We start from the raw sequence: 144,179 nt of genomic DNA, 5'->3' as shown, positions 1-144,179 counted from the left end.
GGGCTGCATGGGGTGCCAACGCGGAGTTTCAGCGCCATGTGCGTAGGGCTCGCAGACGCGGGGTCAGAGGGGCAGCCCTGGCTAGAGGCAGAAGGGGCAACAGGCGTCGGCAACATAGGCCTTACCCAATCAGGGTATACCGCCAGCAGCGCTCCTACCTCACCATGAGTGGCGCGCGATGTGTAAGAAGGCTGAGATTCCGAAAGGAGGTGGTTGCAGAGATCTGCCACCTGCTTCGCAGAGATCTGCGTCCAAAGCTCAGGTGCAGGACGTCTCTGTCGGTGGAAGTGAAGGTGACGGAGGCATTGAACTTCTATGCCACCGGCTCCTTCCAATCCGCTGTTGGGGACATAGCTAACATATCCCAGTTCGGCGTGCATCGCTGCATCCGCCAGGTGACCGATGCCCTTTTCAGAAGGAGACGCCAATTCATCTCCTTCCCCATGGCCCTGGAGAGCCAGCATCAGCGTGCAGTGGGATTTGCTAGACTCGCGGCCTTCCCCTCATTGACTGTACGCATGTGGCTTTGCGGGCACCTTTGGAGCATGGCGAGCAGTATCGCAACCGGAAGGGCTACCATTCTCTCAATGTGCAGCTGGTGTGTGACCACAAGCAGCGCATCCTGGCTGTCAATGCCTGCTTTCCAGGCAGCTGCCACGATGCCTTTATCCTGCGGCAGAGTACTGTGCATGACATGTTCGAGGCACAGCCTCCCCCAAGAGGATGGCTACTCGGGGACAAAGGCTATCCTTTGTGTACCTGGCTCATGACCCCGCTCCGCGCGCCCAGGACCGCTGCTGAAGAGGCATACAACGAGAGCCATCAAAGGAGCAGAAACATCATCGAGCAAACTATTGGGGTCCTCAAGCAGCGGTTCCGCTGCCTTGATCGTTCCGGCGGATCTCTGCAGTATTCGCCGCACCAGGTCTCCCAATTTGTCGTAGTTTTCTGCATGCTACACAACCTGGCTCTCCGCAGGATTCAGGCACTGCCACCTGACGTTGGACCACCACCTCAGGAGGAGGAGCAGGAGGAGGAGGAGGAGTAGTACGTTCCCAGGAGGGAGCGACAAGGTCCAAGGGCCGTCCGTCGCCAGCTTATTGAACGTAACTTCTAAGCCCCCTGTCAGGGAATGCCTTGTGGCCATGAAGCAAGATGAATGCAGCCGCTCCGCAAGCCCTCAGCCGGCGAAGGCAACAAAGACTAACAAGAACAACCATGGACACTGTCTGAATAAAGATAAATTTATATTTGAAAAAAATGAAACCCCTTCCCACATGAATCCCAAAAACAATCAACGGCCCCCACAAAAAGTGCAACAAACGACTCACTCCCACAACCTGGGGAGGAGTAACTCCACATTTGAACAAACCAGGCCTCAACCTCGGCCTTAACGCAAAAAACATACCCATAAACAAAACAACCATGGGCAAAATAAAGATGTCCACCGCCATATAAAATGAAAGCTGGCCACACCCTCTACTTAGTGGCCCGCGAGGGCGAGACCTTGTCCAGCCTTTTGGCGCCCCTGCCCGGCCTGCTGCTCCTCCGCAAGCTCTGCCCAGTGGCTGCTGCGAGGCTGGGGGAAGGCGCCTGAGGGTCAGATGTCCTTCCGCCAGATGGCCTTGGGGGGCGGCCTACATGGGCTTTGGGCCTCGAGGGGCCGGCTGTTGATTGGCGCACATGTGCATGCCCACCGTCAGCTCCAGCCGCTTGCCGTTGACGCTCCACTGGGGGAGTGGCGGCGACGGATGGCGCAATGTGGGCAAGCTGGCATATTGGAGGCGCTGGCTGGTGATGTCGCACGCTGGCACTCGCCCGGGCACGCACTGCACGATCCGCACCAATCAGCCGAAGGGCGGATCGCTGTGCTGCTGCAGCGCGGCGGGTGTCCTGGCGATGCCTGGCTGAGGCAGCGCGTGTGGCAGCAGTGAGTGCCCCTGTTGCCCTGGTCTGCGCCCGCATCACATCCGCCACTGACTTGACGGCATCAGCCAGCGACTCCATCGCCGGAGGCATCCGTTCCACTACCTCCATCATCATCCGGCCACTCTTGGCATTTGATGCCCCAAACTCCCGCACACTGGTCGCCAGCGACTCGATGGCCTCAGGCATCCGTCCCACCACCTGCATGAGCTCTGTGTGGCGGCGGTCCGAATCCTCGGCCATTTGGTCCAGCTGGCGCACCTCCTCCGAGGTGAAGGTGGCCGGACTGGAGGCGGGACTCTCCCGCTGGGGAGCAGGGGTCCGAGCTAGGCGACCCTTGGCACGTTGCTGGCGCCGAATGTCCGCAGCAACTGCACTCCCCTCCGATCCTTCCCCCCTCTGGGGGGGAAGGCCACGGCCCACCCGCAGCCCTCCTGGGTGGCTGGACGCCACTGGTCCCAGCAGCTGCACTCCCCTCCGAAAGTTGCTCCAGGCTCTCGTCCAGGGAAGACGTGTCCAACACTTCGCCCTCTGCTGCGGGACCTGAGTCCTCCCCTGATGGTCCGGGTTGCTCTTCCTCCTCCTCCTCCTCCTCCTCCTCCTCCTGTTCGGAGGGGCTGTCACTGGCAGCTTCAGGGAGCTCTTCGTCACCAGCTGAAAGCAGGAAGGCACAAGAGTAGCTTCAGAGTGAGGAGAGGGCGTCAGCGAGGGAGTCATGACCGGTGGCATTCAGCGCATTGGTGGCACAGTGGCAGAGGAGGTAGCTCGGATGCGCAAGTGCGACGAGAGAGGGCCAAAAGGCGAGGTCCTTACCATTGCCAGGCAGCGGAGGGTCGGCTTCTCCGCACGCTCTGGGCACAATCACGTGGCCTCCCATGAGGCCACTCACGCGCTCCTCCAGGGGAGTGAGCTTCTGGAACTTGGCGCGGCCTTCCCCGGTGATGTCGCGGCGCTTGCGATTATTCGCAAGTTTAGCCTGCAAGAGAAAGGACGGGCTCTAAGTACGGTGTGTAGCCGTGACGTAGTGTGCACTGCCTCCCATGGTGGAATAGCTTACCAGAGTGTAGCCCTGATCTAGTGTGCACTGCCTCTCATGGTGGAATAGCTTGGCCAGAGTGTAGCCCTGATCTAGTGTGCACTGCCTCTCATGGTGGAATAGCTTGGCCAGTGTGTAAAGTGCAGAATGTGCAATTGATGCTCATGACTGTCCCAAAGCTGCTGGCTGAGGGCTGCCCATTAGGCCTTTCAGGTCCCTTTGCCCATCATGTCAGGTGTACATGCAAGAATGAGGAGGAGAGTGGAAAGGGTACTCACCCTGACAATCCTGGTCAGGTCATTGTATTTCTTCCGACATTGCGCCTTGTCCCTGGGGGCATCGCCGTAGGACGACACCCTGGTGGCGATCTCCCTCCAGGCTTTGGTGTAGACGCGGTGGGTGGGATTCCTGCCATTGTCTGGGAACAAGATCCTGCGCCTCTTCTCCAATGCTGTCAGCATGATATCCAGATCACGCTCTGAGAAGCGCAGGGCACGCTCACGGGCCTTCTCATGCGTTGCCATGGCTCCTTGGGCTCAGCAGCAGTGTTGAGGCCTAGTTTGAAAGCTGCAGTGTGCAGGGCGTGGTAGCAGACCAAATCGTCCCTTCCCCCTTTAAGAGCTGGCCGGCGCCACGGGGTCTGCTGTCAATCAAAAAATGACTGCACCCGCGCTGCGCCCCGCCTCGGCGCTATCCCTCTGCACCGCCGGCTTAGCGCCTAAAGATAGTCGTGTAACGCCTCTTTTAGCGCTCCAGCAACCTCTTAGGGCGAAGCAACTGAATTTCGGCGAAGGGGGCACAACTTTGGGGCGGGCGCTAAAGTCGGGCGGGCGCTAACATTAGCGCCCCAAAACTGGCAAAACTGAATTTCTAGGCCAAGATAAATGAGAATTGCTGGTCCCAAGTTCTCCTCATCATCAAAAATACATTAAATATAACATTTTAAATGATAGTTTTGAGTTCGACAAGTTGGGAATAGAAAACATGTCAAATCTCAAAATGCATAAGTAGATGACAAAGATGTGAGAGGCAGATTTCTGAGATTAGAGTTGAGCAAGGAATCATAATGTCTCACCCACTGCCCATCTAATTGAAGAGTGCCTTCATAGCATTAGAAAGTTTAAAAGATTCATTTCCCCTAAGATTGTCATTCCTTATCTTTATAAGTAGGAAAAGTAATTTGAAAAATCCTCCCGAGTTCACTCTGACAAATTTGTCTATTTAATTTTACAAACTGAGATGTAGCGCAGGACAAGAATGAAAAAAAGCAATGTATATATTTTTTAACTGATCAGCATTATAATTCAACCATTTATGTAACAGAGGATTATGTGTAGTGGAGTTTCATTCAGATTCTAAAGTAAAATATGTTAAAAAAATTCACATGATTTTTTGTCCTTCCATGACTGATCAAGTGTCGGGCTTTCATAACTCGGATAGGAAATCAGTGCATACTGTTTATTTCAGATTCATTATTGAACCATTTAAGCTCTGAGCATTGACATTTTTCTTAAGCTTGTAGCATACATTTCATTATACAGTAAGTGATGAAGCGATGCTAAGATATTTTCAGTGACCCTTCAGTTATCCCTTTTCTATTTGAAGCGTATATACAGTTCAGTACACAATAGCTTCACAATGCCCTAAATTGCTTTTCCGAATTATGTCACATTCACATGCATTTTATTTACAGTTGCCCGCCACTCTGAAACTTAAGTGCTCGCACATAGATAGGAAAATAATAGCACACACAAAAGAATGATGCTGTTCATTGTTTTGCAACTGACTGTATCCACCCAGATAAGACCTAGGAGAAGTATGAGGGTAGGTTTAAGAGCTCACACATAGCACACTGACACCTTGGGGAAGCACAATGGTAAGAAGCAGAACACACAGAAGCTCCTTTAAGATGTCATTGTAACAACAGTTTCAGTTGTAAGCTGTAGCTTGCACTTGTGTCTTGCTGCAGTATGGTCATGCATGCTAAGCATTCAAAGGTCTGTAAGGCTACTTGTAAGTAACAGGTTCTGAGGAAGCACTTTGTGGCAGTTATTATATAGGAAGCTATTGTGTAGCCTTATCTCACCAGCTTTCCTCAAGTCTGCCATCTTCTTACACATTTAAATCCCTTCCCTGTGGGTGTTGTTGACAACATTCACCCTGTTCGCTATCTGCTCCCAGCCTTATTGCACTGGTCTGTTCTGTGGACTGTGCAATTCAGTGCCAAAGAGGAGTGGCCTCCATTTAGATGGCTACTGTAGTCCTTTAATCCTTGTGAGAATGTTTCCTGAGGTAGCCCACTGTGAGGTCAGGAACTTATTTAATGTATTCAAATCCTGAATATCAGGAATAAACAGCCATGCAAGTACAAGCAGCAGAAGCATTCATATCTCACTGTTTACCCCCAAATTACATGCATTCAGGAATTTCTACGCTTGCATAAATGAAAGCATCATCTCTAGGGAGAACATTTTATTCAACATATTAACATATAAGTTAGTTTAATAATCCACTCCATTTGGAAGGTTAACTTTATTCATAAATCAGACTGTAACCTTACAGTACAAACCAAATTTTAGTCCATTATTTGACATAAAATTTAAACAATAATATTATAATCCGTAATAGACATTAGGAAGTGATTTCATGGCTGTAATACAACCCAGGGCTCAGATGACCCTTTTAAACCACTCGTGCTTTCCTCCTGTGGTTTAGGTTGTCATACAACATCCTCCCCATTTTCATTATTGCTTTGTAATCACTCCCAGGTGCCCTTATTCTTTTACTTTCATACCTGTAATCGAACTGGCTTAATATCTGAGATTATATTTAAAAATAAGAGATCAGGTTTCAATAGAAGAAATCCACACTGCTCTAATTGAGAATAGGCAGAATAAGACAAGTCAGCTATTTATTAGAGGTAGACGTAATTATTAAGTGGTGGTGCTTGATGTGCTACACCGGGGCCAGATTACCTCTCTGTTCTATGCTGTGAACTGTTATTGTTCCAAGTTTTATCAGCTGCTGACAGGTCTGGTGAATCTTGGACGATGCCTCGTTTCACGGAAAGCTTTTGTATTCACTGGTGCCTTTTACACTACTATCAGTGTTGACAGCCCTTCCAGCACCGAGAACTAGTTTGTGTTAGTTACTGAGATTGAGCAGTATCAGGAGTCAGATAGATAGATATATCGAAATTCTGCAATCCTTTGTGGTTAAAGTGGTATTGTTCCAGCGCAGGGGACTGGAGTGTGGGACATATGGCAGATACACCATAGTTACACCTGTTCTAACAGAAGAATTGGGTACTGGCAGAAGATGGGTCCACCCAAAGTGGTGCATGCGTGCAAATGACAATACAATGAGGGAAAAAGCTACTGTTCCAGAAATTCCACCATTTATGCCAGAATTGCACTTGACTTAAGCCTGTAGAAAAGAGGGTAAGTTACCTGCATGACCTGTCAGGCAAGGAAGTGGTTGAGTTCACAGGCTTTGACTGCCACAAAATTTGTGAGAAATAACAGCTTTGACTGGAACGATTAGAAAACTCTTTACTCAGCTGTGCTGCTAAGAAAGGATTCTACAATCTGCCTTTCAGCAGTTTCAGTCAGGGAAATCTTTGTTTTCCAGTCTCCTGACATGAAGCCTGAAAGGATTCGCAAATTTCATGTCTCCCCCAAAGATTTACTTTTGGTTTATTAAAGAAACCCTGGTTGGACTGAGTTTGGAATCCAGGGCTCAACAAGATGGCTGTGGTCAGCCTCATGGCCAAAGCTTGTAAGTTTCAGTTTGGACTGACAAGCTTGTATTCTGATGACTGTGAGAAGGAACTTTCCAGAAACTTGAATACAGACAGACCTTCTGCATTTATGCATGAGAAGCAAACCCAGTGGTATTCGAGCCTCTGATTAAAGCCATCAAGGTTGTTTGCACAAACAATCAAGAGCAGGCAAGGCCTATTCAATATGTAGTGGGACAAGCTCAGCTGCATTCAGACCTTCGTTTAGAGGACATCAACATTGTTTACCCAAGTGCTTCAAAATGATCAACGGGGCATTCAGACTGGAATGGCCCCATCATGAAACCAGTTGGACAAAGGGGAACACTGATGAGGCGTTTAAAACCGATTACCGGCCATCCAGGTCGATGGGCCCAGATCGTTACCTTTTGTATGAGTTTCAATACGTCCAGATTAGACAAAAGAAATGAGCTGATCTGGCGGGAGATAAGGGCTACCGGGAAGGGTATAACTAGTCCCTCGGGAAGCCATTTCTCTCTCCTGCCTCGCCTCCGGTGCCCTGCCTTACCATCAACCCAGCAAAAAGGACTGTCGACAAAGAGCCCGTCCAGGGAAGTAGAATACCCGCAGTTACGCTTAAATTACTGGGGTATCTCTGCTTTGGGGCGGTGAAAACCTAAGACATCGGCAGGCAACAGGGCACGGAGCAGGCGTTTCAACATCCTAGACTGGTGAGCATCAATTTTCTGGCCCATCACAAGATAACCTAGATAGGTGTAAAGGGTGGGAGTTAAGGGGAATTGCTAAAGTGTCATTTTAGTCATTTTCCCTCGATGTATCCGTTTCTCCTCCCCCCCGTTAAGTGTAATTGTGCTGCATCCATAGTGATTTTCTCTGTATAGTAATTGTTCTCTATTTTAATAAACATTGGATTTCTTTGCACCGAACCACTGGTCTTGTTTGTCTATATCGCTACTTGTAAATAAGTCCGGTGGTCAGAACCAAAGGGGAAGCGATTCGAACTTGGGATTGGGGGTCATATACTGGCATGGGTGGAAGATTGGCTATCTAACAGAAAACAAAGAGGTTCATTCTCAGGATGGCAATCAGTAACTAGTGGTGTTCTGCAGGGGTCAGTGCTAGGACCCCAACTCTTTACAATCTATATTAACGGTTTGGAGGAAGGGACCGAGTGCAATGTATCCAAGTTTGCCGACGATACAAAGATGGGAGGGAATGCAGTGAGTGAGGAGGACATAAAAAACCTGCAAAAGGACATAGACAGGCTAAGTGAGTGGGCAGAGATTTGGCAGACGGAATATAACATTGGAAAGTGTGAGGTTATGCACTTTGGCAGAAAAAATCAAAGAGCAAGTTATTATCTAAATGGAGAGAAACTGCAAAGTGCTACAGTACAAAGTGATCTGGGGTCCTGGTGCATGAAACACAAAAAGTTAGTATGCAGGTGCAGCAGGTGATCAGGAAGGCCAATGGAATCTTGGCTTTTATTGCAAGGGGGATGGAGTACAAAAGCAGGGAGGTCTTGCTGCAGTTATACAGGGCATTGGTGAGGCCACACCTGGAATACTGCATGCAGTTTTGGTTTCCATATTTAAGAAAAGATATACTTGCTCTCGAGGCGGTTCAGAGAAGGTTCACTCGGTTGATTCCAGAGAAGAGGGGGTTGACGTATGAGGAAAGGTTGAGTAGGTTGGGCCTCTACTCATTGGAGTTCAGAAGAATGAGAGGCGATCTTATCGAAACATATAAGATTGTGAGGGGTCTTGATCGGGTGGATGCGGTGAGGATGTTTCCACTGATGGGTGAGACTAGAACTAGGAGGCATAATCTTAGAATAAGGGGCTACCCTTTCAAAACTGAGATGAGGAGAAACTTCTTCACTCAGAGGGTAGTAAATCTATGGAATTTGCTACCCCAGAGAGCTGCGGAAGCTGCAACATTGAATAAATTTAAAATGGAGATAGACAGTTTCCTAGCAGACAAGGGAATTAGGGGTTACGGGGAGAGGGCAGGGAAGTGGACGTGAGTCTAGATCTGGATCAGCCATGATCCTATTGAATGGCGGAGCAGGCCCGAGGGGCCGTATGACCTACTCCTGCTCCTACTTCTTATGTTCTTATGTTCTTATGAACTGCACGGGGCTGGAGCAGCTCAGACACACGGCTGACTGACCAGACACAAGCCCCAAACCAAAACCCCCTACAAGCCCTTAGACAGTGGAGTTCTTGGATAGTGGTGCTGTGCAGCTCAGGGGGCAGGCAATTGGGTCTTTTCTTGTTGGAGATAGTCATTGTCAGGCACTTATGTGATTTCTCTTGTAATTGATGTGCAGTGAAGATCATGTCCATTGTGCCCCTTAGTGGGCAAAATCCGCATTGCGACTCTGGGAGGAGCTCTTCGGCCACTGGGAGAAGGTGATTGAGGAGGTTTCTTGCGATGACTTTCCCTGTGGCAGACAGCAGGGAAAATCCTCTGTAATTACTGCAATCAGACTTCATCAATTACAAGAGAAATGCAGGGAACAGCAGCAACCGCTGTACATGGCCTTCTTTGATCTCACAAAGGCCGTCGACACTGTCAACCGTGAGGGATTATGGAGTGTCCTACTCAAATTCGGATGCCCTCAAAAGTTTGTCACCATCCTCCGCCTGCTTCACGATGACATGCAAGCCGTGATCCTGACGGTTCCACCAGAGACCCAATTCAAGTACAAACCGGGGTCAAGCAAGACTGTGTCATCGCACCAACGCTCTTCTCAATCTTCCTTGCTGCAATGCTTTATCTCACCCTCAGTAAGCTGCCCACTGGAGTGGATCTAATTTACAGAACAAACGGGAAACTGTTCAACCTCCGTCACCTCCAGTCCAGATCCAAGGTCATCCCATCCTCTGTCATCGAATTACAGTATGTGGACGACGCTTGCATCTGCGCTCACTCTGATGTCGAACTCCAAACCATCGTCAACACCTTCACTGAAGCGTACGAGAGCATAGGCCTTACACTAAACATCCGTAAGAAAAAGGTCCTCTACCAACCTGCCCCCGCCACACAGTACTGCCTCCTGATTATCAAAATCCACGACAAGGCCTTGGACAACTTGGGCCACTTTCCATACCTCGGGAGCCTACTGTCAACAAGGGCAGACGTCGATGATGAAGTCCAACACCGCCTTTAGTGTGCCAGTGCAGCCTTCGGTCGCCTGAGGAAGAGAGTGTTTGAAGGCCAGGACCTCAAACCCAGCACTAAGCTCATGGTCTACAGAGCAGCAGTGATACCTGCCCTGCTGTATGCCTCAGAGACATGGACCATGTACAGCAGGCACCTCAAAGCACTGGAGAGGTACCACCAACACTGCCTCCGCAAGATCCTACAAATCTATTGGCAGGATAGGCACACCAACGTCAGTGTTCTCGCTCAGGCCAACATCCCCAGCATCAAAGCTTTGACCACGCTCAATCAGCTCCGATGAACGAGTCACATTGTCCGCATGCCCGATACAAGACTCCCAAAACAAGCGCTGTACTCGGAGCTCCGGTACGGCAAGAGAGCCCCAGGTGGGCAGAGGAAACACTTCAAGGACACCCTCAAAGCCTCCTTGAAAAAGTGTAACATCCCCACCGACACCTGGGAATCCCTGGCCCAAGACCGCACAAAGTGGAGGAGAAGCATCCGGGAAGGCGCCGAACACCTCGAGTCTCTTCATCGGGAGCAAGCGGAAGCCAAGTGCAGGCAACGCAAGGAGTGCACGTCAACCCAAGCACCCCACCCACCCGCCCCTTCAACCACCATCTGCCCCACCTGTGACAGAGTCTGTAAGTCCCGCATTGGACTCATCAGTCACCTGCAAACTCATTTTTAATGTGGAAGCAAGTCATCCTCGGTTACGAGGGACTACCTAAGAAGAAGACTTATGTGATGCAAATATTCTCTGTCACTCGTCAGCCCAAAACTGAATGTTGTCCAGCATTCTCTCCCCCACTTCTAAGGGGAAAAATTTGCAGGACTATGGGGAAAGAACTGGGGAGTGTGACTAACTGAATAGTTCTTTTAAAGAGCTGCACGGGCACGATGGCCCGAACAGCCTCCTTCTGTGCTGTATATCTATATATATATAATAAAACGGTCCGTCTTTCCGTCTGTCTTTCCGTCTGTCTTTCCGTCTTTCCCTCTGTCTGTCCGGCTATACAATCAAAAGTTATAGAGCGTACCTACACATATGTTATATCAAAAGAAAGCTTATCATTAGGGGACTCTCATAGGTGTATTTACTTTTTGGTCAGACAAAAATTGTTCCAACAGTATACAAAAAAGTTTCAAAAAACGGCAACATTCCGCTCATTAACGTTGAGTGACGTGATGGTTGGCCAATCGTACAGGGGATTAACCTGATGGTTGACCAATTGGTACGTCACGGGGGGTGTTTCATTGCGTGTGTGGGCGGGCTTAATCCTTCTGAGCTGAGGTGAGTGGCCGCCATCTTGATTCCTAACTCTTCATTTATTTTTCCCACTTTCGGCGTGTTTATTTTCAAATATAGATTTCTAGCAAAAAAAAAGTTGCTTTTAAAACACAATTAAATTGTTTTTTAAAAAAGTTAATTAATTTTAAATATTTTTTCTAAGCTGATTAATTTTCCTACCTTTCACCCTCTTTTTTTCCTGTTGACTCGCTACCTCCGCCGGGCGCCGCAACCTTCCAGGGTTACCCTGACTGCAGGCCTCGAAGCCGCGGTATCTCCTTCCCAGCCACGCCCGAGCTAGGCACCTCCCATCCCGCTCAACAAGCGGCCCGCGATTGCCGCCATCTTTGTAAAGGCTGGCGGGGCGGGAATGAGCCGAGCGTAGCCACCGCCGCCATCTTTGTAAAGGCTGGCGGAGCGGTACGGAGCTCCGCGGAGCCATCACCGGCGCTGGGCTTGGGTGCTTTGTGGCCTGCGGCCGAACGGCGGCTGCGGAGCTCGGGCTGCCCGGGGCGCTGGGCTCGGCTGGGCCATGTCAGTGCGGGTGCCCGAGGCCCCAGGGCCTAGCCTTTTCCAACCGCCGGCAGCGCAACTCTCAAAACTGGCAGAGGGGAGAGGGTCTGCTTGCTCCCCCACTCCCTTTCCCCCCCTTCCCCCCTTCCCCTCCTTCCCCCACACCCTCCCCCCTCCCCTTCCCCCTTCCCTCCCCCCCTCCCCCTCCCCCTGCTAACCCTAGTTCCTCTCTTCCATTTCAGTTTCACAAGCCCAACAAGCTCCTGAGGGAACAGAGCAACAAGGCAGCAATGCACATGAAGATGAAGCGTCACTCAACCGTACCCTTGCAGGCACCAGCTCAGAGACTGCCAGCCCGCAGAGTTCAGAGAGTAGGCTAGACGGAGATACACTGAGCACTAGTGCACAGGAGCAAGGGGAGGAGAATAGGATGGCCTGGGAAGCAGCTTGCCAGATGGAGAGGACATATCCTAGCCCTGCTGTGGAGGGCACAGATGAAGACTTTGAGGGCCTAGCCTATAAACAAAGACTGATTGGTATACACCAGGACATTCTAAGTGCTCTGGGCAGCCTGCCAGCAAGCCTGTGCTTTGCAGAGGGAATGAAGGAGTCCATCCCCAACTTGTGTGAGGTCCTCATGCAGCATGGAGCAAGTAGTCATCTCTATGAGCAATTCAGGGAGGTACACAGCAAAGGAGCCTCAGGTAGAATCTCTGGCAGATTAGTTAGGAGCCCAGACTCCTGCCATAATAGTTCTTGGTTCGAGCATCTACTCTGGCTTTCAAAGCCTGAAGGAGAGCATGCATAAGGGCTTCAATGGTGTCAGATCACTCCTGAATTCTGTTCTCATGCAGAGCAGTGGAAGTGCTGAGGCTCAGTCCCATGAGCTTGGCAGTGGGCTCATACTGTCCTCTCTCAGGATAACAGCATGCCTGCTCCCCCGCCAGCCTCTTAACCAGTGTCCTTGTTGGTTCCAAAGAGCTAGCTGGGTCAGACTGTCCTGGCTGTCGCCAAGGTGCTACAGTCAGTGGCTGGGCCTTCTGCAGCCACAGCTCCTTTGAGGTCACCCACTACTTCCTCCATGGAAATTCAGTATCCTTTCACCTTCTAAGCAGTAGCCATAGGGGGACCACCTTGTAGGAGCACTAGGATAGGAAAAAGAGCATAGAAGTTAGTCTAAAAGGCCTTCCGGATGATCATGCTCAGTGCTAATATAACACAGATCTAGTTTTATGGATCGGAGTCAGATTTTCTGGTCTCCCGGCATCAGATCTGCTCCTGCCCTGCCAGTATAAGCAACTGGAAAATACATGAGAACAATACAAACAGGAAATGGTTCTGGAGATGGTTAACTGCTAATGGGTTTCAGCAGTACAGCTAAGGAATCAATGTTTGGATGAATCTGGATTCACAGTTAGACGCCCTGAAGTTTGGACTGTCACTGCGGGTGGCGAGGGGAGGATGGGAAGGAGGGAATTTCATTCCTTATCCACAATTTTTTTTTGGTGGAACCAAGCAGGATGTGGGTAAGCGATGCAATCCGCTACATTCCTGCCCAGTTTTATGTGGTTTTGGTCAGTCTCCAGAAATGATGATATGAAATGCACTCACCCATATTTGGGTGAACGTATTGTAATAATATTCAGATTATGGAAATATATCATCTGATGTGTCATCCATTGCTTGTGCCATAGTAAAGCTGGGGCACCCATTCAACCCTGGCATCCAGCATTGATATGGACAGCAGAGATGGGTATTTAATTTTTTTTTAAAAAGGGAAAGACTGGGTGATTGATTACACTAGTTTAGACATGATTTGGAAAAAAGTTAGGGCTAGAAATTTGGTGCATTTGCGCCTCTCGTTGGCGCTTCCGGGGACACAAGTGGGACGCAAATGACTTTTTGCCCGGGCACTGTGCCACTAATGACTCTGCTAAATTCAGCGGGAGTTTAGCAGCGGCGGTAACCGGTAGCGCCCCTGTGCAGGCGATGACGACATCATCACCGTGCGCAGCGCCCCGTTTTCGCCCCACCTACAAAATTGGCCCGCACCGCCTGAATCTATGCTGGGCAATGACAGCGACTGATTCGGGGGTGGGAGCGGAGCAGCAGGAGGCTCGCGGGGCAGTAAGTAAGGGGAGGTGGTGGGTGGGGGGGGGAGGGAAATAAAATCGTCCGACTTACTTGTCGCGGCCCGTTGCGTCTTTCAAGTTAGCATGCAGGTGTAGCAAGTAATCAAAAAGGCAAATGGAATGTTGGCCTTTATTGCAAGGGGGTTGGAGTATAAAAGCAGGGAAGTCCTGCTACAACTGTACAGGGTATTGGTGAGACCACACCTTGAGTACTGCGGGCAGTTTTGGTCTCCTTATTTAAGGAAGGATATATTTGCATTGGAGGCAGTTCAGAGACGATTCACATGGTTGATTCCTGAGATGAGGGGGTTGACATATGAAGGAAGGTTGAGCAGGTTGGGCCTATACTCATTGGAATTTAGAAGAATGAGAGGTGATCTTATTGAAACATATAAGATAATGAGGGGGCGCGACAAGGTTGATGCAGAGAGGATGTTCCCCCTCGTGGGGAAATCTAGAACTCTGGGGCATAGTTTCAGAATAAAGGGTCGCCCTTTTAGAACTGAGAAGAGGAGGAATTTCTTCCCTCAGAGGGTCGTAAATCTGTGGAATTCTCTGCCCCAGAGAGCCGTGGAGGCTGGGTCATTAAACAAATTTAAGGTGGAGATAGACAGATTTTTACAAGATAAGGGAGCGAAGGGTTATGGGGAGCGGGCAGGGAAATGGCTTTGAGCCCAAGATCAGCCATGATCTTATTGAATGGCGGTGCAGGCTCGAGGGGCCAAGTGGCCTATTCCTGCTCCTATTTCTTATGTTCGTATGTCCTTATGTAACGCGGGGTCCATGCCGCGATCTGGCAGCCTGGCACTCCTCTTGAATGCCGGGCTGCTGGCACGGCACCCCGCTCCCCGGTGATCCAGGTAGGGCCCCGCAGAGTTGTGGGCTTGGGCCCTCTCCTTTAATGAGGGGAGGAGCCCTTCCATGCGGCAGTGCTACGCGGCCCAGTGTGTAGTGCTGCAGAACACACCATCCCAATATTTGGGGTTAGGGCTCAGGCAATGTTAGCAACCTAAAATGGTCACTAACAAACTTTTCCCCCTTAATTTTTTCCCCACAACCTTCAACCAACCGTAGCGAGGCCATTGGGCATACTATGATTCACAGACTGCTGATGCCTGCTGCTGCCAATCTGCCCCCCACCCCCTTCCAGGTGGATGCCTCAGCAGAAGTCAAGAAGCCTGCCAAAATTATGCAGATGACCCCAAAGCTGTAGTCCTGCCACACTGAATACGCAAATATCCAAATTCAACGCTAGCAGAAAATCTAGCCCTCAGTCTCTGCATTTTGTTTATTCAAAACAAAATGTGTCAATACATGAAAGAGTTGCAGCCTTCTGGGACTCTTGGAGAACTAGGACATTACAGACAGTCAGCAATACACCGCCAGGAAAACCAAAAGAACATTAGATCACTAGGGATCTGGAACACCAAAGATTGATGAACACAACACTGCCAGGGAAATTAGACTGATATATATATATATATACACACACAGTAGTCACTAGACTGCCAGGAAAGTTGGATATTATGGATAGATAACTAATAGACTGGCATGGAAATCCAACAGACAGATGCATAGCATTTAGATCACCAGGGAACTGGAACATCACAGATGGACAGCTAGAAGATGCCAGGGAAATTCAGTGCTGTGGACAGATAGCAAATAGACCAGCTGGGAAATCAAGACTTCTAGGTGTCAGAATGTTTGAATATTCTGTTTTAGATTTAGATGTATAATCACTTAACTACTGTAGAATAGTGGCCTTATTTTCCAAATGTCAGTAATTTTTATACCAACATAGTGCCAAGTGGAAAATAGAATTTTTAGTGATAGAGTCTGGTTTGACGGTATTAATATTGTGGCTTTTTTTAAATATAAGAGTTCAGACTCAGTGGTAAACAAATACTGCCAATGGAAGCACAATCACCTACATGGACCCAGGTTCCAATGTCTTGGGAAAGAAAGGTTTGTGACATTGATTAGTCATATCCCCATCTATATTCATGTCACCTTCACCTTCAGAGATAATAGCCTTGTGGCAACTCAGGTATTTGATGCGGTGAACTCATCCGTGGGTGCAGGAGATAGTTTACATTATTAGCATTTGAACAAAGGATGAAGTTTCAGTCCATCTGCCATAAAAGGAGAAGGCAGAGAGCCACCAAGGTTACTTATGAGGTTACTTACTTGGAACACAAGATTCGTTGAGGATCAGAAAGATGTTATTATTTATAGTTGGTGTACATATTATACAACATTTTATACATATCACTGTAATTTTATTGATATTATAATGTCAGCTGTAGCTCAGTTGGTAGCACCCTCGCCTCTGAATCAGAAGGTTGTGGGTTCAAGTCCCACTCCAGGGACTTGAGCACAAAAATCTAGGCTGACACTCCAATGTCGTACTGAGGGAATGCTGCACTGTTGGAAGTGCTGTTCTTTTGGATGAGACATTAAACCGAGGCCCCATCTACTCTCTCAGGTGGACGTAAAAGATCCCATTGGTATTATTTCGAAGAAGAGCAGGGGCGTTATCCCCGGTGTCCTGGCCAATATTTCTCTCTCAATCAACAGCACTAAAACAGATTATCTGGTCATTATCACATTGATGTTTGTGGGACCTTGCTGTGCACAAATTGGCTGCCGTGTTTCCTACATTACAACAGTGACTACACTTCAAAAAGTACTTCATTGGCTGTAAAGCGCTTTGGGACGTCCGGTGGTCATGAAAGGTGCTACATAAATGCAATTCTTTCTTTCTTTAATGTATACATACAAAAGGACAGGAACTGTCTTTATATGACTTACCAAGTTCAGCAACAGACGTTGATGAAGAATTGCTGTCGCCCATGCCCATTACATTGAACAACTGTGCAATTATCTTCTCTGATTGTGTGTAATATTTCATTGGAGGTCTTTGGTTTTCTTATACAGTATTTCTTTCCATTGTGCTGAAGTTTTAAAGCAGCGGTTCTATTCATTTCAACTTTTCTTTTACAACAGACCTCTGCAGCGCTGTTTGCTCTTAAACATTAACTTTGATTTTTACAGTCATAGCCCACGCCTTTCAACAGTCCTCTCTGGTAGGTAACATTATTTCCATGCTAAAAATTGCACTGCTTTCTTTTTGAACTGTCACTGAAATGTGGTCTGTGTCTTGTCTGGCCTACCATTTTCCAACCTTTACCATTGCCAGCATAGTAAGTCTTATCATTTGTACAAGTCAAGTGGCTCATTAAAGTGGTAAATTTGAAAATAAAAATGAATTTATCTCAGATTGGATGGCTTAACTAACTGCTGGAAATAAATTAAAAGTGGAGCCATAAATAGGGCCAATCACATTGTCACTGACCATTTGTAAAAACTGCTGCAAATAACACAGTATCTAACAGTCTGAAAACAGGGCCCTGATGTCAGCCATGTAACTGTTAGAATGCCAAAGAACTGGTCCATAATTTAAATATTGTAAATTAAACTGAATCAATTTAATTCTGATTATTTGGGATTCCCAGTTCAGTTCTGAGCTCATGCCTAATTACCAATGGAGCCAATTATTGGGCACATTTGCTGGGACACTAATTGATTTATTACGTATTTCAATCCATACCTCTGAATTTTTGCTGAATGGGCATAATCTGATAATTGAGGCAATTGCATTTTCACTGAGATGTCCCAATTAATAGATTGCATAGTAGTGAACAGAGCATGGCATTATTTAGAAAATACTTTAAGAAGAAGTTACATTTAGATGTTCTGTGTTTTTTGCGTGCTGTACTACAGTTGTTAAAGGCAGGGTGTCATCTACTAAAATGTGACAATCTTAAAAAGTATTGCAATTGTGGTGCTATTTTATTAACTACAAAGTGACTAGTGTTCATTGACCTACATTGGCTCCTGGTTGAGCAATGCCTCAATTTTAAAATTCTCATCCTCATTTTTAAATCCTTCCATAGACTCGCCCCTCCCTATCTCTCTAATCTCCTCCAGCCCTACAACCCTCTGAGTTATCTGTCCTCCTTCAATTCTGGCCTATTGCACATCCCGATTTTGATCGCTCTACCATTGGCGGCCGTGCCTTCAGCTGCCAAGGCTCTAAGCTCTGGAATTCCCTCCATAAACCTTTTTGCTTCTCTACCTCTCTCTCCCCTTTTAAGATGCTCCTTAAAACCTACCACTTTGACCGAGCTTTTGGTCATCTGCCCTAATATCTCCTTATTTGGTTCGGTGTCAAATTTTGTTTGATAACACTCCTGTGAAGCGCCTTGGGACATTCTATTACATTAAAGATGCACTATAAATGCAAGTTGTTGTTGTTGATCATAACTAGTTTCTTAATAAGTTAATTTATACTCATAAACACTACTCTTCTGGACCATGCACAGCCATTGCTTCTGAGTAAGAGTGATCACAAAACAGATACAGACAAGAAAGGCCCTTTAGCTCATCAAAGCTTATCTGCATAGAAATACTCTTCATGGCTCACTGAATTATGCCCAGGAGTAGGAAATCTCATCATGGTTCCCTTCCCTAACCCAGAGACAATTGGAGCACCCTACTGCCACTTTACTTGACATCAGCAAACTCTGCATAGACCAAGGTTTGTAGTTTGTATAGCTCAGTTACACGATGCCTTTACCAGCCGTTTCATCACTGGAGCTTCAGAAAAAAAATAGATTTGGATTTCCTGAGCACTTGTGAATCCCTGTGGTATCCAGGAATCCTATAAAAGCTTTAAGAAGATTAAATTTGGCTGAAAGGGTGGTTAAAGGGACTATGAGCATCTCTGTCACTAATGTCACTCTGTTGGTCCAACTGGAATCATAGTTACATAATGGGCCACCTTTAGCGAGAGATCAGAATCCCTTCCCTTTGGTGGAATATTGATCTTTTTTGCATCAGGCTAACGGATTCAAAGCTTAGACAGGATATCAATTCAAAGCTGGAAACATAGTAGCATATAGTGAGGTAAGGAGGGCCTGCTGCAGTAATGTTGGAACAGAACAGACAGTGCTTCATTCTGCATGTTGACATGGGAGTGCTTGATACTCATATCCTGTGTAAAAAGTTGAAATGTAGCATTCTTCACCTAATGTGAAACTAAGGTTAATATTGTCAAGTAAATATCGTAATTTGAATATAATTCCATAGAGTTTGATTCTGGATTAGTGCCAGTGCACCTCAGACATCGCACCCCTCCCCCCCACCCCCATTTTACTAACGGCATCTACATTTATTTTCATGTACACTTCCATCATATATTAAAATGCTGTATAGAAGGGGTGTCCTACCTGCTGCCTTAGAGCCTCATCCGACCCCTGAGCAACTCAGTCTACTTTGTGTTAATATTTCCTATATGCTGGTTTGTTGTTTGAATTATGTAGCCTTGAAGGTTTGGACAAGGTTGTTCTTAATATCATTATTTATATAGGTAGATAAATCTGAACAACAAGATCTGTTAATATCAGCAACTCAAGATATTTGCAAATGGATGAGATCAAGAATTTAAACATTATATGTTGCCCCCGTGGATTTATATTACACCCCTATGTGGCCGGCAAAGACAATGGCTGCGATTTTACGAACCTCGGTGGGTCCGCGGCGGGCCCCGACCCTGCTGCTGTCTCCATCCCAGCCTCTGAAATGAATTACCCCTGATTGGGCTTGTTAAGCCCGCCCAGCGCGTTTCCCGGCCAATTAGAAGAAGCGGGTCCGGTGACATCATTTGATGATGCGTCATCAGCCGGTTTCCTTAAAGGGACCATGGTCAACTTTGTTTTGACATTTGTGCTGTCAGTGTTCTACAGCACTGAGGTGCTGCAAACACTGACAAGCACTGCACAAAGGTGCATGGCTGCACCCAGGCTCTCCCACGACTTCCTCCATATGTTTATGGAGGGAGTCACAGCACGCAGGGAGGTTCTCTTCCCTTCCCATGGGCAAAAGAGACCTCCCTAGGAAATTAACACAGCCTGGTTGCACATTGCACAGGAGGACACAAGCAGGGATGTGGTCGGGAGGACCTGGGTGCAGTGCCGCAAACGTTTCAATGATCTCAGTAGATCACGAAATATTAGTACAAAGCCACACTCAACCTCATCCTGCTGTACCTCTCATCACATCCCCATCACTCTGCCTTCAATACCCTACTCCTGCACATCCTTACTCACACCAACTTACCTTGCACCTCCACCCATCCCTCTCTATCTATATTATCACATCCACATCTCACTAGCCACCCCTCACACTCACCCTCATCCTAGTGCAAGCATACCAACTGACAACACACAAGGGTAGGCACTTGGGTGCTTTAGCCAATGTTCATGCAAAGTTTCTGTTAATGTGGTGTCAAACATTGAAACCTTTATTTTCAACACTTTGCGTTCTTGAACAGGTTTGTGTGCACTTTTGGAAGTGGCTTAGTGAGTTGCAGTGAATGGTGAGACATAACGGTATCCCCCGCAATGGTCATGAGTGTGAAAGGAATGGCTTGGGCATTGTAGGGATGCTTTATGGTGTTGGTGTGGGGTGGTGCCAACCTGGCACATCATGTGGCAGCCAGTGTGTACAGCGTCAAGTGAAGTAAATCTGGCCATGGTGAGGTCATCCCCGGCCTCCCGGGCAGCAATGTGGTCAGGTGCTGATGCCCTGTGTCCTATGCAGCATCAATTGATTGCGGAGAAGGTTGGTGCTGTTGTTGGTGCTGCTGGTGTGCCTGGTGCTGCTGGTGTGCCTGGTGATGCTGGTGTTGGGGCTGATCGTGGTAGGATTCTGAGGACCAAAGTGAGAGAGTATAAAGGGCACCCATGCTGATGGAATAGATGGCAGGTGAAGTAGAGATGACAGAAGCAATCTGTCAATGGTGGGAGAGGTAATGAGGTCAGACTGGATGGAGACTTGTGCAAAGACTTGCAGCATCCTGAATCTGTAGAGAAAATGCAATTTAGAGAAGCTAGTGGTTATGGGAATATATCTCAATGAACTGGGAGCTTTGACTTGAAACTTGAAGCTGGCAACTCATCAGCTGAATCAATGGCCACTGACCTCCCACCTCAGCTTCACAGACATTGGGCTGGATTTTGTCAATGGGGATGTGATGGAGGCGGGACTCCCACTTTTTGGTTGTAGTCCCGCCTCCATCGACTTGTGGCCAACCCACATTATTTTCCCTTGATTGACCTTGTTAAGCCCGCCCAGTGGGCTCAGCAGGCCAATTAAGGGACACCTGGTTACTGGTGACGTCAGTGATTGACATTTCATCTGTCAAGAGCTTTTGACAGATGAAAAATCAGCGTTTAACAGCTCTGTGAAGCTATCAAACACTGACAATCTGTCTTCTAACTTGAGTCCTTCTACTCAGACTCAGTTAGAGATCTCTTCAGACCAGAAAGCAGAATGCTGCAGCTTTTGACAGTTCAGCGGCCATTCTGCTTTCTGTGCTGGTGAGCTGAGGGACTCCCGAGAACTGAAGGAAGGAAGCCTGCAGGAGAAAGTAAAGGTAAGTAAAACTTATTAAAACACTTTACACTTACCTCACACACTTACCTCTGCACACATGCACCCATCACTCACCTGCACAACGGACATCTCAACCCCTCCAACCCCTTCAGACCAACGGTCCACCTCGCTAACTTGGCGTGGTTCGGAGCCATCGGGAAGCCCACACTTCAGGGCTAAAAATAGAGATTAGGCAAAAAGCTGCCTGTTAACTACCTGTTAACAGGCAGTTAATTGGCACTAATCCCCTTCCCGCCTCGGGGAGGCGGCTCCCAGCACAGGTCAGATACCCGCCTCCTGGGACATTGGCATGGAGGCAGGTTAGGGGGCGGGATGGGTTCCTGCCCCCCGATTCTGCAATTTTCCCACCACTCCCGCCTCCAAACCCGCCTCCACGGAGCTTGGAAATTTGAGCCCAAGGTCTAGGTACAGTGGGAAACCGTGGGCGACCCGTTAAATCTAAAAAGCTGGGGAAAAAAACGTTGATAAGTGGCTGTAAGCAAGCCACTAACGATTTTAACTGTCTCCCCCGCTGTTGCGTGTCAGGTCTGCTCAGCGCTGGCAGACCCGACATTTGGTAAAGGCATGTGTTGGCGGATTCACAGCTGGGTCCTGACCCGCTGGTGAAAGAAAACACTTTCCCACCTGATCTGCCACCAATCGTGCCCGCTGACCTCTGCAATATCCAGCCCAATATCTTGGATACCCCTGCTGTATAGCATCTCACTATACCACCACTAGGGTGGAAATATGGGGTGTTGCAGAACTGAGATTCTCGTATTACTGATGGAAAACAGTAAAGTCACATCAGCAATTCTTGTGATACTGCATTAGTGCCAATGGCTGGGATATTTACCTGGAGACGCTTTGGGAGTGGGGGGGTCCAGTAGCACGCGGGAAACCCAGAGGTAGCTGCAGCGTGCCTGTCAGTAGCTTTTTAACCCAGCCACTGCATTTGCACCTGACTTCCAAGTTTTCCAACCAATTAACGTGGGCGGACATGATGATGACACGCATGGGGCTATTTCAGCTGAGGCATTTAAAGTAACGCGGCAATGATGACAATTGAAGGATTGTGGACCTGGGAGAAAGCTGCACACAATGGAGTCTCAACATTCCAAATTGCGCTTTGCTTTAGTGATGCATCCCTAGACCTCATGCTGCACGGTGTAAGGGCCCACAGGGAGATTTTATGCCCTGCTGACGGGAAGAAGAAGCCAGCCTCACTGACAAAGAAGGCATGGCTGGAGATAGCAGAAGAGGTTAGCAGCAGGAGTTTGGTGCCACACTCCTGGATACAGAGCAGGAAGTGATTTAATGATCTCATGAGGGCAGGAAAGATGAATAAAATGCTACATTCAACTACATCCTGATGTGCGTATCACCCCAACCCCCTCACTCTGCCTTCCCAAGCCTACTGCTGCACTTCACCCCTCCAACCAACGTACCTTGCAGGTGCACCCATCCCTCTCTGTCTATGGACTTCCTCACATCCCCATCTGACCATCCATCACTGCCACTCACCCTCATCTTAATGCCTCTCCCTCTTAGTCACTCTCAACAGATGTTGTCCAACCACCTGTTCCACTCATTCCATGACTCTCTCATGTGCATAATGTTAACTTAAAAACATTCTTACCATGGCAGTTCTAATTCATGTCTTTAATCCCAAAGGCCCATCAAGTGTTCATAAAATAGTTGGGCTAAATGGATGGAAGGTCTTCTCCTGAAATTGTTACTATGTTATTATGTATGCACCACCTAATAACATTAGTCATTGTGTATTATGATACTTACTTTTACTATTAATGAATTAAAGACAATTATAGCCTGTCAAGAATATTTTGTACATGGGTTATTTAGTACAGTAATCCCTCCCCAACTGCAGGGGATACGTCCCTGAAAACCCCCGTGGTTAGTAAAACCGCGGTTGGCAAATACAGTATAAATATTCAAATAACACAATAAAAAAGAATATAAAAGCAATAAAATCATGTTATTTACCTTAATCCTAAATTAAAAACCGCGTATACGCAAAATTCATTGCCGCGGTTGGCAAAAGTTGTCGCAGAGAGGAAACCGTGTATACTTGAAATACGCGTATGGCAAAACCGTGGTTGGGGCGGGTTTCCTGTATTTCAGTCTCTAGTGACTTTGGATGTATCAACCACATTTGAGTCACAGCCATCAATTCATAAGAGTACACCTCTCAGTTCTTATGTTTTTATTGCATTCAGTAAATATTTTCACTGCTAAAACCATACAATTCTTTCAAATGAAAATAAAAATTCCCAAATGACACCAGGATGATGGAGTGTAATCTAAAACTTGGAGCAGCTGTCAGAATAAAATGCAACATTTTTAAGCGCAAGTTAAAAATTCCAGATAACACAAAAATAACAAATATATTTACCCAACACAGAAGCAAAAAAAACTTTTTTAACATATAAATTAGCTGCTACAGAAAGCGTAATTTGTAATGGAAATTGCCAGGTTTAAGGATCTATGATATTTTGCCAGTTTAAGATTTTCTGCATTATGATCAGTCAAAATTACCAGGGGGCCTTTTTCAACTTGGATTTACAGTATGGTATACATTATTACTAGGGTACAATTGTGTGTCCCTGAGGCTTCAGTAACCCAGTTTAGTGTTTAAAAGTTTTCATATACAACTACAATATTTTTGTCAAGCTAATTTAAGTTGCAGACAAAGATAATAGGGGTGCAGAGAGGATCATAATTTGTAAAATATAACACAGTGTGAGTAATTCACATATTTTTCTTGATGGCTGTTATGTAATGCGATGTGCTCTTAGAAACTCTCAGTTCATCTAACTGCTGAGTATGATTGAGCTGTCCAAGGAACTGATGAGAATATATATGGCACATGTATGAGGGACACAGACCAGGTTGGGAATTTCTGTCATTCTGTGTCTCAGTTTACGAGTTTCTTCTGTGCAGTGCATTCATGAAGCTGCAGTTCAGAGTGATTTGGATTAGAAACCAGTGCCGGAAAAGAGTGATCAAGAATTTCTTTTAAAGCTTCCAATCTGTTGCTTGACAGAGCTGTGGGATTTGAGGTAAATCTGACTTTACAAAGAACTGTGACCTTCTGATGGCTGTAAGTTATTAAGTGCTTCTGCTCATGATCATTTTGATTTTTATAAACTGAAAATTGCAGAAATATTTTTTTTGTGGAAATGTTACTATTTGATCTGAGAGACTTTATGGACTTCAATATCCGGCTGTCGCCTGAGCAGCTTAAGTGATTTATTTGGTGTAACAGAAGTTTTGCAAAACTTACCAAGTTGTAAAATTTGTTTTGCTGGCTTTTCAAATATATTTTATTAGCAGTCTTAATAAGAGGTATAATCTGAAATGAGATAGCATCATCTAGATTTCCAAGTAGTCTGTATGATTTGGTGCTTTATGCTAAAGATTACTAAAAAAAGAAGTGTGTTTATTATTTCAAGTCCAAAAGTTGTTTGAATCAGCTGTAAGAGACTTGAGTTAGATGTGCACGCACTAATCAGAATTCAATTTCTGTTGAATTTCCATAACAAGTAAGATTGAAGTGTTAACTGAGCTGAAATTTGGAAAGAAATATGGTTAAAGACCGTATTACAACATTTACACGAAGATACAACCATCATTTTATTTTTGTTCCCTTGGGGTTGGGATGATTGGCCAACGACAAACATTTTCCTTTGTGTCAGGTGTGACTCCAGCCTCTGGAAGGTTTCCCATTGACCTCAGTTTTATTATGGATCCGCGATGCCATACTCTGTCTAAAGCTGCCTTAATGTTGAGGGCAGCCACTGTCATTCCTTGTGTGTCAACATCTGGGTCAAGAATGTGACGAACTTTGGAGCCAAGTGGTTCTGGCGGACCTCAAACTGAGCATTGGAGAGAAGGAGATGTCCCAAAGCACATTACAGCCAATGAAGTACTTTTTTGAAGTGTAGTCACTGTTGTAATGTAGGAAAGGCGGCAGCCAATTTGCACAAAGCAAGCTCCCACAAACAGCAATGTGATAATGACCATATAATCTGTTTTTTAGTGATGTTGATTGAGGGATAAATATTGGCCAGGACACTGGGGATAACTCCCCTGCCCTTATTCAAAATAGTGCCATGGGATCTTTTACGTCCACCTGAGTGGGCAGACGGGACCTCAATTTAACGTCTTATCTGAAAAATGGCACCTCCGACAGTGCAGCACAGTCTCAGCCTAGACTTTTCTGCTCAAGTCTCTGGAATGGGACTTGAAGCAGGTGTTACTTGATAGCACTATTGATGATTCCTTCCATCACTTTGCAGATGATTGGGATGAGGATGATAGGGTGGTAATTTGCCAGGTTAGATTTATCCTGGTTTTTATGGATAGAACTTGGGCAATCTTCCACATTGTTGGATAGGTGCCAGTGTAATATATGTACTGGAACAGCTTGGCTAGAGGCATGGCTAGCTCTAGTGCACAGGTGTTCAACACTGCAGCCAGGATATTTTCAGAGGCCATACACTGCTGTGCCCAGTGACTCAGCCACTTCTTAATGTTATATGGAGTGAATTGAATTGGCTGGACATTGGCATCGATGATTATTGGGTTCTCGGTTGAAGGACAAGTGGGATTGTGAACTTGGCACTTTTGGATGAAGACACTTGCAAACACTTCAGCCTTGTTCTGTGCAGGTAGCACAGACAGATGATTATGAAGCCTCCTTCTCCCCCTGTTAGTTGCCAGTTGCCCGCCACCATTTGCAACTGTATGTGGTAGGGATACAGTGCTTTACTCTGATCTATTGGTTATGGGCCCACTTTAGCTCTGTCTGTTGGTGTTTACATGCAGGTAGCCCTGTGTTGTAGCTTCACTAGGTTGCTGCCTCATTCTAAGGCATGCCTGGTGCTATCCCTGGCATGGTCTTCTACACTTTGGGGGCGATTTTGCCAGCCCTGGGAAGGTGGATTTGGAGGTGGGACAGCTGGGAAAATGGCAGAATTTGGAGACGAGGGCCCAACCCACCCCCAACCCACCTCCATGCCATCTTCCTAGGATGTGGGTAGCTGTCCTGCGCCAGGTCCCGTCTCCTTGGAGGTGGAAAGGGATTAAAGCCTATTAACTGCCTGTTAACAGGATTATCCCCTTTTTGCCCTCACAAGTGCAGGCTTCCCGAAGGCTCCAAAACATGTCAGCTCAGCAAGGCGAGTACTGGGCCTGTGGGGGCCGGGGGGGGGAGTGCAAAAGTGTGGTGTGAAGGTAAGTGATGGGTGCAAGAATGTAGAGGTGAGTATCTGAGGTAAGTGCAAAGTGTTTTTAAAAGTGTACTTACCTTTGTTTCTTCCTGCAGTTTGTATGCGGAGAGTCTCGGACCTCCGTGTTGCAGATGAGAGATGGCCGTTGCATTCTCAGATGCAACAACCATCTAATTTCTGGAAAAGAAAGAAGGTTGATGAGGTCTTGTATGCAAAACCTCGTCAAACTGCAGAGAATGTTACTGTTTGACAGCTTCACAGAGTTGTCAAACGATGATGTTGTGTCCGTGTGTTAATAGAGACACTGAAGGCAGGAGTTGGTTTCACAGGTGTTTACTGAACAAAGTCTGGAGGTGAACTAACTGATACAACACAATATACAGGCTTATATAGCCCGAGTGGCCATTACCGGCATTACAGTACACAGGGGCTCTTAAAGGCACATACACTACAATTCCTCCCCTTTTTAGCCAACCAGTACATAATATTTTAAGTAATCATTAATTACATGTTACAAGAACAATAATCTACACATTGCTGCAGTTAATCAATTATAAGTCAGTCTCTCTGGAGGCTTCCTGACTCGGTCCGGATAACGCCTCAGTGGTGTAGTAGTTTCTGGTGGTGTAGTAGGTTCTTTTGGCAAGGCTGATTCGGCTTGAATGCCAGTGTCGGGTTCATCTGGTTCCAGTATCACCGGATCGGAGGTAGATACTATGGGTATCTCTACTTCAGCATTAGGCATATAGAGTTGTGGTGTAGGTTGTCCCTTTTCGGATGACTCTATGATTTGGTCAGCATGGCGCCTTATTATGCTTTCTCCAATGTCCACGGTATACATCAGCGGTCCTAGTCGTGTGCAAATAGTTCCAGGCTGCCATTTCTCGGTACGGTAGTCCTGGGCCAAAACTTGTTGACCTATCTGGAAGGTTCTAGTTGGCCTTTCATTCACGCATTGAAATTGCCGGTTCTCCACGTCCCTTCTGATGTTTGGCTTGATCAAATCCAGCCGGCATTTTAGGCTTCTATTGAAGAACATCATGGCGGGAGTTTGGTTTGTAACCATATGTGTTGCATTCCTGTATGCAAACAAGAAGTTATCTACCTTATGCTGAAGTTTTATGTCTTCATTACCCATGGCCTTTATGGCCTTCTTGAAGGTCTGGACAAACCTTTCAGCCAATCCATTGGTGACGGGATGGTATGGGGCGGACGTGTAGTGCTTAACCCCATTGTTTTTTAAGAACTTCCTGAATTCTTCGGACACAAATTGCGGTCCATTATCAGAACAGATCTGTTCAGGCAGCCCATTCCTGGCAAATATGGTCCTTAATACTGTGATGGTTTTTTCCGTGGTGGTGGAGGACATCTTTATTACCTCCGGCCACTTGGAGTGTGCATCAACCGCGATTAAGAACATTGAGTCCATAAATGGACCAGCAAAGTCGATGTGTACCCTTTGCCATGGAGATGAGGGCCACTCCCATGGATGTAGAGGGGCTTGTGGTGGAGCGTTTTGGACCTTCTGGCATCCTAGGCAGCTCTTGGTCATTTCTTCGATGTCTCCATCGATACCTGGCCACCATACAAACGCCCTGGCTAGGTTCTTCATTTTCACTCCACCCAGATGCCCCTCGTGAAGCTCCTTTAGAACTTTATCCTGGAGTTTGGGTGGAATTACCAATCTGGATCCACACATCAAGGTTCCTCGGCACACTGACAGCTGTTCCCTTCTTTGCGAGAATGCTGGCAACAGTAGTTCGCCATGTGCTGGCCATCCCTTCACTGTTAAATCGTAGACTCGTGAGAGAGTCGGGTCATTTCTCGTTTCCCTTTCAATGGCAGAATTTGTTACTGGTAGACATTCGACTATGGTAGAGTGGAACATCTCCACTGGGTCTACTGTAGGTGCCTCTTCTACCGTTGGCAACGGTAGGCGCGATAAACCGTTAGCATTCCCATGCTGTTTTGATTCTTTGTATTCTATGTTATATTGGTGTGCCCCTAGAAAAAGGGACCACCTCTGTAGCCTTTGCGCTGTCATAATGGGAACACCCTTTTTAGGGTTGAATATGGGGATGAGGGGTTGATGGTCAGTCAACAAGGTAAATTTTTGTCCGTGTAGGTAATGGTTGAATTTCTTCACTCCCCATACCAGGCTGAGTGCTTCCCTGTCGATTTGGGCATAGTTACGCTCAGCTGAGTTCAATGAGCGTGACGCAAAAGCTATCGGCCATTTCGAGCCATCAGGGAATCTATGCGATAATACCGCTCCTACGCCATAAGGGGATGCATCGCACGCCAGTCTGATTGGCAGTGATGGGTTGTAATGAGCCAAAACTTCCTTGGACGTGATTAAGTCTTTGCATTTATGGAAGGCACGTTTACAGTCTTTGCTCCATTTCCAAATTACTCCTGTTTGTAGCAGTTCATTAAGAGGGTGCAGAAGAGTTGATAAGTTCGGTAAAAATTTATGATAGTACTTTATTAATCCCAGGAACGACCTTAATTGTGAAACATTTTCAGGTGTTGGGGCTTTTATGACCGCTTCAATTTTTTCAGGTGACTTATGCAACCCTTCCTTATTAATTATGTGGCCACAATATGATATTTGATTCTGGAAAAATTCGCACTTTGGGCGATTTGCTCGTAGGCCTTGTTCTCTCAACCTAGTGAGCACCTGCTCCAAATTGGCAAGGTGCTCGTTGTCGTTTTCTCCTGTTACAAGGATGTCGTCTAGGTAGCATTGAGTCCCCGGAATCCCTTGGAGGACTTGCTCCATAGCTCTTTGCCAGATAGCTGGAGCTAATGCTACTCCGAAAACCAGTCGATTGTACTGGTACAGGCCTTTGTGTGTATTTATCGTGAGATACTTTTTAGAGGCCTCTTCAACCTCCATCTGTAGATATGCCTGTGCCAAGTGAATTTTGGTGAAACGTTTCCCTCCGGATAGTGAGGCGAAAATATCTTCTATCCTCGGAAGAGGATACTGTACTGTGTGAAGGACCGGGTTTACAGTCACCTTGGAGTCTCCACAGATGCGAATTTATCTCTGTTCTTCAGATTTATCATTATTCAACGTTTTCTTCATGACCAGGACGATGGGTGTTGCCCACTCGCTCCAATCTATCTTGGATAATACGCCTGCCTTTTCCAAATTCTCCAGCTCTGCCTCGACTGCTGGACGAATTGCGTATGGCACCGGCCTTGCCTTAAAAAACTTGGGAATTGCCGCATCTTCCACTTTTATTGAGGCGGTGATGCCTTTCAAGGTTCCTAGTTTCTCTTGAAACACTTCCTTGGCGTTGGCCAAGATGTCTTTTAATCGTTCAGGTATGACATCATCATCATTTTTTTCCTTACTGATCACCGTTAGTGCCTGAATGGAGTGCCAGTCTAAACGTATCTTCCTGATCCATTCATGTCCCAACAGTGGTGGACCACCATCTTGTAGAACGTATAAATACAACTTCTGTATTTCCTTGCCGTTGTATACAACAGGCACCCTTATTTTTCCTTTGGGGTATACTTTCTGCCCCGTATATGTTTTCAAGATAATGGATGTGTCTTTTAAAGGTGTATGCGGAAATAGCCGCTCGTAATCCCGTCGATTTATGACGGTCAGAGCTGATCCTGTATCTAGCTCCATTTTAACTGGGGACCCTGCTATTGTGAGGGTAACCCAAATGGTCTGGTAATCTTCTTTGGCAATTACATTATGTAATTTGAGACAGCTTAGTCTCTTGTTTCCGGAGTCGCTATCGCTCTTCTGGTCTTCGGAGCTACTGTCCGTCATCATTTGTACCTTTCTGTACTTTTTTTTATTGATTTATTTTTTCCTGTCCGTGGATTTTTTTTGTCCAGATCGGCATACCCATGCAATGTGTCCAATCTTTCCGCATTGCCTGCATGCTTTGTCCTTGAACCAGCAGTCCCTCTGGTCATGGGTGGATCTGCCGCAGCGATAACGTCTCTCGAAACCCTGTGTCATTTCATGGGTGCCGAAGTCCTGTGTCTTTTGCTCTATCTCTGCAGCTCCTCTTGCGGCTGCTTCGTATGATACAGCCATACTGAAAGCCTTGTCCAGTGTCAAATCTTTCTCAGAAAGCAGCCTTTTCTGTGTTCCTTCACTTAGGAGACCGCAGACGAATTTGTCTTGAAGATAATCTGCCAGTCCTGCCCCAAATTGGCAGTGCTTTGATAGCTTTCTTAATTCGGTGAGGTAATCAGCGTTACTTTCATTCTTGTGTTGATTCCTCTTGAAGAATTTGAATCATTCCGCTATCAGCAGTAGTGTTGGGTTTAAGTGCTCCTGTAGGGTATCAACAATTTCCTTAAAATTCTTGTCCTTTGGTTTGGCTGGATTGATTAAGTTTCGTGATAGCCCGTATGTCTTTGCGCCCATTAGATTTAGAAGTACTGACGCCTTTTTATCATTTTCTATTCCATTTGCGGTGCAATATACCTCCACTCTTTCCACATATGTGGTCCAATCCTCTATATCATTATCAAAAGCATCAATATTGCCAGCCTTAGGCATCCTGGAAAAAAAATGGCGCTTCCCGCGCTTTTCTTTCTTTCCTGCAGAAAAGATATGGCACTTCCCGTGCTTTCCCGCCACTGCTGCTGCTGACAACGCTGTTTTCTGCGGTTTTTTTATTTTTTATTTTTTTATTTACAGGTGGAGACTCGTTCCCGCCGGACTATCTCTGCTAGGTCCGAACGCCGACCTGCTTTGCAGCGCCGGCCGTCTCCCGAGTGCTCCCCCCCCCGTCTGTTTGTGCTTGCCTCCGCCTTCGCCGCTTGGCCTCGCTGCAGAGCCAGCTGATGGAGCCCCAGCCCGCCGCCCAGGAAGGATTATTGCAGTACCTGCCACCAGCTCGGCTAGCTAGTGAAACCACAGCTTTTTTTTCCTTGCTTTTCTTTGACTTTGGACGTCTGAGGAATCGATGTCCTTGAGGTGCTGCCGAATTGCAGGTAAGTCCATTTCCAATTCGTCGTCACTGTTGTGTCCGTGTGTTAATAGAGACACTGAAGGCAGGAGTTGGTTTCACAGGTGTTTACTGAACAAAGTCTGGAGGTGAACTAACTGATACAACACAATATACAGGCTTATATAGCCCGAGTGGCCATTACTGGCATTACAGTACACAGGGGGCTCTTAAAGGCACATACACTACAGATGACAATTCATCTAGGTCAATCAAGGGAAAATAGCGTGGGTTGGCCACCAATCGATGGAGGTGGAACTAAAACCGGATGGGCTGGATTTTCTCAATGGGAAGCTTTTGGAGACAGGACTGCTGCTTGCCGGCTTTCAATTCCGCCTCCATCAGCTTCTGGCCAACAAACGGGATTTCCCCCTGATTGACATTGTTAAGCCTGCCCAGCGGGCTCAGCAGGCCAATTAGGGGGAAGTCAGTGACAGAGCACGTCAACGTATGACGTGACATCTGTCAAGAATTTTTGAAAGAAGAAATGTCAGCATTTGATAGCTCTGTGAAGCTGTCAAACACTGACATTCTGTGTAGTTTGATGAGTCCTTGGGGGAGAAATTCGGTGAGCTGCGCCACCAGTTAGCACCTAAAGAGGGCACTCAGTGGCTTTAGCGCCACTGGCCACGCCTCCCATGATATTTAGCTGGGGCGCTAATGGCGGCGTTAGCCTGTTGCGCAGCGCCGCCACCGATGACGTCATCGGTGTGCGCAGTGTCCCGCTACTGCCCCGATCGCGATATTTGGCAGCGACCGCCTCTGTAGCACCGCTCGCTAATCACGCCCGGTTCACGGGGTCTACCTGTGGCGGCAGTGGCGCCGTTTTTTTTGGCGGCCGCCTGCCAGCACCTCCGTCCCCGGCCTCCTGTTCTCCCCCCGCGGCATTGCCGGCTGTTTTCCGAGAGCCCGGCACCTCTCCTCGGTGCCGGGCTCTTTTGCCGGCACTCGCGATCGCTCATCGCGCTGGTGCAGGCCCCTCCCCCTTAAGAATGGGAGGAAGGCCTGCAGTACCACAGTGCGCCGTGCCGCAGCGTGTGGCGCTGTGGTACATTGCGCTGCGATAATCAGTTTCAGTGCCCTAAGAGGGATGCGGAGCGCCTCGAGCCTCGCCCGGTGTCCCTCTTGGGGCACTCAAGCTGAATTTTCGGCGATCGCTGCTGCTCCGATCGCAGCGCAAAATCTGGCGCCCAGGCGAGCTTGGCACCCCGTTTGCGGCTCAACCAAATTTCTCCCCCTTTGTGTTCAGGACTCATCAAATCTTTCAGCTTTGTAGAAATCACCTGGCTGTTAGATCAGAGGATCCAACAGCCAGTCTGTGATATCTACAGTGGAGATGTTGGGACGCCAGCTCCACAGCGGCTGAAGGCTGTAGGCAGCAACAAAGGTAAGGGAACATTTTCTAACACTTTACACTCACCTTACATACTTACCACTCCACACTTACACCCATCACTCACCTCTACATCTCACTTTCAGACCCCTCCGAGCCCCGCACACCTCCTGCTCATCTCCTACACCCTGGCGGGGTTCCCCGAGGTCGGGAAGCCTGCACATCGAAACAAAAAATGGGGATAATCCTATTTTCTGCCTGTTAATAGGCTTTAATCCCTTTCCCACCTCGAGGAGACGGGAGACAGGGCAGGACAGCTTCTCGCCTCCTGGCAAAAGGGTACGGAGGCGGGATGGGGGTGGGTTTGCCACCCGCCCCCAAATTCTGCAATTTTACCAGCAGTCCCGTCTCCATACCCGCCTCCTCGGGGCTGACAAAACCCAGCCCAACAAGGGGGAGTCCCACCTCCAAAGCGCCCCATTGAGAAAACCACCCCTTTTGCGTTGAATCAGGATTGGTCTCTCGGCGTGATGGTGATTGAGAAGTGAAGGATGTGCCAGGCCATCAGGTTACAGATCCTGATGATATACAATTCTGCTGCCCACAGTGCATCATGGATGCCCAGTTTTGGGCTGCTAGATCTGTCCCACTTAGCATGGTGGTACTGCCATACTACATGATGGAGGATATCCTCACTGTGGAGATGAGACTTCAATTGCAGTGTTGGTGCAAAGTGAAATTGTTTTGATGTGACAGTTGTCATATGAATGCATGGTTATTGTGATAGTGCATCAATAATTTCATGTTAAGTGGCTAATATCATATATCAGATAATATCACTGAGGATATTCAGAAGGATACATGAATTTAAAATTTTTTTTTCACACTATAAACATTTAAAGCACATTTATTTATGTTTTGTGCAGAGCACAACCTCTAAGTTTTGCCTTTGCTGATAAAATACAAGCTCATTACAAACCTAGTAACCTTTGACTGACCGTAATGAATTGTGCTCAAGTAGAAAGATGTGTTTTGGCCTTCGCTTTGAGCTGGTTCCCAGGGAGAAGTACAGACTACACATTCGTGGCACAAAGGTCAAAGCACAGCCTCAATGTTTTCTGCCTCTGATGATTTTATTATTTTATGTTGGATAATGGATACCTGGGAGTCATTAGAAACCAGTGGTCTAATGGAGGGTTCAGATAAACTGCACGTGCAAAGCACAAGTGGTTTTGTACTGTCATTGGAACCTCGATTAGATTAGTGCCTTGAAACTAATCCTTGATTTTATTGCTTACATATGTGTGCACTTTTTTTAAAAAAAATCTTATTTTGGACAATTTAATTTTTTTTCTCAATTTTTCTCTTTTCTCCTGCAGGTATTGAATCATTCTGGAGCATAGTTTCATGAGCGCTGACAGTCCTCCACTACTTTTCCATTGGTCGTTCTGCTTCTGTGAGTCTGGACAGTGAATGTCAGTGAGTTTATTTGATTATTCCACACATGCATGTTCCAGCAAGGAGACATTGGATAGAGAGTAAGGGCACAAATCCTGGCTAACTTTCTTTTCCCTAGGTAAGGGACTCTGAGGTCAATTATAGTATCCAACTGATACATTGGCTATGATCAACTAACTCAGCACAGGCTATAGATTAAACCAGAGGCCTTCTTGGCATATATGGCTCAGTATCATATGCAGTGCATTGGTTAGTTTTTATAGTAGCACTACCAGCTAATGCTGTGGTTTTGCTCTATCCACACACTTCACCTATTTCACACATGATGATCACGCAAGGGGTTGAATGACATTAAATCACATTGATACTCGATCATCATATATTCTGGTCTTTATTGAACCTAGTCCTTCACTTTCCATGTCTGATATAATTGCCCTCTAGTTGGAAATGAGGCGTAAGGAATAATAATAGTAATAATTTCTTTGATGGTGAGTCTGTTTCATGCATTGACTAGGTCAGGTACACAGGACTCTACAGTTTGCTAAAGTATCCTCAGGGCCATTCTATTTAAAAATCCCGTAAGATTGTGGCAATTGTTGGATGGATTTAAATTGGTTTATATTTAGCACACATTAATCTATAACCTAATGTTACACATTTCAGGTCTGCCTTAGATATTACCTCAGATAGAGCAGAGCTGATCACTCCCATAAGCGCTCCAAGGGTCTTACATTCAGGAATGTGCCTGTACTGCCCAATATCTGATTAAATAATAGTGTAACCTGTGGTGTAACAATAGGACCTCCTTGTGATCTGAACTGAGTATTGTGTCTTTTGCATGTGCCCTCATGTGCGCTTCTCCAATCATGTTGAAGGTGGACTGAGAAATATTTGGTGATATAAGACCAGATAAAAAGTGCTGAGTTGCTTTATTTCACAGACAGCAAGCGAATGTAAAGAGCAACAATCAAAGCAAATTCCACTTACTTCACTCAATGGGGTAGATTTTGACTTGGTGCGATAGTGTAAAATGGTGATAGCGAGTCGGCAGCCCGTTTTACATCTCTCCAGATTTTTATTTCATAATCAGGAGAGATGTAAAATAACTTTTTAAGCAAGGTATCCAGCATATATTTTTTTCTGTACCAAGCTCCAAGTACCTTGAGTTATGTTCTGTGTTAAAGCAACTACATAACAAATTGTTGTTGTTGCTTCTATTTGCAGAATGTAGTTTAATGGATCATCCTCTCCTGAAACCAAACTACCATGACCTTAAGAATTGGTTGTGTTCGATGCATCCTGGTTAGAGTTTTGTAATGACATAACTCATCTTAAAATCAGCAATTCTACATATTGTATTGACAACTGGAATTTAACACTATAAGCATTATTTTTTTATTAAAGCATGTGCTTATTGTTATCTTCTGATTATCAACTACAGCTTATCACTTAATCAAATTGAGGTGTTTACAGTGCAACCATTAATCATTCAGTTAATTATCATCTCCCAGCAACACATGGAGACTTCTGCTCATCATCATAGCACCCCACCCAAGAATGACAATGAAATAAAACTTTCCTCACTACTTGCACAGTGTATGTAGTTTTAATAGATGATCTCCTTGGGTATTGCACATTAGGAGTCAGGACCAGGTATAGTCTTCACCCAAAGTGGGAATAAAGGGTGAGGGATAATTGGACCAGGGTTCCCATTTTAAAATCTTATATTCTCTCCTTATTTTTATGTAATACTTGATTTAATAATTTCTAGAATCTGCATTCACTTCCTGTCAACTGTTTCCACTATAACTTCCAATGTTCACATTTATAATAGATGTAGCCTGTGTAACCTTGTTATGTTGTAATTATATTTCCCAGCCAGTGATAAAAGTTGACTTGCGTGCAGATGTAAGATTTGTTTTTATCTATTATAGATATATTATAAAATCTAATGGTTGTGTGGGAGTAAATACTGGGTAATAATTTTACCAAATTTATATCAGCAGTCTAAAGATCTACATTGGGATATTTAATTTGGTAACTAGTTTAATTATGGATTAGATGTTGGCTGAATTGTAACTGGTTATTGATGACTCTCTGATCCCTCTTTGGCTGTGTGCAATATCTTTTTCTTCTTTGCACTTGTGTAGTTTTCACTGAGAGACATTAAAGTGGGTTTTCCACAATAAAATATGAGCTAATAGTGTGTTAGAGAATATATATTATCAATGCTAGTTATGAGCTTTACGTAATACTGAGTCTGAAATCATTAACTGCATTATTCACCTTTAATATTGTTGATATAAAATACAATTGAAAATCATTTCTGTAGGAGATGTGAAGATTAAGTTTTTGAATGAAATGCAATGTATAGATTCGTAATTCAGACTTGTAAACTGGTGTAGAGTAATATAGACTACTTAGATATTACAGTAGGAAAATAAATCAAAATCTCAACACCAAAGCATGGATTTTTAAAGCTATTTACTTTTTCATTTAAGTGTGCTTCTGGCACACCAGAACTTTGACATTGCATAGGAAATTTAAAAAGGTATATTCTTACCAAGTCATGGGTCAGCAAAAAAAAAAATCCACTGCAAAGCGATGCTGGGACCATTTAGAGCCTCAACTCAGTGAAATGAAGGGTTTGTAAGTAAAAAAAAAAATCCTCCACAGTAAATGGCATCATAATGCCACTTATGTGTTGCCCTCAAAGGGGCAGTATCAGTGGTAGGAACTGAGACCAGGGCACTCTCTAAGGAAGCATTTCCACTGCAGCTACTGGTCTGAGGCCAATAACTGCAGTTCGAGTTTCAGCCAGGAAGTACTATGTTTACATTGTTTGGCTCCTGTCTGGCTGGAACTCTAATCATACTCCTCAGGAGACAGCAATGCACATGCTTAGATACACACATGGACAGACCTCTCTCCCAACCATTGATAAATGTAAATATTTGGAGACTGGGGAGGAGAGAATACCTACTCTCTAAACATTTAAATTAAGGTCAGGTAGGTTTAAAAGGTGCCCGGGGGTCCAAACCTTTGAGCATTTTGTAAATCGGGTTTGACACCAAGCTGAATTTACACTCCATTCAGTGTCAAACCCAAGGGGTGTGAGCCTCCAGGGAGTTTCTCTCCACTTTGCTCTAAAGTCAGATAGGATCCTGACTTTGGATTCACACTATAAATATAATTTTGATATGAACCACTTCGCACTAGTACTAAACTTGCACTATAATTGCACCCAATAGAAAGGAAAATTGGGTGGGGTATATAACAGGCGGCCAATCCACAGCAGATGTTAAAAGTTCCACCCATAGGGTCAGGTCTCGTACGTGTAACTTTTAGAGTCCACTGCAAAATGTATTAAAAATAGGCAAACCATTGCAAAAAGATCTTGTAGTGCTGCCGGGATGCTATAGCCCTAATTCTTCAGACCCACACTACTTGTGAGCACAGAATTATCCCTTTTATATATCACAGGCCTACCCACTTGTGTCAAACTCGCTTATGTCGACATTCCGTGTATATTGACAAAAACAGTGTAGCCCCAGTCCTTTCTCTGCACACTCATACCAAATACTTACTGAGTATGTCAATGTCAGCATAAATTCTGTCACACCTAATTCGACAATATGTTTAAGTCCCTAACAGTATTAAAGGCCTTCTTTTATTACCACTTATGTCGACAGGCCCTTATCTTCACGTGTGACACATGAGTGAGTGTGGCACATGTTTATTAGGCCTATAAATTAACCGTGTTCCGAGTGCCAATCATAATTTATTTAAGGTGAGTACAGAGATTGGAATTAAACACAAACTTGACTGGAGAACGCCCAAGGATAAATATCATGCAATCAAAGCAATTGAGAGTGAAAAGTCCAGAAAAGCACCATCTCCATGAAGCACAACACCCGATATGGCTGGTGGAAATCTGTTGAACGCATAAAGGCCGAGTACAAAGCAGAAACATACAAGGCACAGATAAAGAAAAGAAAAACCCTCAAAATGTGAAGATGTTATGCATTAGCTACGTGGTTCAATGAATAACTCGCCCAAAATCCCACCATCACAATTTGATTGTGACATGTTTATTAAGAAGGCCAAGGCTTTTGCCGATCAGCTAGATGTGGAAAATTTCACCACCAGCAACGGGTGCTTTAGCCACTTTAAGGCTCGGCATGGTCTTGTGTACAAGAAAATTTGCGGTCCGGGTAAATCTACCGACTGGTCTTGCCTCAATGAGTGGAAGACTCAGCTACATGAAACTTTGTGGGACAACAATTCAGGCCATATTTAAAACATGGACGAGACAGCTTTAGACCGTGTTTCAATTCTCGTCACAGCCAACATGACTGGAACAGATAAGTTAAAGCTTCTCACAATGGAAAGTAAAAAAAAACTGTGATGCTTTAAAAATATAAAATATCTATTAGTTGATTAGGAGGTTAGTGCCAAAGTCAGATGATATCTGATATTTTTACAAGATTGATCCAAAAACTCGACCGAGAGATGACAACGTTTGGTCAAAAAACAGTGTTCAAAGCCACTAATTGCTCTGCCCACCTTGATGTCAATGGTATATGAGCCATTAAACTTGCTTTGCTTCCTCCATATACCACATCCTCAATCCAGCCAATGGATCAAGGGATTATTCAAAATCTTAAGGGGGAGAAATTCAGTATCACCCCATTTGGGGCGCAATTATCGGCCGTGCGCAAAGATTATTGCCTGGCACTAATTATCGCCTCCGACTGCAAACTTGGCTTTTATCGCCCCTGGAGGTGATTGTAGCGCTAAATCAGGTGCTTCAAACCTGTCTTAAGGCGCAAAGGCCGAGGAGCGAGGCGCTACCTCAGAGCGCTGGCGAAGCTCACGTGATATCAGTCAGCAATGGAACACAGACACAATGGCGCGGGCCAGTTCTTAAAGGGGAGGGTTGATCTTGCTCTCCATCCGCATCCTGCTCATTGCAACCTTGAATCTCGGCCTGGAGAGACTTGTACATCAAATCTGCTGGAAAGAGCGCAGAGTGCACCCTTCACAGTCTCTTCTAAATCGATACAAGGAAGGGCAAATCAAAATGAACCTGCAAAGTGCTGCTCAGTACCCAAAACTCCTTCACACAGTGTTGAATCTCTCCAGAAGTCTCTCTCTCTCAGAATGCGTGGTGCAAAAATGTCACCAACATAAAAAGGCAGGAAGCGTTCGCCTTTAAATAGCGCTCCCCCAGTCCCTTCCTGACTGCAAAACGCTCCCCTCAACCTGTCGTTGCTAGCAGCAGGCAGTAAGGCAGGGGGTGCCACTCAGTATCCGGTCCGGGGTGCTACCGGGGCGCTGCACACTCGACTGACGTCACGATCTGCTGGCGCAGGAGATCATGGAGGTGGTGTTTAGCGCCGCCACAAAATGTCTAGTTAATTCCGTGAGCAACGCAAACATCACCACGCACAGGTGCTGGTTGCTTTGCGCTCCATTAGCGCCCTCTTAAGGCACTAACAGGAGGCGCAAACCAACTGAATTTTTCCCCCTAAGTACCACGATCAAAAACTTTCAGCTCATAAAAAGTTGGCAGCCATCGATGCCAAGGAAGGGTTTACAGAATTCCTACCAGAGGTGATGCACAATTTTTTTTAAAACTTGGTAAAACAATTCAATTCAAAATTATTTCATGCGTGCTTTTTTCTGCATCTTGATGACTTCCATGGATTCACAGCTGATATTGCTGGATAAGACAAAGACGATCAGGTTCTGTATGAATATCTTGGATTGCAAAAAGAAGAGTTCATTAACCTCGCTGTTAATGAGGTTACAAATGAGCAGAGTACTGCAGCACTGGCAGTGAAGAAGAAGCAAGACAACAGCCAACAAGAAGCCGAGGAACCTGAAAAAGATGAAGAGTCCAACGATGCCAATATTTGGTGTGTGATGCGCAAAGAAACATTTAGCATTTGTGTAGGATTACAGACATTTGTTTCTCAATCAGTCATCAAAAGAAATGGAAGAATCAGCTATGTAATTTGGATAAGCTGCAAGTGCTATTCTGAAAAAAAACAAGTGTCATGTTTGGAAAAAGTCTACTCTTAAATGACTATGTTTTTAAATACATTAAGAAAAATATATAAATAAATGTACAGAAATTAAAAATTCAGAAATTGTGTGTCGGTGATTTTATTTTTAAGAGGCTAACACTGCGCATTTAGATTTTTTAACATTTCATTACAAGGCTTTTTACAGTTATTTTTTTGACCTTTAACCTCTGGAATAAAAATTTAATTGTTTAATATTTCTTGGTCCCCAACATATAAGTGGGTAGGACTTGTTAAGTCTGTGTGTTATATTGAGAATTACTACACAGACCACAAGAGTAAAATTTAACAGGTCTTTACTAGTCGAAGGTCAGGGCGGAACTGCCCAATAATTCATTACACAGCACTTATATACCGGTGTGGTCACCACCGGTATTACAGTATACAGCAGCCAAGATAAAGTAGTGCAACCCTTAAAATAGTTCTCTTAAAGGTGGAACGGTTACATACACTACAATCCTCCCTTTTTAGCTTAACAGTATATATTCCCCATTAAACATAACATCATAACATATATACACAACTTCATGTAAAAACAGTTTACAGATTCAGTCTCTGCGGAGGCGCCTCCTGCGCTTCCTGACTCGGTCCAGATAACGCCTCGGTGGTGTAGTAGTTCTCGGTGGTGTAGTAGGTTCTCATTGCTGGGGTGACTCATCTAATAGTCCTTCACTGGACTTAACAGCTTGAACTTTCGTAACTTCAGAACCAGCCTTGCTGACTTCTAAAGGCCCGAGTACCTTGGGAAGTTTTTCTACTTCCAGACTGATTTGGCTCAGTTCAGAGGGACCACGTGCGTGACCTGGTAGGGGTGATAATGGTTCAGATGAGTCATCATCTTCTGCTTCTTCTCTATTGTCTTCTATTTCCTCCATCACTTCAGCTTTTGCCTCTGCCACCAATTCCCTGAGTGGCTTATTACTGCTGACACTGCTCACAAAAGGGTGCTCTTTCTTCTTAGCTTTCAACTGATCGATGAATTTGACATATTCCCTTTCTTGCTCAGCTTTGATTTGTTTGGCCTCATCACACAGATGGTTTGTGTGTTCCTGCTCCATTTTCTCAATCAGCTGCTTCTGCTGTCTTTCCAGATTCTCCCACTCTGTGTCAAAGAACTTTTTCTTTGCATTCATCTCTTGCTCAAAACGGCGAATCATTTGTTCTAATTGCTGTTGTAGTTTGAAATTGAGTTGAGTTCGAGCCCGGTGTTCCTCAGAAATGTGCATGTCTGTAGACTGGACAGACTCAGAATTCTCTGTCAAACTATGTTGTTGTTGTTCAGTGGAATTCTGTTCTGATACTTTGTTCTCTTCTGAAGCATTTATGCCCTCCTTCGTTTTTCCATCATTAGTCTGCAAGTCCATTTTAGACTTGTCTTTTGCACATGGGCTGGTCTTACCATCATCAGTTTCAGAGTCTGAGCTGATTGTCTTCACCAAGTTCTCACTCTCTGCTTTGTCACTGTCACTGCTGCATATGCCCTCCTCCAATATTCTGGACAATCGTTCAGGTTTGACATCTTTTCTTTTTCCGGAATCTACCGTCATTGCTTTTAGGGAGTGCCAGTCTATATTTATTTTCCTGACCCACTCCCGTCCCAGAAGTGGTGGACCTCCCTCAGGTAGTACATATAAGTCCATTCCTTGGTGTTCTTTGCCCTTGTGTCTCACCTTGACTTTTATCTTTCCGATGGGGTATACTCTTTGCCCCGTGTATGTCTTTAATACTATCTCCGTATCCCATAGGGGAATATGTGTGAATAACCTTTTGTAATCTTGCTTATTCATGACCGTCAACGCCGATCCGGTGTCCAATTCCATCTTCACATGGACTCCTGCTATCTGCAGTGTGACCCAGATAGTTTGTCGGTCAGCTTCCTTACTCACATTGTGAATTCTCAGACTACCTAGTTCCTTGCTGTTGGAGTCTGAATCCGAATTCTGTTCGTCCGAACTCTTCTCAGCCACCTTATGTACCTTTCTGCACTTTTCCTGCGGTGACTTTTTGTTGCTGGTCTTCTTTCCTGACCGGCATACTTTAGCTATGTGACCAAGCTTGCCACATTTTCTACATTCCTGGTTTTTAAACCAGCATTGGTTCTGATCGTGTGTCGTCTTCCCACAACGATAACATTTCGTTGTACCCAAAGCCATTTGATCTACGCCGAGTACCGCTGCCTTCAGCTGCATTTCCGCAGTGCCTCTCGCTGCGGCTTCGTGCGATGCTGCAATAGAGACAGCCTTATCAAGTGTAAGATCATTCTCTTCAAGCCGCCGCTTTTGTGTTCCTTCTTTCGACAATCCACACACGAATTTGTCTCTCAGTGCCTCTGTCAGACTTTCCCCAAACTGACAGTATTTCGCTAGCTTACGCAGTTCAATTAAGTACTCCGCGTTGCTTTCCTCTTTCAGTTGCGTTCTCGCATAAAATTTAAATCGTTCCGCTAACATCAGCGGTGTGGGGTTCAAATGATCCTTCAGGACAGCAACAATATTAGCGAAAGTCTGATCCGCCGGTTTAGCTGGTGATAGAAGATGCTTCAATAGCCCGTATGTCTTTGCACCCATTGAGTTTAGTAAGGTTAGTGCTTTATCTTCATTTGATATTTTATTGGCCTTACAATATATCTCTATGCGTTCTACATACGTGGCCCAATCTTCAACACCGGGATCGAAATCGTTGATGTTACCACGCTTAGGCATCCTCGCAATCTTCTTGAGAAACAAAAAGAAATTTTTCTTTAACTTTTTTTTTTTCAAAATGGCAGTTTCCCGCACTTGTCTTCTTCCCCGCCTACGAAAATGGCGGCTTCCCGCGTTTGCCTTGCTCCCCCGCTGGCTGTAATGGTGATTGCCGTATTGCTGTGTTCGCCCTCCCCAGCGGTTTTCAAATCGTGGCTCCCAGCCCCTCTTGCAGTCCGGTCCTTTCCCCCCCGGCTGCGGCTGAGTTCTCCGCGGTTTTTTTTTTCTCTCGCGCCGATTGCCGTATTGCTGCGTTCGCCCTCCCCAGCGGTACTCGAATCGTGGCTCCCAGCCCCTCTTGCAGTCCGGTCCTTTCCCCCCCGGCTGCGGCTGAGTTCTCCGCGGTTTTTTTTTTTTTTTTTAATTTTCTCCCGCGCCTTACGCGGCCTCGGTAGCTGTCCGGCCTTTTTCACCGGTCGCGGTCGAGCTCTCTCTCGACGCTGTTGCGTCTCCCAGCCCGCTTGCAGCCCGGTCTCTCACACCGGCTGCGTTTGCATTCACCGTGGCTTCCGTGCCTTACGCTGCCCCAGTCTCAGCGCCTCTGGCCCCGACTTCTGTCCGGCTCTTTTCCCCGGCCGTGGTCGAGTTCTCCGCCCTTATATCCTCCGTTTTCCCTCCCCTACTTTACAGCCAACGTGGCCGACTTGCTGCTCGTCGCTGATCGGCTTACCCACCACCGTGATAGAAGGGATGATCACTGCCTGTTGCTGATGGAAGGCTTCGTGTCAGAATTCTTCCTTTGCTCTGCAGACCCGAGTCTTTTCTTAGCAGAATGATGAGGGCGGATGCCTCTTCTCGACGCCCGTTAAACTGCCTTGGATGTATCTCTGCCGCAGGGTAAGATCGTACTCATCGCCACTGTTAAGTCTGTGTGTTATATTGAGAATTACTACACAGACCACAAGAGTAAAATTTAACAGGTCTTTACTAGTCGAAGGTCAGGGCGGAACTGCCCAATAAATCATTACACAGCACTTATATACCGGTGTGGTCACCACCGGTATTACAGTATACAGCAGCCAAGATAAAGTAGTGAAACCCTTAAAATAGTTCTCTTAAAGGTGGAACGGTTACATACACTACAGGACTGTATTCATAAATTTCCTATGGTGCAGCTCATGTTAGAGATTGCACTCATGGCAAGTTAGAGATTGCACTCATGCAAAAGAAACAAGCATTTAAGAGCCTGTGATGTTACACGTTTATAGTTTAATGAGTGATAGCTTGTAATAGACATATTGGCCCAGAAATTAGTGTCCCAACGTGCGAGTAAGCACCGTGTACTCACGCGTGGGACCGATGGAATTGCCGGTTTTCTGCATGCACAGCGCATGCGCGGGAAACCGGCATTTCCGATCCTCTGAACCAAGGGGTTCAGAGGTCGAACGCGTGCACGCAGGAGTCTGCGTGTGCGCGTTGAACTTCCCTTTTTTTTTCCAGGTTTGCCCGTGCATGAAGGCCTCCACTTTTTACACTTTAAAAAAGCAGACGTAAGGACTTAATTTTAAAAGGTAAGTGGTCTATTAATTAAAATTTTAAAAAAATGTCCACAGGTTTATTATTTTTAAAGACTTTACAGTAAGGTAAGTGTATTTTTAGCCCCGATTTTTTATAAAATTATTTTTTTCAAAAATTTAAATTATTGTTTAAAATAGTTATTTAAAGTTATTTATAGTTCATTTAAATAGTGTGATGTTTTTTAAAATTTTATTTCAAGTTTAAGTACTGTTTTGGGCGCCCGGAGTTTTCATGAGTTTGACAGTTCTTACTGTCAAACTCATGAATTAACTTTTGCATCCTCCGATTGGTTGCCCAGTGCTCACGTGATCCCAGCCGACGCATCACACTAAGTACGCCGCTGGGTCACGCAAGCACAGCGCGCCGGGAGCTGAACTGGGCCACAGACAGGAAATCCATGCAGGCCCAGGCTTCAACTGCCGGCGTGCTAGGTAAGTGTAGGTCGGGGGCTTGCACCCGCGGGAAGCCCCCGACACGAATTTCTGGGCCAATATGGGCCTAGAAATTCCGTTCCCTACGGGTGTGTACGTGCTGTGTACTCACCCGCAGGGCCAACGGAAGTGCCGGTTTTATGCATGCACTGCGCATGCACTGGAAACTGGAACTTCCGTTCTTCAAAGAAAGGGCTTCACAGGTCAAATGCCTACGCCAGATAGGCAGTGCTTACTTTCGTTTTTTTCAACAGTTGCTTCAGTCCAGGTAAGTCTGAAGCAGCTGTGCCTGGTGCAAGGCCTGTTTTTACCAGGCTAAGAGGTGAAGAAAGTAAAATAATTTTTTTTTTCCCCACTGATTTATCATTTTAAAATACTTTAAAGAAAGGTAAGTTTATTTTTAGCCCCGTTAAAAACTTTAATTTTTTTTTCAAAAATTTAAATTTTTGTTTGAAATAGTTCATTTATAGTCATTTAAAAAATGTGATGTTTTTTTAAAATTTATTTGAAGTTTTACTTATGTTTTGGGGCTGATCTCTATTCATAGATTTGACAGGTCTTCCTGTCAAATCTATGAATGGAGATCCCCTGCTCTGATTGGCTCCCCATGGCCCATGTGATCCCAGGGACGCTGTGAACTACCTGCGCCCCGGGATACGCGGGCCCTGCACACCGGCAGTTTGAGGAGGCACAGCAACAGAATTCTACGCCGGCCCAGAGCATTATGGTCGGTGCGGTTCGTTTGTGCAGGTCGGGGGCTTACGCCCGCGGGGAGCCTCCGACCGGAATTTCTAATTAATATAACTATAAATCTGCTAGTGAAGGTTTCCTTCTCAAAATGCAATACTGACAAAAAATCAAACACTATGACTGTTCATAAACTGCTACCTTCACTATATAATTTCCTCCTCATTCATTCAAACTTGGTAATCTGTTCTCACTACGCCTCCAGCAGCAGTAGGCCTTCCATTATTGTCCTGCCTTTCTGTTAGGGACAAGAACACAAGCAGGCCTTTCAGTTTTACAGCAGCTTTGTGCAAAGAAAATTAGTTCTCAATTCTGTCAATTTCTTTCAGTTACAGTTTTTAAAAAAAAAGGGTTTTAAATTGAGTGCAACTTGATACAAATTTTGTTTAATCACAGTCACAAAGATGCAGTTGGCAGTGTTACAGGGGTAAGGTAATGAATCAAAATTATCCCATTCACTTTGAGAGCTTTGCTGAAAGGAACTTGACAGATTGTGCTGCTTCAATCACCAGCATGAAAAAACAGGCTAGATTCTTCAGCACACATATTCCATTTTACAATCGTCCCTTGATTACATTTATTGTAGTGCTGCTTTGTCTGCAAGACTAGAAAAAGAGCGAGAGTCTTTTTTATTAGAGCTATGGTAGTCCTTTTAATTACTTACAATGACTAGAGCAATTGAACAAAACTGTCAATCACAGAACATTTCTAACTAAAATGTTTTTGACGCCTTCAACTTGCTAGATAACATAAGAACCAATTGTTGTAGAATTTGATTTAACTTCTATTGTTTTGTGTTTAATGTTTTGTGACATGAGGCACTGGCCCACTGGGAAGGAAAATGAAAGCTGTCAGCATTTTTTTCTTCACGATGCATTGCCTTTGAAGATAATGTACAGGCAGAGCTAAAATACCATCTACCAAATTTTCAAGTGTATTAGATGCCCATCTACACTCTGCACTCTGATCTGATAAGTTAATCACCATGTTACTGGAAGGTGTTACTAGAAGGTATCAAAGTCTGATCCAACTAGTGTTAGCTGTTATAAAAATAGAAAATGCTGGAAATGCTCAGCAGGTCAGGCAGCATCTGTGGAGAGAGAAATAGAGTTAACGTTTCAGGTCGATGACCCTTCGTCAGAACTGGAAAAAGCTGGAGATGGAACAGGTTTTTAAGCAAATGCAGGGGCAGGGAAAGGGGGGAGGGGAGGAAAGAACAAAAGGATAGGATGGAAGGCAGGAGAGATTAACAGACATCATGAGAGATTAAGAGATGGTGCAGGGCAAAAGGAAATGGTAATGGAACAAGTTAAGAAACAAAAGATGGCTCTAGATGAAGTGTAAATGGCACTGGCAGAATAAAAGACAGCTGCCACGTGGCAGAGAGAAAAAAAATAAATAAATGGAAATAAAAGGATAGGGGCAGAGGTTATGGTCTGAAATTGTTGAACTCTATGTTGAGTCCAGAAGGCTGTAAAGTGCCTAATCGAAAGATGAGGTGCTGTTCCTCGAGCTTACGTTGAGCTTCATTGGAGCAGTGTAAGAGGCCAAGGACAGTGAGGTCTGAGTGGGAGTGGAGCAGAGAATTAAAGTGACAGGTGACCGGAAGCTCAGGGTCACCCTGCATTATGGACTGAAGGGTGTATTAGTATTCCTGTATTTTGTATTAGTGTTAGCTGTTGTTCATCAGCTATGAACCAATTGAGCCGAGTAGGGAAAAGTTATCATTTGTCATATTAACAAGGCATGAGTACAGCACAAAGGAAAAATGAGGAAATGAGGAAAAACATTCTATGCCACAAGATAAGGTGGCACAAAACCTGAGTGTGTGATGAAAATATTGCTTTCTAGCAGGATGAAAATGCTGCCCCACTGTTATCCAGTAAATTTTACTGTAAGTTTAAAACAATGAAAAGATGACATTGGTTTTCATATTTCCTATAATCTTGTGAGGCAGCTTTATTATCCTCTAGAAATGTCTGGGCACTATTACTGAAAACTCACTCAAGAATTTAATTGTGGGAACTAGAGTTGCTATAGCTTTAAATGTTATGTAGTTGGTCATGTTCAACAAGACTGCAGATATTTTGTAAATTATACATTTTACTCTAAAATACATGCCTTCTAAACATCTGCATTCAAATCAATGCTGATAGTTTCAGTATCCACATATTGGAAGGTTGATATAGTTATAAGGGTAATTCAGTCGTGCGTCACATTGTAACATTTTTATTTTAATTTTTATTCCATGGTAGTTAAAGGCCAAAAAGAAACTGTAAAAATCCTTGTAATGAAATGTTAGGAAATCTAGATGTGCCGTGTTAGCCTCTTAAAAAGGCATTGTTGCCATGGCAATGTACCCCCAGCAAACATTGCAGAAGAACATGAAAGATAGGATTCTTGATATAACTGTATGACATACACAACTACAAATTCTTCATTAATTATAGCTTGAGTAAAAGCTGAAATTCAAGTTAATGCTATACCAAATCCAGTAAATGTTGCAGTTTATAACAGAAGGCAATTAGTCTAAACCTTATTAACTTCTTCAGAAAAACTCAATGATATAGTTTTCCTGTTACTTTTGGTTCTGGAACAGTTGATTTTGGTGCAATATAGATTCTGCAATTAGGTTATGTTGGACACCTTTTATAAAGTGTTTTTAAAATTTTGAATATCAAGCTCTCACTCATAGAAGAAGTTGATTGTTATACTTTGATTCATTCATTAATAATCTTATTTTACTTGGAGAATTATTTGCCTTTCGGAAAATGCTGAATACATGAAAGCCCCGATTTTAGCCCAACCTGCTGGCCCCATTCCTGCCGGCTGGGTTAGATCAAAATGGGGGCTAAAGTGAATTTATCTGCTACTTTAAGCAGAGTAGATGGCATAGTGTTAAACATGAAAAGAAATCCATTGATCAGATCCTAAGTTAAATGATGTCTACGGTTCCCAAAAACAGTCTCTAGACTTCAAAATGAAAGAAGATTAAGGGATTCATCAAATGTTTAGCCCTTTCATACGTGTTAACGAATAGCAGGGGCTTTGCTTTCCATACAGAAGAAAATATCTTTGAGATTTGAACAGATTTTGCTACTAACTGTACATACTTTATAACCGAGGAATTGCAGGACAATTCAATAGAATCCACTTTACCTTTAGAGTTATGTATATGAATTTGTGACCAATTCTGGAGTGAATAGCTATTCCACTTGCTTTCTAAGTTTACTTAGCAAAATTTGCAATGTGATGGCAGAGAGTGATTTATTTGGTAAGTAGACAATGGTATTGGAAAATTTGTCCACAAACATCAACACTACTGAAATTGCAGTTGATAAACTAGTTCATAGGTTAAGTTGACACAAAATGGATGTTCCTGTACATCAGCAGTCATCTAATGATGGATCACTTTCATCTTTACAGAGTACTGTGATTGGTTACTGTGTATTTGATTTCAGACAACACTTGTTATTGTTATAAATATTGTCTTCACTGAAATTCTTAAGATCTAGAGGAACTGCGCTTGGGTAATCAATCTGTTTTTCATGAGTGTTCCACAAGACCAGGAACAACCAAAATGCATGACAGAGATACTTGCTTTAGCTTCTCATTCTGTTGGCAAACCTTGGCTGCTATAATGGAAATTATGACATTGAATGGTAACATCAGGTGACTATGGCAAAAGATACAAACCAATAAACCAAACTCAGAGACCTGAATAATAAAGCAAGATTGTAGGGCATAACTTTCCCTGTGGAGCGTGATGGCGGCGAGAGAGCTGGTTAGTGGGTTCTGGTCCCGGTCCCATCTGCAGCCGCTCTCTGAAAATGATTTTCCATAGATTGGCTTTGTTAAGCCTGCCCTGTGGGGTTCCTGGCTGTGGTAAACCACTTTTATCGTTCACTATCGTTACACTATGGTTATCACTGTTTACATCGTTACACTATGGTTATCACTGTTTACACTGTTGTATCACTACACAAGGTCACCTCTTGCCACGCTGTTATACCTGGGCTGACCACAGCTGACTCCGCCCATGACTCCGCCTGCTTGCCCAGGTATAAAGGTGGTCGACTGGCTGGTATTCCTCCTTGTTGGATCCGATCACCCACGAGGGTGGGCTCTGTTATTTAGCCAATAAAAACCTATAGTTACTAACTTAACTCGTCGCTTTTCATGAACTGAATTGATAGGTATATCAATTTTATTGGCTAAATTTTGAAATGTCTACAACGGAGCAGCCAAACGACCAGTCAGACGTACAGCCCCAGCCAAACGGCCATCTACAACAGCCCCAGCAGCCGCCTGGCTACGAGCCCTCCGGCCGCCGTACCTGGATCTAAACCCACAGGCTGCGAATTCAGCCCTCGACTTCGAACACTGGCTGAGCTACTTCGAAGCCTACCTGGGAGAATCCGGCGTGCCTCCGGCATCCAAACTAAGAGTTCTGACCGCTCAGGTGAGCCCTAAAGTATTTGCACTCATCCGGGACATTGCCACATACGAGGACGCCCTCAACCTGCTAAAAGAACAGTATCGGAGCCCTGTAAACTCAATGTACGCCAGGCATCTCCTAAGATCCCGCTCGCAACAGCCAGGAGAGTCGGTTGATGATTTCTTACGGGCGCTGCAAATACTCGGCAGGGACTGTGACTTTAAAGCCGTAACAGCTGCAGAACATACAGATGGAAACATCCGAGATGCCTTCGTGAAAGGCCTTCGGTCAGACTACTCATGGCAAAGACTGCTGGAATCAAAGGACCTCGACCTGAAAACAGCTGCTATCCTCGCTCGCTCCTTGGAAGTGGCCCATCGGGACCTCGAGGCGTACTCCAGGTACTGTGCTGCGCGACCCTGGGACTCGGGCCCGACCCCAGCCACAATACCCCTCGCACCGCTGCCTCTGGGACCTACCACAGCGTCGGTGTCCCGGAACCGATCGGGACCGCCACCCCCGGTACCGGCTGCGACATCGGAGCCCCGCGATCGGGCCGCCGGCTGCTTTTTCTGTGGCCAGGCGAAACACCCGAGGGTGCGCTGCCCTGCAAGAAACGCGACCTGCTCCGACTGCCACAAGAAAGGCCACTTCGCGAAGGCCTGCAGGGGGAAAGCCACAGACGCCAGCAGTGCCTCATGCGAGTTGTGGGGGCGGCCATCTTTCATCAAGGCCACAGATGCCAGTATCCCCTCGTGTGAGTCATGGGGCGGCCATCTTTGATCAAGGCCACCGACGCCGGCAGTGCCTCATGTGAGTTATTCAACGTCGTGGGCGCCGCCATTTTGTTCACCACACTCGACCGCCACCTTGTCTCCAGACCTGACCACCGCCTCACCCGCAGACTACAGCAGCTCGCTCAGCCATACACTAGCCTCCGTCACACTTGACCAAGCTCACCCACATCACCTGTCCAAGTCCATGATGGACATCAAAGTAAACGGCCACGCCACGACCTGCCTGTTCGACAGCGGAAGCACGGAGAGTTTCATCCATCCAGACACGGTGAGCCACTACTCCCTCACTGTCCGGCCAACGCGCAACCGGATCTCAATGGCGTCGAGGTCCCATTCTACAGACATCAGCGGCTACTGTGTTGTGACCCTGTCGGTTAGGGGCACGGAGTATACAAATTTTAAACTTCTCATTCTGCCCCAGCTCTGCGCTGCCGTCCTACTAGGGCTGGATTTCCAATCCCACCTTCAAAGTGTCACTTTGGCATACGGTGGACCCCTACCCCCACTCACAGTCTACAACCAGCAGCTTTTAAACCGCCCACCGCGTACCACCTGCGGCCTATCCACCCTCAAGGTCCCGTCCCCCTCCCTGTTTGCTAACCTCACCCGCGACTGTAAACCCGTCGCTACCAAGAGCAGGCGGTACAGCGCCGGGGACAGAGCTTTTATTAGCTCTGAGGTGCAGCGTCTCCTGAAGGAGGGCATCATCGAGGGGAGCACCAGCCCCTGGCGTGCCCAGGTCATAGTCGTTAAGACCGGCAATAAAAACCGCCTGGTCATCGACTACAGCCAAACCATAAACCGGTACACCCAGCTAGACGCATACCCCCTTCCCCGCATATCTGATATGGTCAATCAGATTGCACAGTACCGGGTATTCTCTACCATCGACCTTAAGTCGGCCTATCACCAACTCCCTATCCGCCCTGAGGACCGCCAGTATACCGCCTTCGAGGCGAATGGCCGCCTCTACCACTTCCTTAGGGTTCCCTTCGGCGTCACCAACGGGGTTTCGGTCTTCCAAAGGGAGATGGACCGGATGGTTGACCAGAACGGGCTGCATGCCACGTTCCCTTATCTAGATAACGTCACCATCTGCGGCCGCGACCGGCAGGACCATGATGTTAATCTGGAGAGATTCCTCCGTACGGCACAACGGCTGAACCTCACCTACAATAAGGAGAAATGTGTGTTTAACACCTCGCGCCTTGCCATCCTCGGCTGCGTAGTAGAGAACGGAGTCATCGGCCCCGACCCCGAAAGAATGCGCCCCCTCATGGAGCTTCCCCTCCCCCACTGTCCAAAGGCGCTGAAGAGAACCCTGGGGCTCTTCGCCTACTATGCCCAATGGGTGCCCAATTATGCGGACAAAGCCAGACCCCTCATGAAGTCCACCTCCTTCCCCCTGACGGCAGAAGCATGCGCAGCCTTCTCCCTCATAAAGGGAGACATTGCTAAGGCCACAATGCACGCGGTGGATGAGTCTATCCCTTTCCAAGTGGAGAGCGATGCATCTGACTTCGCCCTAGCTGCAACCCTTAACCAGGCGGGGAGACCTGTGGCCTTCTTCTCAAGGACCCTCCAGGGCCCTGAGATCCGACACTCTTCGGTCGAGAAGGAGGCCCAGGCGATCGTGGAGGCAGTACGACGCTGGAGGCATTACCTGGCAGGCAAATGATTTACCCTCCTCACCGACCAGCGCTCGGTCGCTTTTATGTTTAATAACAAGCTGAGGGGCAAAATCAAGAACGACAAGATCTTGAGGTGGAGAATCGAGCTCTCCACCTACGATTATGATATCTTGTACCGGCCTGGTAAACTGAACGAACCCCCAGATGCTCTATCACGAAGTACATGCGCCAACGCGCAAATTGATAGACTGCAGACCCTCCACAACGACCTCTGCCACCCCGGGGTCACCAGACTTTACCACTTCATTAAGGCCAGCAACCTGCCCTACTCTATCGAGGAGGTCAGGACCATGACCAGGAACTGCCAAATCTGTGCCGAATACAAACCGCATTTCGTTAGGCCGGACAGAGCAAGCCTGATCAAGGCCACCCGCCCCTTCGAGCGCTTGAGCATCGATTTTAAGGGGCCCCTCCCGTCCTCTGACCGTAATGTGTACTTCCTCAACATTATTGATGAGTACTCCCGTTTCCCCTTTGCCTTCCCCTGCCCAGACATGACCAGTACCACGGTCATCAAATGCCTGAACGACCTCTTCGCCTTGTTCGGGTTCCCGAACTATATACATAGCGACCGGGGCTCATCCTTCATGAGCGAGGAACTTCGCCAGTTCCTACTAGCAAGAGGTATTGCTGCAAGCAGGACCACCAGCTACAACCCCCGAGGGAACGGCCAGGTGGAAAGAGAGAACGCGACTGTCTGGAAGGCCGTTCTCTTAGCCTTAAAGTCTAAGGGCCTCCCAACCTCTCGCTGGCAGGAAGTCCTCCCGGCAGCGCTGCATTCCATCCGGTCACTGTTTTGCACTGCCATTAACGCCACCCCCCATGAACGAATGTTTGTTTTCCCCAGGAAGTCGACTACGGGAACCTCGCTACCAACATGGCTGACTTCTCCGGGGCCCGTCTTGCTGCGAAAGCACGTGAGGGCCCATAAAATGGACCCCCTGGTCGAGAGGGTGGACCTCCTGCACGCCAACCCCCAGTACGCCTATGTGGCATACCCAGACGGGCGGGAGGACACAGTCTCCTTACGAGACCTCGCACCCTCGGGCACCCCTGAGACACCACCGTTACCCCCCACCACCCCCCCAAATCCAGCCCAGGTAGACGGCATGCCGGAACCCCACGAGCCTTCGCCGACCACGCAGACACCAGCATTAACATCGGATACTGCACCACCGCCGCCGCTGCTGCGCCGATCAGAAAGGCTTACGAGGCCTCCGGACAGACTGACATACCCGAACTGGTAGTACACTTCACCCCGCCGGACTCAAATTTAAACAAGGGGTGAATGTGGTAAACCACTTTTATCGTTCACTATCGTTACACTATGGTTATCACTGTTTATATCGTTACACTATGGTTATCACTGTTTACACTGTTGTATCACTACACAAGGTCACCTCTTGCCACGTTGTTATACCTGGGCTGACCACAGCTGACTCCGCCCATGACTCCGCCTGCTTGCCCAGGTATAAAGGTGGTCGACTGGCTGGTATTCCTCCTTGTTGGATCCGATCACCCACGAGGGTGGGCTCTGTTATTTAGCCAATAAAAACCTATAGTTACTAACTTAACTCGTCGCTTTTCATGAACTGAATTGATAGGTATATCACTGGCCAATTAACAGGAAGCGGGTCTGATGACATCATTTGGTGACACATCATCAGCCAGTTTCCTTAAAGGGACCATGGCCACATTGATTTTGACAGTTGTGCTGTTAGTATTCTGCAGCATTGAGGTACTGCAAACACTGACAAGCACTGCACAAAAGTGCACGTCTGAACCCAGGCTCACACATGACTCCCTCCCTTATGGAGGGAGTCACAGCATGCAGGGAGATTCTCTTCCCTTCCCTTGGGTGGAAGAGACCTTCCCAGGAGATCAACACAGCCTGGCTGCACATTGCACAGGAGGACACAAGCAGGGATGTCATCAGGAGTCCCTGGCTGCAGTGGAGCCAACCTTTGAATTATCTCAGTAGATCACGAAACGTTACTGAAAAGCCACACTCAAACTCACCCTGCTGTGCCCCTCATCACATCCCCAACACTCTGCCTTCCCTACCCTACTCCTGCACATCCTTACTCACACCAACTTACCTTGCACCTCCACCCATCCCTCTCTATCTACATTATCACTTCCCCATCTCACACTCACCCTCATCCTACTGAAAGCATACCAACTAACAACACACAAGGATAGGCACTTGAGAGGTTTAGCCAATGTTCATGTGAAGTTTCTGTTAATGTGTTGTCAAACATTGAACACTTCACCTTATTGGACAGATCTGTGTGCACCGTGAGAAGTGTCTTAGTGAGTTCCAGTGAATGTTGAGACATAACTCCCCTCCCCCCCGCCCCCCCACTATTGTGATGAGTGTGAAAGGAATGGCTTGGACATTATAAGGATGCTTTATGGTGCTGGTGTGGGATGGTGTCAACCTGATGCATTATGTGGCAGCCAGGGTGTACAGCAGCAAGTGAAGTAAATCTGGCCATGGTAATGCCACCGCTGGCCTCTCGGGCAGCAATGTTGTCAGGGGCTGATGCCCTGTGTCCTGTGCAACATCAGGTGATGGCAAGAAGGTTGGTGTTATTGTTGGTGATCTTGTTGGTGATGTTGGTGTGCCTGGTGATGTTGGTGTTGGGGCTGATCGTGGAAGGATTCAGAGGACCAAGCTGTGATTTTTTTCAAGGGCACTGATGTTACTGAAATAGATGGCAGCTGCAGTTGAGATGACAGAAGCGATCTGTCAATGGTGAGACAGGTTGTTCCAATGAGGTGCCTCTGGATATGGAGTTGGCTCCAAACACTTGCAAGCTAAAGAAATTTCTATATGTCTTACAAATGCAGTAACCAACAGTTTCTGAGCTCTGAAACTGAACAGTTGCAACATGGTATCCTTTATACCACTTCTGCAGCTGTCAGATTATCTGATAAATCAAAGCAGACTCAACTCACACCAGGTTGAGCTGGCATGTGCCCCGAGCAGCGGGTAACCCATGGGGGAGCACGTAAAATTACAAGGTAGGTTCAAAATAGCATTAAATTGGCTGTTAACAAGCCATTTAATGATCTAAATTGTTGCCCCTGTCACTTGGTGTCAGGTCAGTTCTGCGCAGACAGATCCAACACCTGGGACACTCGCATGGAGGTGGGTTGACAGTGGGTTTTCTACCCACTGTCAATCTTTGCTATTTTGACAGTGGACCAGCCTCCAAACCCGCCCCCTGAGCACCGGCAAAATTCAGCCCGTAAAGTGGAAGATTGTTTTTTCTATAAAACAACAGCTACCAAGGTCTGTGTATACTGTAGTCCTGGTGTTTTGAGGACAGCTTCTCAAAGCTTATAAAATCATTAAAAAACTTCAATTCTGTTATTGCTTTGTAGCATGCTCCCTTGTAGTTGTACTATTTTTGTTATACTTAAGCTTAACACAAGGATTGGAGATGGGGAAGTGTATCAGAGTTGAACAAAGCCATTACAACAACCCTATCCAGATTCTTAGGTTGTATTAGTTTACAACAGAAATCCCATATCTCACCCTTCCATTCTCCAAATTTTGCTTATGGTGTAATACTAAACTTATCACATGTCTATAATATTACAACAGCATCATGTTGCCATCCTTGAATCAAAGGCACCTTTGGCCTTGTCATTTCCCTAGTGTCTTTTATCGCCTTTAATGTAGAAAAATGTCCCATGGCGCTTTCACTATGCTACACTCAGCTTTATTCCTCCTCTTTTTTCTTAATTCCATTTATTCCTCCCAACTAGTCTGTTGCTTCAACCACTATTTATCTCCCAGGACCCTCTTTAATATCCCCAGCCTTCAGTCCCAGGGCTTCTCTTCAACAGCTCCACCCACTATTCATCTTTAGTCATTTTCATCCATGAAGGCAGTTGCTTCAATCTCTCAGGCTGTCAATCTTCTCCCCAGCTATCACTCCTTTCTCAGGTTACTCACCTAGCATGGTATTCACCGAGCGTGCCACTTTGATTAGCTGGAACATGCTTTCTTCTCTGTGATAAAACATAGTAACATAGAGATAGGAACAGGAGTAGGCCATTCGGCCCTTCGAACCTGCTCCGCCATTCAATGAGATCATGGCTGTTTCTCACCTAAGTAGTACTTTGTTCCCTAATCAAAGATGCTACTTTAAATATCTTTACTGGAGGATATCCACCTAGTAATTCATTAAAATAAAAAAAACAAAGTTAATCCTCCAGCAACGCTCCATTTTAAAATGCTGTTTAATAGAAATAAATGAATTTCAACTATGTACATGCAGTATTCTGGTTATACAAGTTTGATAGCCTTTTGATTCTAATTGTGGAATGAATGCTGGCCTGTATCAGTTGCTCAGCAAAAGCAAGCACATCAGTTTCATGTTGTGCAGCGTTATTTTAAAAAGCCCTATCAAATATTTTCCAAAGTAATGTAATGGCCTGTTCTCAAAAGGGATCTTGTTGTTTTCTTTAAAAAAAATCTCCTTCAACATTAATGCTTAGAAATTAAATGTACATGAAAGACACCAAGTGTAATGACCTCTCCTGGATCTTGCAGTGTATATCTTAATAAGGATGCACAAATTTGCATCTGTAGCTCCAATCACAGGTTCTCGAACTGCTATCATTGTCAGCAGTTGGATTATCACTGATGATTAAAAAATGATATATCTATCACTGCACTTTATCAACCTTTTCATTTGCTACAATTATCACACGAATGAAGCCTAGGAACTCTGCATTTTTTCAGCATGATATCATGGTGACATCAGAATGGCTAAAGTCAGCAAAGTTATTTACTGGCAATTATCTTTATCATGTTCAAGAGATACCTGTCCAGTATAAAACCACGGAGCTGCTAATGAATTTAAAAGTGCTAATAAAACTTTTATTTTTCTGCCTTTCTCAAGAAAAGGGTTTGAATCTGTAATGGTCATGTTCAAAATTGAAGAGAACAGATGGTGCTAATCACTCAATGTGATAACATCTCTGATGTGCTTATTAATATATAAAGAGCCAGGAGATGACCCAAGGGCAATGGTACAGATCATAATCTAGAGAGAAGAATGTGAAAGGAACCATGCCGTCGCCTGTAGCATTTGCTTGTAGAGAATAGAACTCTTTGTCACTGGCAGAAGGACTCAGACAGTTTGCCGAACAGTTCATGCCCCACAGATCATCACCAATAATTGCCAGAAATTAGTGAAATCAGAAAGACCTCTTTCCATTCTTTCTAGTGGTGGTAAAGCAGTGAAGAAAGGCCATCTGTGATTGCCTTGTCTGTCATGCACGGCCCTTAATCAGAATATTATGAAATTGTTAAGAAGTACAAGACAACCTGAATGAACACACTTAGCTACTTCACTGCCGTATTTTATTATAGCTCATAACTTACTGATGAAATAATTTCCTGATCAAAAATAATCTGCCATCAGCTTTGATGAGACTGGTTGCTGGTACTGGCAAGCTCTTGGCAGTAAATGTGAAGATTAATTAATCTGGAATTCCTGATGGTTAAAAGAACTCTCTCACATCAAAGATCATTATTAGTGAGGGAGGACTGATAGTTTAGGTAGGAGAATTGTTCCAATATTTTCCAAAGCAGAAGAATCAACACAGCTGCAAGCTCTTAAAAGAAAGGAGATTTCTGAACATTCTTGCATGTGTTATTTTTATTTCAGCTTGCCAAGTGTTGTTCTTCCAAATGAAAATAATAGAAAAATAATAAATATAGTTCTGATTGAGGCCAATATAAACACAATGCAGACTTAAAGCATAATGCTCACAAAAATTGAATTTGAATAATAACTTCTTAGATTCATAAAACAATTATTTTTAAGGTGCAACCACAAAACCAAAAGAACACTGGTGGTGTTGTTTCATTTCACAAGATTGTCAGACCACTTTGTGAGTGCAGTATAAAACTCTATGGCCTATAAATTTGAGCGTGCTCACAAATAGGCATGTAGGGGGGCGGCACAAGAATCCATCCTTTCACCTGAATGAATAGACCAGAGGCGCACGTAATAGTAGGCCTTGAGCCTCATTATCATCTAATCGTGGCCCACAGATAAGTCATTATCGGGAGAGGGGGCGACCAGGCAAGGGGCATCGGTGGGGATTCGACTGGGTTAATGGTGACTGGGGTCGGGAGGGAGAGCGGCGGCAGATGTGGGGTGGGAGAGGGGTCGAGGTCTTGATGGATGCCCTGCTTGGTTTTAAGGTCGGGTCTGGAGAAGCACACCTTTTCCCCCCAGCTCTACGTTCAGGTAAGTATATTTAAAAATCTTACCTTTATGGTGGCAGCCTGCAGTAGTCCCTTTAAGGACCACCTGTTAGGCTGCATGTAGATCATGTTTTCCCGAATGCTGCCAGCGCTGGCTGCCTCAGGGCACCCCAATATTGCAGAGGGGGCCTCAATATGCACTCAGGCCCTATGCCTGTTTCTAGGCCTATGTATCTGCTATCATGCTTTTTATGGAATAAGAAATCTCCATTTTGTCTCAGCTAACTGATATTCAAATGCAGGTCAAATTTAGAGCATGTTAGATTTAACAGTGACTGTCATATTTTTGAAAATGTGTCAGTTTTGTATCCCTAATAAGTTGCCCATGGTAGATTGATGTAGGGCGGGTGGTGGGGGAGGGGAAATATATATGGTCATCACTTTTAATGTACTGACCGGGGAGGATGCGCCTAATTTTCAATGTGAGTGGAAAGGCACTGAAAATAAGAACTTTGTACTTTGACCCATTTCAAGAAGAAATTGTGTTTATCCAGTCATTATCATTGGTGTAGGTGGCCAATGCATTACATTATAGCATTGTTGATCTCAGTCAGATTGTTGGCAATGGGAAGTGGAGGAAAAAACAGCAGATTTGTTTTATTCTTGCATCTATATTGTGCTTTATCATGTCCTTTGGATGTCCCAAAAGGCTACATGCGATGGATCACTTTTTTGAAATACAGTCACAGTTGTCATGTAGACAACGTGGAGGCAGAGTTACCATGTTAATTGTGGCCTTCCTGCAAATGGGCACAGAGGAACACTGGTAGAGTACCAGGCTGTGGGTATTCCACCAATCCTCTCATTTAGAGAATGGGCATGACAACAAGAAAAAACAAAGGGAATGTTTCAGAATAAGACCATCCAGATACCTGGTTCATTGCTTACCTCATCTTCCTCCAAAACCTTTGATGAATGCCTAATCCTCAAATGTTGTAAGCTCCAGCTTCTGGATTAGTGTTCAATACTTCCACCATCGGTTTTTGAAGTATCTGTGGATCGATGCTTGGAAGGTGGCTATGAGATAGTAAAGGGTTCTCTACTGATATTATAGGGTTTTATATTCAAATGTTCTGGCTCCTCATTGGATGCTCCCAAGCATAGTAATTGCCTTACTGATAATTCCTACCTTTGGAAAAGCTCCATACCTGACTATTGGCACAAAACGTCCAGTGGCATTATTTTTTTAAATTTGTTTATGGGATCAGGGCGTCGCTGGCAAGGCCAGCATCTATTGCCCATCCCTAGTTGCCCTTGAGAAGGTGGTAGTGAGCCGCCTTCTGAACCACTGCAGTCCGTGTGGTGAAGGTACTCCCACAGTGCGGTTAGGTAGGGAGTTCCAGGATTTTGACCCAGCGACGATGAAGGATGTTGTGTGACTTGGAGGTGGTGGTGTTCCCATACGCCTGCTGCCCTTGTCCTTCTAGGTGGAAGAGGTCGCGGGTTTAGGAGGTGCTGCCGAAGAAGCCTTGGCGAGTGGCTGAAGTGCATCTTGTAGATGGTACACACTGCAGCCATGGTACGCCGTTGGTGGAGTGAGTGAATGTTTGAGGTGGTGGATGGGGTGCCAATCAAACGGGCTGCTTTGTCCTGGATGGTGTCGTGCTTCTTGAGTGTTGTTGCAGCTGCACTTATCCAGGCAAGTGGAGAGTATTCCATCACACTCCTGACTTGTGCCTTGTAGATAGTGGAAAGGCATTGGGGAGTCAGGAGATGAGACACTCACCACAGAATACCTAGCCTCTGACCTGCTCTTGTTGCTACAGTATTTATGTGGCTGGTCCAGTTAAGTTTCTGGATGTTGATGGTGGGGGATTCGGCGATGGTAATGCCATTGAATGTCAAGAGGAGGTGGTTAGATTCTCGCTTGTTGGAGATAGTCATTGCCTGGCACTTCTGTGGCACGAATGTTACCTGCCCCTTGTCAGCCCAAGCCTGAACGGCGTCCAGGTCTTGGTGTATGCAGGCATGGACTGCTTCCTTATCTGAGGAGTTGTGAATGGCGCTGAACACTGCAGTCATCAGCGAACATCCCCATTTCTGACCTTATTTTAGAGACATCAATATGATGCTGACATAGGAAATAAATAAAATGAAGTGCAATTTTGAGAGAAAACTGTAAAATACAATGCAGGCCAGCCTAATCAAATCACCTATGGCCAGGCAGGCTTTACTTTTTGGCTTGTTGCCATGTCAACTACAAGTTTTCTATCAACATGCAATAGTTTTATTTTAGAAAAGACCATTCAAACAGAACCCAGTACAAAATCTAAGAATTCCTGTTGAACTACATCTACAATTAATATACAGCCTTCAACAGTCAAATCAAATATTCAGCTTTAAATATTCTATTTACTTCAAACTGCTCAGTACCCTATACATTTAAAAATCAGAATATTACCCATTTTTCATAAATATTACACCACATCCTTAAGTTAATGTTGAAAATGGATTTCTGTAGAGTTACAGATCACAATCACTTTACACTTGTATCTTAAGCCCATCATAGATTCTTTAATATATGAGCATGTATTACTGATTTCACTTTGTTCTTTTCTACTCCCTACCTAACATATGCAGTGCCAAAATGTTGTTTGTCCAAAAGCAGTAAAATATCCTTGATGACATATACCAAGATAATTAAATGAATAATTACTTCCACCCAGCAACAATGGCTTAGTTCCAGCTTTCTGTCTCTCAAATTCAAATATTATTTCACTCAGAGTGTTAGGCAGAGCAATAGTTACACCTGCAAAATATATCTCTGTTAATGACTGTATGCACCTGAGGCCTCTCATCGGGGGTTTATTTGGTGTCAATGCAATGACATGGAAATGAACTTCAAATTAAACAAACAGAGGTACTAAGGGACAGCTCACAAGTCTTGTTGTGAAGAAAAACTGAGCTGTACTAATTACAAACATAACAGCTGTGACTAATAAGCCAGTTTGGTGAATTAACCAACATTCTTGACACCTTATTACTAAGCATTTCTAATTCTTATTGGTTGAAACTTAATTGATGACAGGTGACATGACCAATGAAAAGGTAGCATGCAACCCCTTCTTAAAGCAGGCTCAAGGGGCCAAGTGGCCTATTCCTGCTCCTATTTCTTATGTTCTTATATTCTTAAAGGGGCACAACCAATAAAACTGTAACTTAAACAAAATTTAAAGGAAACTTATCAAGTTGGACCAAAATTCTGTTTTGGGGGACCAAGCATTTCTCATGCATGGGACAGGAGTTTCCGCTAGATTGCGCTGTTTTTTTCAGTGCAATTCACCTAAAATCGGCCGAACCAACGCAAAAGATCGCGGAGTTTTAAGCGCAAATTCAGTTCAGCGCATAGCGAGTTTCCACGATCTTTTGCGTTAGTTTAAAAAACATCACGCTAGATGCCGGCCATGTACACAAAACTGGCCATGCCCCCAGATCGAATTAATCACCATGGCGAGTTTCTACTAATCACGCCCGTTTACGGGCCTTGCAGGAGGCTCTAAAAATTTAGCTGGTTACTATGGCGCAAGGACACCATTAGGCACATTTTAAAAGCTTTTGAGTACTTTTTTTAATTTACTAAGAAACTGACTACTGCACACCAATATAACTAGAAAATGGTTCAGTATAGTTTTTATTAAGTCTTATTTAAAATCAGGTTACTCACAGGTGGTGGACTAGACACTCTGATTAAAAATGCTCAATTTTTGTGATAAACCCATTTTCAGCCATATTAATCAAACTGCACCAGGTTATCACTCTTAAATATATCAAGGAATATTTTTAAAGCAAAAATGTAAAAAAAAATGAAGTTCTGAAACGCTGGCTCATGGCAGATTTTACGCTCAGTGATAAGCAAATGAGTTTGAGTGGAAACTCGAGAAAAAAACACTTCTCAAAACTGGTGCAATTTTGGGCGTAATTTGTGCTGGATTGCCAGTTGCGCCCAAAGTGGAAACTCCAGATCATTATCTTATTTTTTACAAAATGTTCTATGTCGAGGCTGGATAAAATTTTGGTAAGCTAACAGTTTTGTCTTGGTGGTACAGTTTGGAAATATAGGGGGCAAAATTCAATAAAAACCTGAAAACGGGTGTGGGAATCACGATGGCGATCTCCCCGCGCCCATTGAAAGTATTGCAGGCAGCACGTGAAATTCATGCTGCCTACTAATTAACATGATGGACGCAATGGGCCTAGTGTTAAACGTACTGCTGGCTGGGTATCTGAAAGTAGAAAGGCACAAGGGTAGGGGTGTGGTGAAGGGAGTGGGGGTGGAAAGCAAGATGTGCATGCTGACACCATCAGCAGCTTGTAAGTGAGAAGAGATTGTGGGATGAGGGGGAAGTGGGATGTGAGAAGGAGGATTAGATATGAGCATATCATCATCATCAATGTCGGGGGCCCAATTCCGTGGGAAGTCTGACCTCTATTTAAAGGTTGCCTGCAGAGTAAAATGCTGTCTGCACTTCTTAAAGAGGAGGTGCTTACTGAAAGAAGCAGCTTATTGTTAGTGTAGCAAAGGAAAGTGGAAGGTACCTATGGCTAAACAGGGCAGAGAAAGGATAGCTTGGTTCTCCAATGCAGCACCCGAGGCCATAGTGCAGGGGATCTTAAGGAGGAAACAAGTCCTCTACCCGTAGGGGGCCAGGAGGCCCTCCAGACAGACTGTAAAAAGGCAGTGGGAGCAGATTGCTGAAGAGATCAGTCTTTCCCCCAGGACCTGGATCCAGTGTCGCAATTGTTTAACGGCCTCACATGAGTGTTCAAGGTCAGGGAATGCATCTTCAAATGCCATATTCCAACAACTGCACCACTAGCCTCACACACTGCTCAATGCACCACACCCCCATCACTCACCTACCAATAATCGCGACTCATACTTCACAATCATAGCTTCACCTCACCCTCACACACTTACCGCAGCTGCAGGCCTCACACCCACATCTCACACCTTGCACACAATACCAGCTATTCAACCATGACAGGCACATCACCCAAACACATTGCACCACACTCGCTGACACACTTCCCTTTCTCTTGCAGGCCAACATGGCACATAACTGGTGCCAGCAGCAGCTAACGGGCACGGGGTGGGCACAGCTGTAGTACCTGACCCAGCTGGAGGAGAGAGTGCTGGATTTCATTGGAGGGGCTGTCATTGAAGCCATCGCTATTGGTGAGGCTAAAAGCATTGATGATGATGGTATGCTCATACCTAATCCTCCTCACATCCCACTTCCCCCTAATCCCACAATCTCTTCTCACTTACAAGCTGCTGATGGTGTCAGCATGCACATCTTGCTTTCCACCCCACCTCCCCTCACCACACCCCTACCCTTGTGCCTTTCTCCTTTCAGATACCCAAGAACTCCAACCAGCCCAGCTTGTGCAGGAGGAACAAGAGGAGGAGAGTGATAGAGAAGAAGAGATACTATCACTTGATCTAACACTCACAGCCACTAGCTCAGAAAATGGTGTTGCGCATACTTTAGAGGGTAGTATAGAGGCAGGATCTACACATGGTGAGGCACTGGGCATGAGTGGCCTGCAGCCAGGGCAGGAGGAAAGGATAGTACAGGTGTCAGCTCCCTGGAGGGCGAGGTCACACATGAGTTCTGCTGCAGAGGTGTCTGATGAGGACTTCGATGGGGCGGCCTTCAGAAGAAGGGTGATGGCCATGCACACAGAAATGCTTGGTGCATTGGCAGGCCTGCCAGAGAGCCTGTTGTCACTGTCAAGGAGTATGGAGGAGTCCGGCTCCAACCTTGTACAGGGCTTTGCGGAAAGCTTGGAGCCCATGATTTCCAGGATGGAAGGGATGGGCAACTCCATTAGAGCACTTGTGGACCCAACCATGATGCATGGTCTAATGGGTGATGTCACAGCTTCCATTGCAGCACAAGTGGAAGCGACCCAACATCTGGGTGCTGCAGTGGGAGCTCAGACTCCTGTCATGTAGGCTCAGTTTGCTGCCACGTAAGCACAGACTGCTGCCATCGTGGCTGTGTTTACCAGTGTTGAAAGGTGCTTGCAGGTTGTCACAGCAGTCCAGCAATCTTTCCTCTAACAGATGACTTGGGTTGCTGAGGCACCGTCCCAGGGGATTGGCACTGGCTCCGTGGAGCTTGAACCTGCTGTCCTCTCTCAGGATGACAGCATTTGTACTTCCACCACTGCCACTCCACCAGTGCCCTTGCTGTTGCTTGTCAGCCAGCCAGCCCAGACTGCTGCTACCCATGCCAAGGTGTTGCAGTCTGCTGCCAGGCCTTCTAGGCCCAGAGCAGCTCGAGATCATCTTGCAAGGATATCTGCAGTCACGCCCATTGAAAGGTAGTGGCCTTCCACCAGTCATGCTGCAACCACTGGGGTAGCACTTCATAGGAGCATTAGGATAGGCAAAGGAACATGAAGGACAGACACTAAGGGCTGGATTTTACCTGCCGAGACGAGTTGGGGCGGGACTGCTGCCTTCTGGGTTCTAGTCCCGCCCCCAGCGATGTTCGACACATAGACACTATTTTCCCCTGATTGGCCTTGTTAAGCCCACCCTGCGGGTTTGCCGACCAATTAAGGGAATGCCGGTGTCAGATGACGTCAGTTGATGATGCTTCATCTGCCGGTTTTCTTAAAGGGACATGTACCATTTATTTTTGACTGATGATCTGTCAGTGTTTGACAGCATTGAGGTGCTGTCAGACACTGACAATCACTGTACAAAGGCGAGCCCTTGCACCCAGGCTCTCTAATGACTCTCTCCTTAGGATAAAACAGATGGCAGCTGCAGGTGAGGTTACAGAAGCGATCTTTCACTTCTCCCAATGAGGTGAGGCCACACAAACACTTCAAAGCTTGTCACCTACAGAAAAATCTAAACACATTAAAAATGACTTTCCCAACATCTCCTTACCTCTGATACTCACCAGTGTCCCATTGGATCATTCACACAACTTCTGCAGCTGTCATCTATACACAAACATTACAACAGACCCACAGCACACTTCACTTACCCTGGCTGGGTTCCCTGTCATCGGGAAGCCCGCAGCAGAAGTCTCAAAATGGGAAAAAGCCTGTTAACTGCCTGTTAACTACCTGTTAACAGGCAGTTAAGTGGCGATAATCCTCTTCCCGCCTCTAGGAGTCGGGTCCCTGCGCAAATCAGGGACCCGACTCCCGGGAAGATTGTTTGGAGATGGGTTGGCAGCGGGTTCGGGACTCTCTCCCATTCTTTTTGATTTTGCCAGCAGTCCCGCCTCCAAACCCACCTCCTCAGGGCTGGTAAAATCCAGCCCATAGGGAATGCGCAAGGGTGATGTTCTTTGACAAAGGAATGATAAGGTGGGGAAGTGTTGAGCAACAGGGATCTGGGGTTTCATTCAGGGGAACTGGAGTCTGATGACAGCCCATCCGGAACAGGGACTTGCAGGTTGCCTCCTCCCTTCCACCTCCTCCTCCTCCTCCTCCTCCTGAGGTGGTTGCAGAGTCCGTGGTGGCAAGGGCTGCGCCCTCATGATGGCCAAGTTATGGTGGATGCAGCAGGCCACAATGAATTGGAACACTCAGATAACTGCAGAGCTTTTCCTGAGCAGTCAAAGCAGCAGGACTGTTGCTTGAGCACCCCAATGGTCTGCTCGACAATGCTCCTCGTGGCAGGATGGCTGTCACTATATGAGTGCTGGACATGAGTGGTGGGGTTGTGGAGGGGACTCATCAGCCAGGTGTAGAGTAGGTAGCCCTTGTCACCTCGCAGCCACCCTCGGGTTTGATGTGGTGGCTAGAAGATTGCTGGCACACCGGACTGGCGCAGGATGAAAGCATCATGACTGCTGCCAGGATACTGGGCATTCACCATCATGATGTGCTGGGCGTGGTCACACACCAACTGCACATTAAGTGAGTGGTGCCCTTTGCGGTTACGATACATCTCAGCATTGATATGCAGCGCCCGCAAAGCCACGTGTGTGCAGTCGATGGCGCCCTGCACCGTGGGGAAGCCCGATATCCTGGCAAAGCTACATATGTGCTCCTCCTGCTTCTCTCTGTTTAGAGAGAAGACAATGAAGTCTCTTCTCCTAGAGTACAGAGCCTCTGTGACCTCCCGGATGTAGCGATGCAAGATGAACTGTGAGATGTTTCCTATGTTGCCTGTTGCAGCCTGGAAGGACCCACAGGTGAAAAATTAAGAGCCACTGTCACCTTGAGGGCCACAGGTAGAGCCGTCGTCACCCTGCTCTGAGTCTGCAGATCTGGTTACAAGTTCTGTGACTACCTCCTTGGTGAAGCAGAGCCTCCGAACACACTCCTCCTGGCTTAGGTGCAGGTAGGAGAAGTGCTCCCTGCAGACCCTAGATGGGTAAGGCCTCCTGCTGAGAGCCCTCCTCCCCTCCTCCTCCTCCCTCTGTGAGCAGATTGTCTTCTTTGCTGCCTCTGCTCCATTTCCCCGTCATGCTGCAGCATGAGGGGGACTGCAACTGGAGCCCCCATGACTGGGAGCAAGTGGTGTAGTCAGAGGCCTTCCAGTAGCAGCCAACGCCTTCCCAATGTCGTTAAAATCTGCCTACTCTGCATCTGCCAGCGCACGCATGTCCTGCCCATGCTATCGCCCTCACCAAAGTGGTGAACAGCGTGGGCTGCACTAGAAGCAAGGCGGACGCCAGTTTTCTTTTCAAAAGGCTTTAACATTAAATAACACCACAATATACAAAGTCCAATAACCATATCAGAAATCAATTAAAGCTTCAAGTAAACTATTTTTAACCAGAAACCCGAAACTCCTTTTTCAAAACTGTCCATAACTACCGACGCTAAATTGCTTGATTTCGCGGCCAAAGGGAGTAAGCTCATAGCTGTTAAAAGACCCTGTTTTGGAGACCCTGATATTGGAGAGAAGTTTCAACTTGTTTTGCTCTTCACAATAAGCAGTGTGGAAATTCGATCGTACTACGTCCGTGTTACAGCCGTAAAACAGGCGCCTATGGGTTTCCAACATTCTGCAGCGGAGGTACACCCCATGCCATATTGGTTAGGGCTGCTCAGTAGGTATTCAGGGTGCATGCCTGAAACTGGCGTTAGGCCCATTGCATATGCAAATTGTGCAGCTGGCGCCAGTTTCAGGCCGCTTTGCGAAATTGGTTTGCGAATGACCACAGCATGCACAGTATATGCTGTGGTCATTTCTTCAGGCGTTCAACAGCCAAATGGGACTGCTGGGGGCTGCCACCCAAAAGGTAAGTTTAACATTTTTTACTTGACTTATTGTGGAGCCAGAAGGAGCAGGAGTGCTACATTAAAACTGCTGCCGGCCATCATTCTCCCGCTTCCCTCTCCACCTGGCCTCTCCTGAGACCCTCAGCCGTGTCTGAGTTGTCTGCTCTTGCTGCCCCTCTGCAACTTGCAAGGTGGCTCTGAGGCCACAAATGGTGCCTCAACTATTCTTTTGAGGCCAGTGGACTAATTTCCAGCTGAGTGTATCTAAATAGGTTAACAGTTGATCTCTCTCTGTTTGGCAAAAAATATTAACTAGTTAATGCAGTTTTAATGTGTAGGAGCGGCCCTTAAAGTTGAGTTTGGCATTGAGCTTAAATCACCTACTGATGCAGATTGAAACCATTTTGTTAATGCTTCCTTTTTTTAAAGGGAAAAAAGGAGGAAAATAAAATGGAGAAAAAAACAGTAAGAATTCTTCAAGTATTTCATTGCTAACAATCAGACAGTCATATTTTGGCAATACAGAGATTCTGCAAGAATAAGTTGTAAGCATCAACATTAGGTTTTAAAAAGGTGCAACCATAAAAAGTGTATTTGTTATTCCAAGGTAGTAAAGCTCCCAATGGAATACAAATTTGCTTCATCCTTAATTATGTTACCTAGTAGTTGGCCCTGAATTCTCTCTGTCTGTCTCCCTCAGAATTTGGCCCAAACATGCTTATTTGTAAGTTTCCATATCCATGACCAGTGAAAAGTAATCATTAAACACAGAAAGTGTTTCCTCTTCTAGGTTGTAATAACTAGTCTACAAAGCTGAGTAAAAATTCCTTTTATCTTTAGTTTAGATAAAGAGAACAATAGATTGGTTCTCCAAAAGTACTGAAGGTAATGACCTGGGTTATCTCAAATGCTTCTCTGAGATAAAATCTCGAACATCATCCCAATACTTTGCTGAAGCTTGGAGATGATCTCCAGATGATCTGTGACAACACTATTTTCATGTTGGCAATGCGAGACTAAATTATAAATAGCCCAATTTTCTCACTCCCACTCCAATCAGGCTGGAGTTCAGCAAAGTAGCATTGATGGATATATAATTTGTCAATGCTGCCAATATGCGCTTTAACGCAGTACAACAAGTTTGAAGCTGTTCTGTTCAATAGAACACCATTTCAAAGCGGCTGATTAAAATCTTGAAATAGTCCTCTTCTGTCTTGAGACATGAGGTGATCTAATCTCTCACGTTTAATACAGGCCTAGCGATATTCACCTTGTAGAGCATTCATCAAAGCAATGTTCCACTCAGTTGTTTACCAACATATTTTTTTCATTCCTCTCAATTAACACAATTTTTTTTGTTATACGCGTTCTTTTTATGTTATTCCATTGAACTACTAGAGAAGAATTATTTCTCTTCCATTTCTCTGTTTAAGATCACAGCAGGAGCAAGTCACCTATTCTTCATCCTGAATTTTACAGCCAAGATTGATGGATTTGGGACACAACAGCTTTAATGTCCACATAAGGTTCTATAATATCAATTTCCATCTACCTTTCTCCAAAGGCAACCTATCTGTCATTCTGAATTTAAGCATGTGCTCCCTTAGTCATCAAGCATGCTTGCTGTAGCATGCAATAGGCTATAAGAAATACATTTTTACTCCACTGCAATTTCTTCAAGGCCCTGAAATTACACCATGCAATATTAGTGGACAGGCACTTACCAGTTTACCGTATTCGTCTGAAATTCTTTCTCCTGTTTTAGTGGAGGCATTATCTGGGTTAAAATAAACAGGTGCAGTGTTGTTACAGTTGTCTCTGCCTACACATGTTGTCTTGCCACTTTAATGTCTACTTAAACTGTACAGCCCTAAATCTGAAAATCAGTGTTAACTATATGATAGGTTAAGTATTAGTTTCATAATCTAATGCTGACTCATTGCATATACCTCAGGCCCACATGCTATAATGTAATGTGGAATAAATATGAACTCCAAACAAGTGAGGTAAACCTGGATTATGTCGCTGCTGCAGAGTACTGCATTTGTTTTGCTACATGATGAATAGTTTGTCGCAATATTTGTTTTGACGTCTCTGTTCCACTTTTTCTGTGTTGTGCATTGTTGTCATTGGACTGGCTGTTTCTTGGTTTAATGTTTTCAAAAGGATGTTGTTTGGCAACAGGGCTTGAGGGGCAATCAAAGATGTGCATGGTGTACCTAGTTGAAACTTGTGTTACTGCTGGTTTAAAAAGAATACTGCTACTCAAATATATTGTTCATTGATTACTGTGCTAAGCTTTTTGGAAGCACAAATATAACATCAAAATAGATTAACAAAATACATAGATAGGGGTTTCTGTGGTCGCGACCGAGACTCCAGGATGGTATGTTGCCTCCCTGGTGCAAGGGTCAAGGATGTCTCGGCGCGGGTGCAGAACATTCTGGAGGGGGAGGGGGAACAGCCAGTTGTCGTGATACATGTTGGTACCAACGACGTAGCTAAAAAAAGGGAAGAGGTCCTACAAGTAGAATTTCGGGAGTTAGGAGCCAAGCTAAAAAGTAGGACCTCGAAGGTAGTAATCTCTGGATTACTACCAGTGCCACGTGCTAGTAAGAGTACAGAGAACAGGATAGTTAGGCTAAATACGTGGCTTGAGCAGTGGTGTAAGAGGGAGGGTTTTAAATTTTTGAGGCATTGGAACCAGTTTTGTGGTAGGTGTGACCTATACAAAAGGGACGGTCTACACCTGTGCAGAGATGGAACTGATGTTCTCGGGGTAATTTTTGATAAAGCAGTTCGGGAGCATTTAAACTAGTATGGCAGGGGGCTAGAAACCTATGTAGTGAAATAGAGGAAAGTGAAAGGCAGACAGAAATAAATGATAAAAGGGTGAGGAACAAAAAACAAAGGGCCAAACTAATTCATAAAAAATGTGAGCATAAAAAAAGCCTGAGGGTTTTATACCTTAATGCGAGAAGCATCAGGAACAAGGTAGATGAATTAGCTGTGGAAATAGAGGTTAATAATTATGACCTAATTGGGATTACGGAAACATGGTTGCAGGGTGAGCAGGGCTGGGAGCTTAACATACAGGGGTATTCAGTATTTAGGAAGGATCGACAAAAAAGAAAGGGAGGAGGGGTAGCATTGCTAGTAAAAGAGGGGATAAATGCAATTGAAAGGAAGGATATTAACTCAGTTAATACAGAATCTATATGGGTGGAGCTAAGAAATAGCGAGGGGCGAAAAACATTAATAGGAGTGGTATATAGGCCTCCAAATAGTAAAATAGAGGTTAGGGAGGGCATCACGAGGGAAATTAGAGAAGCGTGCAATAAGAGCACAGCTGTCATCATAGGTGACTTTAACTTACATATAGATTGGACTAGCCTAATCAGTAAAAATAATGAGGAGGAGGAATTCCTTGAGTGTTTGAGGGATGGTTATCTGGATCAATATGTCGAGGAACCAACTCGGGAACAGGCTATATTGGACTGGGTACTGTGCAATGAGAAGGGACTAATCAGTAATCTTGTTGTACGGGGACCCTTGGGTCAGAGCGATCATAACATGATCGATTTCTCACTCGAAATGGAGAGCGAAGAAATTGACTCAGAGACTAAGGTCCTGAATTTAAACAAGGGGAATTATGATGCCATGAGACGGGAACTGAGTAGGTCTGATTGGACAACGTTCCTGGGAGGACTGGAGGTAGATAAACAATGGCAAACATTTAAAGATAGAATGACAAAATTGCAAAAATTGTTTATACCAATCTGGCATAAAAGGAAATCTAAAAAGGTGACTCAACCGTGGATAACAGGGGAAATTAGAGACAGCATAAAATCCAAAGATAGGGCGTATAAAATAGCCAAAAAAAGCGCCAGAGCGGAAGATTGGGAACAGTTTAAGATAGAGCAAAGGAGGGCAAAGGGCATAATCAAGAGGGGCAAAATAGCTTACGAAAACAAGCTGGCGGAAAATATAAAAACGAACTCCAAAAGCTTTTATAAGTATATCAAAAGGAAAAGACTGGTGAAAACCAAAGTTGGTCCATTGCAGTCAGATACGGGGGAATATATAATGGGAAATAAGGAAATGGCAGATCAACTAAATGCATACTTTGGGTCAGTCTTTACGAAGGAAGACACAAAAAACCTCCCTGGGATATCGGGAAAAATAGGGACATTGGCAAAGGAGGAACTGACGCAAATCAATATCTCTAAGGATATGGTGTTAAGGAAGCTAAAGGGATTGAAGGTGGACAAATCCCCAGGGCCTGATAACATGCATCCTAGGGTACTGAAGGAGGTGGCCCTAGAGATAGCGGATGCACTAAGGATGATTTTTCAGAATTCATTAGACTCGGGAACAGTGCCGATGGATTGGAGGGTAGCTAACGTTACCCCACTATTCAAAAAGGGGGGTAGGGAAAAAGCAGGTAATTACAGACCTGTAAGCCTTACATCAGTTGTGGGCAAAATGCTGGAGTCCATCATTAAGGATGAAATAGCGGAGCACTTAGCAAATGGGGACAGGATAGGACAGAGTCAACATGGATTTACAAAGGGTAAATCGTGCTTGACTAATCTATTGGAATTTTTTGAGGGAGTAACTGGTAGAATAGATGGGGGAGAGCCAGTAGATGTGGTGTACCTGGACTTCCAAAAGGCCTTCGATAAGGTCCCACATAAAAGATTAGCATGGAAAATTGAGGCTCATGGGATAAAGGGGAAAGTTTTGGCGTGGATAGGGAACTGGCTGTCAGATAGAAAACAGAGAGTTGGAATAAACGGCTCATTTTCTGAATGGCAGGCAGTAACAAGTGGGGTACCACAGGGATCTGTCCTGGGCCCCCAGCTGTTCACAATTTACATTAATGACCTGGATCAGGGAGTCGGATGCAGCATTTCCAAATTTGCAGACGACACTAAACTAGGAGGGGGGGTGGGCTCAGAGGAAGAGACCAGGAAGCTCCAGAGCGATTTGGACAGACTGGGCGATTGGGCGGATAAATGGCAGATGCACTATAATGTGGACAAGTGCGAAGTTATCCACCTTGGGTGCAGGAACGGGAGGGCAAATTATTATTTAAATGGCAATAGATTGGGAGAGGGGGAAGTACAGAGAGACCTGGGTGTTCTTGTACACCAGTCACTGAAGGCGAGCATGCAGGTGCAACAGGCGGTCAAGAAGGCAAACGGTATGCTGGCCTTCATAGCAAAAGGGTTAGAATACAGGAACAGGGATACCTTGCTGCAGCTGTACAGGGCACTGGTGAGACCACACCTCGAGTACTGTGTACAGTTTTGGTCGCCTCATCTGAGGAAGGATGTTCTTGCCATGGAGGGGGTGCAGCGGCGATTCACCAGGCTGATACCAGGAATGGCGGGAATGACCTATGAGGAGAGACTATGTAGTTTAGGGATGTACACACTGGAGTTTAGAAGATTGAGAGGGGACCTCATAGAAGTGTATAAAATTCTGACAGGTCTAGACAGACTGGATGCAGAAGGAATGTTTCCCTTGGCGGGTGAGAACAGAACTAGAGGACATAATTTAAGGATAAGGGCTAAACCATTTAGGACAGAGATGAGGGGGAATTTCTTCACTCAGAGAGTGGTGAACCTGTGGAACTCATTGCCACAGAGGGCAGTGTACGCCAGCTCATTAAATATATTTAAGAGGGAATTAGATATATTTCTACGGGCAAAAGGGGTTAAGGGTTACGGAGAGAAGGCGGGGACGGGATACTGAATTAAAGGATCAGCCATGATCTCATCGAATGGCGGAGCAGGCACGAAGGGCCGAATGGCCTACTCCTGCTCCTATCTTCTATGTATGTATCTATGTACACTCCAAATACAGAAAGCTAATCTAAAGCATTGAAACTTATTGGCCTAGAAATTCAGTGCCCTTAGCGCCGATTTTGCGGCGCTAGAGGGCCTAGCGCTGCAATTGGCGCCGGCGCCTAAATTGCCTGGGGCCCTTCCGCCGCGGTAGACCGGTAGCGCTGCGCCGGCACCGATGACGTCATCGGTGTGCGCAGCGTCCCGGTTGCCATGGTAACCCGCCCGAACTGGGAAATTGACTTGCGGCCGCCTCGCCCGTGGCAGCCGCAAGCAACGTTCTGGCAGAGGTGCCTTGCACAAGTTTGCGCCGGCGCATTAAAGGCCCCGCGGCGGCCGGCCACTTTCCCGCCGCCCGCCTGGCCGCAGCTCCCTCCCCGGACTTCCCCCCGCCCCCCCCGGAACAGAAGCAAGCCCGGCACTTGTCCGAGGTGCCGGGCTCATTTTTAATAAGATTATCACGGGCCGCGGCCGGGTGCAGGCAGGTCCTCCTTAAGGGAAGGAGGAGGCCTGCACTTCCCAAACCTGCCGCACCGCAGCGGGCGCCGCAGCGCCGGAATAGCGCCGAAATTCAGCGCATAGCGCCAGTTTTCAGGCGCTAACAGCTTTCAGCAGCGCCGGCAGCCGTTTGGGCGCAGAAGTAGTGAATTTTTGGCCCGACCAGCGCGACTTAGCTCCGGCACTAACTTCCGGCGCTAAAGCCGTTGCTGCGCCAAAACCCAATTTCTAGGCCATAATCTTTAATCAAGATAAAGTTATTATTGCATCTCTGCTGTTTTAATAATATTCTTTGTAAGCTAATAATTAAGACAGCCGTAAGTACCACTCTAATTGGAAAGATAACAGTATTTCAGTTCCATATGTGTAAATATATTAGTAATAGCATTTGTTTAATTAACATCTAACATATAACTAAATTTTAAAAACTAAACTTAATTTAATTAATTTAATAAACTAAATGAGGTAAATAATTTGATTAACACTAAACTAATTAATTAAATAAATAAAATAATGGGAGAACAGAAGATGTGTTGCTGCTGCAATATGTGGGAGCTTGTGGACATTTTTGTCCAGGGCGACTACAGCTGCGATAAGTGTCTGCGGCTCTAGGAACTTCGGCTCCGAGTTGAGGAGCTGGAGTCCAAGCTGCAGACATTGCGAGACATCAGGGAGGGAGAAAGTTACCTGGACCTTTCGCTCCAGGAGGCAGCCACGCCCCTTAGATTAAATACTTGAGAATTGACACGTGGTCAGGGACAGGAGGGTGTGACTGCAAGTGAGGCAGGTACGGGGATCAAGGAGGTAGTATTGCAGGAGCCTCAGTCCCTGCACTTGTCCAATAGATTCGAGGTTCTTGTGGACAAGTGTGGGGACTGCAGGGAGGATGAGCAAACTGACCACGGCACCGTGGTACAGGAAGCCGTTCAAGTGGGGGAGTAAAAAGGAAGGTGGTTGTAGTAGGTGACAGTATAGTTAGGGGGATAGACACTGTTCTCTGCAGCCAGGAGCATGAGTCCCAAAGGCTATGTTGCCTACCCAGTGCCAGGGTAAAGGACATTTTCTCCGGGCTGGAGAAGAACTTGGAGTGGGAGGGGGAGGATCCAGTTGTCGTGGTCCATGTAGGTACCAACGACATAGGTAGGACAAAGAAAGAGGTTCTGCTGAGAGAGTTTGAGCAGCTAGGGACTAAATTAAAAAGCAGAACCACAAAGGTCATAATCTCTGGATTATTACCGGAGCCACGAGCAAATTGGCATAGAGTCAATAGGATCAGGGAGATGAATGCGTGGCTCAAAGATTGGTGTGGGAGAAGTGGGTTTCGGTTCGTGGGGCACTGGCACCAGTATTGGGGAAAGAGAGAGCTGTTCCGTTGGGACGGACTACACCTGAACCATGCTGGGACCAGAGTTCTAGTGAATCGAATAACTAGGGAGGTAGATAGGGCTTTAAACTTAATAATGGTGGGGGGAGGGGTGTTGGGGGAGGGTCCCAGCGGAGATAAATCTAGAATGCTAAAGAGAAAAGACAAGGAAGCAGTGCAGGAAAGTGATTGGGGTAAGGATGACCAGACTGTGTCAGGAAGGGACAGAGCATACAAACAAAAGAGTGTACTAACAAATAGGGTCCAGGTAAGAAAAATGGTAATAAGACAAATAGGGAGAAATTAATGGGACTGAAAGCCGATAAATCCCCAGGGCCTGATAATCTGCATCCCAGAGTACTAAAAGATGTAGCCATGGAAATAGTGGATGCATTGGTTGTCATCTTCCAAAATTCTATAGACTATGGAACAGTTCCTGCAGATTGGAGGGTGGCAAATGTAACCCCACTATTTAAAAAGGAGGGAGAGAGAAAACAGGGAACTACAGGCTGGTTAGCCTAACATCAGTAATAGGGAAAATGCTAGAGTCTATTGTAAAGGATGTGATAACAGGACAGTTAGAAAATATCAACGGGATTAGACAAAGTCAACATGGATTTATGAAAGGGAAATCATGTTTGACAAACCTACTGGAGTTTTTTGAGGATGTAACTGGTAGAATAGATAAGGGAGAACCAGTGGATGTGGTGTATTTGGATTTTCAGAAGGCCTTTGATAAAGTCCCACATAAGAGGTTAGTGTGCAAAGTTAAAGCACATGGGATTGGGGGTAATATGCTGGCATGGATTGAAAATTGGTTAACAGACAGGAAACAGAGAGTAGGAATAAATGGGTCTTTTTCGGGGTGGCAGGCGGTGATTAGAGGGGTACCGCAGGGATCAGTGCTTGGGCCCCAGCTATTCACAATATATATCAATGATTTGGATGAGGGAACCAAATGTTATATTTCCAAGTTTGCTGATGACACGAAACTTGCTTGGACTGTGAGTTGTGTGAGGAGGATGCAAAGAGGCTTCAAGGTGATTTAGACAAGTTGAGTGAGTGGGCAAATACATGGCAGATGCAGTATAACGTGGATAAATGTGAAGTTATCCACTTTGGTAGGAAAAACAGAAAGGCAGAGTATTATTTAAATGGTGATAAATTGGGAAATATTGATGTACAGAGGGACCTGGGTGTCCTTGTACACCAGTCACTGAAAGCAACCATATAGGTGCAGCAAGCAGTTTGGAAGGCAAATGGTATGTTGGCCTTCATTGCAAGAGGATTTGAGTACAGGAGCAAGGATGTCTTACTACAGGTATCCAGGGCCTTGGTGAGACCACACCTGGAGTACTGTGTGCAGTTTTGGTCTCCTTACCTAAGAAAGGATATACTTGCCACAGAGGGAGTGCAGCGAAGGTTCTCCAGACTGATTCCTGGGATGGCAGGACTGTGATATGAGGAGAGATTGGGTCAACTAGGCCTGTATTCACTAGAATTTAGAAGAATGAGAGGGGATCTCATTGAAACGTATAAAATTCTGACAGGGCTAGACAGACTGGATGCAGGGAGGGTGTTTCCCCTGGCTGGGGTGGGGGGGTGTGTCTAGAACTAGGGGTCACAGTCTCAGGATACGGGGTATGACATTTAGGACTGAGATGAGGAGAAATTTCTTCACTCAGAGGGTGGTGAACCTGTGGAATTCTCTACCACAGAAGGCTGTGAAGGCCAAGTCACTGAATATATTTAAGAAGGAGATAGATAGATTTCTAGACACAAAAGGCATCAAGGGGTATGGGGAGAGAGCGGAAATATGGTATTGAGATAGAGGATCAGCCATGATCATATTGAATGGCGGAGCAGTCTCGAAGGGCCGAATGGTCTACTCCTGCTCCTATTTTTCTATGTTTCTATGTTTGTTATTTACCACATAATTTGTAATCAGAAGATCTTTTATAATTGCTAAAATAATTTAATGAAATGAGAGAAAAAATCAAAACAGTTGCAACCTGTTGGAGCAATGCTTATGTAATAGCAACATACCATGGCACAGAAAGATGCCTCGAGCAATTGTGCCCATGGTTTCTGCACATCAAGTTGCTAATCTCATCCAGGCCATCAGTAAAGATCTAGCTGTGGTCAAACCTATGAATCTCTACCAGACTGTGGAATTAGTTTGGTAGCTATGAACTTTTTTGTTGATACACTAGGACTGTGACATATCATAATGGGTTAATTCCTTCCAACACCCCCACCCCCCCCCCCCATTCATTTTTATTTTGTAAGTAGGCAAGGAAAAAGTCAAAAACTAAACTTTAATTAAGAATGTTAGTCTGTCTAAACATTACCCAACTTATCCTACCTCTCACCAAGTTTTTCTCTTCTTTAAGTTCAGTTGTTCTTGGCTAGGACGCCATCACCCAGAGCACTTCACTCAAGTTGCTTTCACCAGCTTTTTGGTTTGATTATCTAAGTGTACATTCACATCCCTTGGCTGGAATCAGACCAGCTTCATCCCCAGGAAGTATACTCGTAAAAGGGATTATGTCACTTATGGTTTAGCCAGTCAGTCTAGACCTTCAAATTAGACATGAAACATCCTTCAGTCCACACAGAGTTGCTGGTCTGAACAAAACATATGAATCAACTTTGAGATCATTGTGCCAGCTGGTTTCATTAATCAGGCTTGCATCTCAACCCTTTGCAGTTTGGATGTAGTATCTGAAGCTATGAGGTCAATGTAGGCTTGTGCTTTTCTGCAAATGTCTTGCTTAGCATGCAACAGCCAAGTTTGATTTGACAAAAGGCAGGTGTGTGTACGTGCAAGTGGATGAGTTTAGCAAATCAGTGTTTCTTTTATATGAAGACAAATGCTAAAACAATTTTTGACAAGTCCGTTAATCTTTCTTTTTCAGAGACTGACCAAGATGCTGTAAATTTCCAGCACATCCTATGATTATTTCTGGTGAGTAACCTCTTCTCAGTATACTCACAGATTCAATTAAATATTGCTATTAGATTTAGGTATGTGCATCCAAATACAATTTTAATACAATATTAGAATTTATAGAAGCTGATCTGCTCCAGATAAATTAAATGTTCTGAAAATTAAATAAATAAGAAAATATTAATAGAACATTAATTTATCCAATTTTTGCCATATATAAAGGTTGCTTATCGCAAGATACATAATTTTATATTTAACATAACATTTGTTTGGGCTTTAGTTTATCTAGGTTTCAAACCCTCAAACTTATGTGGCAATTTTTCTGATGCATAAGAAATTATAGTAGTCAGCCTCCCATGCCGTTGCACGCAGCTGGTGGGGCGGGACGGATTATGTCAATAGGACCACATAGGATTGCAAAATTCCAGGAATTTTTAAAAGAGGAAACTTTCCATGGGAATTTTCGGGAATTTATGGGAATTTTTGCAATTTATGGGAATTTATGGGAATTTAGAGTTTTTTTGCACACTGATGGTTTTTGTCTCTGACCCTTATATTATTTTTGTCAACAAAATAGACATACTGTTCCATACAAATAAAAACAGGCTTTCAAAACTTTATTTAGGTTATAATTTTGAACTTTATTGAACCCCCACAAAAAAGTCCCATCTAAAATAAAATAAAAAGAGTGTCAGCTTATTTAGCCTTTAATTTGTTCTTATTTTGTCCCTCTGAGTCTTCTGAGTCTTCTACTCATCATTGCTCCTCCTGGTTCTCTGACTCTGGCTCTGATGTGTCCATTTCCTCCTCAGTGTCACTGTCTAGCTGTGTGGTGGACACTTCTGTATCTGGCTCAATAAGTTGTAGGTTCGCCCGGATAGCCACCAGTTTCTCCACTCTCTTGTTAGGCAGCCTGTTGCGCACCTTTGTATGCGTATTCCCAAAAAGTGACCAGTTTCGTTCAGAGGCCGCTGATAAAGGTGGGATTTGGAGTATCACCGATGTAATGGGTGACAGGGCCTCAGATGCACAAAGTCCCTTCCACCAGGTATGTGCACTGATATGTTTGCATGATTCCCATATCCCGTCCCCATTCCAAAGACCTTGCTTGGTAGGGAACTTTGCCAGACTTCCCAGAGCTTTGCCCACGTCCAGATTGAGGTGGCGTGAGAGGGTAGAAATCACACTGTAAGCGCTGTTGATCTGTTCTCCAGAAAGTATTGGTCTCCCAACATGCTTTGGGTCCAACATGTATGCTGCAGCATGAATTGGCTTGACACAAAATTCTTGACACGTCTGTATGAATTGAACAATTGCCTTCTCCTCTGCTTTGAGCAGCAGAGATGTGGGTAGGGCAATGCTGATTTGTTCTTTTAAATCAGCAAAAAGCCTGAGAACATCTGACAAGACAGCGTCATCTCCTTCAATCTGAGCAATTGCAGATGCTACTGGTGAGAGTAGTTTAAGGCTGCTAACCACTCTCTCCCAAAACACATCATCTAGTAGTATTTTCTTGATAACAACAGAAAACACTGGAAAAACTCAGCAGGCCAGGCAACATCCGTGGAGAGAGAAACAAAGTCAACGTTTCAGGTCGAAACCCTTCTACAGAACTGAGAAAAAAAGGCAGGAAATGAAAAGATTAAAAGGCAGTTTGGGGGCTGGGAAATGGGGGAGGGGATGAAAGAAGAGACATTAAGAGATATTCAAGGTGAGATGAGATGGTAATAGGACAGGTAAAGAAACAGACAATGGCTCTAGATGAAGTGTGAAATGCGCTGGCAGAGTGAAAGACAGCTGCCATGTGGGAGAGAGGAAAAAAAGGAAAAGGCACAAACCAAAAGTGTGAATAAAAAATATAAAAATATAATAGGGGCCGAGGTTATGATCTGAAATTGTTCAACTCGATATTGAGTTCAGAAGGCTGTAAAGTGCCTAATCGGAAGATGAGGTGCTGTTCCTTGAGTTTACGCTGAGCTTCCGTGGAACAATGCAAGAGTCCAAATATCTCTTAATGGCTCCACAAACTAAAGTGGCTGCTGCTACACCAGGTCCCCCTCCTTAACCTACCTTTCTCCAGTCTCAGAGGCTGACTGGACGGCTCAATGTTGTGGTGTCCCAGGAGCCAATAGGCTGCCCCATAGCACTCATTTTCCGCTCACAACTCACCAGCCCTGTTAATGAGACCCAGCCCTCAAAATGTACCGGGCCTCCCATCGGCACTATCATGTGGTCGGTCAGAGTGCTCAGGTGGCCAGCCACCCAAAAAGTGCATGGAGATAAAAATTTACTTCAGAGAGCCAAGATTAAGTATAATCTTCAGCTGAAGTGGGGTTAGAGGCTTGGGGATAATTGGACCTTGACATGCAGATGTAATTCATTCCCTATTTGAATACCGTACGTCTTGTTCTTATTTTTATATTAATGTTATAAATTTCTATGTCCACATTTATAATGCCAGCTGCCTATGTAAACTCTTCAGGTTATTATTACACTCTCCTGCCAGTGGTGGTACTGCAGCATTTAATAGAGATTTTTTAAATTAAGAAGGATTTTGATAGAGTGAATAAGGAAAAGACTGTTTCTTCTAGTTGGGAAGCCAATTATGAGGAATAATCAATTTAAAATTGGCACTGAGAATGAGGAGTGAGCTTAGGAGAAATTTCTTTATACAGAGGGTTGTTGGAATATGGAATACTATACCACAGGGAGTGGCTGAAGCAGAGACTACTATATCTTTTAAGGGAAATTGGATAAATATTTGAAGCAGAGGAAGATTGCTCTAGCGAAGAGCCAGCACAGACATGATCAGTGGTACGGCCTCCTTCTGTGGTGCAAACATCTATGGTTCTATTTAGAGGTTTCCCATTTTGTACTTGTAACAGCTTTTTTGCTTGTGCTACCAACTAGAGCGAACATATATATTCCATTCATTAAGTACTTTATCTATCATAAAATGTAATAAGTATATGGCAATTTGATATTATACTACAATAGAAGTTATACAGGTTGAGCGTCCCAAATCCGGAGTTCCGGAATCCGGACACCCTGAGGGAGGCTTACCAAAAACCGGAAATAGCGCAACCTGGGCCCAGGCATTTCCGGACTCGGCACGTGTTTCTGATGTCCGAAGTCCAGAAATATCGCAAGCTGGGCTCGGGCGTTTCCGGACCTCTGACATCAGAAACATGTTCCGAAGTCCGGAAAACCCCAAAAACCGGCTTGGCCTCGGTCCCGAGGTTGTCGGATTCGGGATGTTCTACCTGTAGTATTATTAAATAGTACAGGAAACTTTTGTTTAACCGAAGGTTAAATGTCCGGAAAGCTCTATCCACCGGCAAAATTCAGGAGTCGGTTCAGATAAGTTTTTTTACTTTTCGTTGCTTTTTTTCTCCAGTCATGGCTCCCAAGCGTCTAGCTGAAGCTGTTGCTTAGCTACAGAGACGCTTCAAGTTGCGCCGACTGTTTTGAAGCTGTTGCTAAGCAACAGGGTTTGTTGCTTCAGACGGAGCTCAGAAGCTCCGTATGTTTTAACATTAGCGCTGGTTTCTCCGGCAGTTTTGATGGGACGGCACCAGCTCGGTCCCATCAGTGCCGGATATCAGAAAGTTTCCTGTAATACACTACTGTACAGAAATTGTGTCATCCTGTTAGAACTGACATAACAACTGCTAGTTTAAATAGTGTATCACCAGTATTTAAAGGCCCAATATTGTCTGAATATTTGGCTTGCAAGCAAGAAATTCCTGTTGGTAAGCCCTCTCTTAAGGATTTTTCTGCTTCTAGAGTAGCCTTATAACTAATAATATAAATAGGATGGTAAAAGAACAGATCACGTGTACTGTCATCTCCATTTGTCTGTTCTATAACTGACACTGAGGGCGCGATTATAATAGCCCTGAGGAGGTGGGTGGGCAGCGAAACTCGGATAAAATGGCTTCAGACTGCCAAGCCACCTCCATCCCGCCCCCACGCGATTTTTGTGAGTGTCGGGTCAGCCACTCCCAAACTGACCCAACTGGAACTGGTGGGACAGGTAGATAAGGCAGGTAACAGCCTGTTAACTGCCTTGATAATCCTATTTTGATAGTAGTTTCCCATTTTTGTGCTTCTGGCTCCTGTTTCCTGTCTTGTCAGAAACACGCCAGGTTCAAGGAGATGAGTTGCTGGAGGACATGATTTGTAGTCATCGGTGCAGCACTTTAAAAGCGCTCCTGTAACATGGCAGGCATTCAAATGCAGCAACTTTGTTGTTGGAGGTTTGGGATAAGATTTTGCAAATCTACTGACCTTGTGACTGTTCAAGCTGACAGCCATCTGTGGTGTCACCTGATTGGAATAATTTCAGGCCACTTCGACTGTGCACTTGCAAGCTTTTTGCCTCAAATGAAATCTATAGCTAAGGGATGGGAACCATCCATATCCTCTCATCCTGGTCGTCAGATTTGGAGGAAGAGCAGCCACGGCAGCACCACAACCAGCCACAACAGCAGCACCAGCACGAGTAGCGCCAACTTCCTCCTCACCCACCTGATGATGCACAGGGTGGAGGGCCTCAACGCAGGGCTGCACCGCGCCGCAGGAGACACCCCCAACACAGGGTTTACAGGCAGAGGATCAGCTTCCTCAGCATGACTGAGCAGCAGTGCCAAAGGAGGCTGAGATTTTCAAGAGACATAGTTGCTGACATCTGCGCAATGCTGCACCAACACCTGGAGCCTAGAGGAGCGTGTGGACACTCCTTACCAGTGTCTGTCAAAGTCACCACCACACTCAACTTCTTTGCTTCGGGTTCCTTCCATGGATCAGCTGCAAACATCAGCGGTATCTCCCAGTCAGCCGCACACACCTGTATCATGCAGGTTACCGATGCCCTCTTTGCAAAGGCACACAATTACATCCACTTCTCCACGGATGGCCCAAGTGTGACGGCGCGTGCGATTGGCTTTGCCAATATGGCAGGCTTGCCAATGGTGCAGGGCATCATAGACTGCACACATGTAGCCATTAGGACCCCCTATCACAACCCAGCTGTATTTGTCAACTGCAAGGGATTCCACTCCCTGAACGTCCAGCTGGTGTGTAACCACAGGAAGATCATCATGCATGTTTGCACAAAGTACTCTGGCAGTTGCCATGACTCCTTCATCCTGCGCCAGTCTACTGTGCCTCAGCTCTTTCATCTGCCAACACAACTTTCTGGATGGCTTCTTGGCGACAAGGGCTATCTCCTGAAAAATTGGCTTATGAAATCGATGAGGAGGCCATCCAATGATGCTGAGGAGTGGTACAATTTGAGCCACATATCTACCAGAAGCATCATCGAGCAAACCATCGGCTTGCTCAAAATATGCTTCTGATGCCTAGACAGATCTGAAGGAGCCTTGCAGTATGCACCAGCCAGGGTGTCCAGAATCATCGTGGTCTGTTGTGCCCAACATCGCACAGCAGCGCGGCTTAGTGCTGCTGGATGAACAAGTGGCTCAGCACACAGCCTCCTCGGAGGAAGAAGAAGAGGATGAGGAAGAGGATGAAGAGGAGAATGAGGAGGAAAATGAGGAGGAGGACGGGGAGCAATGCCTTGCATGTGGCCAATCCAACAGCAGACGACCACATTGCTGGTCGTCAGACAAGGGATGCACTCATCCATGCCAGATTCGCGTAAGCTTACGCTTCAACCACAGGTGGCTGGCACATGAAGATCAATATAAATCTGACATTCTCAAAATCCCAGGCATCATCTGTCCAATAAACAATGGTTTGCGCTCAGTGTCACCATCAACATTCTATATAGAATTCGCCCTGAGCCCTCACTCTTGAACTTCCATTTCCCAGAACACAGAGGCTACACTTTAGGTGATCTCAGCAGATCATTAAACCTTTTTCGACACTGAACCCATGTGCATCTGCAAACAGATCTCGAGCTCACCTCCTCAGCCAAGTTGCTTTGGTTTGCTGAGGAGGCCTCCTCCTTCTGTTTCCAGGGAAGAGGACCTCCTGACATCCTTTAACTCCCTCCACAAGAGCATGGAGAGAGCCCTCACAGAAACACAGAAACACACACAGAAACCCCACAGTGCAGATAGAGGCCATTTCGGCCCATCGAGCCTGCACCGACACATATCCCACCCGATCCCCGTAACCCCTACACCAACACATATCCCACCCTATCCCCGTAACCCCACGTATTTAATCCCCCTAACACTAAGGGTCAATTTATCATAGCCAATCAACCTAACCCGCACATCTTTGGACTGTGGGAGGAAACCGGAGCACCCGGAGGAAACCCACGCAAACACGGGGAGAATGTGCAAACTCCACACAGACAGTCACCCGAGGCCGGATTCGAACCCGGGTCCCTGGCGCTGTGAGGCAACAGTGCTAACCACTATGCCACCGTGCTGCTTCATTGGACCTGGGTGCAGCCTTCATTTTTGGAGCTGCCATTCCTGCAGCAGCCAGCACCTTTAAGAGATAAACCTAATGCTTTTGCAAAGGGGACATGGCCCCTTTAAATTTTTACTCAAACAACGCGTCATCAGAGGTGAGAATCTGACATGCTCCAAGCAATTGCTTGGAGGGACCCGCACGTCGGCCGTAACGAGGCCAATCAAGGTAAAATCGTAACTGCTGGGCGCCGGCATCCAGGAGCGGGTCCGAAAGCTGCCGAGCAGTGGGCCTGCCCTCAACCTGCCTCCATTAATAAAATCGCGGCCTAAATGCTTGTCAGCAAGATATTCTTAATAAGTGACTTTTTGTTTGTGTAGGAATTAATCATTGATTTAATTATTCCTTTTGCTGATTTCAATGCTCTACAATTGCAACGCCATTTGTCATCTTCATGTAGACCCAAACAGTTCTTAATATTTTCTTTATTAATATTCATGAGAAACAGAACAAGAATAAAGTAGCTAATACTTTCATATCAATCACCTGAAGTTTAAGGGAATGGAACTTTACTGAAAGCTATCTCAAATTAAAGACAAAAATGAATGTTCATTATTACTTATATTGAAATTGACTACAGTCTACTATATTAACCTAATTTTCATCATTTCACACGTGCAAATCATCCATCAATTCTTCATGCAGTCATTTTTTTCTCACATTAACCAAATGGTATTGTAAATAGCCTTATGGAGTTTAATGTATTAAATTGCTGAATGGATTTATAATATTTCAATGTTACCAACTCCAGTGGAACACAACTGTTGGCAGAACCAAGATGAAAACAAACTATTTATTTTGACTCCAGTGTGGTGCAATTAGAAACTGTGCAATCATCTGTTGCTGGGTAATCAAAGCAACATGTAATCTCATGAAAAAAGAGTTAACATGTACTGACACTATAGTGCCCACTTTAACTGGGCACAAAAATCGGGTGGATGGGGCAAATGGCAAGCCCTCAGTGGTATTGCCAATGTAACCCCGTGTGATTTTAACTCGCAGGCCTCATTTTAATATAATCGATGGGCCCCCACATATGTAGGGAGTATCGCTTGTCCCCCCAGCAGCTACCCTGTCACATTCATGGAAGGATCCAATTACTGGCAGCAGAGTGTCCCTCTAATTATTGCTTCCAGTGGCTCCGAGAGACTAATCCCACTAGGTTTTACTGACAGGTTGGGCTTTGGGTGGGACTTCCATGGTTTTGAGTTGAAATAGTATTGGGGTCCTAATAACGTCATAGAACCCTGATTTGAATGCATTCATGAGGCCCCCACCTGTCTCTGATGGGTGCCTTGCCTAAGTAGAAAAATTACGCTGACTAAAAATATTATGCAGCTAAAATGGCGGCCAGTACTCTACAGTAATTTTTTACCACCCTTCCTATTCCTGCCGGGTGGGGTTAAAATCATCACTTATAATGCTGTCCAAGTGGACCTCAGTACTTATACAACAGCAGTTTATGTGAAACATGATCATTAGCAAAGCCATTCAAATTGATTAGATCATTTATAACAATAGTAAATGTGAAGTAAGTCAAGATTTCCAATTGCTTATAACTTAGATTATTGCAGTAGTAGCATGGGGCTTCTTGTTTAGCAGATGGTGCAAATTAATTTTACAGACGGAAGAATATTAATCTTGCTAAATAGTAAAATTTCAGCTTTCTGTTCAATGACATTTAATTCTCCAATAATTATTGTAATTGAGTGCTGATCGAGAGTTTTACACTGTGACATAAATGACTATTTCTCATTATACTTGTTTATTATGGATTGCATTTTAAATCATAAATAAATTGTGCACATTAATCTTTAAATTCATTATGAGAAGCTGACCTTTACAGTACCAAGAAGTTTATATGCACGTAGGATACTGCTCACCAGTACCTTATTATGTAGCAACAAAACATCTGACTGCCGGCCACACATTGATGTTCCCCTGTGCTTTTTGCTGCACAGCTGCATGCTGCCCTGATTATAGGCAGGTTACTCCAGGGTGGTAGGAAGTACACATATATGAGGCAAGATACAGTGAAGAGGTTCAAATATAGATGAATATTTAAACTGTTATGCTATGAAACAATGGCACAATAATTGCTGTCAAAATAATGGCGAGGCTAATAGCATTCGCCCTTATTTAAGTGCAAGTGCCACAGATGCGTGATTAAATGTGGAAATCAAGAAGTTGCTGTTGCAGATGCACCGCTCCGCTGTTAGCTTCATGAAAACAGCATTTCGCTGTCTAGCTCCTCATTCAAATGCACTGAGTGGGGTAAAGTTCCTGTAAGATGTGTGGGTTAGGTTGATTGGCTATGATAAATTGACCTTAGTGTTAGGGGGATTAAATACGTGGGGTTACAGGGATAGGGTGGGATATGTGTTGGTGTAGGGGTTACGGGGATTGGGTGGGATATGTGTCGGTGCAGGCTCGATGGGCTGAAATGGCCTCTATCTGCACTGTGGGGTTTCTGTGATTCTGTGATTTGCATGGTAGATATGAAGTAAACTCGCCACAGAAAATTAAGCCAAGTCATTTGTAGTCTAAGTACCCTTTTAACGATGTGATAAGTGTTAATTACTGCCAGTCAACCTCTCTGGCACTGAAAATGGAACTATTACAAGTGTGGAGTCTCATTTCTTCACGTTTTAACTGTTGTTGGAGATTTTAAAAATGTCAAAAAAAATTAAAGTTTACTTTTCCTTTCTGTCTCTTTTTTTCTCTCTCTCTTAAACTAATCCTTCTTCCCCTCTCTTTATTTCTCTTTCTGTACCTGATTTGAGATTGAATCACTATTCTACCTTACAATTCCTTGTTCAGACCTTGCACTGTTCATTTCACAATCATTCAATCTGATTGGTTAGGGAGACACACAGTTGCTTGCCCTGTTCACTCAGGTCCCAGGTGCCCTGCAGTCAGCACCGCATTTCAAGCAACTTTCAGCGCAAAATATCATGGAGATTAAACAGGCAAGGGCAAGTCTAAATAACAGCGGGCGTCAATCGTTGACCGGTTAAAGGAATTTTGAGACTCAGAGACTAGGGTTCTAAATTTAAATAAAGGAAACTACGATGGTCTGAGGTGCAAGATGGGTAGGATTGATTGGGGAATGTCACTCAACGGATTGATGGTGGATAGGCAATGGCAAACATTCAAAGACCGCATGGATGAACTACAGAATTTGTTCATCCCAGTTTGGCATAAAAATAAAACAAAAAAGGTGACTCAACCGTGGCTAACAAGGGAAATTAGGGATAGCATAAGATCCAAGGAGAGGACATATAAATTGGCCAGAAAAAGCAGTAAACCTGCGGATTGGGAGCAGTTTAGGGTTCGACAAAGGAGGACAAAGGGATTAATTAAGAAAGGGAAAATATAATATGAGAGTAAGCTTGCAGGGAACATAAAAACTGACTGTAAAAGCTTTTATAGATATGTGAAGAGAAAAAGATTGGTGAAGTCAAGCGTAGGTCCCTTGCAGTCAGAATCAGGGGAATTTATAATGGTGAACAAAGAAATGGCAGACCAATACATATATAATAGCAAAATACTGTGGATGCTGGAAATCTGAAATAACAACAGAAAATGCTGGAAATACTCAGCAGGTCAGGCAGCATCTGTGGAGAGAGAAACAGAGTTAACGTTTCAGGTCTGGGACCCTTCATCAGAACTGGAAAAAGCTAGAGATATAGCAGATATTAAGCAGGTGCAGAGACGGGAGGGGGGGGGGTTAGGAGGGGAGGAAGGAATAGAAAGAACATCCTGTACTTTTGTAAGAGGCAGGAAAGATAAAATGTTGCAAATGGGAATGGCAAAAATCATACTGCATGAAAAATGGGGGCAGGGATAATTATCTGAAATTGTTGAACTCAATGTTGAGTCCGGCAGGCTGCAAAGTGCCCAATCGAAAGATGAGGTGCTGTTCCTCGAGCTTACATTGAGCTTCATTGGAACAATGCAATAGCCTGAGGACAGAGAGATCAGAGTGGGAGTGAAGCGGTGAATTAAAGTGACAGGCGACCGGAAGCTCAGGGTCACCCTTACGGACTGAACGGAGGTGTTCCACAAAGCGGTCGCCCAATCTGATGAAAGGGAGGAACTAAAAGAAATCAGTATTTGTAGGGAAATGGTGTTGGGGAAATTGACGGGATTGAAGGCCGATAAATCCCCAGGGCCTGATAATCTGTGATAATCAGGGCCTGGTAATTAAGGAAGTGGCCCTAGAAATAGTTGATGCTTTGCTGATCATCTTCCAGCATTCAATGGAATCTGGAACAGTACCCATGGATTGGAGGGTAGCTAATGTTACCCCACTATTCAAAAAAGGTGGTAGAGAGAAAACGGGGAATTACAGACCGGTAAGCCTGATATCGGTAGTGGGGAAAATGCTACAGTCCATTATAAAAGATGTAATAGCAGAGCACTTGAAAAACAGTGACAGGATCGGACAAAGTCAACATGGATTTACAAAAGGTAAATCGTGCTTGACTAATCTACTGGAATTTTTTGAGGATGTAACTGGTAAAATAGATAAGGGAGAACCAGTGGATGTGGTGTATTTGGACTTTCAGAAGGCTTTTGATAAGGTCCCGCATAAGAGATTAGCATGTAAAGTTAAGGCACATGGGATTGGGGGCAAGGTATTGACTTGGATAGAGAACTGGTTGGCAGATAGAAAGCAAAGAGTTGGAATAAACGAGTCTTTTTCCAAGTGGCAAGCAGTGACTAGTGGGGTACCGCAGGGATCGATCCTTGGGCCCCAGCTATTCACAATATATATTAATGATCTAGACAAGGGAACTAGATGTAATATCTCCAAATTTGCAGATGACACAAAGCTGGGTGGGCATGTGTGCTGTGAGGAGGATGCCGAGAAACTCCAGGATGATTTGGACAGGTTGGGTGATTGGGCAAAAGCATGGCAGATGCAATATAACATGGATAAATGTGAGGTTATCCACTTTGTTGGCAAAAACAGGAAGGCAGGTTATTATCTGAATGGCAACAGATTGGGAGAAGGGGAAGTGCAATGAGACCTGGGTGTCCTTGTGCACCAGTCGCTGAAGGTAAGCATGCAGGTGCAGCAGGTGGTTAAGAAGGCAAATGGCATGTTGGCCTTCGTAGCGAGAGGGTTTGAGTACAGGAACAAGGATGTCTTGCTGCAGTTGTACAGGGCCTTGGTGAGACCACATCTTGAGTATTGTGTGCAGTTTTGGTCGCCTTATCTGAGGAAGGATGTTTTTGCCATGGAAGGAGTTCAGCGAAGATTCACCAGGCTGATACCTGGGATGGCAGGAATGACGTATGAGGAGAGATTGTGTCGATTGCGCTTGTACTCGCTGGAGTTTAGAAGAATGAGAGGGGATCTCATTGAAACTTATAAAATTCTGACAGGACTGGACAGACTAGATGCAGGAAGGATGTTCCCGATGGTCGGGGAGTCCAGAACCAGAGGCCACAGTCTAAGGATAAGGGGTAGGCCATTTAGGACAGAAATGAGGAGGAATTTCTTCACCCAGAGAGTGGTGAACCTGTGGAATTCTCTACCACAGAAGGCAGTAGAGGCCATTCATTATATATATTCAAGAAGGAGTTGGATTTATTTCTTAAGGCTAAAGGGATCAAGGGGTATGGGGAGAAAGCAGGGACCGGGTACTGAATTTGGATGATCAGCCATGATCGCATTGAATGGCGGAGCAGGCTCAAGGGGCTAAATGGCCTACTCCTGCTCCTATCGTCTATGTTTCTATGTTTCTATTATTTATTTAAAAAACTAGGTATGTAATCAAATAGTATGGTTATATGTGGGATCAACTGCAGATAGAATTGAGATACACTTGCATATCAAATAATATAAAATAATAATACCCTCGCCTAATTGTGTAAGCGTATTGGGCTACAATTTGCTTGTTAGTTAGACTTGCCCCTGCACCCTTCAGCACAAAAAAAATTCTGCCTACAAAGTTGCTGAAAGTGCGAGCTGATAACAGTGCAGTGAGGGAAACGGTATCTGGGACCTGAGTGAAGAGGGCAACCAACAGATGTTCAAGGATTAGGAAACAAACAGAGGAAGGACTGAGAAGGAGGGTGAATTAAAGGTGGTGAATTCAATGTCAAATAAGGTACAGAAAGAGAAATAAAGAGAGGGAAAGAAAGATTGGACTGAGACAGAAAGGAAAAGTAAGAAAAAAAATGTAAAATTTAAATTTGACATTTTAAAAATTTCCCTGAAAAATTCAAACCCTGAAGGAGCGAGACTCCATACAGGTAAGAGAGGTTGATTGACAGTCATTAACACTTATCGCATCATTAAAAGGGTACTTACACTTGTAATAACAAGACTTAACTTTCTGTGGCAAGTTTAACAGGTAATTAATGGACAAATACAGCAAGTTCCTAAAAAAAAACCAGGGAGACTAAGGGCGAGGCACCATTTTCACGAAGCTAACTGCGGAGCAACACTAATCGGACAGCAACTTTTGGATATTTACATTTAATTACGCATCTGCTCCTCGTCTGAAGTTTCTGTACCATTTACCCATAAATAACAGCGAGCTCCATTTGCCTTGCCATTATTTTGACAGCAAATTCTGGCCCATTATGAGTGAAGCTATTTTTTACATTGCTATGCATCAAGTAAATATCATGCATGGCATCATAAGAAATCATTTTTCAGTGTAAACACAAAATCCAGCAGTAAGCTAATTTCCCCTCTGTGTGGGACTGGAACTGGCTGTGGGCTACGTCATGTGACTGGGCGTAGCAACTTCTCAGTTCTGGCAAAGCTCATTTTGTGTTTTCCAGCAGGCTGCTTAGAGCTCTCTGCATAATAAAAGTGTGAATGCTTTTACACGCCGTTAATTCCAGTCTCATGTTACTTCTGTAATTATTTTATTCTTGTTGCCGTAAAGTTTAAAATAAATTCAGTTTGATTGGACCAAGCTGTTGGTGCATTTTCCCATGTAAGTGAACCCTTCTGATCCCCACCTATACATTATATAAGTAGGCATTCTACAATCTGCGTTCTGTGTGGGTCACACGCTAACACTCAATGGGCATAATGATATTGACAGGAGTTGCACTTTAAATTCCATCATGATATATCTCCTTACAGTCCCATGCCTCCACACATTTCAAAGCATATAAATAGACAACGCAATGAAATTTGCCTACTTTGCACGTTGAATTGCATTACAAACTATTGGAATTGTTAATGAATAGGTTGTTGTGTTTTTTGAATTAATCCTAGATCTCTCAATCACTTGTGCTTGTATGGCATGTTACCTTGTCCTGTAAACAAGATAATTATGTCAACATGCATGTGACAAGAATGGAGATTACTATAATAATAATCTTTCCAATTTAAAACAAAATGCATTATTCATGTAGGATATAAACGATGCCTGAGCTATGATACAATGTATTTGTCTGAATTCAGCTAATGAGTTCACATTGCTACTTCCTTTCTATACTCTTTAGCATATTTAAGATGTGCAAAATGAAACAATGTAATGCTAGTGCTGTAGATCTTAAATTTCTTGTTGGCGTTTCTTCAGTTATACACAGCTTCCTCTTCTCTGTCCCAACAACTTGCCCCAGCCCCAGTCTCAGAAGAGTACCTCCTTGTACACAAGTATTTTCCACTTCCCACACGAGCCATCCTCTGGCCTTTCTGAGTGAGATTGCCAATTAGTGCTAAATTAGGGACACTTAGGTGCTGTAAGGCGATGCCCACGAGGAAATGGATTGAGACTGCTCAAAATCACTTCACATAAGATCCTGATAGCCAGAAGACAGAAGAGACTTTCATCCAATCAGTTAGGGCTAGATTTGAATGCAGGTTGCAGAGGTGAAAGCCTTACTGTGCCACCCAGTTATCTACTTATTTGTTATGTATAACTTTAATACTAAATACATTTGTCTGTAACTGTGACTTTCAGAAATCATTAGCTCATCTTAAAACTTTTGTGCCTCCAATAGTGGGAAAAATAATATCTGATTGCCAGTCCCACCTTCTGCAGTGCCATTCTTCAACTGATCTGATTGATTCTGATCAACCTCCCATCCCAGTGAAAACTGATTTTCTTGTGGAAAGATGACACATTTGTTAAAAAGCTAATGTCAGCTTAAAATTATGATGGTTGACATGTATGTCAATGATCTCATTGCAACCCAATGGTTGTTCAACGTCCTATTAGCCTCAAAGGAGTTTACACGCACTTGCCTATTATTGTGACTTTTTTAAAAATGTATTCATTCATGGGGTGTGGGCGTTGCTGGCAAGGCCAGCATTTATTGCCCATCCCTAACTGCCCTTCAGAAGGTGGTGGTGAGACGCCTTCTTGAACCACAGCAGTCTGTGCAGTGAAGGTACTCCCACTGTGCTGTTAGCTAGGGAGTTCCAGCATTTTGACCCAGTGACGATGAATGAATGGCGATATATATCCAAGTCAGGATGGTGTGAGAATTGGAGGGGAAATTGGGGGTTGTGGTGTTCCTATGCACCTGCTGCCTTTGTCCTTCTAGGTGGTAGAGGTCACAGGTTTCGGAGGTGCTGTCAAAGGAGCCTTGGTGAGTTGCTGCAGTGTAACTTGTAGATAGTGCACAAAGCAGCCGTGGTGCGCCACTGGTGGAAGGAGTGAATGTCCAAGATAATAGATGGGCTGTCGATCAAGCGGTCTGCTTTGTCCTAGATGGTGTCGAGCATCTTGAGTGTTGTTGGAGCTGCGCTCATCCAGGCAAGTGGAGATTAATCCATCACACTCTTTACTTGTGCCTTGTAGGTGGTGGAAAGACTTTGGGGAATCAGGAGGTGAGTCACTCGCCACAGAATCTCCAGGGTTGCACCTGCTCTTGTAGCCACAGTATTTATGTGGCTGGTCCAGTTAAGTTCCTGGTCAATGGTGACCCCCCCCAGGATGTTGATGGTGGGGGAATTCAATGATGGTAATGCCATTGAATGTCAAGGGGTGGTGATTAGACTCTCTCTTGTTGGAGATGGTCATTGCCTGGCACTTGTGTGGCGTGAATGTTACCTGCCACTTATCAGCTCAACCCTGGATGTTGTCCAGGTCTTGCTGCATGCGGGCGCGGAAAGCTTAATTATCTAAGGAACTGTGGATGGAACTGAACATTGTGCAATCATCAGTGAACATCCTCACTTCTGACCTTATGATGGAGGGAAGGTCATTGATAAGCAGTCGAAGATGGTTGAGCCGAGCACAATGTCCTGAGGAATTTCTGCAAAAATGTCCTGGGGCTGAGATGATTGGTCTCCAACAACCACAACCATCTTCCTTTGTGCTAAATATGACACCAGCCAGTGGAGAGTTTCCCCACTGATCCCCATTGACTTCAATTTTACTAGGGCTCCTTGGTGCCACACTGGGTCAAATGCTGCCTTAATGTCAAGGGCAGCCACTCTCACCTCACCTCTGGAATTCAACTCTTTTCTCCATGTTTGGACCAAGGCTGCAATGAGATCTGGAACCCAGTGGCCCTGGCAGAACCCAAACTGAGCATCAGTGAGCAGGTTATTGGTGAGTAAGTGCCACTTGATAGCATTGTCGATGACACTTTCCATCACTTTGCTGATGATTGGGAGTAGGCTGATGGGGCGATAATTGGTTGGATTCGATTTATTTCTTTTTTTTGTGGACAGGACATACCTGGGCAATTTTCCACTTTGTAGGTAGATGCCAGTGTTGTAGCTGTACTGGAACAGCATGGCTAGAGGCATGGCTAGTTTTGAAGCACAGGTCTTCAGCACTACAGTGGGATGTTGTTGGGGCCCACAGACTTTGCTGTATCCAGTGCATTAAACCATTTCTTGATAGCATGTGCAGTGAATCATATTCGCTGAAGACTGGCATCTGTGATGGTGGGGGCCTCAGGAGGAGGCTGAGATGGTTCATCCACTCGGCACTTTTGACTGACGATGGTTGCGAATGCTTCAGCCTTATCTTTAGCAATCATGTGGTAGGCAACGCCATTGTTGAGGGTGGGAATGTTCATGGAGCCTCTTCCTCCTGTTAGTTGTTTAATTGTCCACCACCATTCATGATGTGGCAGGACTGCAGAGCTTTGCTCTGACACATTGCTTGTGGGATGGCTTATCTCTGTCTATAGCATGCTGCTTCTGCTGTTTAGCATGCATGTAGTCCTGTGTTGTAGCTTCACCAGGTTGGCATCTATTTTCAGGTACACCTGGTGCTGCTCCTGGCATGCCCTATGTACACTCCTCATTGAATCAGGGTTGGTCACCTGGCTTGATGATAATGATAGAGAGAAGGATATGCCGGACCATGAGGTTACAGACTGTGGTGGAATACAATTCTGCTGCTGCTGATGGCCCACAGCACCTCGTGGATGTCCAATTTTGAGCTGCTACATCTGTTCTTAATCTATCCTGTTTAGCACGGTGATAGTGCTACGTAACATGATGGAGGGTGTCCTCAGTGTTGAGAGGGGACTTCATTTCCACAAGGACTGTGCAGTGGGCAATGCTACCAACCCCAATTCCCCTTTCAACATTAGCCTCACACCTTGGCCGTGATTTTGCCAGTCATGGCATATCTGGTGCAGCTGGAGTAGGCAGCGGCCTTAAACCCCGCTCCCGTCTGCAAGGTTCCCGACCAATTAAAAGGAAATGGGTCTGATGACGTCATCTGATGACGCATCATCAGTCTGTTTCCTTAAAGGGACCATGGCCACATTCATTTTGACAGTTGTGCTGTCTGTGTTCTACAGCATTGAGGTGCTGCAAACACTGTCAAGCACTGCACAAAGGTGCATGGCTGCACCCAGGCTCTCCCATGACTCCCTCCATATGCTTATGGAGGGAGTCACAACATGCAGGGAGGTTCTCTTCCCTTCCAGTGGGTGGAAGAGACCTCTCCAGGAGACCAACACAGCCTAGTTGCACATTGCACAGGAGGACAAAAGCAGGGATGTCATCAGGAGGACCAGGCTGCAGTGGCGCAAACCTTTCAATGATCACAGTAGATCACGAAACATTACTGCAAAGTCACACTCAACCTCAACGCTCTGCCTTCCCTACCCTACTCCTGCACATCTTTACTCACACCAACTTACCTTGCACCTCCACCCATCCCTCTCTATCTACATTATCACTTCTCCATCTCACTAGCCACCCCTCACACTCACCCTTGTCCAATCATTCAAACTAACAACACACAAGGGTAGGCACTTGTGTGCTTTAGCCAATGTTCGTGTAAAGTTTCTGTTAAAATGTTGTCAAGCATTGAAATCCTTATTTTCACCACTTTGCCTTCTTGGACAGATTTGTGTGCACCTTTGAAAGTATCTTAGTGAGTTTTAGTGAATGGTGAGACATAACGCCCATGCCCCCTGCCACCCCCCCCCCCCCCAATGGAGATGAGTGTGAAAGGAATGGCTTGGACATTGTAGGGATGCTTTAAGATGCTGGTGTGGGGTGGTGCCAACATGGTGCATCATGTGGCAGTCAGGGTGTACAGTGTTAAGTGAAGCAAATCTGGACATGATGATGCCATCGCTGGCATTCTGGGTAGCAATGTGCATGGGTGATGATGCCCTGGGTCCAGTGCAGCATCAATTGATTGAGGAGAAGGTTGGTGTGGATGTTGGTGCTGCTGGTGTGCCCGGTGATGCTGGTGTTGGGGCTGATCGTGGTGGAATTCTGAGGACCAAAGTGAGATTTTTTCAAGGGCACCGATGCTGATGGAATAGATAGCAGGTGAGGTTGAGATGACAGAAGCAATCTGTCAATGGTGAGAGAGGTTGTTCCAATGAGGTGACACTGGCTAGAGAGTTTGCTCCAAATGCTTGCTAGCTGCATAAAGGTCAATCTGTCTTCTAAATGCAGTAAGCAACAGCTTCTAACCTTGGAAAGTGAAGACCTATGAAATGGGAGCTTTCATAGAAAATTTGCAGCTGTCAAGTTAGTAAATCATTGGGTCAAAAGATCAGGATAATGAAACAGTTTGGGTGGAGGTAAGGAATAATAAGGGGAAAAAAACACTAGTGGGCGTAGTCTATAGGCCTCCGAACAGTTGCAACTCTGTTGGACGGAGTATCAATCAGGAAATAGTTGAGGCTTGTAATAAGGGAGCATCTATAATTATGGGGGATTTTAACTATCATATTAATTGGACAAATCAAATTGGGCAGGGCTGCCTTGAGGATGAGTTCATTGAGGGATGGGTTTCTTGAGCAGTATGTAACTGAACCGACCAGGGGGCAAGCAACCTTAGATCTGGTCCTGTGTAACGAGACAGGATTAATTAAAAATGTCCTAGTAAAGGATCCCCTTTGAATGAGTGACCATAACATGGTTGAATTCCATATTCAATTAGAGGGTGAGAAGGTTGGATCTCAAACAAGCATGCTAAGCTTGAATAAAGGAGACTATGAAGGTATGAGAGCGGAATTGAGTAGAGTGGATTGGGAAAATAGATTAAAGGGTAAGACGATACATGATCAGTGGTGTACATTTAAGGAGTTATTTTACAACTTCCAAAAAAAATATATTCCACTGAGAAGAAAAGGGTGTAAAAGAAAAGACAGCCATCCGTGGCTAAGTAAAGAAATTAAGGATAGTATTCGACTAAAAACAAGGGCATATAATGTAGCCAAATCTAGTGGGAGGATAGAGGATTGGGAAAACTTTAAAAGACAGCAAAAAATAACAAAAAGATTGATTAAGAAAGGGAAGATAGATTATGAAAGTAAATTAGCAAAAAATATAAAAACAGATAGTAAGAGTTTTTATAGTTATATAAAAAGAAAAAGGGTGGCCAAAGTAAATGTTGGTCCCTTAGAGGATGAGACCGGGAAATTAATGGTGGGAAATGTGGAGATGGCAAAAACACTGAATGAATATTTTGTATCAGTCTTTACAGTAGAAACACTAAGAATATCCCAACACTGGACAAACAGCGGGCTATAGGGTGGGAGGAGCTAAACACGATCAAAATCACTAAGGAAGTGGTACTCGGTAAAATAATGGGACTCAAGGCGGATAAATCACCTGGACCTGATGGCTTACATCCTAGGGTCTTGAGGGAAGTGGCGGTAGGGATTGTGGATGCATTGGTAATAATTTTCCAAAACTCCCTGGACTCAGCAAAGGTCCCGGCAGACTGGAAAACTGCTAATGTAATGCCCTTATTTAAAAAGGGCAGTAGACAGAAGGCTGGAAACTATAGACCGGTTAGCCTAACATCTGTGGTAGGTAAAATATTGGAGTCCATTATTAAGGAGACAGTAACAGGACATTTGGATAATCATAATTTAATAGGACAAAGTTAGCATGGTTTTATGAAGGAGAAGTCATGTTTGACAAATTTGTTGGAGTTCTTTGAGGAAGTAACATATAGGGTGGATAAAGGGGAACCAGTGGACGTAGTGTATTTAGACTTCCAAAAGGCATTTGACAAGGTGCCACACAAAAGATTATTGCTTAAGATAAAAAATCACGGGATTGGGGGTAATATTCTGGCATGGATAGATGATTGGCTATCTAACAGAAGGCAGAGAGTTGGGATAAATAGTTCATTCTTGGACTGGCAATCAGTAACTAGTGGTGTTCCATAGGGGTCAGTGCTGGGTCCCCAACTCTTTACAATCTATATTAACGATTTGGAGGAGGGGACCAAGTGTAACATATCAAAGTTTGCAGATGATACTAAGATGGGAGGGAAAGTAATGAGTGAGGAGGACATAAAAAACTTGCAAGGGGACATAGACAGGCTAAGTAAGTGGGCAGAGATTTGGCAGATGGAATACAATACTGGAAAGTGTGAGGTTATGCACTTTGGCAGGAAAAATCGTAGAGCAAGTTATTATCTTAATGGCAAGAAACTGGAAAGTACTGAAGTACAAAGGGATCTGGGGGTCCTGGTGCACGGAACTCAAAAGGTTAGTATGCAGGTACAGCAAGTGATTAAGAAGGCCAATGGAATGTTGGCTTTCATTGCTAGGGGGATAGAATATAAAAACAGGGAGGTATTGCTGCAGTTGTACAAGGTATTGGTGAGACCGCACCTGGAATACTGCATACAGTTTTGGTGTCCATACTTAAGAAAAGACATACTTGCTCTCGAGTCAGTACAAAGAAGGTTCACTCAGTTAATCGCGGGGATGAGGGGATGGACATATGAGGAGAGGTTGAGTAGATTGGGACTCTACTCATTGGAGTTCAGAAGAATGAGAGGCAATCTTATTGAAACATATAAGATTGTGAAGAATTCACCGCTCCATTCCCACTCGGACCTCACCGTCCTTGGCCTCTTGTACTGTTCCACGGAAGCTCAACGTAAACTCGAGGAACAGCACCTCATCTTCCGATTAGGCACTCTGCATCCTTCCGGTCTCAATATCGAGTTCAACAATTTCAGATCATAACCTCGGCCCCTATTTCATTTTTACTTATATTTTTCCACTCCTTTCCTCCCCCCCCCTTTCCTTTTGTTTCTCTCTCACACCTGGCAGCTATCTTTCGCCCTGCCAGTACACTTTACACCTAATCCCAGCCTATTACCATCTCGTCTAGCTTCTAATCTCTTTTACTTCTTTTGGTTCTTTTATTCTTTTGTCCGATCGCAGCCCTGCCTTCGATCTAGTTCCTTTTCTCTCCAGTTTTGAAGAAGGGTCAAACCCGAAACGTCAACTCAAATTTCTCTCCACGGATGTTGCCTGACCTGCTGAGTTTTTCCAGCATTTTCTGTTGTTATTTAAGATTGTGAAGGGGTTGGATCGGGTGGATGCGGGGAGGATGTTCCCGATGATGGGTGAAACTAGAACTAGGGGGCATAGTCTTAGAATAAGGGGCTGCTCTTTCAAAACTGAGATGAGGAGGAACTACTTCACTCAGAGGGTGGTAGGTCCATGGAATATGCTGCCCCAAAAAGCTGTAGAAGCTACATCATTACATAAATTTAAAACAGAAATAGACACTTTCCTAGAAGTAAAGGGAATAAAGGGTTATGGGGAGCGGGCAGGAATTTGGACATGAGTCTAGGTTCAGATCGGTCATGGCCCTGTGGGTAGCGGAGCGGGCCCAGGGGCCGTGTAGCCTGATCCTGCTCCTATTTCGTGTGTCTAATTCTGTTAGATTCAGGAGATGGTTCTGTGATAGTAGATTGGTGGTTAGGATCAGATCAGCCATGATCTTATTGAATGGCGGAGCAGGCTCGAGGGGCCGATTGGCCTACTCCTGCTCTTATTTCTTATGTTCTTATGACACATAACCTGACCCACTTACCTGACGTGATCCCCTTCGGGAAACTCATGGAAAAGCTGGTAAAGTGGTAAGTACATGGTAAAATGGTGCTTAACTACCTTTTAACAAGCTTTTAAGTATCTAAATTGGCTGACCCGCCGCTTGGCATCGGGTCTGTTCAGGGATGACAGACCCGATAGTTGGGAAACAGACAAGGAGGCGGGTTGACAGCGAGATACCGACCCACTGTCAATCTTTTTGATTTTGACAGCAGACCCGCCTCCAAACCCGCACTCTGAGCGCCGGCAAAATTCCGGCCTTTATCTTCGCTCTGTTACTGACCATCACCGCATCCTCTTGGCCACAATGCTGAAATAAAAGCCACCACAAAGCAAACATTCCAATCCAACTTTATAAATCCTTTTTCCATGCCCTGGCTGCAGCCCACTTGTGCCTGGTGTCTCATCACATGCAGATCCCGCGTCTAACCTATCCTCTAAAGTACACGGAGTGTCAGTATCTCAGCTGGTAGCTGGGATTATGACATTGAGGACGACTTCTTCTTCTCCTTCTCCTCCTCCTCCTCCTCCTCCTCCTCCTGCTTCTCCTTCTCCTTCTCCTTCTCCTCATCCTCCCCTTTCTCTCCCGCCCCCCCCGCCATTGACCACAGTCTCAGTCATGCCCCTGCCAAGAATGTTCAGCATCATCTGTGTTTGGGTGACATAGCTGTCATGGTTGAATAGCTGACAGTGTGTTCAAGCTGTGAGATGTGGGTGTGAGGCTTGCAGCAGTCGTATGTGTGTGCGGGTGAGATGAAGCTACGAATGTGAGGTGTGAGTCATGTTTGGTAGAGATTGTTGGTAGGTGAGTGATGTGGGGTGTGGTACATTGAGCACTGTGTTATTACAACTTTGCTCACTATCTTCCCAGCCACTTCAATCACCTGTTGCAGGCAGAAGGCACCTCTCCTTTAAAAGGTGCAGCCTACCTTTAAGCAGTGAAGGCTAGCTTTAATTGGTGCTAGCCTCTCACGAACCAGCGCATTCAACACTGGTTGAACGCTACAATCATGAGCTTAGACTAATGATTCTTGGCTGACAGAAATCACTTTCCTTCTCCCTGTCATCTTATGATTTGTCTGTGAGATGTTACCATAGTCTGAAAACTGACCTGATTCTGAAATGTTGGTTATTAATTTGATGTTATTAAAATTATTCAGTAGATGAAATATGTAAAATCATTTATAGATGAAATATGTAAAATCAATTTTGTGTGCTGCCTGCAGTCCTCCAAATGGATGCGGGTTGCTATCGCATCATGATCCCCGCGCCTATTTTAGGGGAATTAATTAATTTCTATGCTCAGATATTAACAGATGGATGTATTATTTTAATAATGATTGAAGTGGCATTCAGGACTAGTTTGAGTTGCACTTTATTCATTCCTAAAGACCGAAAACTGGGAACAGGTGACAATTACCACCAATCTCCACTCACTTCCAATTAGCACAGGGGGAACAGGGTGGGTGGGCAAGGCCATGCAAGGATTTGAACACAGGAAGGACAATTTTAAAATCAAGGCATTTATAAACCAGGAGCCAAGCACTGGAGTGATGGGTGAACAGGACATGGTACGAGTTCGGATATGGGCAGCAGAGATTTGGATGAGCTTGGGAGGCCAATAGGCACATAAAATGAATGATTCTCTCACTCACAGTTTTTGTTGCAAAATATCCAATTGACTGGAATTTTCTCCTCCAAATTATGAAGCATTGAGCTTAGACTAATGATTCTTGGCTGACAGAAATCACTTTCCTTCTCCCTGTCATCTTATGATTTGTCTGTGAGATTTTACCATAGCCTGAAAACTGACCTGATTCTGAAAGAATAAGACTTCACTAAAAGGTTGGTTATTAATTTGATGTTATTAAAATTATTCAGTAGATGAAATATGTAAAATAATTTATAGGAAGTACGATGTTTATAATCAGAGAATTTAACGACTACAGTTAACGTGGATCAGAAGAATCCATGAAGAAACTGCAGTCTGAAGTTAACATGAGAAATTAACTTTGAAGAGCACAACAATCTTTTTAAGCAAGATATATTGATATCCTTAACAGTGCAATCAGACTGCAACAAAAAAGTATAGAGTCTGTTAAAGGTTCTCCCCAATTGTTAGTTCAAATACAGTGTAATATTTGAAGTTTACCACGCATGGATTCAGCATACTCATTTTAAAATGAATGCAGTCAGTAATTATCACCCATCGTTGGCTGAAAGTTAAAATTTGTTCAGTTCCAAAATACAGATGAAAGCACTGAATTTCTTACAACCCCATAGAGATCTATAGACAGACCAGTTACTGTAAATAGGTATAATTTGGGGGGTTGCATTATGTGCAATATAAATATTCAAATGTAGTGTTGAGAGAAACATCATTTTAATGAACTCCATTATTACGTACTTCTCATTTGAACAACATTTGCCTCAGGTTATGAATGAACTTTGGTTTAAAGTCTAGAGTTCAATTCAGGACCAAGACTTCATATGCTTATTCACTTTAAATTTATCTAAGAGAATATTTAATATAGCTAAACAAAAATTGCAGCTCTTCATTTTATTGGATGATACTGCATCACTGCCAGTATCTTGTGTTCAATTGCTTTGTACATTTTACAGACTGGTATGTTCTTTACTTGTGCTGTAACGTTTATTGGGAGTGTAAAGTGCCAACCCTGGAAATAATAGTGATGGGAAACAAGCTGTTCTGCAAGTGTTTTGCTTCATGCATTAGATTTCTGCACAATAGTGAATATAATGATTGGCCATTTGGACATTTAGAGCTGGATTTTAATTCAGGGGCGGGCTGGGGTTGTGTAATCTGCATTTCGTGTTATCCACACGAATCTAAATTGATGTGGGAGATTGATGCGATTTTAACTTAATTGGTCAATTGAGTTCCAGCGTGTGGGAACCCATGGCAATTGAGTTTTTCCAGTCTGAAAGTTGCCTCCGATGACGTCATCATTGCTGCTGCATTTAAGGTCTGCAACAAGCCTTGCTTCTTCTGCAGACTGCCAACCTTTTGGCCTTTCATGCAACAGAGACCTGGAGGAAGAATGGCCTGCCAGAGACCTAGGGCTGCTCCGAGGTTTGATGACGTTGCCTTACAGGCTTTAGTTGAGGGAACAAGAGCTCCTAAAGAGGTGCTCTTCCCTTCTTCAGAGAGGAAGAAGCCTCCCCAGCAGACCAAGGCTGTGTGGATCCAGGTGGCAGAGGAGGTCAACTCATTATCGGTACCCCGCAGAACCTGGATTCAATGCAGGAAGAGATTTCATGACCTTCTGCGCACTGGAAAAGTGAGTATGAATTTCCCATCACCCTCAATCTGATCCCCATTGCCTTTCCTCACCAGCACTCAGCTTTAGCAATCTCTTCCTCCACATCCCACTTGACACTGACATCCATACACCCTTACCCATTCCCTCTCTCTCTATGGTCACATTCACCTAACTATTTGACTATGCAGCCCTCACACTCCCTATCACTGTGATGCTATGAAAACAACTGACAACACACAGGGAGGGCCCTTGCTCTTGCAACCTCACTCCATCTTTGTTTCCTTCTAAGTATCTATGCTATGGAATCTCTACACTCACTCCTTCATTCTCACGCAACCTCCACTTGTCTCCCTCATGCAGGAAAAGAGAGCTCACAATAAGCAAAAAAGAGCGAGGACAGGAGGAGGACCACCCTCAGTAGCCCACCTCACCCCCTGGGAGGAGGTGGTCCTGGAGATCATAGAAGTGGAGGAAGATGCGCAAGTGGGGGACGGACAGAGGGGTGCATCACAGCAAGCTGGTGACAGAATAGTTTTCCATCTCTCTCATTGACATTGCATGAGTCGCTGATAATGATTCTGAAGCTTTAACAGATGAACTAATGATCATCTACAATATGCAATGTGCATTTAACCTTGGCATCACATCTCTGACTCTTTCCTTTACTCCCCCACAGAACCATCGCAAGCACCCATCCCCACTAGCCAGGAGGAACAGCATGAGCCTCAAGACTCCTCAGAGGAAGCTGCAACCTCTGAGGGTGCAGCGTCAGCAGAATTCAGCACACCCAGCACCAGCGCAGACACTCACACCTCGGTGGAACCTTCGGGACATAGAGTAGTGTTGTCACCTGGTGTATCACATTTCACAAGTGAGCATCAGCAGATTGTGGAGACAGGGACAGCAGTGGAGAGTCCTAGTCAGAGGTCGCAGGACTCTGCCAGCTCGGCTCAGCTGCATGATGACCCTCTGTCTCTGGGTCCATCCATAAGATCAGCAGTGCTGGAACTCCAGGAACAGATGCAGGAGTCTCTGGCAGGTTTTGTCTCCAGGGTCGCTGCGAGTGTGGAGCGAATGGAGGAGTCCATAGCAAACATAAGCAGAGCCTTTGTGGAGTCATTGGCGCATGAACGCATCACCATGGAAAGGATGGCAACCTCCATGGAGGTGATAAGTCGCCAGAGTGCAAAAAACATGGTGAGTGTTCAGAATAGAATGACATCTCTGGAGGAGCGATAGTCATCTATTGAACAGAGAAACCAGACCTTCATGGAAGTCCTTCTGAGTAGGACTGCCAGTACAGATACGGGTCCCCATGGCCCCCCTGATGTGCAGCAAGGTGCTCTCAAGCCACTTCCAAGCACTGAGGGGGACCTGACCCATGAGAGGGAAGTTGGTGGCAGACATCAAGGAAGTGGGGGCTTCTCTCCGAGCGCTCACACTTCCATGCCACTGCAAGCCCTCGGTCAGAGCCCCATCAGAGTCCACACCCATCTGAGATCGGTGCCTCAACCCTTGCACAGCCGCAGGAGCAGCAGACTGTTGCCGAGCCCTCACAGGTTCGCAACCCCAGAAGATGCCCGCAAAGGTGTCGAGACAGGAGCAGCAGGTAAGTGAGCAAGGGGCCTCCACATCTGCTGGAGCCACAGGGGAAGCACCACGTAGGAGCACGTGTAAGAGAAAGATACTGCACAAATAGTCACAAGGGTAGTCACTTGGGTGAAATTTGATGTTTTCTGTGAAAAAACCATCAGATGAATAATGTAAATAAAAAATCTGATGGCTACTGCTGTAGTTGTGGCGTGTGTCATTTCGCGAATGGGACTTTCACACTGAGGGCTTAGGATTATTTGCAATTGTCAGTATGGTGGTCAAATTGCTAGGAATCCACAGGTCCTTGGCCATTGTTGATGCTCAGGTAAGAAGCTGCGAGGCAAAAGTGCTTGATTGGCTAGGCTAAGCAAATCTGGCCAAGATGAGTGCGTTCCTTGCATCCTGGGCAGTAATGTTCTCGCGTACTGCTGCCGCTGGTTGATGGGCCTCTGCAAGATGTTCATTTTCGCTCTCCTCCTCCTCCTAATCTGAGGAGGATATGTGACGAGCCACTTGGTCCTCAGGAATCTGCAAGCCACGACGCTGTGCCATGTTGTGAAGTGCACAGCAAACCACAATGATTCTGGAGACCCTGGCTGCTGAGCACTGCAGGGCTCCACCTGATCTATCCAGGCATCTGAAGCACATCTTCAGCAAACCGATGGTTTGCTCAATTATGGCTCTGGTGGACATGTGGCTGGAGTTGCAGCTCCCGTCAGCTTCGTTGGATGGGCTCCTCAAAGGCGTCATTAGCCACGTCTTCACAGGACAGCCCTTGTCTCCAAGTAGCCATCCGTTAATTTGGTCTGGTGGACTGAATAGCGGAGGCACACTAGACTGGCACAGTATGAAGGAGTCATGGCAACTGCCAGGGTACATGGCACAAACATGCAAAATTTCCTTCTTGTGGTCACACACCAGCTGAACGTTAAGGGAGTGGAAGCCCTTGCGGTTGACAAAAATACCTGGATTGCGATGGGGTTCCTTAAGGGCCACATGTGTGCAGTCAATGATGCCCTGCACCCTTGGAAAGCCTGCCAGATTAGCTAATCCAACCGCACGCGCCGTGACACTTGCTTGATCCTTGGAGAAATGGATGTGATTGTGCGCGATGGCAAAGAGGGCATCGGTTACCTGTGTGTTGCAAGTGTGTGCGGCCGCCTGGGAGATGCCGCTGATGTCTGCTGCTGAACCCTGGAATGAGCCTGAGGCAAAAATGTTGAGTGCGGTGGTGACTTTGACGGCCACTGGTAAGGGTTGTCCACCTGGTTTTCTGGCCTGCAGGTGTTGTTGCAGCATTGCGCAGATGTCACCCACTGCCTCTCGTGAAAGTCGGAGCCGCCTTTGGCACTGCTGCTCAGACATGTTGAGGTAGCTGACCCTGTGTCTGTAGACCCTGTTTGGGGGTATCTCCTGCGCCGACGGGCTTCCATGCGCTGGCGCCTTCTGGCCTGTGCAGCTTCAGGTGGGTGAGCAGCAGCTTGGCGCTCCTATTGTTGCTGCTGCTGTTGGTGCTACTGCTGTTGGTGCTGCTGTTGTTCCTGGTTCTGCTGGTGCCGTGGCTGGTCTTCATCCTCATCTAATGTCCAGAAGGGAAGGAAATAAATGGCTCCCATGCTTCTGGTATATGCCTCAGTTGAGGAGGTGCTCAGTGAAGGTGGTGAGAGGGGTTTCCCAGGAGGTCACACTGGAGATGGGTGTCAGGCTCCATACTTCCACAGCTATGGTTATGCCTTCTAAAAGTTCCTCCAGACCTGAGACTACAAAGTCCTGACACCTGCAAATGATGGCTGATTAAATCTCCTCTTTAGTGGTTGAGCTGCAGCTGATAGTCAGCAATCCAATTGTGCTCCCACCAGGTTTCACCGTCGTGTTTCAGAACAGGCACGTTTCACGTGGGAAAAGGGTTAAAATCACAAAGGCCTTTCAAAATGGCATTATAGAGGCAATTTGGTGCTTGTTAAGGGCCTTAACGGCCTATCCCACCTCTTGGAGGTGGGACGGAGACGCGATCATTGGACACAAATTTTTGAAAATTGCTTGGAGGCGGGATGGAGGCGGTGTTGGGACTGCATGCCAGTTTTTGCAATTTTAACCCACCACACGCCTCCAATCCTGCCTCCACGGCCCAATGAAAATCCTGCCCATAGTCAAGTATTTTGACTTGTTTTGTCTTGCAATTTTCTCTCCCTTGATGTGGTGAAGCAGTGCCTCCCCTGATAATTCTGCCTTTTAGTGCCATATGCACAATGGGAGCAATGCTACAAAGCGGGTGTGTTCATATAATTTTTCTCTGTTAATAAGAGAGCTATATTCAATGAGCATTCTAACACAGAGAATAATAGACTATCAAGGGCAATTATAAAATAAGTGATCCAATATTAGGTAAAGTGATCTGTAGCTCAGTTTCAATGGAAAACAAAGTCTGCAGTGTGTTAGTGTGTGGTAGTCACTTCATATCTGTTTATTATTTAGTGAATTCTCTAGGGAAAGACCAACTTGCAACTGGGTTTAAATCTATTTCACAGGACCTAAAAATTAACAGCAAAGCTTTTTGTAATTGGTTGGTCTATCTTGTCTAATTTGGTTAAAGCTGTATCTCACAGCCATTAAGTCTGCTCTGTGTCACATTTCCATTCCACTTCCCATTGTATATACCATATTTTGCACTTAACTTTTCCATCACTGTGATTCAGACCTCCTGGGTAAAAGACCACATGGAATTGCATTAAGGGTGGTCCTTACACTGTACTGGATATAGTTATCAGATTCTGTTTCATTTCTCCCAAAATGGGTTCAAATGGCTAATTTTTCCCAAGCAGACAATATAAATTTGTGGGAATTCTGATGCAAACACCAAAATCTTATCAGATTACAAGATTCAGTCAACATTGTGCTGTATTTATGGTTGAGCAAAATAGTCAGCAGGTCTTGCTGGCTGACCTTGTCTCTGCAGTGGCTGGCTCAATTAGATTTTTCTGTTCATATCAATGTCCCCACTGATACAGAATGCAATTAGCACTAACAATTTAAATATTACATTGAGTGGCATGATATGAAACTTTGTACTACTGAACAACTGTTGATAAGCTAACTTAAATGTATTTTTGACGTGCTTTTATATCACAAGGTTAATAACCGTGCTGACAGGAGTGGATTTTCACACCACGAGATACGTAAAGAGTCATTTTATCTTCACTTATGAAATGACGAGGAAAAAACCTTTAGCTCTGAGCACATTGGGAACACCTGTTAACTCCAAAACTACATTTTATTTTATGAAAAACACAAGAAGGTGGAGTGCGTAGAAAGATCCTGGCATGTTATGGCCATATGAGAAGCTCTGCCAAGTCCACTCTACCACAAAAAATATTTCATTTATCCATATTTGTAGGCATGTAGCGGTTCGTGTAGATCGCCACTAAATAAGAGAGTTTGACTTCGACAAACTATAAACAAGTTGTTTATTTACAGGAACAGGCTAATTACAGCAGGTAAGATAGCAGGTAAGATGGCTGACTGTAGGAGCACCCTGGTGCAGGTCTTGTCCCAGCGGGGACTCCACGAGGACTGAGTTCGCAGTCCTGTGGAGAGCGTGATGATGTCATCGCGTTTGTGTTGTGATGTCATCACGTTGCTCGCGTTTCCCGCGCTTAGGGCGTCACGTGATGCGCGTCGTTGCGTCGCTGGCCATTGAGGCCGAAGTCGGGAGGCCGGGCTGTGCCGATGCTTGCTGCAGGAGCGGAAGATCGCGTCGCTCCTGTCGGCTGGCCGTTGAGGCCGAAGACGCTAGGCCGGGCTGTGCCGGCGCACGCACATCACGTCGTACGTGACGTGACGTCAGCGCACTAGGGCGCGCCTTGAAGGGGCAATGGCCCCAACAGGTAATTTAAAAGGGCAACGGCCCCAAAAGGTAAGTTAAAGGGAATTATGTGTCTCAATGTAAGGGACAACCAGTGGTACCGCCACATAGGCCCCCCCAGAATTTGCTTTAATGAAAGTCCAAGGATGAGATGGTCTGACGAGCTGGTGGTCTCAGCGGTCGTGCTGTCTCGGCTTGGTAGGCGAGGTATGAAGATGCTGCTCGTGAGCGGATCCTTATGCGTGTCATGGTGAATAAAACGTATCCGTCAGGCGAAGGACCATGGAGACGTGCGAAACAGCAGGCCTTGTCAGAGTGACGGGCAGGTTGGGCGGACGCGGGCGATGTCTCCGTTGGCTGGTGAGCGAAACCTTCGTGCCATAGTGCTACAACGTGAACACAATGGAGGGTGAAGAGTTGCTGTGTTGATCAGTGATCGGTGAGGCTAGCAACTTTCACGTGGCTGATCACGGCCGCAGGATGCCCGTTGGACCCGTCCTCGGTGTGTGCAGCTTCAGTAGACGTTTGCGTTTGTTAAAGGGAAAACTGGAGAAAGGGCGGCAACGGTCCAGGTTGTTGTTGCTTGCCGGAGGGGTTAACTCTGCCTGGAGGGCGGCAACACTTGTAGATTTAGGAGAAAACAGCCGGGAGGGCGGCACGCTTTTGTTCACGCCAAATCATGTAGTAGGTAACACAACCAGCAAGCTGAAGGGCTGGTGCGTCGTCGGCGGAGAAGGAGTCGTCGGTGTTCACGAGGGATGGGTTCTCGTGGTTCGCGAGGGATGGGTCCTCGTGCGCGAGGAGTGCGTCCTCGTGTTTTGCGGGGGTGAGTCCTCGTGGTATCCCCGCGGGGCGCGCTCCGATCGTGTGGGCCCGAACATGCTGTACCCCGCGCTTGGAGAGATGTATACATGCTGTTGCTTTGGACGTAGAGGCGGACGATCCGTGTGACGGTAGAAGAGTCGAATACGGAGACCATGAGCACGTGCGTGGTCTGTGCCGCATCGATGTTCTCAGCGAACAGGGCTTCTTCCTTCATAAAGCACGAGGGAGACCGTGGCTCCCTGGATTGCGGTAGCGACAGCAGAACGGCTGATGCTTCCATAGCGTGCTTCGTTTGTGAAAGACGTTCACAAACCCACCAATTATAGTGCTGGTGGACGACGGTTGCCGTTGGTCGTGTTCTACCTCTGTGAAATTGTTCGTGAAAAACGGGCTCACCTCCAAGCTGCGCTTCCTTTGTGAAGACGTTCGCAAAGACGGGGTCGCTTTTGGTGGAATCGGTGTTAGGCGGTTGTTGTTCCGTGCTTGTTCGTCGGTTGTGCGTTGGTCGTCTTGAGTGAAGACGAGGTTCAGGCGCGCGTTGCTACCGTGAAAATCGTTCACGGATACGGGTTCACCAATTGTAGCGTTGGAATTGATGAGCTCCCGTACTCACGTCGTGGGGTCACCAATGTAGCGGTTCGTGTAGATCGCCACTAAATAAGAGAGTTTGACTTCGACGAACTATAAACAAGTTGTTTATTTACAGGAACAGGCTAATTACAGCAGGTAAGATAGCAGGTAAGATGGCTGACTGTAGGAGCACCCTGGTGTAGGTCTTGTCCCAGCGGGGACTCCACGAGGACTGAGTTCGCAGTCCTGTGGAGAGCGTGATGACGCCATCGCGTTTGTGTTGTGACGTCATCACGTTGCTCGCGTTTCCCGCGCTTAGGGCGTCACGTGATGCACGTCGTTGCGTCGCTGGCCGTTGAGGCCGAAGTCGGGAGGCCGGGCTGTGCCGGTGCTTGCTGCAGGAGCGGAAGATCGCGTCGCTCCTGTTGGCTGGCCGTTGAGGCTGAAGACGCTAGGCCGGGCTGTGCCGGCGCACGCACATCACGTTGTACGTGACGTGACGTCAGCGCGCTAGGGCACGCCTTAAAGGGGCAATGGCCCCAACAGGTAATTTAAAAGGGCAACGGCCCCAAAAGGTAAGTTAAAGGGAATTATGTGTCTCAATGTAAGGGACAACCAGTGGTACCGCCACAGGCATTACTTTGTCTTCACACTCCTATGTAATGGTGTGATGTGAAAATCTTGGATGACCACTGAATTGGGGAATTTAAAATCCAGTGACGTTTTAGCGCATTACAAAATAGAATTATATCACTTGTTCACCTCACAGTTTTCAGCTGTTTTGTTCACACTATTGAACATCTCCTGACTTGTTTTTTTACAATTTCATGCATTCTTACTGAGAATACTCCTGGTTTGTTGTGTGTCCCCAAGTACATCCTCACACAATCTGCAAATCTCTTTCCCTGACATCACCTAAAATGTACTCTGTCAATCAGCTTATGAAACCAAAGGCACGATCATAACCTTAAAATCAACCAGGCTCTATGAAGTCAGGGGGTCTTAGCTGTCAGAAAACAGATTTCTGTGGTAAACTTTGACTGTTTTAATTCTTTATATTTCTGCTCAATAGATACTTTGATTCTTTGTTTTAGATGTTAGTAAAGACCTATAATAGACTCCAGTAAAAGGACCTTCTAATGTTAAAAACATATGGACATGAGACATAACATTGGTTTTGATTTACTTTAAATTTTTTTCTGGAATTATTCAGTCATTTCCTTGAAATTCAATGAAGCAGAGGATACAAATTGGAAAGTGGCGAATTATGAAAAATCACAAAGTTAGATGGATCTGCATAATTCACAGCATGATGGAACATAAGAACATAAGAAATAAGAGCAGGAGTAGGCCATTTGGCCCCTCGAGTCTGCTCCGCCATTCAGTAAGATCATGGCTGATCTTCTACCTCAACTCCACTTTCCTGCACTATCCCCATATCCCTTGATTCCCTTAATATCCAAAAATCTATCAATCTCTGTCCTGAATATACTCAACGACTGAGCCTCCACAGCCCTCTGGGGTAGAGAATTTCAAAGATTTACCACTCTCTGAGTGAAGACATTTCTCCTCATCTCAGTCCTAAATGGCCGACCCCTTATTCTGAGACTATGACCCCTGGTTCTAGACTACTCTGTCAAGCCCTGTAAGAATTTTGTATGTTTCAATGAGATCACCTCTCATTCTTTTAAACTCTAGAGTATATAGGCCCAGTCTACTCAATATGTCTTCATAGGACAATCCCCAATCCCAAGAACCAATCTGATGAACCTTCGTTGCACTCCCTCTGTGATGGAATACTTTCCACTTGCCTGGATGAGTGCAGCTCCAACAACACTCAAGAAGCTCGACACCATTCAGGATAAAGCAGCCCGCTTGATTGGCACTCCATCCACCACCTTCAACATTCACTCCCTCCACCACCAGTGCACTGTGGCTGCAGTGTGTACCATCTACAAGATGCACTGCAGCAACTCGCCAAAGCTCCTTCAACAGCACCTTCCAAACCCACGACCTCTACCACTTAGAAGGACAAGGGCAGCAGACGCATGGGAACATCACCACCTACAAGTTCCCCTCCAAGCCACACACCATCCTGACTTGGACCTGTATTGCCGTTCCTTCACTGTCACTGGGCCAAAATCCTGGAACTCCCTTCCTAACAGCATTGTGGGTGTACCTACACCATATGGACTGCAGAGGTTCAAGAAGGTGGCTCACCACCATCTTCTCAAGGGCAATTAGGGATGGGCACTAAATGCAGGCCTAGCCAGCCAGTGACGCCCACATCCCATCAATGAATAAAAAAATAAATTAAAAAAAAAGTATATCCTTCCTTAGGTAAGGAGACCAAAACTGTACACAATACTCCAGGTGTGATCTCACCAGGGCTCTATATAATTGCAGTAAGATGTCTTTACACTTATACTCAAATCCTCTTGTAATATAGGCCAACATACCATTTGCTTTCCTAATTGCTTGCTGCACCTGCATGTTAACTTTCAGTGATTCGTGTACAAGGATACCCAGGTCCCTCTGAACACCAACATTTCCCAATCTCTCACCATTTAAAAAATACTCTGCTTTTCTATTTTTCCTACCAAAGTGGATAACTTCACATTTCTCCACATTATATTTCATTTGCCATGTTCTTGCCCACTCACATAGCATGGGAACATCACCACCTCCAAGTTCCCCTGCAAGTCACACACCATCCTGACTTAGAAGTATATCGCTGATCCTTAATTGTCGCCGGGTCAAAAACCTGGAACTCCCTCCCTAACAACACCACACGGACTGCAGCGGTTCAAAAAGGCAGCTCACCACCACCTTCTCAAGGGCAATTAGGGATGGGCAATAAATGCTGGCCTTGCCAGCGACACCCACATCCCATAAAAAACAAATTAAAAAGGAATCCTCTTGAAGCCTCTTTGCATCCTCCTCACAACTTACATTCCCACGCAGCTTTGTATCATCAGCAAACTTGGATATATTACATTTGGCCCCCTCATCCAAATCATTGATATAGATTGTGAATAGCTGAGGCCCAAGCACTTGCGGTACCCCACTAGTTACAGCCTGCCAACCCGAAAATGATCCATTTATTCCTACTCTCGGTTTTCTGTCAGTTAACCAATCCCCAATCCATGCTAGTATATTACCCCCAATCCCATGAGCCCTAATTTTGTTTAATAACCGCTTGTGTGCACCTTATCAAATGCCTTCTGAAAATCCAAATACACCACATCCACTGGTTCCCCCTTATCTATTCTGCTAGTTACAACCTCAAAAAACTCTAACAGATTTGTCAGACACGATTTCCCTTTCATAAATCCGTGTTGACTCTACCCAATCCTATTATTATTTTCTAAGTGCCCTGTTACCACGTCCTTAATAATAGATTCTAGCATTTTCCCTACTACTGATGTCAGGCTAACTGGTCTGTAGTTTCCCGTTTTCTCTCTCCATCCTTTCTGAAATAGTGGGGTTACATTGGCTACCTTACAATCCACGGGAACCGTTCTAGAATCGATGGAATTTTGGAAAATGACAACCAATGCATCCACTATCTCTATAGCCACCTCTTTCAAAATCCTAGGATGTTGGCCATCAGGTCCAGGGGATTTATTGGCTTTCAGTCCCATTAATTTCTCGAGTACTATTTTTATACTAATACTAATTTCTTTCAGTTCCTCATTCTCGCTAGACCCTTGGTTCTCTACTATTTCCGGGAAGTTTTTTGCATCTTCTTCCATGAAGAGAGACACAAAGGGGTCGATTTTACTTACTGAGATGAGTTGGGGGCGGGACTGCTGCATTCTGGGTTCTAGTCCTGACCCCAGCGACGTCTGATGAACAGACACTATTTTGCCCTGATTGGCCTTGTTAAGCCCACTCTGCAGGCTTGCCAGCCAATTAAGGGATGACGTCAGTTGATGACACTTCACCTGCCGGTATTCTTAAAGGCATATGCACCACATTTGTTTGCCAGATGAATTGTCAGTGTTTGACAGCATTGAGGTGCTGTCAAACACGGACAATCACTGTCCAAAGGTGAGCCCGTGCACGTAGGCTCTCCAATTACTCTCTCCTTAGGATAAAACAGATGGCAGTTGCAGCTGAGATTGCAGAAACCATCTGTCACTTCTCCCGATGAGATGAGACTACACAAACACTTCACAGCTTGTCACCTGCAGAAACATCTAACCACATTAAAAATTACTTTCACAACATTTCCTTTCCTCTGATACTAACCATTGTCTCATTGAATCCTTCACACCACTTCTGTAGCTGTCATCCAAACACCAACATAACAACAGATCCACAGCACGCCTCACTTACCCTGGTGGGGTTTCCCAACATCGAGAAGCCCGCAGCAGCAGTCAGTAAATTGGGAAAAGCCTCTTAACTGTCTGTTATCTACCTATTAACAGCCAGTTAAGTGGCTATAGTCCTCTTCCCGCCGCTAGGAGTTGGGTCCCTACGCAAATCGGGGACCCGCCTCCCGGGAAGATTGGTTGGAGGTGGGTTGGGAGCCGGTTCGGGACCTGCTCCCATTCTTTTTGACTTTCCCAGCAGTCCCGCCTCCAAACCCGCCTCCTCAGGGCTGGTAAAATCCAGCCCAAAGTATTTGTTTAATTTCTCTGCCATTTCCTTATTTCCCCATTATAATTTCTCCTGTCTCAGCCTGTAAGGGACCCACATTTACTTTTGCTAATCTTTTCCTTTTTACATACCTATAGAAGCTTTTACAGTCTGTTTTTATGCCTCTCACTAGTATACTCTCATATTCTATTTTCCCTTTCTTTATCAATTTCTTGGTCCTCCTTTGCTGAATTCTAAAATCCTCCCAATCTTCAGGCTTACTACTCTTTTTGACAACATTATAAGCCTCTTCCTTTGATCTAATACTACCTTTAACTTCTCTTGTTATCCACGGTTGGACCACTCTTCCTGTGGGGTTTTTATACCTTAAAGGTATGTATATTTGTTGTAAATTATGTATTAATTCTTTAAATGCTAGCCATTGCTTCTCTACTGTCATACCTTTTAATGTAGTTTCCCAATCTACCTTAGCCAACTTGAACCTCATACCTACATAGTTTGCTTTGTTTAGATTGAAGACCCTAGTTTCGGATTTTACTAAATCACTTTCAAACTGAATATAAAATTCTATCATATTATGGTCACTCTTCCCTAAAGGCCCCTTTACTACAAGGTTATTAATTAACCCTTTCTCATTGCACAATACTAGATCTAAAATAGCCTGTTCCCTAGTTGGTCCCTCAACATACTGATTTAGAAAACTATCTTGCATACATCCCATGAATTTGTCCTCCACACTATTACCGCAAATTTGGTTTGCCCAGTCTATATGTAGATTAAAGTCCCCCATGATTACCGGATTACCATTGTTACATGCGCCTCTAATTTCTTGATTTATACTCTGCCCTACATTACAACTATTGTTTGGGGGCCTATAAACAACTCCCACCAAAGTTTTCTGCCCCTTGCTGTTTCTTAGCTCCAGCCAAACTGATTCTACCCCTTGATTTTCAGAGCTTTCTCTCTACTGTCTTTATCCCATCCTTTATTATCAGGGCTACCCCTCCTCCTTTTCCATTTTGCCTATCTCTTCTAAAAGTTAAGTATCCTGGAATATTTAGTTCCCAACCTTGGCCACATTGCAACCACGTCTCTGTAATAACTATTAAATCAAACCTATTAATTTCTATCTGTGTTATTAATTCATCTATTTTGTTGCGAATGCTTCACGCATTAAGATATAGTGCCTTTAGCTTTGACTTATTTCTGTTTTCCCTGAAGTCACCTTAGTCACTGATGCCCTATTACCTTTGTTACTCTCTCTGTCCCTTCCTGACCCACTCTGCTTATTTTTACCCAAAACTCTGCTCTGCTGTAGAGCCTTGACATTTCTCTCGCTGCTTTTAAATTTACTCTTTCCTGAATCCTCCCATCCCCCTTTCATTAGTTTAAAGCTCTGTCTACTGCCCTAGTTATTCAGTTCACCAGGACGCTGGTCCCAGCTCAGCTTATGGGGAGCCCGTCCCAACAGAACAGCTCCTTCTTTCCCCAGTACTGGTGCCAGTGGCCCATGAACTGAAAACCCTTCCTCTCACACCACTCTTTGAGCCACGCATTTAAACCTCTAATCTGTTTGTCCCTATGCCAATTTGCGTGTGGCTCAGGTAACAATCCAGAAATTATTATTGAGGTTCTGCTTTTTAATTTGGATCCTAACTCCTCAAACTCCTTCAGCAGGACCTCATGCCTAGTTCTACCTATGTTGTTGGTTCCTACATGGACCACGACAACTAGACCCTCCCCCTCCCACTCCAAGTTCTCCTCCAGCTGCGATGAGATGTCTTTAACTCTGGCACCGGACAGGCAACACAACTTTCGGAACTCTTGGTCGCAGCTGCAGAGAACAGTGGGCTGGATTTTCATTGAGGAGTCGGGTAGGAGGCGGGACTACAACTTTCAGGGATGTAGTCCCGCCTCCATCAAGTGCAAAACCAACCCACGCGATTTTTACTTGATTGCCCTTGTTGAGCCCGCCCAATTAAGCCAATTAAGGGCCACCCGGCAACAGGTGACGTCACAGATTGATATTTCATCTGTCAAGACCTTTTGACAGATGAAATTTCAACGTTTCACAGCTGTTTGAAGCTGTCCAACACTGACAATCTGTACTCCAAGTTAATTCCTTCCTGTCAGGATGATTTAGAGATCTCCCCAGAACAGAAAGCTGAATGCTGGAACTTTTGACAGATCGCGGCCATTCTGCTTTCTGTGCCGGTGAAATGAGGGACTCCCGAGACCTGAAGGAAGAAGGAAGGCTGTAAAGGTAAGAAAAGGTTAGTAGAACTTCTTTAAACACTTTACACACACCAAACACACTTACCTTTGCACTCATGCACCCATCACTCACCTGAACACCGGACATCTCGACCCCTCCAAGCCCTTCATCCCGACGGCCCGCCTCGCTAACTTGGCGTGGTTTGGAGCCATCGGGAATCCCACATTTCAACAATCAAAATAGGGATTAGGCTAAAAACTGCCTGTTAACTATCTGTTAACAGGCAGTTAATTGGCACTAATCCCCTTCCCGCCTCGGGGAGGCGGGTCCCAGTGCAGGTCGGGTACCCGCCTCCTTTGTAACTGGCATGGAGGCGGGTTGGGGGTGGGATGGGTTCGTGCCCCCCGATTTCGGGATTTTAACCCCCCACACGCCTCCAATCCCGCCTCCACGGCCCAATGAAAATCCTGCCCAGTATCTATCCCTCTGACTATATTGTCCCCTACCACAACTACATTCCCTTTCACTCCCCCACTTGAATGGCCTCCTGCACCATGATGCCATGGTCAGCTTGCTCAGTCATCCTGCAGGCTCTTCCCTCATCCACACAGGCAGCAAGATCCTCATACCTGTTGGACGAGGGCAAAGGCTGAGGCTCGTCCAGCACTGCACCTGGGGTCCCCTTACCTGCCTGAGTTGCAGTCACACCCTCCTGTCCCTGACCACTAACCAGACCTGTACCACTATCTAGCCTAAGGGGTGTGACTGCCTCCTGGTTCAAAGTGTCCAGGTAACTCTCCCCATCCCTGATGCCCCGCAATGTCTGCACCTCAGACTCCAGCTCAAAAACTCTGAGCTGAAGTTCCTCAAGATGTAGTCACTTACTGCAAACGTGGTTGTCCGGGATCACCATGCGCTCCACAAACTCCCACATGCTGCAGTTGCAGCACACCACCTGCACGGCCATCCCTATGACCTTGTTTTATTTAATTACATTTAATTAAATTTGTAATTAATTAACTTAGTTTACAGTGTAGTTTCTTGACTACTTACTTGGTCTAGATTAAGTTATGGGTACTGAAATTAAATATCTACCTGTAACACAAACCACTACAAGTAGTGTAGGCAAAAAGCAACAACTCCTTCCCCCTCTTCTCCAAATTCCCACTCTTTCCAAATTCCCAAATAAACCACTCTGTTTAAGTCCACTCCGTTTAATCCCGCTCTGTGCAGACCGCTCTGTGTCAGCCACATTATTACGGGTCTGTTTTCCATCATTTGTGTGTATCTAAAAATGTATTTTGCACCTTCAAGCTTCCTCTGTCTTCCCTACATAACAATAGTCGCTATACTTCAAATGTAATTCATTCTATAAATCACTTTGAGCTATTTTAACAGGGTATCATTTAAATTCATGATAAAATCACGAGGAATAATTTTGGTGAAGCGTTCCTCGATGAATTGGTCTCTGAGAGCTCTGGCATAGGGGCACTTGTGGGTGCTACCTCTACTCCTCCTCTATCGGCTCCTCCTCCTGCTTCTCCTGCTTCTCTTCCTGCACTTGTTGCTGCCCAAGGGGTGGTAAAGACTGATCCCTCATGATGGTGGGGTTCTAGTATGGAAGCATTGCTTGAGCACGTCAATTGTTTGCTCAATCACGTTTCTGGAGTTGTCATGGCTCTTATTGTGGGAATGCTCTGCAGTTGTGTGCGGGTTCCTGACAGGTGGTATGAGCCATGTCTGGAGAGGATCACCCTTGTGGACTACGTTCTGGATTATTCTAGCAAAGAACTGGCACAGATATGATGGGCCGAATGGCTTGCTTCTGTGGTGTAAACTTCTGTGGTTCTAAAATTATAGTCATGCATTTCTTTTAAAACAAATATTACACCAGTCATGCAAAATTAAATGTAATCTCTTAATCTTGGAAACAGGAGTCAGTTTAAAATTTGGAACATAAATGCTGGTAATACACAGCTGGTCAGTCAGCATCTGTAAAAAAAAAGTTATGATTCCCTTTATGTCAATTTGTGTATGAATTTTGGCTGCTGCTCCGGACCCGAACCCATTATTTCTATCTCCCTTTTTATTTTTGGCCCCTCACTTTTACTTTTTGTCCTCTCTCCTCACCTTCCCCCTACTTGGCCATGTCACCTTTTATCGCTTCCCTCTCATGTACTTTGTCCCTACTGATCCCTGCATGAGCATATCACTGCTTCTCAACCTCCCTTCTTTCCTTCTCCCATTGCAGGCTTAAATCATCCTTGAACCAGCCCATGGCTATTCTCTGTGCTTCTCTTGACATTTTCCAATGTGCCTGACGTAATAAAGACTCACTACGCACTTGGTTGTACATAAAGCAAGGCTTTAATCGACTTGTAACAAAACATGGAGGTCTATTTAGTAGTCACTTGCTTCCTGTTTCCAGATTGTCTCTGGCCAAGTTGGGCCCACACCCGAGTATTTATACTCCTTGGACGGCGCCCTCAGCTGGCCGTTCAGTAGTACTTCCTGAGTTACTTCTTGTAGAAGTTGCGATTTATGACATTCTTCCTCCCTAAAAGGTTTGGAAGTCCAGTCTTCCTTCAACGGACTAGGTGGACCAAAAATAGCCGTAGTCGTTTAGCTTTCTGCTTGTGACCGGAAGGCACGTCTCCCCGGACCGTGTCCTGGTCCATGGGTCACTTGGCCCATACCGATAAGTCGGTAGAGTCCGTGTCATCTTGATCGTCCTGTGGAGGCCTGGGAATATCATGACTCCGGGTGCAGGTCCCTACAGGCGCAGAGCTGGCCTCATCCTGGGTCATAGCCAGAGATTGTCCGGCATCCTGATTTCAGGTGGCCATCCTACGGGGAGCGTTCGGCTCCCTGAGTTGATCCGGTAGCACTGCCGGCAGATCCCTTGATGTCCCAGGTAGGGCGTCATCTTCATCGGGGTGCAGAGTGTTGACATCATCGTCGCGGGATCCTTCATCATTCAGGCCCGTGTGACCGGTTGGGCAGGGAGCCAGATCTCTGAGCGAGACGGTGGACTCCCGGCCATCGGGGTACCGCACGTGCGCATACGTGGGGTTTACCTCCATGAACTCCACCTCATCAACGAGAGGGTCGTTCTTGGCAGACCAGACGAATCTCCGGAGTAGCACAGGGCCTGGAGCCACCAACCATGATGGTAGAGATGTCCCATGTGTAGAGCGACGCCGGAACTTGAAGAATCGCTCATGAGGTGTGACATTAGTGGATGTGGAGAGAAGAGACCTGATAGAGTGTAACACGTCGGGGAGCACAGTTTCCCACTGCTGGTCTGGTAGGTTGCGTGACCTCAGTGCCAGACGGACAGCGTTCCAGATGATGGCATTGTATTGTTCAACCTGTCCATTGCCGATTGGGTGATATGGTGTCGTCTTACTCGAGGCGATTCCCCGTTGGGAGAGATAACTTTTAAGTTCATTCGACATAAAGCAGGGACCCCGATCCGTGTGGATAAAATTGGCCATCCCACATTGATTGAGGCATTTAATTACCGTAGAGGTAAGCATATTGGGACAGGGGAAGGCAAAGGGAAAGTGTGAATACTCGTCTACCATCGTAAGTAGGTAGGTGTTCCACGTCGACAAAGGCAATGGCCCTTTAAAGTCTATGCTGAGCCTCTGCATAGGCTGCATTGCATGTATGAGTAAGCCATCTGATGGGTGGAAGAATTGTGGTGTCAATTCTGCACAAATCCTACAGGAGGAGCATGTTTTCTTTATGTCCTCCGTTGAGAATGGTAGATTTTTGGAGCGCACAAAGTGCAACATACGGGTAACGCCAGGATGGCATAAGTCCATATGCAGATCCGCCAGAGTCGACGTTGACATTGAAGAGCAAAATGCCTGTGTGAAGGTACCTGGGGCCACATTCTGTTTGCCGGGTCGGTAACGGATAGTATATCCAAAGGTGGCCAGCTCCATCCTCCAGAGTTGAATTTTATTATTTTTGATTTTCGTGCGCTTCCAGTTATCCAACATGAAGGCCACGGAGCGCTGGTCAGTTATGAGCATGAAATGACGATGAGCAAGAAAATGACTCCATTGGCGCTGTAGCCTTCTTCTCGACGGGGCGGGTAATGGAGCTCACTACCCTGTAATGTTCTGGATAGGAATGCCACGGGTCGACCACCTTGATTCAAGGTTGCCGAGATCGCCACCTCCGATGCGTCGCATTCGACCACAAAAGGAAGGTTTTTGTCAATGGAGCGAAGCGTGGCTTTCTCCAGCTGTCGTTTGAGGAGGTTGAAGGCAGAAATAGCCGTTGCTTCCAATGGAAAAGACTTCGCATGAAGCAGGGGCTGTATTTTATCGGAGAAGTGAGGTATCCACTTTGCGTAATAAGCAAACATGCCAAGTGCCCGACGAAGAGAGCTGAGATTTGTAGGGGGAGGGAGCTCCTAAAGTGGACAAAGTCGCTCTGGTTCCGGTTTAATAACACCGCTGCCCACCCAGTAGCCTAGAATGTTCACTGATGGCACCGATTTCACCGATTAGGATTCGTTTAACGTTAAGTTGCGACGACGGAGAACGTCAAAAAATCTCTGAAGATTGGCGTCATGCTCCTTTTGATCATGGCCGGCAATAGTGATATTGTCTAAATACGGAAAGGTATCCGTCAAGTTCTCTTGCCGGACTAGGCCATCCACTTTCGTTGGAAGACGGCCACCCCATTGGTGACCCCAAATGGAAGGCGACGAAACTGATAAAGCCGACCATTGGCCTCAAAGGCCGTATACTTTTTGCCAGAGTCTTTCAGCGGTACCTGATGGTACGCGCTCTTTAAATTGAAAGTTGAAAATACCTTGTATTTGGCAAGGTTGTTGACCATGTCATCTATGCGTGGTAGCGGGTAGGCATCCAGATCGGTATATTGATTAATAGTCTGTGAACAATCAATAAACAGACGTTTCTTATGTTGTTTTAAAGGGTTTTTCACAATGACGACTTGAGCCTGCCAGGGAGATGAACACGGCTCGATAATACTGTCAGCTAAAAGGCGAGAGATTTCTGCCTCGATAAATGCTCGGTCGTCTTGGCTAAAGCGCTGCGATTTGATGGCTATGGGTTTACAGCGGGGGGAGAGATTGGCAAACAGGGAGGGCTCACCGAGTAAGGCTGCCGATAGCACACAAAACGGCACCTTAGAAATGGTAAGCTCCGGCTTCGACCCTCCAAACTCAAAAGTGAGTCTTTTGTGCTGCTTCTGGAAGTCCTGTCCCAGAAGCACATCGCTACATAAGTTTTTGAGTACTCCGAGCCGGGTGGAGGGATACGTGCGACCATTGAGGGTGAGGTTGACAAGACAGAATCCAGAAGAATTGGTGGTCAGAGTCGTCAGAGCCATTGCAAGCTCCCTGTCCGAGGGATAAATACGCAGTTTTAACCTGCTGACAGCCCGCTTACTAATGAAGCTGTCAGAGCTGCAGGAGTTGATTAGCGCACTTAGAGTGTGCCCATTTACTGAAACCTTCGTGGCTGCATGGGACAAACTTTGGGGAAGAACAGCTGTGTTGGGAGGAGGGGTAATTTTTCCTTTGGCAGCTGCAGCCTTAGCAGTGGTTCTTGGGGGAGGAGCAGCTCCATAGATAGCAGCTGTGAAGCTAACAGGAGCTCTCGACCGGTATACTTTAGAGGAGCGGCCTTTCTTGTTAGCAGAGGCCCGTGACTGGCATACCTTGGAAAAGTGTCCTTTCTTGCTGCAATGATTGCAGGTCGCATTACGAGCTGGGCAAAATTTTCTGTAATGGAACATACCCCCACAATAGAAACACTTTCTTCCTGATTGCCAGGATGCTGCTAGGGCGGGGTCGTCATCAGCAAAGGCCTCTAGGGTAGGGTCGTCGTCCGTTAGAGTAGAGTCATCATCAGCGGGGACATCCACCCGAGACCTATTGAAAGACTTATTAAAGGTGATAGCCGCCGCCCGTGCACGTGGTGGGAGATAAGTGTCTGCATTCTTCTTGGCCAAGTCCAGGGAACACGCCTGGTCATAAGCAGCCCGTAAATTGAGGGTTTTATTTTCCAGCAGGCGCTGACGTATTAAAGGGGACGCAATCCCATTGATAAAGGAATCGCGGATTAGTTCCTCTTGATACTGTTCAGCTGTAACCGCTTTAAGGTTACAATCTTTGCTGAGCCTGCGAAGTTTCTGGAGGAATTCATCGAGTGATTCCCCAGGCTGCTGCCGAGTTGTGGCCAGTAGGTGTCGAGCAAAGATTTCATTCGGGGACTTGATATATAGCTGCTGTAAAATTTGGATAGCAGCGTTGTATTCTATACAGTCCTCAATATAATCCTACACATGAGGGGATACGTAGTTATTAAGCATTCGTTACTTATTAGGGGCATCCACCCCACATTCTTCAAGAAAGTTGCTAAAGGTACGAAACCAATGCTTCCATACCTTCGCTGCCGCAGGTGTATTCGGGTCCAGGTCGAGACGAGCGGGTCTAAGGAGTTTTTCCATGATGGATCAGTTTCTTGCCCAAGTCCCTTTCTGCGGTTCGAGTTGCAGCTGGTTGTTCCGAATCACCCAAGGCGTGGAGACGATAACAAGTCAATTAAATTGACGTAATAAAGACTCACTACGCACTTGGTTGTACATAAAACAAGGCTTTAATCGACTTGTAACAAAACATGGAGGTCTAGTTAGTAGTCACTAGCTTCCTGTTTCCAGATTGTCTCTGGCCAAGTTGGGCCCACGCCCGAGTATTTATACTCCTCGGATGGCGCCCTCAGCTGGCCGTTCAGTAGTACTTCCTGAGTTACCTCTTGTAGAAGTTGCGATTTATGACAGTGCCCATCATGTTATACATCATTATCTCTTTAAGAGCCGTAACCCCAACTGGCCCATCCTCTCTCTCACCAAACCTTCTGCCCAATGCACCCACAGAGGACTAACCTCACCGGCCTCCTTCCTGTCCTGTTTATTCTATCCACCACTACCCACAGAGTCTGCCAATGGATGAAGAATCACTGCCCCCTCTCCATTTCCCTCCAGAATGTTTCCTCACTCACAAACGAGGCCTTGTCACCCACACATTTATTGTGGATAATTGTCTTGAAACTCAGTCCCTTACCAAAGCCTCTCTGCTTGGCTATACTTTTCTGCATTTGCCCTACACAAACAGCTGTGCTGGCAGTGTGGCCTTTATCACCAAGTCACATCTTGCCTTCTCCCTTACTCCTCTGGAACTTTCTCCATTTGAGCACCTTGTCTACTTACACCCCTCTTGCCTCTTTTTAAAATTCTCATTGTCTACTGCCCCCCCAAAACCCACCCCAAGTTTCTTCCATGATATCTCCTTTATTTTTTCTCTTAGACATTCCATTGAGTAACTCCTCATCCCTGATGATTTCAATCTTCATCTCAAATCCCCATGCCCTCTCCCCTATGAATTCACTGGCCTCCTGTCCTCCCTAAGCCTAGTCCTTGATATGAACATGCCTTTTTTTGCAGACAAATACCATTAATACCAGATGAGAACAAAAGTACAAATCCACTAAACTTAATGGACTTCTACACCAAAATGTTTTAGATCCACTGGCACACCCCACACTAAAAAAAGACTTCCACATGCATAGAATGTTACATCAGCTCTCAGAAATGTCTCAATGTATTTCACATATAATGAAAGTACATTGAAATGCAATAGCTGGTATAGAAAGGTGGTAGCTGTTTTGCACCCAGAAAGATTCCACAAACAGCAATGAGATCTAGCACTAGTTCATCTGACATTAGTGGTGTTGGTTTAACGAGGAATGTTTACCAGCACACCAGGAGATCTCCCTACTCATTGTCAATTAGTGCCATGGGATCTTTAACATCCACCTGAACTACAGGAACAGGCAGATGGGACCTTGGTTTAAGGTCTCAGCTGAAGGACAGCTCCTCCAACAATACAGCACTCCATCAATACTAAGCTGAAACATCAGCCTAAATTGTGTGCTGAAGTCCTGGAATGTGGCTGAACCTAGCCCTCTGAGTAAGAGCTTAGAGTGTTACCAGCTGAGTAAACTGACACATAGTGGGCTGGCACTGTTTGTCTTAGCTGAGACATAGAGGAGATGTTGTGCACAGATAGGAACCTCTTCTGAATGGCGGGAGGGTAAACTGGAGAATAAGTCAATACAAGGAGCCGTGGCTCACATCTCTGAGGGAATACTGCACAATACCTGGCAATATAGTAGTGACAGAAAAATAGCTTAAATTTGCGAGGAGAAAATAAATGCGATAAATTTGGCCAAACTCAGAATGCAATATTGTTTTAATCTGTTGTAATTTGTTCCATAATGCCAAAATTAGAAAAAAATGCATGCCTGGATTACTGTAAGACAGTCATTAAAGTTCTATTTGTAGATCACCATTCAGTCTGTGGAGGGAAGTAATTAGAGGACAGTTACATTTTATTGAACATGTTGACTTCAATAAATTCCCTTTGCAGCAGCTTGATGCACTTTGTGCTGGCTATAGAAAGGTCATTTAACAGCACTGTAATACACTACATTGGTTTCTGACAGGCAAAATTGCCATTTTGACCTGCAGTATATCACAGGGAGCAGCACCTCCTGTCTTAATGAAATAAGGGCCGTCTTTCAATCAGGTCTATTTCACATTGACTGCTGCTTGCAGACCTATGTGTACTGTTTAGGCTGAGGTGAGTCTATTTATCCTGACTTTAATTAGTGGGTCATCATGGGAATAAATCTTTAGTAAAATCCAAATGGTATTTACCACTACAAATTTTCATTGTAGTGACTGATTCGTCATGGGGATCTGACCTAACATCATTAACCCTTTCTAGCCTGTAGTGGGAAGTCTTGCTCTTGCTGCTACCATGAAGTTTGCCTTTTATCTATGCAGCAGCACATACTTATTCAATTCCTTAAACTGGTGAAGATTAGACTACACAATGAAATCTGCAGGGTACCACAACAACCTCTGCTTTTTTAAACTAAGCAAATTCTTGTATTTTATAAAACTGGGTGTAATATTTTCATGTTTAGTGGCTTGTTTTGATCTGTACTTGGGGAGGCGGGAAACCTATCACCTTGGTAACTCCTGCAAAATCCTACCAATTGATCAAAATTGAAGGATTTTTCTCTCCCCAGCCCCCTTTTTTTAGATCTATGAGTGAGCCTTGAAATCCTAGATTTTCAAGATACCATCTGGTGTCCAGGATATTGTAAGATCTTCTTTGAATCTTTTGTGACTCTGCTGGAATTCATTTTGCACAGGGGTGAGTTATGCATTTTCCTGTATGGATACTGTAACATTACATAAGATAGAGTTCTGAAGAGTGCTTGATACATGACAGCATCTGGCTTTGTTTCAAACTGCCAGCACAACTGGCCTTAGAGGATTTAGTACTCGATCCATTCTTCAGCACTATCAACCCTCACACTAATGAGTACAAAGAAGAAAAAAAAGTCCAAGAAGCAAAATGTTGAGTTTACAGTTAGCGATTTCTCTTCTGTGGCAGCTCAGCTTAGATTCTGCACTGGTTTTAGGAGAAATATATTTCTCTATTCTTTGATGGCACCACAGGTGACACACAGCAGCCCTTTAACATGTTATTTTATTTACACGTGACCCTAGTAAGGGGAAAAATCATCCAAGGTTTCCATACCTGACTGCTGCTGGAAACGTGCCTGGATATTGGGTGAGGCTAGAAGCAAGCTTGGTTGTGATGCTTCCATCACTTAACTGACCTGCTGACACTCACCATCAAGGCTCATAGATGAATAACAACCACAGGATACCAAAAGTTGACCATTATTTGTGGGACTGAACCCCAATCAATTCCTTCAAAGCAGGGGGGGTAGGGAGAAAAATAGTGAAGAATATGGGCAAAAATTAAATAGATTTTGTTATTTTGTTCTGGAAAAACAGCAGATGCTTTAATATCTATATATATAAAAGAGCTCTTCTGTCTGTCTTTCTGTCTGTCTGTCTGTCTGTCTGTCCGTTCTCTATACGTTCGAAAGTTATAGAGCGTACCTACACGCGCGTCACATCAAAAGAAAGCTTACGATTACAGACCGGTCATAGGCATATTTACGTTTTGGCCGGACAAAAATTGCGCCCGCGGTATCCAAAAAACGTTCAAAATTCTGCTCATAAGCATCTCATTATCCGCTCATTAGCGATAGAGTGACGTCGAGGTCGACCAATCGTACGCCGGGTTCCTGGCGCGTGCGGGCGGGCCCTCCTACAGTCGAGTGATGGGACGATTGACCAATCCTACGCTTCGGTGACCTGACGATCCACCAATCGGTGCGTGTGTGGGCGGGCCTTATCGTTCTGAACCGAGGTGAGTGTCAGCCATCTTGATTCCATTCTTTTTCCCGCTTTCTGTGTTTTTCTATTCAAACCTACATTTCCAGCAAAAAAAAATTGCTTTTATTAAATTGTTTTAAAAAAAACTTCATTCGTTTGTAAATATTTTCTCTAACCTGAAGATTCTTTTTCCTACCTTTCCCCGTTTTTGTAAGGCCTCAGAACCTAGGCCTCAAAGCCTGGGCCTCTCTTGCCCAGCCACGCCCGAGCTAGGTAATTGTCCCACGGCTTCTGCTAAGCTCCCGCACCCCCCCCGTCGTCATGTTACCCGGGGCAACGGCGTCAGCCACGAGGGTCACGGGACATACACAGGGTGCGCGTGCAGCAGGAGCAGCTGAAACGTGGCGTCTCTCTCTGTTCCCCGCTCGGCTCGGGCGGGGGGGCGGGGCTCTCGGGAGTGCGGATCTTGGGCGGGGCTTGGAGAGCGGGAAGGGTTAGCCCGGCAACCGGGCCTGCCGGCCGTCTCTCACAGCCGCAATCGGCGGTCTTGAAACCAGCTCGGGAGGGCGGGCTCCGGAGAGCGGGAGGGCGGGGCTCCGGAGAGCGGGAGGGCGGGGTTCCGGAGAGCGGGAGGCTGGTGCTCGGGAGGGCGGGGCTCGGATATCGGGGCCGGGGCTCTGGAGATCGGGGGCGGGGCTCGCGATAGCGGGAGATCGGGGGATGGGAGATCGGGGGGCGGGACATCGGGAGATCGGGCGGCGGGACATCGGGAGATCGGGGGGGGCGGGATATCGGGAGATTGCAGGGCGGGACATCGGGAGATCGGGGGGCGGGACATCGGGGGGCGGGACATTGGGAGATCGGGGGTCGGGACATCGGGAGATCGCGGGGCGGGACATCGGGAGATCGGGGGACGGGAGATCGGGGGGCGGGATATCAGGAGAACGGGGGGGGCTCGGGGACTCCCCCTCTCCACCTCCCCCCCTCCCCCCTCCCCCCCCTCCTCCCCTTCCTCCCCCCCTCCTCCTCCCCCCCACCCCTCCCCCTCCACCCCCCTCCCTCCTCCCCCTCCCCCTCCAACCCCCCTCCCTTCTCCCCCCCTTCTTCCCCCCACTCCCCCTTCCCCTCTCCCCAATTCCCCCCTTCCCCCTCCCCCATTCCCCCCTCTTTCCCCCCCTCCTTCCCCCCTCCTCCCCTCCCTTCCCCCCTCCCCTTCCCCCCTTCCCCCCAGTCGCGCGCTCTCTTCCCCCGTCACTCTCTCTCTTCCCCCCAGTCGCTCTCTCTCTTCCCCCCCAGTCGCTCTCTCTCTTCCCCCCAGTCGCTCTCTCTCTTCCCCCCCAGTCGCTCTCTCTCTCTTCCCCCCCCGTCGCTCTCTCTCTCTTCCCCCCAGTCGCTCTCTCTCTTCCCCCCAGTCGCTCTCTCTCTTCCCCCCAGTCGCTCTCTCTCTCTTCCCCCCAGTCGCTCTCTCTCTCTTCCTCCAGTCGCTCTCTCTCTCTTCCCCCAGTCGCTCTCTCTCTCTCCCCCCCAGTCGCTCTCTCTCTCTTCCCCCCAGTCGCTCTCTCTTCCCCCCAGTCGCTCTCTCTCTTCCCCCCCACTCGCTCTCTCTCTTCCCCCCCACTCGCTCTCTCTCTCTTCCCCCCCAGTCGCTCTCTCTCTTCCCCCTCAGTCGCTCTCTCTCTCCCCCCCCAGTCGCTCTCTCCCTTCCCCCCAGTCGCTCTCTCTCTTCCCCCCCAGTCGCTCTCTCTCTTCCAACAACAACATGCCCTCGAAAAAGCCTCGGCATCGACGGGCATTCCAGCTAGTCTATATATATAAAAGACGTCTTCTGTCTGTCTGTCTGTCTTTCTGTCTGTCTGTCTGTCTGTCTTTCTGTCTGTCTGTCTGTCTGTCTGTCCGTTCGCTATACGTTCGAAAGTTATAGAGCGTACCTACACGTGCGTCACATCAAAAGAAAGCTTACGATTACGGACCGGTCATAGGCGTATTTACTTCTCCCTCAGACAAAAATCGTGCCCACGGTATCCCAAAAACGTTCAAAATTCCGCTCATTAAATGGGAAAAGTTCCGCTCATTTGCTCATTAGCATTGAGTGACGTGAAGGTTGACCAATCGTGCGGTCGAGCGACCTGACAGTTGACCGACGGTTGACCAATCGCTGCGTCACGGGGGTGGGTTCATTGCGTGTGCGGGTGGGCCATCCTACAGTTGAGTGTTGAGTGACCTGACAGTTGACCAATCGCTGCGTGTGTGGGCGGGCCTTATCATTCTGAACCGAGGTGAGTGGCCGCCATCTTGATTCTTCACAATATATTTCCCACACTTTCTGTGTGTTAGGGAACTAAGGAAAATAACAATTTATTTGAGTTTTAAATTGTATTTAGCAACAGTAGGAAATGAAGTGACCCCTGCCCTTCGCCCGGAGGCTCGCCTACTTTGACGGCCATTTCGAGCGGCTGTGCCGGCGCCGGGCGCAGCCTAGCAGCCCGGGTAGCCTGGGCCTTGAGTTGCGGGCTGTGCCGGGAGCTGCCGCGCACAAAACTTCACCGCGGCATCAACAGCACCGCCCCAGAGCCCGACCCAAAGCCACCAGGTCACCGGCCGTGGCGGGCCGTGCCGGGAGCTGCCGCGCAAAAAACTTCCCCGCGGCCTCAACAGCCCCGCCCCAGAGCCAGACCCAAAGCCATCAGGTGAGCGGCTGCGGCGGCCCAGTCTCTCTCTCACACTCCCAATCTCTCTCTCTCTCACACTCCCAATCTCTCTCTCACACTCCCAATCTCTCTCTCACACTCCCAATCTCTCTCTCTCTCTCACACTCCCAATCTCTCTCTCTCTCACACTCCCAATCTCTCTCTCTCTCACACTCCCAATCTCACTCTCTCACACTCCCAATCTCTCTCTCTCACACTCCCAATCTCTCTCAGTTCAAATGCTTTATTGGCATGAAAGTTTACAGAGAACCATATTGCCAAAGCTTACATAGCAAAAAGGTACAGTTTTCCAACATTCTGTAGGTGTCAATCGATTTGACATTTGTTGGGTACATACAATATTACTTTTAAACAATATTAATTTTAAACAGTCTTTCTACTTCATTTGGTACGTTCAATATTAATTTTAAACAGTCTTACTTTTAAACAGTCCTCAGGTTGTGACATGTTGTTACATATTTGGCCCCAAGGTATGGTCTGTCTCCTTCTCCTAGGACTAATCTCAATTTTGACAGATCTTCCAATTCCTTGAAATCTGGGGTTGTTTGGCTTAGCTTGTTGAATAATATGTTTCTTGATGTGTTGAATTTTTCGCATTTTAGGAGGAAATGCATTTCTGTTTCAACCTCGCCAGCCAGACATTGATCGCATATTCTATTCTCTCTAGGCTGCCAGGATTTCTTGTATCTGCCTTTTTCAATTTCCAGTTGGTGGTCGCTTAGTCTGTACCTGGTGAGGGTCTGTCTCTGTTTTGTGTCTCTGATGGTCGTGAGGTAGTCTGCCAGTTTATATTCTCTTTTTAGGGCCCGGTAACATTCTAATCTGCTTTGGCTTTCGGTTATTTTGTTCCAATGTTCCAGGTAGGTTTCTTTGCATTTTTTAATGATTTGGTTCACTCGGATTGGTGTTTGGACGGCTGTGTTGGTCTGGGGCTGGTCAGGGTCCGGCTGAGTACTTAGTTTCAGTAGCAGCTGACTCAGGGGACTCTTTTCTGGGTTTAGCTCTTGGGTCTGAAAGGCTTTGAAATGAAGGGTGTCTGGGGAGCTAGATTTGAGGTGATTTAGGAAGTTTAGTGCTCGTTTTTGGATGTTTATTATCAGTGGGTATCTGCCTAGTTCGGCTCTGCATGCATTTGTTGGCGTTTTTCTTTGGGTGCGAAGGATGCTTCGGCAGAATTCTGCATGTAGGGCTTCTATTGTGTGTTTTTCCCATTTAGTGTAGCTTTGGTGATTTAGCGGGCCCTATACTTCACTACCGTACAGTGCAATGGGCAGGATTATGCTGTCAAATATTTTGAGCCAGATTTTGATTGGGATTTGGATGTTGTAGAATTTTCTTTTTATTGCATATAGGGCTCTTCGGGCTTTTTCTTTTAGTGCATTCACTGCTATGCTGAAGCTCCCTGATGCTGTAATAGTTAGACCAAGGTAGGTGTAGCTCATAGTGTGTCCTATAGTGGTATCACTGAGGGTAAACTGGTATTTGTTTTCCTGACATCTGGGTCTTTTCTGAAAAATCATGATGTTGGTCTTCTTTAGATTTACTGTTAGAGCCCAATTTTGGCAGTATTTGTCGAGTAGGTCTAGTTGTTGCTGTAATCCCTGTTCTGTGGGAGATAGCAGAACCAGGTCGTCCGCATAGAACAGGGACTTCACTTCTCCATCCAGGAGACGGAGACCTGGTGACTCGCTTTGCTCCAGCATGTCTGCTAATTCATTTATGTATATGTTGAACAGGGTCGGGCTCAAATTGCAGCCCTGCCGGACGCCTCTTCTCTGGGTGAAGAAATCGGTGCGTTTGTCTCCAATTTTGACCCCGCATTTGTTTTTCAGATACATTGATTTAATAAGGTCATAGACTTTGGCCCTATTCCACACTGAAGAAGTTTATAATAGAGCCCTTCGTGCCAGATAGAGTCAAAGGCTTTCTTGAAGTCGATGAAACAGGCGAATATTTTCCCATTTTTTGTTTGGTGTTTATGTTTTTCAATGAGGGTGTGAAGGGTATAGATATGGTCGGCGGTGCGGTGTTTTGGAAGAAAGCCTATTTGGTTTTTTCTGAGGATATTATGTTTGTTAAGAAAATCAAGTAATCTACTATTTAGAATACTGCAGAATAACTTCCCTAGACAACTGTTGACACAGATGCCGCGGTAGTTATTTGGGTCTGATTTGTTTCCACTTTTGTATATGGGGGAGATTAGTCCTTGGCACCAGATATCGGGAAAACAGCCTGAGCGTAATATGATGTTGAATAGTTTGAGTATCGCACCCTGCATCTCCATATTGCTGAACTTTAGCATTTCATTTTTGATGTTGTCTGGGCCACAGGCTTTCTTTCGGTGGAGAGATTTTGTTTTTGTGGCCAGTTCTTTCCATGTGATTGGGGAGTCTAGAGGGTTTTGGTTGTCTTTAATTGTTGCTTCTAATGTGTGGAGTTTTTCTGTGACCTGATGTTGACTTGGGTTTGTTTTGTTTATTGGGATGTCTTTGTAGAGGTTTTCAAAATGTGTTCTCCAGATGTCGCCATCTTGGATTGGTAATGCTTGCAATTGTGTTGTACTCAGGTTATTCCACATTTCCCAGAATTGTTTTGGATTGGTGGAGTTTTCAATTTCTTCGAGTATTTTGTGGGTATAGTTTTGTTTTGTTCCTAATGGTGTGTTTATATCTTTTGAGGGTTTCATTGTATCTAGTACGTAGGTCCGGATTGTTTGGTTGCCGATGCTTTTGGTTTGATATTTTTCTCAGGTCTTTTCTGGCATTTTTGCATTCGTGGTCAAACCATTTCATATTTTTATTTTGTCTTTTGTGACTCTTCCTCTTCTGTTTCACGAGGTCGGCTTTTACAGCTGCCTCATGGAAGATCATATTTATATCCTCTATGGCCGTGCTTACACCATCTCTGGTGATCTCATATAGATTTTCTTTAAATTTTGAAATTTTACTTGTGAGATCAGGTGAATTTAGTGCTGTGATGAATTTATCTCCACTGTCTGGGGCCCATCTGTATGTCTGGTTTATTTTATGTAGCTTACTGGGTTCCTTTTTTGTGTCTGTAGTTTGGGCAGAAAGTTTAAGGTACACATTTATTTGGTTATGGTCTGAGAGGGGGGATTGCTGCCTGACAGTGAATGCGTTGATATCGCAGGGGTCCAGGGGTCTCTCTCTCTCTCACGCACCCAATCTCTCTCTCTCTCACACTCCCAATCTCTCTCTCTCTCACTCCCAATCTCTCTCTCTCTCACACTCCCAATCTCTCTCTCTCACACTCCCAATCTCTCTCTCTCTCACACTCCCAATCTCTCTCTCTCACACTCCCACTCTCTCTCTCTCTCACACTCCCAATCTCTCTCTCTCTCACACTCCCAATCTCTCTCTCTCACACTCCCAATCTCTCTCTCTCTCACTCCCAGTCTCTCTCTCTCTCACTCCCAATCTCTCTCTCTCTCTCTCACTCCCAATCTCTCTCTCTTACTCGCAAACTCTCTCTCTCACTCCCAATCTCTCTCTCTCTCACACTCCCAATCTCTCTCTCTCACACTCCCAATCTCTCTCTCTCTCACTCCCAGTCTCTCTCTCTCTCACTCCCAATCTCTCTCTCTCACTCCCAATCTCTCTCTCTCACTCGCAAACTCTCTCTCTCACTCCCAGTCTCTCTCTCTCTCTCTCACACTCCCAATCTCTCTCTCTCACACTCCCAATCTCTCTCTCTCTCACTCCCAGTCTCTCTCTCTCTCACTCCCAATCTCTCTCTCTCACTCCCAATCTCTCTCTCTCACTCGCAAACTCTCTCTCTCACTCCCAGTCTCTCTCTCTCTCTCTCACACTCCCAATCTCTCTCTCTCTCTTGCTCCCAGCCTCTCTCTCTCACACTCCCAATCTCTCTCTCACACTCCCAATCTCTCTCTCTCTCACACTCCCAATCTCTCTCTCTCTCACACTCCCAATCTCTCTCTCTCACACTCCCAATCTCTCTCTCTCACACTCCCAGTCTCTCTCTCTCACACTCCCAATCTCTCTCTCTCACACTGCCAGTCTCTCTCTCTCTCACACTCCCAATCTCTCTCTCTCTCACACTCCCAATCTCTCTCTCTCACACTCCCAGTCTCTCTCTCTCTCACACTCCCAATCTCTTTCTCTCTCACACTCCCAATCTCTCTCTCTCTCTCGCTCCCAGCCCCTCTCTCACACTCCCAATCTCTCTTTCACACTCCCAATCTCTCTCTCTCACACTCCCAATCTCTCTCTCACACTCCCAATCTCTCTCTCTCACACTCCCAATCTCTCCCTCTCTCTCACACTCCCAATCTCTCTCTTTCTCTCACACTCCCAATCTCTCTCTCTCTCACAATCCCAATCTCTCTCTCACACTCCCAATCTCTCTCTCTCTCACACTCCCAATCTCTCTCTCTCTCACACTCCCAATCCCTCTCTCTCTTTCACACTCCCAATCTCTCGCTCACTCCCAATCTCTCTCTCTCACACTCCCAATCTCTCTCTCTCTCACTCCCAGTCTCTCTCTCTCTCTCACTCCCAATCTCTCTCTCTCACTCCCAATCTCTCTCTCTCACTCCCAGTCTCTCTCTCTCTCACTCCCAGTCTCTCTCTCTCTCTCACTCCCAGTCTCTCTCTCTCTCTCACTCCCAGTCTCTCTCTCTCTCACACTCCCAATCTCTCTTTCTCTCACACTCCCAATCTCTCTCTCTCTAACACTCCCAATCTCTCTCTCTCTCACACTCCCAATCTCTCTCTCTCACACTCCCAGTCTCTCTCTCTCTCACACTCCCAGTCTCTCTCTCTCTCACACTCCCAATCTCTCTCTCTCACACTCCCAATCTCTCTCTCTCACACACTCCCAATCTCTCTCTCACACTCCCAATCTCTCTCTCTCACACTCCCAGTCTCTCTCTCTCTCACACTCCCAATCTCTCTCTCTCTCACACTCCCAATCTCTCTCTCTCTCACACTCCCAATCTCTCTCTCTCACACACTCCCAATCTCTCTCTCACACTCACAATCTCTCTCTCTCACACTCCCAGTCTCTCTCTCTCTCACACTCCCAATCTCTCTCTCTCTCACACTCCCAATCTCTCTCTCTCTCTCACTCCCAGTGTCTCTATCTCTCACACTCCCAATCTCTCTCTCTCACTCCAAATCTCTCTCTCCAATTCCAATTCCAATTCCAATTCAAATGCTTAATTGGCATGAAAGTTTACAGAGAACCATATTGCCAAAGCTTACATAGCAAAAAGGTACAGTTTTCCAACATTCTGTAGGTGTCAATCGATTTGACATTTGTTGGGTACATACAATATTACTTTTAAACAATATTAATTTTAAACAGTCTTTCTACTTCATTTGGTACGTTCAATATTAATTTTAAACAGTCTTACTTTTAAACAGTCCTCAGGTTGTGACATGTTGTTACATATTTGGCCCCAGGGTATGGTCTGTCTCCTTCTCCCAGGACTAATCTCAATTTTGACAGGTCATCCAATTCCTTGAAATCTGGGGTTGTTTGGCTTAGCTTGTTGAATAATATGTTTCTTGATGTGTTGAATTTTTCGCATTTTAGGAGGAAATGCATTTCTGTTTCAACCTCACCGGCCAGACATTGATCGCATATTCTATTCTCTCTAGGCTGCCAGGATTTCTTGTATCTGCCTTTTTCAATTTCCAGTTGGTGGTCGCTTAGTCTGTACCTGGTGAGGGTCTGTCTCTGTTTTGTGTCTCTGATGGTCGTGAGGTAGTCTGCCAGTTTATAATCTCTTTTTAGGGCCCGGTAACATTCTAATCTGCTTTGGCTTTCGGTTATTTTGTTCCAATGTTCCAGGTAGGTTTCTTTGCATTGTTTAATGATTTGGTTCACTCGGATTGGTGTTTGGACGGCTGTGTTGGTCTGGGGCTGGTCAGGGTTCGGCTGAGTACTTAGTTTCAGTAGCAGCTGACTCAGGGGACTCTTTTCTGGGTTTAGCTCTTGGGTCTGAAAGGCTTTGAAATGAAGGGTGTCTGGGGAGCTAGATTTGAGGTGATTTAGGAAGTTTAGTGCTCGTTTTTGGATGTTTATTATCAGTGGGTATCTGCCTAGTTCGGCTCTGCATGCATTTGTTGGCGTTTTTCTTTGGGTGCGAAGGATGCTTCGGCAGAATTCTGCATGTAGGGCTTCTATTGTGTGTTTTTCCCATTTAGTGTAGCTTTGGTGATTTAGCGGGCCCCATACTTCACTACCGTACAGTGCAATGGGCAGGATTATGCTGTCAAATATTTTGAGCCAGATTTTGATTGGGATTTGGATGTTGTAGAATTTTCTTTTTATTGCATATAGGGCTCTTCGGGCTTTTTCTTTTAGTGCATTCACTGCTATGCTGAAGCTCCCTGATGCTGTAATAGTTAGACCAAGGTAGGTGTAGCTCATAGTGTGTCCTATAGCGGTATCACTGAGGGTAAACTGGTATTTGTTTTCCTGACATCTGGGCCTTTTTTGAAAAATCATGATGTTGGTTTTCTTTAGATTTACTGTTAGAGCCCAATTTTGGCAGTATTTGTCGAGTAGGTTTAGTTGTTGCTGTAATCCCTGTTCTGTGGGAGACAGCAGAACCAGGTCGTCTGCATAGAACAGGGATTTCACTTCTCCATCAAGGAGACGGAGACCTGGTGACTCGCTTTGCTCCAGCATGTCTGCTAATTCATTTATGTATATGTTGAACAGGGTCGGGCTCAAATTGCAGCCCTGTCGGACGCCTCTTCTCTGGGTGAAGAAATCGGTGCGTTTGTCTCCAATTTTGACCCCGCATTTGTTTTTCAGATACATTGATTTAATAAGGTCATAGACTTTGCCCCCTATTCCACACTGAAGAAGTTTATAATAGAGCCCTTCATGCCATATAGAGTCAAAGGCTTTCTTGAAGTCGATGAAACAGGCGAATATTTTCCCATTTTTTGTTTGGTGTATATGTTTTTCAATGAGGGTGTGAAGGGTATAGATATGGTCGGCGGTGCGGTGTTTTGGAAGAAAGCCTATTTGGTTTTTTCTGAGGATATTATGTTTGTTAAGAAAATCAAGTAATCTACTATTTAGAATACTGCAGAATAACTTCCCTAGACAACTGTTGACACAGATGCCGCGGTAGTTATTTGGGTCTGATTTGCTTCCGCTTTTATATATGGGGGAGATTAGTCCTTGGCACCAGATATCGGGAAAACAGCCTGAACGTAATATGATGTTGAATAATTTGAGTACCGCACCCTGCATCTCCATATTGCTGAACTTGAGCATTTCATTTTTGATGTTGTCTGGGCCACAGGCTTTCTTTAGGTGGAGAGATTTTGTTTTTGTGGCCAGTTCTTTCCATGTGATTGGGGAGTCTAGAGGGTTTTGGTTGTCTTTAATTGTTGCTTCTAATGTGTGGAGTTTTTCTGTGACCTGATGTTGACTTGGGTTTGTTTTGTTTATTGGGATGTCTTTGTAGAGGTTTTCAAAATGTGTTCTCCAGATGTCGCCATCTTGGATTGGTAATGCTTGCAATTGTGTTGTACTCAGGTTATTCCACATTTCCCAGAATTGTTTTGGATTGGTGGAGTTTTCAATTTCTTCGAGTATTTTGTGGGTATAGTTTTGTTTTGTTCCTAATGGTGTGTTTATATCTTTTGAGGGTTTCATTGTATCTAGTACGTAGGTCCGGATTGTTTGGTTGCCGATGCTTTTGGTTTGATATTTTTCTCAGGTCTTTTCTGGCATTTTTGCATTCGTGGTCAAACCATTTCTTATTTTTATTTTGTCTTTTGTGATGCTTCCTCTTCTGTTTCACGAGGTCGGCTTTTACAGCTGCCTCATGGAAGATCATATTTATATCCTCTATGGCCATGTTTACACCATCTCTGGTGATCTCATATAGATTTTCTTTAAATTTTGAAATTTTACTTGTGAGATCAGGTGAATTTAGTGCTGTGATGAATTTATCTCCACTGTCTGGGGCCCATCTGTATGTCTGGTTTATTTTATGTAGCTTACTGGGTTCCTTTTTTGTGTCTGTAGTTTGGGCAGAAAGTTTAAGGTACACATTTATTTGGTTATGGTCTGAGAGGGGGGATTGCTGCCTGACAGTGAATGCGTTGATATCGCAGAGGTCCAGGTCAGTGATTGTATAATCCACCACACTAGACCCAAGAGTTGAGGAATATGTGAGTCTCCCTAAGGAGTCCCCTCTGAACCTACCGTTAACTATGTACAGGCCTAAGGCTCGGCAGAGTTGCACTACCTCCCTACCGCTTTTATTTATTTCACAATCGAGGTTGTTCCGGTTTGCGATGGCTGGTGTGACATATAGAGGGGTCTGGCCAAACACATGGTTGTTGCCCTGTGGGTCTATGAAGTCAGGTTCACATCCTGTCCTTGCATTTAGGTCCCCACATAGTAGCACCTTTCCTTGGGCCTGGAAATGGCTGATTTCCATGTGGAGAGTGTCAAATATCTCCTCTTCAAAATATGGCGATTCTATTGGAGGTATGTAGATCGCACATAAGTAAACATCGTTTTTTGCTATTCCTATATTTTTATCTAATTTTAGCCATACGTGTGATTTTCCCTGTTTTATCGGTGAGATGTGTTTGTTCAGTTCTCCTTTATACCACACCAGGATTCCCCCGGAGGTTCTGCCCTTGCGTGTCTTAGTGTTCTTTACTGAGGGCACAATGATTTCATGGTACATTGGAGGACAGTGGGTTGGCATGTCCTTTTGGCACCATGTTTCTGTTAACACAATTATATCAATGTCTTTTATAGCTTTTAGGAATTCAGGGTCTGTACTCTTCATCCCAAAAGTTGAGGAGCGGAGGCCCTGGATATTTCAGCAGCTTATGTGGAAAGAACGCATTTATATAGTTCAATAAAACGAAATAAAATGGACCTATTTTGTGGGATGTGTGTGGAAACACTATTTTCTATAATGCTAAATGATGATTTAGTATAAATTTCATGAGGCATGCACATATATCTATCTAATAATAGTAATAATACTGATAAGATAACAATAATGATAATGATAAATAACAATATTAATAATTTCTCCGGCTTTCTATCAGGCTGTTCAGCATCGTCATGATCTTTCTCAGTTCTTGGTCTACAGTCTGTGGTCTAGAGGGGGGTCTTGGGTCAGGTATAAAAGCACGGTTCTGTTGTTGGTTTTGTATAGGGGGGTGGGGGACATTGGTGGTCCTGTTTGGGTTACGGCTCCCAATGGTAGAGGGGGTGGGAGGGCTGCGTCTTTTGGCAGTGTTTATGAGGTTTCTTGCGAAGACCCTCATCCGCTGTTTGAGTAGATGTATTTCGTCATAGAGGTCCCTTGTGTTGATGTTTGGATGATGGGCCAGGTAGACGTTGGGGAAGACAGAACATCTCGTGTCGATCTCCCTGTTGGTGTTGTGGATTATATAGGCTGGGGTGTCCTTTCTGGGCAGTAGTGTGGAGATCACGATCCGCGCCTCGGGGAATTCCTTGCTGGCCTTTTCCGCCATCCTGCTCACCGCCCTAGCAGTGCCTTCCTGTAGGGTGCGTAGGTCGTTTGTGCCTGTGTGGATCACAAGCCATTTGGGGCTTCCAAGGGATTCTTTGTTCAGGATCTTCATTGCATGGTCTGTGTTGCTGCACCATTTTTTCAGGACTTGATGACCTGGGAACAGCCTCTGGGGGTCCAGAAACTTTCCGTTGGAGTCGGTCAGCAGGACCGCCTGAGGGGCTGGTTTTTCAGACTGGGTAGCAGTAGTCTGGGCAGGACTCGACTGATGGCTGGTTGTTGGCTGGGTTTCTGGGATATGTTGTGTGGCAGGAGCAGGGTTTGAGGCTTTCGGTGTGTCCTCGTGTGGGGGGGCATCTGACGGGTTCTGTGTCCCTGTGTGTGAGGACTGGGTAGCGGTAGTCTGGGCAGGACTCGACTGAGGGCTGGTTGTTGGCTGGGTTTCTGGGATAAGCTGTGTGGCAGGAGCGGGGTTTGTGGCTTTCGGTGTGTCCTCGTGTGGGGTGGCATCCGACGGGTTCTGTGTCCTTGTGTGTGTTGTTTTTTGGACCTTAAGAGGTTTGTGTTGCCTGCTGAGCCTTTCTACGGCCTCCATCGTTTTGTTTAGCTGCGTATGGAGTTCTTTGATCTTATTTCTTTGTTCCTCTACGGTCTTTCTCAGCTTGTGGATGGTGGACTCGTTTTCCGTTTTCAGCTGTTTGAGTTCCTCCGTCCAGTTCTTGGTCTGTGTTTCTCTGTATTCGTTGAATTCGAGTTCTAGTTTGGACAGACTCTCTTTCAGCAGTTTGTTTGCGTTGAGAGGTGTGGGAGGGGTGGAGATGGTCAGGGAGGTGTGTGTCTCTGCTGGACTCTCTTCTTCTTCCTCCGCTTGGCTCTCATCATCCTCTGTTCGACTCTCTTTTGCCTCCTGTCCATTGGTCCTATTTGTGTCTGCCTTAGTTTTCAACTGGGGGAATTCCTTTTCGAAGGAGTCCAGATTTTCTACATTCCCCTGTATCATGATCTTTCCTTTTTTGTTGTAGTAGCTTATGGTTAGCAGGGGGTCATCTTTATCTAGATTTCCATCTTTACATATTTTCAGTCTGCCTCCACTGCCAATACCTTCGCTGGAGACGTATGCGTAGTATTTTTGTAAAGTCTCCTTCCATGAGGGAACGGAGTCGGTGTAGAGTATGAGGTTGTTCTTCGTCTTAATCCCTTTGTGTGTGGTATAGTCAACGTAGAGGACCTCTGGGTTACTTTTTAGTGTTATGTCCTTGTGGTTTTCCTTTGCTTTATTTTTTGTGCATTGCTCAGGATATTTCATTTCCCTGCTCATTGTAGTCGTTTGTTTTGTCTCAGGTAGATAACTTTTTTTCTCTTTTTTGTGTCGTGTTCCACCTTATCCCACTTTTAGGTCCAAAATTGAGAGTTTTTCAGGGGTTCATCTTTGATATAGCTGCTCTTAAAAGTTTCTCTCTCTCTCTCTCACAGGTTCCTGGTTCGGGTTGTTTATCGTTTCTCTCGGGTTTCTATTCCTTTTTTCTCGCGGGTTTGTTGTTCTTTTTCTAGGTTAATTAAATTTAGGTAGATCTAGGTAAAGCTTTTTTCCTCCGGACCCGGGGTTTTCCTCTCTCTCCTCGCGTCGGTCTCAGGCTGTTTCTGCTCTGGTCCCAGCCCCTCGGCTCGGCTGTGCAGTCCCGGCCCGGTGTTTGTCCGAGTTTCTCCGACCCCGGAGTTTCTCGGGTTTCAGGCCCCGGGCTTGCTCGCTCTCCGGGCTTCTGCCTTGGTCCCAGCCTCTCGGATCGGCTGTGCTGTCCCGGCCCGGTGTTTGTCCGAGTTTCTCCGACCCCGGAGTTTCTCGGGTTTCAGGCCCCGGGCGTGCTCGTTCTCCGGGCTTCTGCCCTGGTCCCAGCCCCTCGGCTCGGCTTTGCAGTCCCGGCCCGGCCCGGTGTTTGTCCGAGTTTCTCCGACCCCGGAGTTTCTCGGGTTTCAGGCCCCGGGCTTGCTCGCTCTCCGGGCTTCTGCCCTGGTCCCAGCCCCGCGGCTCGGCTGTGCAGTCCCGGCCCGGCCCGGTGTTTGTCCGAGTTTCTCCGACCCCGGAGTTTCTCGGGTTTCAGGCCCCGGGCTTGCTCGCTCTCCAGGCCCGACAGTACCGACCCGATCCGGCACCCCTACCTCTCCACTCGCCTCTTTGACTGGCTCGGGCCGCTCCTCCCGGCCTGGGTCTACTCCTGTTGCTGCTCGCTCTCCTTCTCTCCGGTGCCTCGCTCGGCCCGGTTCCTCGGGCCTTTCTCCGGCTTCAGGCTCCGTGCTCCAAATCTCTCACTCCAAATCTCTCTGTCTCACTCCCAGTCTCTCTCTCTCTCACACTCCCAATCTCTCTCTCTCACTCCCAGTCTCTCTCTCTCACTCCCAGTCTCTCTCTCTCACACTCCCAATCTCTCTCTCTCACACTCACAATCTCTCTCTCTCTCACTCACAATCTCTCTCTCTCTCACACTCCCAGTCTCTCTCTCTCTCTCACACTCCCAATCTCTCTCTCTCTCACACTCCGAATCTCTCTCTCTTTCACACTCCCAATCTTTCTCTCTCTCACACTCCCAATCTCTTTCTCTCTCACACTCCCAATCTCTCTATCTTTCACTCTTCCAATCTCTCTCTCTCTCACACTCCCAGTCACTCTCTCACACACTCCCAGTCTCTCTCTCTCACACTCCCAGTCTCTCTCTCTCACACTCCCAGTCTCTCTCTCTCTCACACTCCCAATCTCTCTCTCTCTCACACTCCCAATCTCTCTCTCTCTCACACTCCCAATCTCTCTCTCTCTCTCACTCCCAATCTCTCTCTCTCTCACACTCCCAATCTCTCTCTCTCACACTCCCAGTCTCTCTCTCTCACACACTCCCAATCTCTCTCTCTCTCACACACTCCCAGTCTCTCTCTCTCACACACTCCCGGTCTCTCTCTCTCTCACACTCCCAGTCTCTCACACTCCCAATCTCTCTCTCTCACTCCCAGTCTCTCTCTCTCTCACAATCCCAATCTCTCTCTCGCTCACACTCCCAGTCTCTCTCTCTCTCTCTCTCTCTCACTCCCAATCTCTCTCTCTCTCACACTCCCAATCTCTCTCTCTCTCACACTCCCAATCTCTCTCTCTCTCACACTCCCAATCTCTCTCTCTCTCACACTCCCAATCTCTCTCTCTCTCACACTCCCAATCTCTCTCTCTCTCACACTCCCAATCTCTCTCTCTCACACTCCCAGTCTCTCTCTCTCTCACAGTCCCAATCTCTTTCTCTCTCACACTCCCAATCTCTCTCTCTCTCTCGCTCCCAGCCCCTCTCTCACACTCCCAATCTCTCTTTCACAATCCCAATCTCTCTCTCTCACACTCCCAATCTCTCTCTCACACTCCCAATCTCTCTCTCTCACTCTCCCAATCTCTCCCTCTCTCTCACACTCCCAATCTCTCTCTTTCTCTCACACTCCCAATCTCTCTCTCTCTCACACTCCCAATCTCACTCTCACACTCCCAATCTCTCTCTCTCTCACACTCCCAATCTCTCTCTCTCTCACACTCCCAATCTCTCTCTCTCACTCCCAGTCTCTCTCTCTCTCACTCCCAATCTCTCTCTCTCACTCCCAATCTCTCTCTCTCACTCCCAGTCTCTCTCTCTCTCACTCCCAGTCTCTCTCTCTCTCTCACTCCCAGTCTCTCTCTCTCTCTCACTCCCAGTCTCTCTCTCTCTCACACTCCCAATCTCTCTTTCTCTCACACTCCCAATCTCTCTCTCTCTAACACTCCCAATCTCTCTCTCTCTCACACTCCCAATCTCTCTCTCTCACACTCCCAGTCTCTCTCTCTCTCACACTCCCAATCTCTCTCTCACACTCCCAATCTCTCTCTCTCACACACTCCCAATCTCTCTCTCACAGTCCCAACCTCTCTCTCTCACACTCCCAGTCTCTCTCTCTCTCACACTCCCAATCTCTCTCTCTCTCACACTCCC

This window comes from Somniosus microcephalus, chromosome 6, assembly GCF_052327205.1.
Source record: "Somniosus microcephalus isolate GS21.2 chromosome 6, FLI_Smic_1.0, whole genome shotgun sequence".
In the NCBI taxonomy this organism is placed as follows: Eukaryota; Metazoa; Chordata; class Chondrichthyes; order Squaliformes; family Somniosidae; genus Somniosus; species Somniosus microcephalus.
This window is presented reverse-complemented; position numbering follows the sequence as displayed.